General features: G+C 35.9%; 1 long non-coding RNA gene across 1 annotated transcript; it reads right to left on the minus strand.

Annotated features, from left to right (window-relative positions):
* Window positions 1-45,447: 45,447 nt before the first annotated feature.
* LOC129784398 (uncharacterized) lies at window positions 45,448-102,957 on the minus strand. Its single transcript, XR_008747086.1, has 4 exons — window positions 102,695-102,957; window positions 79,833-79,876; window positions 72,355-72,528; window positions 45,448-45,782 (listed from the first exon to the last, which is right to left on the minus strand). It is a non-coding gene; the product is annotated as an uncharacterized LOC129784398 (long non-coding RNA).
* Between the last annotated feature and the right edge of the window lie 41,222 nt (window positions 102,958-144,179).

The following is a 144,179-nucleotide window of genomic DNA, read 5'->3' on the forward strand; positions in this document are numbered from 1 at the left end:
TTTGTTGTAAAGGATTGTTTTTATTTTATTCATATTTTTTAATTCATTTGAAGCAGCAGGGTTAGGTTTTAATGACAAGACATAAATAATTTACAATGTTTCCTTCCTGCCCTTATAAAATGACCACAGCAAATTGATACTGTTCTCATTGCAGCTATGCCAGTAGTTCTTGCTGTGGCATGTAATAGAAGAAAAGTAACCTCCTACAGCACAACCACATTGAAATACTCTGAATATATAAGGCTGATACTTCTGTTTTAAACCAACCCAGAAATTGCTAGGTACTAATTTCCTGCCAGGCATGGTATGAGGAGAGCAAAATATTTCTAAAAGCTCATGAGGGAGGAATACCAAACTAGCTCTAAATATAGGCAGCATTTTTATATGGTTATGAAGCTGTAAATGGAGTTAGGGAAAAGGAAAGTGGAGCTGGTGGGGAAAGGATACAATTTTAGGGGTTGTGACACTGGCTCTGTGTCTATAATGAATTCCTGTTGAGGTCTAATCGGTAGTGCATACTAGTTATCTGAGTAGGTGTTTTCACACTGAGTTTGAAAATAACTTAGGAAGTTTACGCACAATTTAGCAATTGGTTATCTGGGGATGTAGAAGAGCAGCGTGATGCCAATAAGCAGGAATAACTACTACTGTGTAGTCAGCAACCTTAGTGGCAGTACATTACAGTTCTGTCCCTCAGCAGCAGAGACCAAATCTGTACTGTGCCCTTTTATAATCAGCAAATGACCCAAGCACCTTAGAGGGGTCATAGCCTCATTTCTTTGGAGATTGCTTCTCTTCCTCCAAACACAGAAATGCAGCTGGTCTTTGCTGAAAATAACCAAGAATTGTAAATTCATCAAAACAAAATATTCTCTGTGTGTGTGTGTGTGCATGCTCTAAGTGATTGTGATTCTCCTAAGAAGATTCAGCCTAGTGAATCATGTCCAGTTACCTTTACCACTCTTCCATAAGCAGTCCTTTTCTTTCTGGTCTGCACACAGATCATCTTGAATTTTTCATTCACTACATTAAGTGAAAACCATTAGAAACAGGAAGAGAAAGAGGCCATAAAATAGACACAAATGTCTTTTCCTTCAAAAAACTGCATCCCAAGGTATATGGGTCTGGAAAACATGAAGCTGGAGAGGAAATCATCTCCCAGTCTGCCCCAGATTCCTGGTCTGGAATGAGACCAAATAACCACTTCTCAAAGTTTTCCATTGCACATCAAAACACAAGCACTGACTATCTGTTTCTTATCAGTGTGTGTACTTCCTCTACTTTGCTGCAGTTTTAGGAGAAACACTTCCCAAAGCATATTATCCTCAGTAAAAGTTAGAAGTTAGGAACTTCTTTGTGTAACAGATTTCATATCTATATCTCTGACCTGTGAATTTAGTTAACAACACCATGCTCGTAGGCAATTTTCCAAAGCAGAAAAAGGACATAAACAACAGACAGTGAAATTTCTAACAAAACACCTGTTGGAAAAAAAAAAACAAAACCAAAAACAAAAACCAACCAACCACAAACCCTAAACCAAAACATATCAGGTATGAAGTTCTTAGATGTGGCCCAGAATTTCACTGTTAACAATCTGTCAGCTTCATCTCTGACTCTGAAAAAAGCCTAGAATATTTATTTTGTGATCTGGAATTCATGTCATAATAGTGATCCATATACTTTCATGTTAATAGCCCACAGTTCTGAAAATTGACTTCTTGCTGCTGTTACACCTGAATATTTTTACTGTAGAAAATAGGAGAGAATACATCAAGAATATTTGTCGGTTCACACTACTGCATGATAATACAGAAATAGCACCTTCAATATTTTGAGAGACTTTTTGAAATATCAAACCCTAAAATAATGTGTTATGCTAGGTGGTTTGCATAGTGATGCCTAAAGGCAAGTTTCTTGCATTTCCCACTGAAATGCTTATTGTTACCCAAAACCCCTGAATCTTTTTCAAAATATTTTCAAAGCCTGACTGCTGTTTATGCCTTTTTCTGCTTTTGATATCATTACAGTCTTTTCATGATTGTCTGAAGAAGGGGACAAAAAAAAAAAAAAAAAAGGTTAAGAAAAGTAAAGTTTTCAGCCCAGCAAGAGATGAGTTGTACAGGCTCTGCATTCAATTACCAGCAGGCACATGGTACAATTAAAACAGCCAAGGGAAGAACTAGCATCTGTCAAAGCTACAAACCTGACGACTATGCACATACAGTCAACACACCTGCAAATCCTATCCCAAAGTCCAAATCTTCTATTTGACAGAAACCAAGTGAAGGTGATGATGAACAGAATAGAACAGAACAGAACGGAACAGAATGGAATGGAATGGGAGGGATGGGATAGAATGGAATAGAATAGAATGGAATAGAATAGAATGGAATGGAATAGAATAGAATAGAATAGAATGGAATAGAATAGAATAGAATAGAATAGAATAGAATAGAATAGAATAGAATAGAATAGAATAGAATAGAATAGAATAGAATAGAATAGAATAGAATTAGAATAGAATAGAATAGAATAGAATAGAATAGAATAGAATAGAATAGAATAGAATAGAATAAAGTAGAAATGGAATGGAATGGAATAGAATAGAATACAATACCATACAATACAATATTTTAATTGGAAGGGACCTACAGCAATAATCTAGTCCAACTGATTGACCAGTTCAGGATGACCAAAAGCTAGCACATATTAAGGGCATTTTCCAAATGCTTCTTAAAAACTGACAGGCTTGGAGCATCAAACCACTATTCTAGGAAGGCTGTTCCAGTGTTTGACCAACCTCTCAGTAAAGAAATGCTTCTGGATGTCCAGTCTAAACATCCCCTGGCACAGCTTTGAGCCATCCCCATGCATCCTGTCACTAGATAGCAGGGAGAAGAGATCAGCTGTAGAGAGCAATGAGGTCACCCCTCAGCCTCCTCTTCTCTGAACTAGCCAATCCCAAAGTCCTTTAGCTGCTCCTCATAGGACATTCCTTCCAGCTGTTTCACCAGCTTTGTTGCCTTCCTCTAGACACATTCAAGGACAATCTCCACTTGCACCAGCATTATGCAGCCTCCTAACATGAAGTAATGTTGCTGTCTCTTTTGTGTGGCAATTCTCAACATCAATAAATGCCAGTATTACAGTGAACAGCTTGAAAACTGCATGTAATCAGTCATTTCCATAATAATCACCATTTAGAAAGCCAATATTCAAGAAAAACTTATGTTTACATCTTGCAGTCATCACTCTGTATTAATAATCAGCCACAAAAAATATATTTTAATGCACTGTACACAATTCTAAGACAGGATTTTTATCACAGATGCATTTTTTCCTTATATGATGTTTTATTTGTGACTTAAACAGTAAAAAATCTCAAATATCCAAGGTGAATTGCAGATAAACTGACAAGATTGTGCATACATTATGCGGTCCTGTGACAGACCAGGCCATAGTGTGCTCTCTATCACAGGCCACATTGCAGAAATTAGAAAGATAATCTTTACAGCTGAATACATACAAGAAGAAATTTTGATCAACTTTTTAATAGGAAATCATCAGCGTTTCCTCTTGCCTTTTGGAAACCTGATGACCTGTGTTGGGTACTGCAGAAGAACATCTTTCTTCATATTGAGTGCCTTGAGCTCCAAAATCTTCAATATTCAGCCAGGAGAGCGTGGGGTGATTGCTTGTATGCTTCCCTCTTCTAAGGCACTGAAACTGCAAAACCCTCAGCATTTTGGAATGTCCTTCTGCTATGTCCATTTCATATCAACTATAACCAATATGTTTTGTTTAAATAAGACTTTCCAAAGAATACTGCAGGGAACAATACCATATTGCTGGCTCACCCAGATCAGTTTCACTGCTGCAGTTATGTAGCATTGCATTGTCATAAAATAGAGTAGTAATGTTGAATGTCTGAATAAATGTAGAACTTTAAGAACCTAAGACAAGTCAAAACCAACCTGGATAGCAGTCCATCTTCTCAAATATTTGTAGTCTGGATCTGAAAATTGAGTGAGGTTGTGGGAATAGGGAGTTTCAGTTCATGTCTGCCAGGACTGGTCAAGGAGATCATGGCATATGTTATTATGAAGAATATGTTGTACATTTTGGGGTTTCTTTTCAGATTATATTTCTCTAATGGATAAAGGAAAATGCCAACAATCTGAAAATTTAGAGTTCACAGAGTGAAGATGTACGATATCTATTCCAGCTGTTTCTAAACTATGTGGAAAGTAGTGTGCTCCAAAGTCCTAGTCTAAGAATTGTACGTACAGAGAGAGTGAATGGTGCAGAGTTTTCTTTTTACATGTTTGCTGAAATATTCTCCCAGTGAAACTCAGAATGAGGACTCAACTTGCAGACAAGACACAACTTGGCTTAGGACCTGGAGCTCCCAAGCTCCTAAATTCTACAGTTTAGATAGTAAAAGCCTGCCTGTCTGCCTGCCTTCCGTCCATTCGTTCATCCATCCTTCTCTCCATCCATCTTTCTGCCCTTCCTTTCCCCACCCTCCTTCTTCCCTTTCTTCCTCCCTTCTTTCTTCTTTTTCCCTATGACCTCCAATCTTGTGCTTGACTTGGAGTGATCAAATACCAGTATTTGTTTCATGAATTAAGTATAACCCAAAACCACAGAATAATTTTGTGTTTGAATTGGTAACAGATTACATTAAAGGACAAAGCAACTCATTTTTATGTTTGATAGCTGTTGCATATGTAGGCAGCCCGTTAGCATTTTTCATAGTGTAAAGAAAGAGATGTAGTGACCATTGAAGGACATACTGTGTTTGGTGCTTTGCCAGCATCAAAGGAAATTAGAAAGAGATTCTGATTCTGTTTCTCATCAAAAATCCAATCATTTGGAAATGTTTTGCTAGCAGTGAGAATCAGTAATGCTGAATCTAAATCTGGTTAAAAGGCTCATTTTTTTTATTCCCTTGTAGTGACTATTTTGCATATCCTTTACAATTATATTTGGGGTTATTCTGTATGTGATATTTACAACTGCAGTTCAGTTTATGGAGCTGCATGTGCCAGAAATGTTTGTGCTATTTAAATATCCATTCTTTTTTTCTTTACTATATCAGAAATATTTAGATCTGGAGGGTTTGTGCTAATGGTGGGCTAGTCGTTTTATGCAGAGATCTACATTGTCATTAAGAAATTTTTAGGGCTCATCAGATGAAAGCTAATGATTCATACTGAAAACTGGCTTCACATTATCTTGGTTTAGGTTTGTTTTGCATCAGTATGTAGCATGAAGAGGTACTGAAGAATTTTCTTCTGCTAATCTGGGAATGGCAATACCAGACTTGTACACTTTTATTGTTGCACATAGTGCAATTATAAATGAATAGTGACATAAAACTTCACCTTCTCCCTTGATGTGTATTTTCTAGATTTTTTTTTCAGTTTCTTTACTAGTCTCCGCATAGTATTTTTGTTTTAAATACAGAAAAAAAGTGTATTTGTAATAACATGGAAGTGTGGTGTTAACCTTATTATTAGTAAGTGTGAACTGTCACAGCCTTGAGTAGAAAATAACAGAGAATGAACCACCTCAGGATACATATGACAACTTTCCTTGAGCCACGGAAGCTTCTTCATGGGTTGCACTGCACATTTGAAATGTCTTATTGAAATTATTGTGGTCAAATTCTTATCCAGTCATACATTTTTCTAGTTGCACTGAATTCAAGGAAGCTATAGCCACTGAAGCACTGTCTCAGAGGCATCAAGTTAGAAACTTCAAAAATGTGTTACATCAGCTATTTACTAATAATACTGGCTTTAATAATAATAATGGCTGGTTAATCTGTTATGAGGTATGGAATTCTGAGAATTAACATGCAAAGAAAACTAATTGTGTTACATGTTCGTTTATTTGGCAAGTATAATTTTGTTTTATTGCTTTATGATTACTCATAACCTGTAAATGTTCTGTAGTATATTTTGAAAACATAAAGGTATAGTAAAATACTTTGAAATCTTTATTGGGAAGATACTTCATTTTGGATGTTAATTAAAAAATACAGCTTTCTGAAACACAAAATAAACCCTTTTATTGACAACTATGTAAAGTTTGTCTTTTATTTTATTTGGCCATGTTATTTTTCTAAGAAGGCGTATATCTGGGCAGCATGATTATTCCTTTGTCATGTCTTGGCTACTGCAACTACAGTCAAATGGGACCTCATTGGAGGGAGAAGCAGGCTTTTTCTATGTCTGGAAGCAAAAGAACACACTGCGCTGGAAGGAAACTGCTGAAGTGCATCATGCAGCAGTGGCCTTCCAAACCACATTTGGCTAAAGACAGTGAACCATAATTTCTATCTTTCAGAAGAGCTCTCTAATATTAGACAGTAATGGCAGCACTGATTTTGCCTTATTTAGACATACAGGCATTAGCTGTTAAAGCCTGAAATGGTAACTCTACCCTATCTTACGGTCAGTGGAGAAAAAAACCCAACCAAATCAATCTCACCTCATCTGAAGGAAGGTATTCTGCCCCTTTCAGTGTATTTACAAAGAAGCTTATTATTTGCTAAGGAATTATTATGGTAGGTGAAATTAAAAACGCCATGGCAGAAGGGATGGAGCTAAACGATCTTTAAGGGCCTTTCCAACCCAAACCATTCTATGATTCTATGAAATACATATTCCTTTTTCTGCTGTTGTATTCAAAATGGAAAGGGAAGTTCTTTATTGTAACCCATGATCTCAAACACTATACCTACCGTTAACTTTAAAAGTCTTATTCCATGTCAAGGAAACTGGTTGAAACTTTAGTGTTCCCTTCCATTTGAGAAGTTCAAGATGTAAACTACCACATATTTTGGCACTGATGAGGCCACACTGGGTACCGCATCCAGGCCTGTGCTCCCCAGTACAAGAGAGGTGGGCATGCTGGAAAGACTTTAGCAAAGGGCCACTAAGATTTTTAAAGGGACCGGAAAGGCTGAGAGACCTGGGACTGTTCAGCCTAAATCACCTCAGGGGTATCTATCTCATCAGTGCAGGGGTCCTCAAACTTTTTAAACAGGGGTCCGGTGTGCGGATGAAGTGGCAGGCAGTCATCTGCGGCTGCTTGGTTTCCCCCCCCAACCCACTGGGGGTTGTGGGGGGGGGGTGTCTGTAAATACTGGTGGCCGGATTGAGGACCCTGGGGGGCCGTATCCGGCCTGTGGGTCATTGTTTGAAGACCCCTGCATCAGTGTGTATAAGTACTTGCAGGGAGGGTGCAGAGGATAGAGCCAGGCTTTTCTCAGTTATGCCCAGTGGAAGGACCAGAGGCAAAGGACACAAACCGAAACACAGAAGATTCTATCGTAACACCAGGGAACACTTTTTCACTGTGAGGGTGACTGAGCACTGGCACAGGTTGCCCAGAATGGTTGTGGAATCTCTGTTCTTGGAGATACTCAAAAGCCATCTGGACATGGTCCTGTGTAGCTGGTTCTAGGTGTCCCTGCTTGAGCAGGGGGTTTGGACCATATTGACCTCCAGAGAGCCCTTCCAACTTCTACCAGTCTATGATTCTGTGATATGAAAGGCAGCTCGTGACACCAAAATTTTTCATACTCTCTAAGGAAAACAAAATTATTATTCAATTTTATGAGTCACGTAGTACCTCTATATAAGTTAGAAGTGTACAGAGCACTTAAGCATCATTTTGGGGAGATCGTCCAAGACTGTCCTGGAAATACTCATAAATACTGGTGTGACTAGTAATCTAGAAATTATTTTGGTCTGTACAGTCATGTTTGCCAACCAAGATTTGGAGCAGGGTGGGGCAGGAATAGAGGAGTGATCAGAACCCAGCTGCAGTTGTATCCCTGACACCTTTTTCCTCTTTTCAGTTTCACAAATGTTTGTAGACTTGGATATAAAATCAAGCAATCAATAGCTTGTGGAATAACAGTAGAAATAAGGCTAGAGCTTGTTAAGATTGCTTAGCAATTTACTAAATATAGCATAATACTGTAACTAAATAATGAAAAAGACCTACAAGTTGCTAAGTTTCTCATCCCAAGGGAAATTGATTAGTTTTTTTGTTTGGCTGGTTCGTTTTATTTTTACAGGGCACCTGACATGGTTCAGGAAAGCTATGTGTAAATTCATACCACCCAGGTTTCAAAATGTAACTGACTTGTCTAAGCTAAGAGTGCAGTTGCCCTAGGTTTCTGTTCTGTAGGCTTGTATTCCCAGTTACATCTTCGTTTCAACACTTTGTTCTGAGTTAGGCTAACCTCAGAGCAGTTGATGGATACAATGTTTCTCATTCAGATAAAGTGTAAAAAACCCATCACCCTGTCTACATCCTTTATGGAATAGACAGCTGAAACAGTAATATCTTCTGCCTGGAAAAAGATACACACAGAGAGCTGCAGTAAGAGTTGTGTGTGTTTTTCTACACCTTGCTAAAAAGAGAGGCTTACTGTGATCTGGTGATAAAACTTAGATATGCAGCAGTGGCTGAACTACAGCCCTATGTGAGAGGAAGAAATAGCAATTTGCAATAAAAACAGCAGAGAGGGGAAACAGTATACAGAAATATATGGACACAAAAATGTGGTTTTCAGTGTCGTTGTAATATAGAGCTTTTAAAGTTAACTGTCAGAGCTATGTGGAAAAGGCTAGAACTTGTGAGAAAGGAAAACGGGAAGAGCAGTGGTATCTCCTCATATATTCTAGCCGGTTTTGCCCTATGATCAGATTAAAATGATTGTGTATATTTTTTTAAATAACTTTGGGGCATCTCACTCAGCAAAATATTCTAAAATATCTCTACTATTACCTCACACTAGCTATTCACTTACATTAACAAACTACTTAGGTCTAAGCTGGACATAGGACTGTCATTTTTCCTTTTTCATAACATATCTAGCACTTGAGACTATAGAAATCAAAAACCACTTCAGTCTCTGACAGCAAGTTAATGCCCACTTTTGTCATGAAAATACTGAAAAGAAATCTGAAGGCCAAATTATTTTAATGTAAGATATATAGTTTTATAGCATATGTGTCAAGTATATTAAATTGATTTATAGTGGTTGCATCATTATCTTAGCATAAAAGGGGGGAAAAAACCGCTGAAGATTAATGAATATTCTCTTTCCCTGCTTTTTATACACTAAACTAGAAAGAAACACATTTTCTGTGCAAAAGGAAGAAAAAGTATAGAAAGACTGTTAAATGCTTGGCACACTGAAATATCTTCATTTAGATTCTGACACAAAGTCAGTTAAAAACACTGGAAGTCTTTCATTGATTTTGGTTGGATTTCGATCAAAATTTACTTCTGAATAAAACAGAGATAAAGAACCTGAAGTCAAGACGATAGCTTTGGGTTTTTTTTCTTTTTTCTTTTAAGCTTTTGCATGGCTAAATGAATAGTGCTAAAAAATATTTAAACTTGTATTAAACAACTATAGAGATAAAAGAAGGCTTGGAACTAACTCTGCATATGCAACAAATTGAGCAAGGTAAATACATTTCCAAAATCTGTGAAATTAAATAATAAAATTATCTTTATCTTGGTGTGAGATAAGGAAGTACTGTGAGGTGTATTATTAATAAAGGCAATGCACAGGCACTAAGGCCATATTATATGCAGTGTCATGGAAATAACAAACATATGAAAGGCATTTCCTAATGTGATTTGGAAAAGAGCATCAGCACTGGAAAGAAAGGTTTAAATAATTTCTACAAAAACCTCACCAACATTTGTATCTTTTCAGAATTTGCATTGACTTATTAACATTTTGGTTCTTTTACTGTTATTTTGAAAGCTTCCTTTAAAAAAAAATATAAACAAATAAACAAACATACAGTTACCACAGAAATAATCTCATTAAAAACCTTTGCATAAATAATATTTCATTTTTGTGAGTTAACACTGCTTCCAGAGGTACAGACACACATTCTGACCTGCCACAGTCAGACTTGCCTTTCTGACCTGTTTTGCTTGTCCCCTTTCCTTTCCAGAAGTGCCACTGACAAATCGTTGCTGCTTGGTGTGTGAAGAAAAGCTGGCTTTATCACCATGTGCTCTTGCTCATATTTACACTGGTAAAGAATGCATTAGACTGTAATTACTCCCATTTATTACATTACCTATAGCCTTTCTCAGACTGGGAAGGTAAAAATACTTTAATTTTGGTGTTTTCCTCACTTAAGCTTAAATATCCGGAATCACTCTTTTTTATGAGAGGAAATTGAAAGCAAGTCAAGAATTAATGTGAACATGCATTAGAGCAGGAGGAATATCAGTTTCTGAGGTACATATATCAGGTGATATATGTCAGTCATGGAAAGCATTTCCTTCAGGGAGAAGGAAGAACTGTATCAGTAGTGAAGTGGTCCATGCAGAAAATCTGTTTCCTTGGTGTTGGTGGGTTAACTCTGTATATGTGTATAAACATGGCAATGATCTTGCTTATTTTTGATGAGAAGTTGTAGCAGACCAAGCCTGGTGGAGATGTACTGTAGCAATAAGTAGGCTTCTAAAGGTAACTGCTGGTTTTTTCTGATTTTCTGACTTTTTATTTTTAGTTCTTTTAATAGTTTTGGCCCAGGGACAGTTAACAGTTCTGGGAGGCACTGGAACTCTCACTTTAACTCCCTTTGTTGTACTATCTATTCCCTGATGTAATCACCCTAGACTCCCTAGGCTAAGTGTACACCGGGAAATAATAAGCATTTTCAGGATGAGATTTCATCTGATATATTTCTAAGTACAATATCAGAATGCATCTGCAGTTCATCTCATTCTGCTGTTGAACTCAGAAACACATGCAATCTACACAGTTATGTGTTTATTCTTAAAGAGATACTTGATGAAGATACTGTCCCCTGATTCTAAACCTAGAGCCGAACATGTGTACAATAATTCCAGGGAACAAGTAGGCTTGTGTTGTGGATTAACCTGACAGGCAGCTAAACACCACGCAGCTGTTCATTCACTCTCCCCCAGTGAAACAGGGGAGAGAACTGGAAAAAAAATAAAATGCATGGGTTAAAATAAAGACTGTTTTATAAGACAGAAAAGGAAGGGAAAATAATAACAATGATAAAAGAATATAAAAAGCCAGTGTTGCACAATGCAATTGCTCACCATCTGCTGACTGATGCCCCGACAGTCCCTGAGCAGTGGGCTGCCACCACCTGGCCAACTCCCCCCAGTTTTGCTGTTCAGCATGATATCATATGGTACAGAATACCCCTTTGGCCCATTGGGGTCAGCTGTCCCAGCTGTGTCCTCTCCTAGCTTCTTGTGCACCTGCAGCATCCTCTCTGGCAGGGCAACAAAAGAAGCTGAAAAGTCCTTGACTTAGTGTTAGCACTGCTCAGCAACAACTGCAACACCAGTGTGTATCATCATTATTCTCACCCTAAATCCAAAACACATTAATATATCAGATACTAGGAATAAAATTAACTCTATCCCAGCTGAAACCAGGACAGCATGTATGTCCCTCGCTATTTCTAGAAGTCTTCACTTTCTTTCCTATGTCACTCATGTTTAGCAAAATGTCATCAACACTCACTTATCCATAAATGAGAAACCAGTCTTTTTCTCTATGCCTTCTACTTTTGATCCCACTGAAGCCTCAGAAAAATATGTCACTAATGGAGTTTTCTTGTTACCAATTCAGACAGACTTCTTAAACAGTACTTAAGCATCTGAATGCATGTCCATTAGTCACCTTGAATTCATGTTGGAGTTGTGTCCTCCATTAACCCACAAAGCATTCTCCTTTTTCCTCTGAACAAATGTTACTGAACAGAGTTACAGGAAACATGCCTCAAGTACACTGTCCATAGTAACAGAGCACGCACTCCTAACACTGCTTATGCTCACAGTGGCAAAGTAACATGGGGAAAACGCAAATCACAAATATTAAATAAAAGTCAATTGTACAGTTTCCTGAGAAGTTAGCAAGAAGAAATCATATCTGTACAAAAGGATGAGGGCCACTGTGCCAAAAGTCTTTCAGATGCTCAGGTAAATCAGTTGAGAAAGGGTGGGAGATTTTCATAAAGCTATAGCCACCAGTGGATGGCTAATAATCTTTGTAATTTGGGGAAAAAAAGTTCATAAAGGGTTTGCACAAGACATTCTAACTACAGGTAAAAATTGTCAGCATTATGTGATTAATGAACTAAAAAGATTGCATGATTCCTCTGTTAAAGCTGCAGTGAGCACAGCTTAGTGTATTCTTAAAGAACTTGGTAATGTTTGTAGTTTAGCTAAAATATTCCAGATATGTATAACAACCAAGGTCACACATTCATATCTAGGCACCGGCAGCGGGGCCTGCAGGGCCTCTGTGAGGTAACCGGGGCTACCCCGGGCTGGGCACAGCTGGTTCCAGCCGGCTCTGGCCCACCCACCGCAGGGCATAGACTAGCCCCACGGCCACCTGGGTGTCGCCTCCAGGAAAGTGTATTTGAGAAAGGGCAGAAAACCCTTGGGGGGAGCAGACAGCAGAAGGGTCAAGATGAAGTTGAGCCTGGGAATAAAACAGGCTGAGGTGTGAAGGTGGTTCTCGGTTTGGTTTTGCTTCTCACTAGCCTACTCTGTTATGAATTGGAAATAAATTCCTCTTCCCCAAATTGAGTCTGTTTTGCCTATGACAGTGGCTGGTAGGTGATCTCCCTGTCCTTATCTCAACCTACAAACTTTTTCATCTTATTTTCTCCCTCTGTTCTCCTGAGGAGGGGCATTGAGAGAGTGGCTGGGTGGGCATCTGGCAGCCAGCCAAGGTGAACCCACCATGTGTGCTCACTACAACCTACTCAAACCAAGTTTTTTGTTTGCAGGAAAGTGGGTTGAGACATAAAATCTAGCAAATATAATAAATGCAGGAACAAATCACTATCAATGTTCTTAATATACATATTTCTTTAAAGAATAAACCAGAGTAGAAAGTGTAATTTCCTCTGCAAGTGATAATAGACTAACACAGATGGCATTTATTTTGCTTGTTTGTATTTTCTCCCCTTCCCATTTATAAAATATTGCAGTACTTCTTTCTGTACCTTTTCAGTTTTTCCTGTGATTTGCATGGCAAGATTTTGGTAGTGGGGGGCCTATAGGGGTGTCTTCTGTGAGAAGCTTCTAGAAGCTGCCCCCATGTCTGACAGAGCCAGTGCCAGCCAGCTCCAGGATGGACCTGCTGCTGGCCAAGGTTGAGCCCATCAGCCATGGTGGTAGCACCTTTGGGATAACGTAGTTAAGCAGGGGGGAAAAACCCTGCACAAGAGCAACTGCAGCTGGAGAGAGCAGTGAGAGTATATGAGGGAAAGCAATTCTGCAGGCACAAAAGTCAGTGAAGAAGGAGGAGGTGCTCCAATTGCCAGAGCAGAGATTCCCCTGCAGCCTGTGGTAAAGACCATGGTACAGCAGACTGTCCCCCAGCAGCCCATGGAGGTTAATAGTGGAGCAGATAGCCACCTGCAGCCTGTGGGTGACCCCACACAGGAACATGTGGATGCCTAAACAAGGTTGTGACCCAATCGGAAGCTCATGCTGGAGAAGGCTCCTGGCAGGAACTGTGGAGAGAGGAGCCCATACTGGAGCAGGTTTCCTGGCACTACTTGTGACCTTGTAGGTGACCCACGCTGGAGCAGCCTCTGCCTGAAGGACTTTGCCCCATGGAAGAGACCCAAACTGGAGCAGTTCATTAAGAACTGCAGTAGATGGAAGGGACTCAAGTTGGAGAAGTTCATGAAGAACTGTCTCCTGTGGGAGGGACCCCATGCTGGAGCAGGGGAAAAGTCTGAGGAGCCCTCCCCCTGAGGAGGAAAGACTGACAGAGACAACATATGATGAACTAAACACAGCCCCCATTCCCTGTCCCTCCCCACTGCTGGCAAGGAGGAGGTAGAGAAACTGGCAGTAAAGTTGAGCCTGGGAAGAAAAGAGGGGTGGGGGAAGGTGTTTTTTAAGATTTGGTTTTATTTCTTAATATCCTACTCTGATTTTAATTAAATTAATTTTTTCCCCAAGTCAAGTCTGTTTTACCCTGTGACAGTAACTGGTGAATGACGTCTCCCTGTCCTTAACTCAACCCAGGAGCTTTTCATTATATATATCTCCCCTGTCCAGCTGAGGAGGGGAGTGATGGAACGGCTTTGGTGGGCACTCAGCATCCAGCCAGGATCAAGCCACCACAATCACTCCTGTTTTTTCACATCATTCCTTGTACTTAATAATTATTATTATCATCTATTAATATAAATTTTACATATATGACTGAAGCCCAAAAGATTATGAGTGGAAGAAAACAGCAATTCTGTATTTGTTTCTCAGTGCTGGATAGGTGGCAGATATTAAATACTGCTATTCATGTCAATACATTAGCAATGAAAGGCTTGCAAAGATGATATCAGAGTACTGATACGCCAAGAAGGCACTTCAGTCTCATAAAAGACACCAAAAGAGCCATACAATGATTAAAGATATTTTGAATATAAACAAGTTTATTATTGAAGTATCAATTATTGCATACAGCAAAACAACTAAAAGGGGTTACGGTACAAATAGTAACACCAAAGGAAAAGATAACTCTCATTTTGGTTGAATCCTAGTGTGAAAACACAATTTAATGGAGTCTGTTTATCATTTCTGGGTTTTGTTCTATGCAGATGCTTTAATCCCCACAGCAAGAGCTGCTGAGTGTCATGAGCATTTTGTGTCATGTCTTATTTAAGATGGAGAAAAAAAGGTATGTGCAGAACCATGTGCCTCTGTAAAATGACAATGTTTTTGCAATTATAAGATTTGTAATATAATGTATGTGTATGTAAACAGTGTGCATATATATGCAATTGTGTATATATTTGCATATATATATTCAATATGTGTGCATCCATGCACAAATTTGAATACAAAAATCTTGATACTTTGAAGACAAATATGAAGACAGGGTGTTCACTTAAAAAAAGGTACGTTCTACAAACCAGACTGGAAATCTCTTTATCAGTGCGAATACCATGCACATAACCTATGCCATCAATCTCAGCAAAGACGCCTGTGTATTTAACTGTACTCCAAGTGAGTCAAGACTTGGCTGCATGGCATTAAGCATGCACTTGTTGTGTCATCTGTGTTACACTTTAAAGCAGAGGTAATGTATAGGTTATGCTGAAAAACTTTTTCATTTAAATCAGCTTGTTAAGTACAGTTCATGTAGATCACAGGACATAAACTCATACAGGCAGTTTTCTGTACCTATACTGCCTTTCTTCCTTTTCATATTTAGATTAGATTCTATATAATGTGTTGAGATTTCATTATGTGGAAAAAATGCCTTCAACTACAGTAAAATAAAATTTATATTGATCAATGAACAGAGATCTGATAATCAATCAAAAGATAGAAAGGAATCAAGAGTAATGTTTGTTAACAAACATAGGTTGTCAATTTATTAGATTTTCTTTCCCCTCCCCATTGTTGTTGGAAATTAATAGTCCCTAAACTTTACCAAACTTTACAAGTCAAGTTCACAGATTTTCTTTCCTAAGACAGACATTTCTTTCACTGATGATGCTGTTTAGTTCTGTGCCTGTTTTCATGTGAATTCATATGCTTAAATGCCAAAATAGTACTATATGTAATGACATCTGTGCTAGGGGCATCCGTATTTTAGAGGCTAAATGAATTGATGAACATTCCCATTTAGCCCTATTTTGGCACTACCCTTAGTTGATAAAATTTTTGGAAGGTAATTGTTTGCTGACTGGTAGTTCTCTGTATCTGTTCTTTCAATACCCCATTATAAAGATTATTTCATTCACTTTACTGTTCTTTCAATACCCCATTATAAAGATTATCTCATTCACTTTACTTGTGAGTACTAAGATTTTTGAGCTCTTATTTTTCCCCACTTATGAGAACATTTCCATATCTTCACTTTTCCTTCCAGTACCTGTCTTGTCTCACCCCCATCATAAATAGCCTTATAACTGTGTGTGAGATGCAATGAGAATCTGTTTCATTTGTATTGTTGAATTCATGATCTCTAGAAAATATTGGGATAGAACAGAAAAAAATCTGTCACAAAAGACTCAATTATTAAATCCAGCTAATGAAGTGGTATTGAGGGGAAAAAATCACGGAAAATGTGCATTCCTTTACTTAGTTTTAGGGCTGGAATTTGCAAGTCAGATATATCAAGTTCACTGGTCCTAATTCTGTCTAAATTGCTGCATGAGTTTAAGCAACTCACAAGACAGCTGGGTGTTGATATTTATAAAACAGAGACGATGTTTTTAATAAGCCTACATGATAGTCATATCATGCTTTAACTAAGTATTTAATCTATTCTAAATGCTTTGAGAGTCTACAGTCTACATGTACATTTCTATATTTATGGAAGTTTTAGCTAATCATTTACTTACTCCAAATTTCTGGTGTTTTCTCTAATTTTGAGTTCTGGATTATCCTATCACAGAATACAAAGAAATTTTGATGTCTTATGCTGTACAAGTATTTGAAAATATTTTAAGGTGAGGATTCAAAAGTCCAACATAACTATCCAGCACTTAGAACAGGAAAAGATTTAAATATGATATGGGAATAATACATATGCTGTTTTTCCTCTTTTAATGAGAAAATCTTCACAAAGGAGGAGAAAGCTCTGTTTAAGGGATTTCCCATATTTCCTCACAAGTTGCAATTTGAATAATGAATAGTATTAATTTACCCTTTTATTATTTTAGGGCAACCGTGATACCCAGTAACTGTCTGAAAACATTAATTTTCCATGAAAAAGAATACAAAATGATATTAAGATATCTGAACATTTTGAAAATAGTTTGAAAAAGAACAAACCTTGCTCCTGATGCTACACTTTCAGTATTGCCTTTACTGTTTTCAAGATAAAAATGTTTCATGCATTTACATTATAAATACTGCTTGTATTTAGTTTGTACAGTTGTAAGAGGGCCATAGTAATATTTAATAAAATAGCTAATAAATATAAAGGAAAGATATTTCCTACTTCAATATGATGGTACTTCAATACTGCTATGTGGAAAATAAAATACCCTATTAATGTCTATAATAGTATTATATTACTTTAAATTACTTCCAATGCAAACCTGATTTGCATTAAATGTACTTTTAAATAAAAAGATTGGTATAACAAAACCAAACAGAGAAAGAAAGGTCTAAAACTTTGTGGGGTTATTTAATGCCAAAAAAAAGCTGAGAACAATTAATATTTATACATTTTCCAGTGCATTTTTTCCACTGATAAATAATTGTTTTATATATAACATATTTCCTTGTAAAAATCAACAACTACAATAAAACAAAACAAAACCCCCAAAAATAAGGAAAGCAAAATAACTTTGTGATTATTCCACATATGTCTGAGGTCCAAACACTATTTCTCCCCTTTGGGGTAAGTTTTTTCTGGAGTTCAGATATCTGACAATATTCTCCCTGTTACGTGTTACTCATTAACGCTTAAATTTCCTGCCTAACTTTAAAGTGCCTCATTACAGGACCTATATTAAAAAAAAACAACAAAACAACAACAAAAAAAGTCATTCTTGTCTTTTGTAATCAGTAGTGACAGGAACCTTCAGAAGCTTTGCCAGTACAAAATCTCAGTTACCTTTTGAAGGTATTAAGAGCATTTCATTGACTGCTCAGAAATTTAACCTAAAAATACTCCTGCATTTACATTGTGTACATAAGCATATAAAGTTATATGGGATTAATTAGACTTACCTTGCCAGTGAAGTCACCACTCCAGTCCATTCTATATATTTTTTTCAAATTAATTCAATATTAGTCATATAGAAGAATATTCAATAAAATTTGCTAGCTCTATTATATTAGAAGGATCAGGCCTCTCTTACAGACTATTATTGCACAAAGCATAGCACACATGACTGAGTAGCTGCCTTTTTCAGTGTTCTTAATAAAATAAAATAAAATCAGAAACCAAACCACATTTGTTTATGCCAACATACATTCATATATAAGATTAATTATTCCTACCTCCCTGTCCCAAATTGTCAACTTTCATATATTGATTTTTTAATCAAAATTCAATAAATAAATTCCATCAGTTTGCATTTTTGTTTTCCAAGTGTGTTTTTTCCTGACTACTGTACAGTGATAATTATTCCCACCACACTGGTAGGGAACTTCGCAACATTTAAAGAGTCGAAGCGTCTTTCCTAATGCTGCTAAGCATCAGCTCTTGCATTATTAACTACGTATTTTTAAGGGGCTGTAAATCATCTGTAGTGAGGTAGAACTGAAAAGGAAATATCATAAGATACCTGTCCAGCAATCAACTCTCTATGCATATACCCTGAAGTTGTTCCGCTAAAATAAATGGGACCATCTTGTGCTTTAGTTGAAGCACCTTCTTGAGTATGCTTATGATTAACTATAGTCATACAAAGTTCATCAACAGGATCAAGGCCAGATACTCTACCATTTAAGAGATCAAGGTTATAATGATTCTATAGACTATAACAGAAAAGCTAAAAAACCTGTCTATCCTGTATTTAGCTGCGTGAAAGACAATAAAGGAGAGAGAATAGCAATGTGCATCAAAAATGCAGAAAGTCTTCCTTCTTTGGAAGGAGCTAAAAGATCTTTTAAAAAGAGCTTCAAAAAGGTCTTTTACCTCCCGTTCACAGGAGCTCAAATGTCTAATTTAGAAATAATCTCCTGAGCAACTTCTGGTTTTGGGATAGGCTGAACAATTTACACATGTATCATAATCAGAAATGTGAAGCCTCGTTACCCATCATCTGTGAATATAGGTATGTTACAATGGTAAGGATCTGCACAAATACATTTACCAGGAAGCTGTAAGCCTTCATTTTACATGGCCTTTGAGAAAGCTGTTTAATTGATTCTTCCTCTTTGTTATTGTTGTTTTCAAACTCACATTTCTCTGAAAAAGATTTCTGACTTTACCGGTAAAAACGTAATTGTTGAGTAGAGAAGGAGGAAAAAAAATCTAATTTCGGGGTGGGGAGGGAATGTAATTTTGTCTGAGGTCATACTTCTAAAGACATTGGATGTGTCAAGATTTGTAGTGAATGGCAAGCTCAAAACAAAACAAAACAAAAAGAACAAAAAACAAACAAATAAACAAAACAAAAAAGTGTACAAAAAAAATAAACTTGGTCCACAGTGACACATCTAGGAAGTCACACGCTATTCTACAGTTCATGTATTCAGATTGAAAGGCCAACACTGATTTTAAGTGTTTGGTTTTTCAGTCAGTATTTTTTTTCAAGTACAGCAAAAAGCAAAAGGATGAACTTCTTACTGTTGAATCTTGCCAATTCTATTAACATTAACGGTGACCCTTTGAACTCATTGGACTTAGATACCAAAAGTGACATTGGAAGCCATATGTAGGACCCACAATACAAATGAGTTACCACTGTTAGAAAAATTGCAGACATAGAAATGTCAGCTGTATTATCCATACAGAAAAGCAATAAATAAATAAAAAAAAAAAAATCACCACTTAATAACTATGCATGTACTTCCACAGACTGTAAATCAGTGTAAAACAGTTGAAGTTTCTGTTCTCACTGAATTAATTTTAGTCAAATTCATTATGTGATTGCATCAAATCAAACCTTCAGTTAAGAAAAAAAACAAAAGAAAAATACATTTATCATAATGAAAATTGCCTTGACTTCAAGTTGGGGATAATTTTTTACAAATTACAGCTTTTGTAATCTATTGTGTAAGTAAGGTTTTTGACTAGTTCTGCTAGGCCAACAGATGAAATTAAGGCTACTTCTGTGTATAAATAAGAAGATTCACTTACACACAACATATTTAGATATTGAAAACAAATTGCACTCTAAAACAATAAAATCCATCCATAATAACATACCACTACTCACAAACTGCTTTTGTTTCGACCTCATTTCTAGTTTCACTTAAAGGAATACAGACTGTACATTAAAGAGTCCATAATAAAGAATCATGAGCAATAAACAAATGGTCTCACTTAAAATCTTCTGTCAGCTTGAGCTCCCCTTGAATTTTTGTTGTTATTTTTATGTCTGCTCAATAAGTAAACTTAATTCTTCTTTATAAATGTGATCTGCTGAAAGAATAGGAAATTATTTACAATATAGTCTTGTAAACAAGAATACACAAAGTTATACTTGTTCTGTAGTTATAAGAAAGATTTTAAAAAAGAGACATCTGGCCTTCATACTCTGTATATGCATGAGCTTTTTCTGGTACTTAACCAAGTATGTAAAAATTATTTAATTGTAATTCATAATAAATAATGGTCTTCTTTTATATACCTTGCCTTTTACTTAATAGTCCCATTTGTGCATGAAGAACTTAATAAAGGTCAGATCCCTATCATTTTGTTCTCTGTGCAAATGTGTATAAATAAATAGTTTCTTCCTAAGGAGTTTGTATTATAAATGTACACGGGAAAAATTTGTGCCTCCATACAGAATGACTTGTTCTTTTCAGCAAGAAAATATCAACACCACAAAACAGAAGTCTCAGTGTGCATGTTCTTCTCCCCAGCAAATGCAGTGATACTGAGAACATTATGGCTGCAACCTCTGCATTGAAGCCAACATGAAATCTAAAGATGAGAACACAGAAAGCAAATATGCCACAGAGCAGATCCTCAGGTGGTGCAAACTGTTTCTTTGCTGAAGTAACTGAAGTATGACATTTTTCATCAGCTGAGGTTCTGCCCCCATTATTTTGCAGCTTTTTGAATAGGAAGGCAAGCACTGATCACACTGGGAACAACTCTAATTGAATGTTTTTCTACTATTAAATACTCACTAGCACACAAAGCAAAACAGCGTTGAAGGGCAATATATATTCCCCTTTCTTTTCATCAGGAATAGTAGATAGATTGCAGCAGATACATACAAATACTTTGATGGATGCTTTATGAGATTGCCACACCTAATAATAAAGAGTAAGGAAGCCTTAACCTTCGTGCAGCAGCATTTTTTAGTATGTGTTTATCTTAAAGCATGTGTAATCCACTGAAATCAACAGAATACTCCTGTGTTTAAAGGTGGGGGATATTGTTAGATGTTATGCTAAAATGGGTCTCATATAAGGTATCCGAAGAAGGTTTAGACACAACCTGGTTTTCCTCATTCCATTTTAACCAGTTAGTTAAATTTCCACAGCATCACAGAGCAACACTGCTGTTCATTTTGTGTACACGGGTATGTAGGCAGATAGTTGAAGCTGAAAGAATAAACTGCAACTTATAATTGAGAAAAGAGACTAAATGTCCATTTGCAGGGCAAAATGGAGTTTTCCTATTAGCTTTACAGTTTCATTAAATGCATTCACCACAGTTGCAATTTTCCTTCATTGTTAATCAACATTGTAATGTATAAAATACATATTCAATATATAGAATTTTATGAATTATTATTAATTCCTAAATTCTTCTGAGATAAATGGTATAAATCTCCTTTAGGTATTCTTCCTTTTCTTTCTCTAAATCATACTTTTTGGCCAGTATCATTTGCAATGGTATGGTTCAGAGAAACATGTTTACAAAAACAACAGAAATTTTCAGGCTAGATCACAAAACCAGACTTTAATTAACTTTCTTTATCCAGTGTTGTTGATTAATATTCTATCAGTTAATATTCATGGATATCTTCTACCAAGATTTTTCAGTCTCAAGTGTTTCTTAGTATTGCAGCAGCAATTAAATGATGCTGGCATTATTGTGTATGTAGATGCAGATGCAGATGTAGATAGAAATGTAGACGTGTATATATATATTTCTTTTCTTCAGCCCTTGTTACTTCTGAAATTTAACTTGATTTCTTTTCTAGATGAGTAGGAGAGGAGGGAATAATCAATAAGTGATTTGAAAAGAAACATTTATATGCATATATTACATGGAGATATTTACTAGTATATTGATATGGTCTCTGCTCAGGGCTTACCAACCCCTGCAGCTGCAGAGGACATATTTCACCCCATATCTCTGAAATGTTGTTTATTACCACAAGGTAACTATCATTGCTCCACGGAAGCAAATATATATCAGCCATACAGAAATAGAAGTTATCACATTTGTAAAAATGGGGTTTTCTGAAGCTATTTTACTAACCATAAAAAAAGAAACACCATAGGGAAGAAAGTTTACATTTTGCTCAGTGCTAGCAATCATCATGGGGTAATAGTCCAAAGAATTGAACGCAGGCTGCCCTGTCTCTGGACGTGACTCTAGAAAACAAGCTAGAAGAGCCAACTTTCTTAACAGTTGAAATAGCTGGGTATATATCCCATGCCACTGCATGGATGTTTCAGATTTTTCCTGAACACCCACTGCCATATCTCAGAGGCTGCGACTTTTGCTACTAAAGGAACACCTTGCTTAATTTCCACTGTTTAATTTTTCTTTGATATCATTCTTTCAGAGCCAACTAAGGTCCCAGAGTCCACAGGGCAAGTCTGTGTGATACGAGTGACAGCTATAGAATCAACTCCTGATTTACAAGAATACCTTCCTTCCCCAGAGCTAGCGTTCTTCTTGTTTTACCATGACATTCAGGATCTCTTGAATGAAAGCAGTTTCCCACTTGAAACAAGATGTCCTTCATAAGGGATCTTCTCATTTCACTACAGCCAGCGTTTGGTGACCTTAAAGACTTGCTGCAAAGCCCATCTGTTTGTTGAAGCTTTCCCTTTAAAAAATCAGTAATTGGGTTGGCAGGACTGGTTAAAGTTACCTATGAGTAAAATTCATACCTGTTTTTTCAGTGGGAAAGATATTGCAGTAGATACAAAAGAAAAAGAAAATATTATTTATAGACTTCTTTAAACCTTCTTGATTTCTTTTTTCTTTCAATTTGTTTTGGGATTTTTTTTTCAGTTGTATTTATAGAGCATCGAATAAGCTCTATGAACAAATCTGAATTACCAAAAATCATCATTTTAGAACAGCTTTACAATGTCCACCCCAAAGTGTCTTTGTCTTTTTGCTTTTGCCTCTTTGTCTTAACCAAGAGGTCTTACTCTTCTTGAATAATCTAAATAAAAATCTTTCAGCTCTGGAATTTTGACTTAATATGACTTGACCCATCTGGTCATCATTGTGCTTCATCAAGGACTTCATCCCTATAGCAAATCAGGTACTCTGCTAGTCTTTTCCTGAGAAGCAAAAGTCTAAGCCACAATTTCGTGGCAAATGATAACAGGCAATGTATTTTTTAGTTTTGTGGGAAGAGTTTTTACTCATGTTTACAGCTTCCTATGATATATTAATTTTTTTCTTTCTTGGGCTTCTTGAATCCCTGGATAGTTTTACAGTCTTAAGGAAAAGACTGTCTCCTTGTATTTATTCTCAAGTATCAGTGAGCCATGTGAGAGTCAGTTTGGAAGGCTTTGTTCATCACAAGTGCTATTTTAATCTTCTATTAGTATTTTTGGGGAAGATAGCAGTTTTAATTTCACACCTACTTCTTTCCTATTGTTGTTTTCAATTCCAAGTTCAGCCAAGAAAAGTATCCCTTAAACAAATGTGTAATTTAATATCTCTCTTCGGTTTACTACATTCAGGCAAGGACCTACCCACTAAACCTAGACAGTGCACAAGAAAGGGAAATACATAGAAAACATGCAGCTAATTCTATAAGTTACTAGGTGCATATGTGGCTTATCTAGGTGGGATAAAATGGAGTTCAAGGATTCATTCATTAGTCTAAAAAGTGTTTTTATTTCCCTCTTTCTCTGCCCCCCCCCAGGTATGCTATTATACATGTTATTGGATGTTGTTAAACTTCAACCAGTGAGAAACCACTGGCACAACTGTCCTCTCTTTGAATACAAAAGTAAGACTTCTGTTGATTTTAGTGAGAGGAGGAAGATCAAACATTAAAAGTTGTATGATCCTCACTAAACAGTTTCACAAGGCCTTATCTGGCTGTTCTAGGTTTCATAACTTGGATGGTTTTATAATCAAGGTTATTGTGTTGCTATATCATAATACTAATTTAAAATCCTTCAGAACTTTAGCTGTGTGAAGTTTACTCAAGTCCACTGTGAGTGGTAATGATGTCTTGTAATTATAGGACAGAAAAACAACTGAGTAACTGTGAATCAAGGAAACATCTTCAGCTGTTGAAATTATTGTGACTATGCTGAAAATCGAAGGAGTTGCAGGCTTTTACACCAAGTGAGAATGTTTCCTTCGTAATGTTTTTCTAGTTTTGTTATGAAGTTTTTGTGTCATCTGTGGTCTGCCATTTGCTGTGTTCCATATCTTTAAATAGTTGACAGTACTTATTTCACAGAAATCTTTTGAAAATTAATTAACACTTGTAAGCTCATTTGAGAGAGAAAAGTGCAAACTATTATTCCCCATTACCCCATGAAGTATTTTCATCTGGTTCCCCAGTAACATTATATGGCTTCCTAATAACCTTCTCTACAGTGAAAGTCTGATTGTAAATCCTTACAGCTGCAATACATCTCAAAAGCTGTTTCAAGTAGAACCAATAGGAAGGAAAATCTTTCTAAAAAGAAATCATTATAATACATTTTTCCAATGAAAAAGCATTTTTAACTCAAAAGCAAGAAATTATTCATCAGTGTTAGGGAGTAAACTGAGATTGGGATGTTGCCTCCTATATAAGCAGCAGACAGTTCCAGAGTCAGAAAATGTAAAGTAGTTGATGTAGTTGATGCTGACATAGTCTAAAGAAATCATGTTTAAAAAAAAAAAAAACCACCAAAAACAGAGGATATAAAAACAATACAGAAAATATATCTAATTACCTATGCACTTACTGGTATTTCTTCCCTTCTTCCCCTATGGTAAAATACTTTTAATGTTTTGTGCAATTTCAGAATATTTTGTCTTTGGGCACTCTTGCAGTTATTGCCTCACTATTTAAGATAACAACCCACAAAAAATCTCTGAAATTACCATTTTATAGCAAAGCACCCTAGTCTGTAGAGGAGTTGAAGAAAGACTACTAGCTGTATGGAGGTTGTGCTACCATTTCCATATGTAGTTGTGATGCTAACTTTGCTTAGTGATGGTTTTAAAGTTTTTTTGGTTTTTTAAGACTGCATTGATAGGTAATTCTTATCTTGTCACTAGGCTGCCAAATTTTTATTATGATTTGATAAGTTATCCTCAGTTCCCGCCCTTCATTCACTAGTTGGCTTTCCTCTCTCAGTGATGCAGAGTGTTTTGCATTTTTCACAGTTCCCATAACTAGTGTCAGACTTTATTATCATAAGCACTATAGTTGCACTATAAGTACTCCACTGTGCATATCCATATAGTAGCAAGATGGCACAGCAAAAGTAGCTGCAGATTCCTTACTGCCTTGTGGCAAATCACTTCAGACCACTTCAGGAAGAAACACATCTGATGTTTGTTCATTTTATATTTACCATATGGACTTTGTGGGATCTAAAAAAAAGATTTAACCTGTTGGTCAGAGCCATGGGCACGTTATTAGTAATGTTTTTTCTTGACCAACCAGACACAGCAGACTTGAGGTCCTTCTTTACATAGGCCTGGCTGTTCAAAGAGAGACTATGCATATTCTTCTGTGTATCAAAGACATAGCTTTATTTTTGAACAGAATATATTTACTAAATAAGATATAATTACATGTGAGTTACAATTTTCTCTTTAGGTTTCTATTTTAGGTCTTCACAGTTTTCTGAAAGCTTTATATTTCATACCAACGTTTGTTAGGTATTATATAGCCTTGCATCTAAATCATTTTCAGAGAGTGTGAGTCAAATTATTTCCCTTATTATTTTCCCATTCTGATAAGGATAGAATAACGGAATTAGGCAGAGTGTTAGAAATAAACTTCACTGCACTTAGAAGAAAATGCACAAGATTCTACAAGAACAGTGTGAGAAAGAGAACATTGCCTGGCAAGGCACCTGCTTAAGAAGACGTACCTTGACCAGAAGAGAAAAAAAAAACCCAACAAAAAAAGAAACCAACATTACCCTCCCCCACAAAAAGGATCACAGACCTCAGTATACTTTATATGAAGTTCTTTAATATGCAAGAAATACTATTTTCCAGTATACCTCTGTAGAGGAATGAAGCTGTGTTAATTAGCATTAACAACATACAACTGTAGGTTGGTTTCAGGGGCGGTGGGTTGGCCAATGTAGATAAGGTGCAGCTGTGGCTGGTTCTGTTAAGTGGTTGAGAGCCAGTGAAGAGAGAGCAGCCGAGGAAAAGAGAGGAAGAAGCAAAGAGAAGAGAAAGAATGCACACTGAGGATGAGGAGAGATAAGGAGAAGGCAGCAGAGTATGAAGAGTACGTTGGTATGAGATGGTAAAAAGACCTTGTTGCAGCTTGATAGTTTGGAGAGTGCTGCGACATACCTCAACTTAAAATTTAAATCTAAATACCCTGTTGAGAAAGGACATATTCTGAAAGTCCATTGTTTGTCTAGTCACATAAAAAAAGATATTAAAAAAAATAAACAAATAGAAAAATCTGAATTAATTTTTCTTCAGACTACTTTCCATTTAAAAAAAAAAAATAATGAAAAAAAAACCACCTTAGAATCGTACGACAGCACAGGTTGGAAGGAATGTGGAAAGATCAATCATATGGTCCAAACCCTCTTGGAAAAGGGAGCTTACTCTATTATATGCTAAAAGCTTCTTGTATCATATGCAAAAAGGAGTGTTCTTTGAAATCTTTAGGTCTAAAGCAGACTGTAAGAAGAGTGCGCTGAAAGAGCATTTTCTATAGCCCAGCAGAGAATTTCCTGCTTTTTCATATCTCGCAGTGCAATTGGGTTCAGCCATCTACTGAGGCCCTTCTAAAGACACATAGCTTGGATGGATGATTTATATGCATCACTCGCATTTAAAAACACAAATATATTCATCTTTCAATTCAGTTGCTTACACAGTGACATCTTGTACCATTTGAGAGTCCCTACGATATCTGAAGCAGCCACTTGGGACTTGTAAATATGATTCATGCATATCAGAAAATCTGTGCCCTCTTAAATGGAAAGTGGGGACATCTGAATGGAGTCTTTGAAACATGAGATCTTTATTGACATATTTGTATTTTCTTTTTTATACAGGAACAGAAAAGAAGCAAAAAAGAAAACACAACAAAACAGAAATCTGAGAATAAGATATAAACTGACTCTTGTGAGCCATGGGACGTATGTAATTCAGCTGCCATATGTAAATACCAATGTAAACCCAAAGTTAGTAATTTGATCTTATATATGTGTGCCATATTAGTTCACAATGCTTTGTTTGCTATTTTACTTTAAAAAAATATTATTATTGACCTTCTGGCTGCTCACTATCAAACTGAACTTCATTAGTTAAAAGGTGAAATCTAAATTCCTTCACACTCTTTTTTTCTGCTGCCGGGCCAGTTCCAGTTTCTGACTATTTGGATAAAGGCATTGACTTTTAAAAATCAAATACAGTATAGTAGTTGTGTGGTTGCTTCTTTCAAATGAGTCCAAATGGCCATTGGACACATATACACAGTTTTTTGAGCGTACCACTATGCCTTTCACATTAGTTTTCTAATTATTGTTGTTATGGTTAATTCTCTACATACATTGAGAAGTTTCAAATTTGACAAAAATACTTTGAAAATTTAATGTGCCATAAACCAAACTATTCAAATAATTTAAAACATGAAGAGAAAACCAGGATTATATAAGTGAAATAACTGCACTAAAAGCCTCTAAAGTTTACAAACCACTATAAATAGCCTGAATCTGCTTTAAAAAAAACATATTGTGGGTAAGAATTGAATAACAAAATGTACGTTACACCTAACTGGTATGTCCTAATTTTGAAATATTTATTTGTACTGCTTAGAAGAAATAAATAATTGTAATAATACTTGTTTTTATATCTTTTTGTAAATTATTTTTAAACCAGCAAATAAGGTAAGTACATCCATGGGGTTTTTTTAACCTAAATTTTGAAAATTTGAATGTATTTATAATGGAGTTACATATTGTGAATTTCATCCAGCTTTTTGGCTGGCCTAACACCATTAAAATCAAGACAACTTCAACAAATCACATGGTTTGGAACCTATCTTGCCATTATAAATATGAAAATTAATAAAACACGGAGTACATAAAAAATTTTGATTTTATCTTCTTTATAATTTTTTCAGTCTAATAACTAGACATCTTTAGACTACTTTTAATCTATTTACTTTAAGGAAAATACATTTTTTACTAGTATATATAAATATACTAAAAATACATTTTTAGTAGTAAAGAGTTGGGAAACCTTCAGATGCCTTCATTCTCTTATCTTTTTTAAAAAACATAAAAACTCCAGGTTATGTTACTATCCTGCTACTTAAAGAACTTCTGCTATGTTGCAGTAATGTTTTTCAGTCAGACCTAGAGATGGTCATTCACACTTTTGTTGTTTCAAGATTAGATTATTGCAATTCCCTATTGGCTGCTTGCCCAATAGAATGCTGCATAAATTCCAGCTGGTTCAGAAAATAGTTGCCAGTTTTCTCATGTAAAAGGGACAATCCAAGCATATTTCACCAGTTTTTAAATTTTTGCCCATATCACTGGTTATACAACATATCAATTATCAACTGGTCCTTCTCATTTTGCAGCAGAAACGTGACTTTGGCCTAATGCAATTTATCAATATTTTATTTTGAACCTATGTTTATGAAACAAGATTAGGTTATAGATTCAGGTTGTCTCCAGGTTATCTTATAAATTGTGGTGAGGTCCTATGCAGTATCAGTTGCACTATTTTTCCTACTTAAATGATGCTGAGGTTTTGTACAGATTTTTATATAGAACTACTCATCTGAGCCAGTGGAATGTCACTGGTTTTCACCAGCTGAGAATCTGGTCCTTGATATCAATACCCTTTTTAATTGCCTTTTGTGTTTAATCAAACTAATTACAAATTCAGAGAGCTTTGCCATTTTCTCTCAGGTTTATGTTCTAATGTGCACTTTGGACTGACACTCTGCAACTGAGTGGCTTCTGTTTGAGTTCATCGCAGAACAAATTCTCACAGATTAAAAATTAATTCAAAAGGGGGAAAAATGTTGACTTTTTCTCTTGTAGCTTACACTGCTTGACAAAGCTTGGCATTATTTTCAGCTTTTTGAAATTGAACAAAAACTCATTTCATATAAAAGGGATATCTGGAAAAACTAAATATGTTACTGAAATGGGAAAAAGGAAGATAGAGACACTCAGTAGTTAAGAAACACATTCATTCAAATAAATGTGGGTTCTCTTTTTAAAATGGGTGAAATGTGATTAAATTATTAGCCGATCTACCAAAATTAATAAATTACTAATTTCTTAAACTGCCTTTCTTACAACAGTCCCACATAGTGAAGAATTGGGTTTAATTCTATTTTGTTTCCTTTTCTATGAACAGGAGTGGATTAGCAGTAATTGTAGGGGAGAAACTGGTGTCCCCTCGAAACTTTGTTTCAGCGTATGCTGCATGGAGACAAGGCATTGCCACTGGGAGCAGCAGTTTATAAAATCCTGCAATTTGAAGGCTGCAGGTATTTCCAGAGCCAATTTTTCAAAAGCATTGAGCTTCCTAGCAGAGGTGACTGGTGTGGTTTCCAGAAACCCTTAAAGTTGTTAAGGACAGCTTACAGAAAGGAACGGAAAAGCTTGTCTGTACTCCTGAAACTATCCATCCCAGGAAATAATCTCCACCTCTAAGTCAAATTATTTGGAATGGCTCACGTTTGCATGGCTCTACCATGGGGCCTTCTAGGACGGGCATGTTACATTCACAGCCTTGCACATCACAGGTTTCTTCTGAGTCCAGCATGCAGATGCTATGGCTTAATTATTTTTAAAATCTCTTCAGTACCTGCAGTTTCAGTTGTAATGGTAGTAAGGACTGCATGGCCCTCAAAAGAGTAGCCAGTATAGGACTGAGTGCACTGAAGGTATGGCATGCCTTGCAGTGGGTGTGGAATTGTGCAAGGGTTTTGAGAAAGACAAGGCATGATATCTTACCTATCTCACTGTCCTAGTTGTTATGTCTTAGCTTCTGAGATAGTCATATAATTCAGGACAGGATCTCTCTCTCCTTCTCTGGTTATTTATGATTTATTTTTTTTTTGCTCGTTTTTGCTACTTGAAATAGGAGTGGTTGCCTACTCTGTATGTCTGATCCTCATATTGCTTTAAATTTCTATGGCTCCTTAAAACTGCCCTTTTCTTTGTGATGGTCTGCTTTTCTAAAATTACTTTGGAAAAAAATAATGAGAAGGGCACCATATAAGCACTTCATTTTGTTTGTGTTGTGATTAGCAAGGAAGGCTTTTCAGGAGAAGATTATACTTGTTTATTTAAAAACAGATTTTTAAAGACAAAAACTCAGCGATAAATTAAAATGACACTGTTACACAGTTCATTGAACACTATTACAATATCTTGCACTGCTGGTTTACAGAATCTCAGATGCTAAATGCATATTCAAAAGGGGACAAAGTAGATTGTTGCTTCTTGTCAACAAGGCAAGACGTAAGAAAATATACATAAGAAATGACACATATTGCTAATAGCATTCATTTCTCTAGGCAAATTACCAGTATCAAGAGTTTTATTTACATCCCATGAAACTCCCATTCCATTTAATATTTCACAATTAATTACACCATGTTCTGCTGTAGGATTATTATAGTGAATTTGAATTAGAAAAATTAGAAGGCTTTTCACTATTTCCTGAACACTGGCAATAGAGATTCTCTTATGTTGTACCCTGCTTGCAGGAAAGAAGAAATTTCTTTCTTTTTTTTTTTTTTTTTTTTTTTTCCCTGAGGAACAGGGCAAGGAAGGAGAGATGATGCATGACTATCTGTACATCTTTCTCAATAATTTAAACAAAAATGTGTTTTATTGCCAATGAAAGTAAAAAACAGAATTTCTACTAAAAGCTAATAAGTGTTACTTAATTAGGCAAAGGAAAATATTTAATTGAAGACATAAATTGAGAAAAAAACATGGAATGGAAATGATATGCTTACTACCACTAGAAACAGCAAAAGTGGTAAATACACAGTGCACTTTCTAAAATATTCTCTGTGTGCACGTATGTGCGCTACACACTGTGCAGACAATGCTACAAATACATGCTGGTTTTTTCTAGCATTCTGTAATGCTGAGTGTAAATATATTTATGTATAAATTGTATTATAGCATTTAATCAGATAGTAGTGATACGACTATTTAAGGGTAACATCCAAGATATGAATAAGTATGCAGAATATTTGTGATTGAAACAATGCTAACAATATGTCACTAAAACTACAAAAAGGAACAGATTTTGTATGTTTTCCATGGTGGAAATATGGTTTATCAAATATCAAAAATCCAGGTATGTTATGCTGAACAGATAGTTTGTTTTCCTGTGTTTGCAGGTTTTGATAGTTGAAGTACAACAGTTCTCTTCTGAAAGGGCTGTAGCTACTGAGTTCCTTAATTAGATGACTATCTGCAAAATTTAAATTAAAATGTTACCTTTAAACTTGTTTCTGCAATCCAAAATAAATTTTAATTTAATTTATTTTCTGTGTCCTTCAATAAATTAGGGTACTAGCATAGTGCAGTAGGAAACAGTAAAGGAGACATTGGCTCTGTCTTCTTGTTGCATTTTCAAAGTACTTATTTTGTATATGTTCTGAGTTACTTTTCGTTCTTCCTAAAATAAATTCTCAAATTCAGGTTCTTTTATGAAGTTCAATAAGGAAGAAGTAAGGCTTCAGACTTTGTCGAGGAAATCATACTAGATGACCACAGCGGTGTTTTTAGCCTTCCATGTCTTCATTTTTTGAAATACCAGAGACAATAAAAGTGGTTTTCAATTCAAATCACCTAAAATTGGACAGAAGACAGCTGTCTGTGTCTGAGCTAGAGATCCTTGGTTCTTGTATAGACAATGGAGAAAAAAAGGTGGGTTTCAGGACGTTTCAGGACAATTCATCTTGTTTAGAAATGCCTAATTCTCTGCATTGACTGTAAAGAATTGTAGGGTCACTAATTCAAACATCAGCATCCACGTTGTAGAGATTCACATTTACATTTTCTCACTTTAACCCCTATAAAACCTGTAAAACTATTAAGATGTAAATAGCAATATTAGAATTTGAACTTCTGGAGTGCTCTTGTACTTTCATCTGATTAACTGCTTTCAGAGAAACACACATGGGCATACACAGAATACTGTATCACAGACCCTTATTTACCTGTTACTCCAGCTACCTGAAATTGAGGAATTCATGCTTACAATGGTAATCACTATTTAGCCTCACTTAAGAAATACAAATGTATATATTGGCATATATATATATATGTGTGTGTCATATATATACACACATATATACATGTATATATACACAAATCAAAAACTATAATTGTTCCTATGCTTTGGATCATTTTTCTTCAAGGCATAGAAAATATTGACACTATACGTGTGCCTGTAGCACTATCTCATTTGCAGTCACAGGTAATGTATATGGCACTTGCCTGGTTTTATTGTCTTACCTTTTTTTCCTCAGGTTTACATCCTCAAAAGAGCACTGTAGTTTGAGTTTTGTACTTAAGTCTTCATTTACCTTCATGCTTCATAGGAGTTTGATTTTTTTTCTTTTCAGGTAACCTGATTAAATTAATGAACATGAATTCTTTCAGGTGAATATTAAGGAACTGCCTTCCTCTTGCAATACCATGAGTGATTGATTAAAGTAGTCAAAGAACAATTTATTATGCATACATTTTGTTGTTGAATTGGTCAGTTTCAGAGCTTGGCAAAATGCACTGAAATTATATATACATTATGCTGATGAGAGACTCATTTTTATTTGCACATAACACAATACCTGCAATTTTACCATGTGGCACTTAAATACTTGATGTTATTCCATTTTTTCCACTCTCTCATTCTGTGGAAATTATAATATTAATTTTTACTATCTAACAAATCATTCAAGAAAAGACCATAGAAACCAGTATCAACAGTTCATAACAGTTTTATCTCCTATGACATATGTTACCCTCAGTCTTATAGTATTAATTTCACTCTAATTATCATTGTTCAGAATGGCATGGGAATACTCATTATGTAGCTGTTAAATTACAGTCAGCAATCTCACAAATATAATAAAGTATCTGCTGGATCAATATCAGAACTATTAGCCAAACGGAGAATGAAATAGCACTGATTTTCTCTATGAGAAACAATAAAGGATCTTGTATCAGAAAAACACTTTTTTTTTCTTTAAATATTATAGTTTGGCCGAAAATGAAGCGGACACCCCCCCCCCACCCCCACCCCCCAAGAACTTCTAAAACATAAATGGAAGCAAAACACAGTGTCCCAAATTTGTAGAACTATTCAAACATGTATGTCATGTATGTCTATTGAATGGAAATTGATAATATTTTCTTCTCATTTTTCAGATGTGCCTCTTTGAAATGCAATGAATGACATAGATGTTATTTAAACTTCATTTGACTGGTAACAATAAAAAGTTTCAAGCTGTGACATATCTAAATCATCAGTCTGTACATACAATTGTATGATTTTGTAAAAAGATATAGATGCATTTTTATTATACCACACCTCATATAATAAAAATAACTGCAACTATTCTCAGCTAGTGTGAAGCAGCAGTGAGCATTTGAAGACAAGTAACCATCATCACCAGTTTGGGTTCTGACCAGCTGTACTCAATGTGGTTCACATATATACATTTCTTTCTGCCTCTGCCTCTATCTCTGTGTCTGTCTCTGTCTGGGGGGCAATCAGGAAAGTAGTAACTTTTGATTAATGAAATTTCTCACATCCAGAAATAATATAAACAAATAAAAATCACTTTTAAAACACTTATTTTACATTAGATATCAACATTAGAGGAAGGAAGGAAGGAAAGGAAGGAAGATCAGAATATAGCTTTGAGACCAGAATTTTCATAGCCAGTCTGGAACCTGGATATCTTAATTTTCCTGCATATAATGAAATACTCATGGGTCAGTCACAGATGATAAATCTTCAACACACACATAACAGAATGTCAGTTCAGGATATTTCCTCCCTCCACCCTGTTAATAACACAGAAAAAGAAAGCTTTCTTGATAGAGGGGTGAGGTGTTTTGCTTATTTTATCCCCAAAGAGATAGTGAATTAAAAGTGAGTTTAAAGAAATTTGTTCAGCTCTGGAATATTTACTATTTTCCATCTCACAATTAAATAATATATAGGCCTATAACTGAAATGATGCCAGGTGCCTGTCATCTTGCACTAGGAAACCTAATCCCATACTTACCTTTAATTGCTCTCTGAAACATATTATTTTCAACATTCTAAACTAGGTCTTCTCTGCCCAAGGTAGCTAATTAAAAAGTATCTAGATACTGCATATGCACTGAAGACTATTGAATAATACATGAAGATTGACTGAAGTCAATTTCTTTACATTTTTATCTTTTATTCATTAGGAATTTTCAGAAAAAAAACAGGGTTTGCTAAGGCAAAAATAACATGCCACCATACTTACAGTGTTTCAACACAGTTTAAAATGTTGTGAAGTAGCAGTGGTTTGCTCTGAATACCCAGAAAGCTGAAAAACACGCTACGAAACATTTGTATTAGTTGTACCAGCTACTGGACACATACTTGTCTGCATTACGGTACATTGAGCTTTTTACCAACGCTATTAGCTGTCTTTGTTGTATATTCCTTCACAATGCAAATAACTTCTACAAAAAGGAATTAATAGAAGTACAATAGGGATAATTTTGGCTTAATTTTAGGGATGAAGTTGGTGTTTGTTTTGGGGGTTTTTGGGACAAAGAACCTTAGGTTTTTTAAGAGCCTCTTCATCAATTTTGCTGCGGTTTATGCCTTTCAGCTGTTAGTATTTTGAAGACATTGCTGTTGACATTAAGGCTCTTGATTAGCTGAGCCTAGTCAACAGAAAGGGGTTTCACTTGTTTCGAAACACCTTGTGAAAGGCTCCAAATTTAAGCACATTTATTTCTTGTATACCATATATCTAAAATTCTCACCTTTCAGAGGGCCAATTTATGCTTCCTAGTCTGCACCCACAGAGACCTCAGCCTTCCTGCATTTAAGAGAGGTGAGCCACAGCAATGCATTTTAGCATTAAGCAGCAAACACTAAATTCACCCTTTTGGATATATTTAGTGTCTTCTGAGCCAGGTTAATGGATTGTTGAAGGACATTTCACATTATATTTCCAGAATTTTTTTAAAGTTAACTATTTGTTGAACACTGCCAAAAAGAGACTGTGCTTTAACCGGAGGTAGAGGTTCTGGATTGATCAGTGTCTGTAATGAATGAAAATGTAATGAATATGGAACAAACTTATTGTCTGCTGTGATTTCCAGAAAGTTTCCAGACAGAGCGGTATGAGAGGGAAGGCCAGGAGATTAGCATTACTTAGGTCAGTGTTAGTGTGCTTTCTGAGCTAGGACTCAGCCTTGGAAACGAAGCACACTTTTGAAAACTCTCTTAGATGTTGACGGCACAGTCTTCACTACGTGAAAGTTTCTGTATGACATCTTAGAGCTAAGGAATATGGAAGAAACTATTAGACACAAAGAGTGTATCTCTAAGTATTGTAACTGCCTGGCATAAACTTTTATTTGGGAAGCTTTGAAATGACACTCTTCTCCAAATACAGCTATTTATTACTTATGCTGACATTGCAAGCACCCCTCTAAACAGTAGATTCACATCACAGCATCGAAATTTAAGGCCTTTAGAGCAATGAACTGGTCATTAAATAAAATCAGCTGTATTAATTACCAAATAAAATTGAGACATATTTCAAAAATGATGACACATTGCAACCTGTATTGCAGAGGACAATTACGTAACAGAAGAGTTAAGTTACTGAGCACAAATGTATTTTTCAGTGTCTTATAGTGGTTCTGTAACAGACATGGTGAACTTGGAGGATGAATAGACAATCCTGATTTTCACTTATATTAAAGGAATTTGTCTAAAATTATGGGCTTCCAATTTGTGTCTGAGTCTCAGTGTTTTGAAATATAGACCTGAAAAATATATACTGGTGTTAGATATGTGACATCTGGATTTTTCCACACATAATTGCATCCCGTAGAAACTAAAGCCAACCAGCCAACCAACCAAAACTGTACAGAAAGAATATTTGTATTTTATGAGATTAAATCACAGCTTATTAGAGCATTACTGTCAAACTTTCAAAGGCAAAGGAGATGTCCTAGGAGGAAATTTATTGTGAGTGAGCATGAGGAAATAAAGCTAAATCTTTCACCAAACTTCTGCCACCATAGTAATAAATCCTTTTTTATATGCTTTCAGGAAAGAAGGACTATAACTGTTTAAGAAAGTTGTTCTTGCACCTTCGAAGTATTTTTTATGTTAATTTGATTTTTCCACCCACTTCTTTTAACCTTAGTCAATCAGTCTTAATCAGGTCATTATGCACCATTCCATTTCATAAAATGTTTAATATTTTCTGCTGACACACATGACACAGTGCATTGACCAAGGCTGACAGTTAAAAAGTGCTTCTTGTTTGGTTGTTTGATTCTTTGTTTTCTTGGGCCTCAGACAGGAAAACTCATTTGCAAAAAAATTACATGCTTTTTGTAAAATACAGTTATTTCTATCTTTTCCCATGGAATAACTGTTTTCCTAGAAGTAAAAACATGGAAAAAGTCTGCTACATCAATTCATCAATCTCACTTCCAGGGCAATATTGATCTCTAGCACTGACTTTTCTCTATTTTTGATGTCTAGTTTTAAAGGTGAAAAATTATGAGAAATTTCAGCTTTTGCACAAAACAGAGGTTCATGTATCTTTTTGTCAAGAAGTCTTCTTTTGAAAGGTCAGTCTACATTTTCATAAATTGAATTTCAAGCTTAAATTATAGAGATATAGAGGGAGATAGACTGGTGGAACCACTCTTTACCATCACTGAGACCAATGCACTGCATGGACACGTCACAAGAAGTGGAGGCTCCCCTGCCTACTCGCCACCAGGTAGATGGAGGAGTCCTAAGTGACAGGGAGGAATGGAGATAGATCCCTGCTTGCATCAGCAGGCAAATCACCCCCCGGCCTACTTCACTTTCCCAGGTACCCCTATACAGTGTGTATGTAGCTCTGGAACCTGAAGGCCAGGAAAATGATGATGTGGATGAAAGCCTGTGCAGGCTGGAGGAGTTGTCAGTCTACCCCGTGCATCACACCAGCTCTGCTAGGAACAAAATAAAGGTGGTTGTCATCAGCAATTCCACTCTGAGAGGAACAGGTGGCCTGATATGCTGACTGGACCCAACCCATAGGGAACCTGCAGCCCCCCTAGGGTCCAGGTAAGGGATGTTACTAGAAAATTCCCTTGTCTGGTACAGCCCTCTGACTGCTGCCCATTACTGGTCTTCCAAGTCGACAATGGTGAACTCCAAATGACAAGAAGTCTGAGGGCAATCAAGAGATACATCATGGCCTTGCAGTTACTGGTTGAGGGATCAGGAGCACAAGCAGTGTCTTCTTCTAACCTTCCAGTTGCAGGCAACGATGGTGCACATAATTGGAAGATCACACAGACCTTTACCTGCCTCCAGGCCTGATGTCAACAGTTAAATTTTGGGGGTTTTGAACATGGATCAATTTACATGGCAGCAGGCCCGCTGGCAACAGGTGGGGCTCACCTGTCTCAAAGGGGGAAAAGCATCCTAGGTCAGGGGTTAGCAGGGCTCATGAAGAGAGTTTTAAACTAGATTCAAAGGGTAACGGAATAAAACCAAGCTCCTCATTACAGATGAGCCTGGTGCTGGTGTGCCAGAGCTGGAGATGAGATCAGAAACACAGCAGAAGTTTATCTGTGCTGATGCCAGAAACACGGGCAGCAAACAAGAGGAGCTGGAAGCCATCGTGGAGCAGTTAGAATATGACATAACTGCCATCATGGAAACATGGTGGGATAAGCTGCATGACTGGCGTGCTGCAATGTATACAATGGATAACTATAAACTTTTCAGAAGGGGTAGGCAAGGAAGGAGAGGTGATGGGGTGGCTCTGTACATCAGGGAATGTTTTGACTGCCTATAGCTGAATGATGGTGACAGTAGGGTGGAGTGTTTATGGGTAAGGATCAAGGGGAGGGCCAACAAGGCAGATATCCTGGTAGGAGTCTGTTATAGGCCACCCAACCAGGATAACGAGGCAGATGAAACATTCTAAAAACAGCTGGGAGAAGTCTCAAGATCACTAGCCTTGTGGGGAACTTCAACATATTGGATGTCCACTATAAAGACAACACAGCAGATAGGAAACGGTCTAGGAGGTTCCTGGAGTGTGTGGAAGGTAACTTCCTGACACAGCTGGTCAGTGAGACAACCAGGGGAGATGCCCGACTGGACCTATTGTTTACAAACAGGGAAGGACAGGTGGGTGATGTGGTGGTTGGAGGACATCTTGGGCATAGTAATCATGAGATGATAAAGTTATCGATTCTCAGAGAAGTAAGGAGCTTCCTTGCACTTCCAGAGGGATGACTTTGGCCTGTTTAAGAGCTTGGTTGACAGAGTCACTTGGGATATAGTTCTGAAGGGCTAAAATATCCAGGAAGGCTGGACATTCTTCAAGAAGGAAGTCTTAAAAGTGCAGGAGCAGGCTGTGCCCATGTGCCAAAAGACGAGCTGGTGGGGAAGTCTAGCCTGGTTGAACAGAGAGCTTTGGTTGGAGCTCAGGGGAAAAGGAAGAGTCTACCACCTTTGGAAGAAGGGGTAGGCAACTCTGGAGGACTATAAGGATATCATGAGGTTATGCAGGGAGATTAGTGAGGCGAAAGCCTAGTCAGAACTCAGGTTGGCCACTGCCATAAAAGATACTGAGGGAGCTGGTGGAGGAGCTCACCCAGCCACTCTCCATAATTTCTGAACAGTCCTGGGAAGCTGGGGAAGTCCCAGAAGACTGGTGACACCCACCTACAAGAAGGGCAGGAAGGAGGGTCCCAGATGCTACAGACCAGTCAGCCTGACCTCAATGCCAAGAAAGGTTATGGAGCAGATCATCATGAGCACCATCATGTGGCATATGCAGGACACCTTGGGGATCAGGCCCAGCCAGCAGGGGTTTATGAAGGGGAGGTCCTTGATGAACCTGATCTCTTTCTGTGGGAAGATGACCCACCTAGTGGATGAGGGAAAGGCTGTAGGTGTTGTCTACCTCAAACTTAGTAAAGCCTTTAACACCATCTACCACAGCATTCTCCTGGAGGAACTGGCTGCTCATGGCCTGGACAGGGATACTTTATGCTGGGTTAAAAGCTGCCTGGGCAGCCGAGCCCAGAGAGTGTTAGTGAATAGAGTTACATCTGGCTGGTGACTGGTCACAAGTGGTGCTCCCCAGGGCTCAGTATTGGGGCCAGCCCTGATTAATATCTTCATCAGTGATCTGGATGAGGGGATTGAGTGCACCCTCACTAAGCTGGGTGGGAGTGTTGATCTGCTTGAGGACAGGAAGGCTCTGCAGAGGGATCTGGACAGGCTGGACCAATGAGCCAAGGCCAATTCTATGAGGTTCTATGAGGAGAAGTGCCAGGTCTTGCACTTGGGTCACAACAACCCCATGCAACGCTACAGGCCTGGGGAAGAGTGGATAGACAGCTGCCTGGCAGAAAAGGACCTGGGTGTGCTAGTTGATGGCCATCTGAATATGAGCCAGCAGTGTGCCCAGGTGGCACACTGGTGAGGCTGAACATCGAATGCTGTGTTCAGTTTTGGGCCACTCACTTCAAGAGAGACATTGAGGTGCTGGAGCATTTCCAGAGAAGGGCAACGAAGCTGGTGAAGGGCCTAGAGGACAAGTCTTAGGAGAGTGGCTGAGGGAGTTGTTTAGTCTGGAGAGGAGGACACTCAGGGCAGACTTTATTGCTCTCTACAACTACCTGAAAGGAGGTTGTAGGCAGGTGGGGGTAGGTCTCTTCTCCCAGATGTCAAGCAAGAGGACAAGAGGAAATGGCCTCAAGTTTTAGCAGGGAAGGTTTAGATTGGATGTTGGGAAAAAAAATCACTGAAAGAGTGGTGAAATATTGGAACAGGCTGCCCAGGGTGGTGGTGGAATCACCATCCCTGGAGGTGTTTAAAAAATGCATAGATGAGGTGTTTAGGGACATGGTTTAGTGATGGACTTGGCAGTTCTGAGTTAATGGTTGGACTTGATGATCTAAAATGTCTTTTCTAACCTAAAAGATTCTATGATTCTGTTATTCTGTGATATGCCTATACCTGTCATGCTTATACACTTCAAATGTTAATACACAGACCCAGTGTTCTCCACTTAATATCTGTTCCTTGCTCCATAAAGTTAGTAGACCATTGTGGGTTTTTTTCCATTAATGTACGTAGGAATGAAGCACTTGCTAGTCTTTATTCTCAATGTCATAACCAGGTTTACCTTTTCATAGAAGGGTACATTTTCTAGTCATGTAGATATTTTGTGGATGTTACTGATGTTCGTTTGGTTTTCACTTCTGATATTCAACCCTAGCAGGTATCCTAGAAATAAATATTTGAACTGTGGTTTTCTATCCCTTAATTTCTGCTGGGCTACTTCAGAATTTGTAATAGAACCTTGTGATCCTGAAGCTTCTTCAGCATTTGCACATTTCTATTATAAAGCCAAAAAATAACCCATCATTTCTTTTGGTCATTTCTTACAGCTAACTCACGCCTAGTCTGATGTCAGCAATTCTAATCTTTCAATATTTCTTTTTACAAAACTTTTTCTAGAAAATTTGTTGCATTCTGAGATGCTTCCACCTGCATTCTGTTCTATAATCTTCTGCTATTGTTTGTATAATTTGTCTATTCTCACTTGCAATGATATTCTCTCCAATTATGTTGTTATTTATGTTAAAAGGAATTGTGCAAAAACTGCAGGAAACTGCTAAAACAAACTAACATAAATGTAAAAGATCATGGTAGGTTGGTTTGTTGTTTTTTTTTTCTTTTCTCTGCATGTGATGACTCATTCATATGTCTATAGACTACAATTGATGCAGACTAATTTAACATACATAAAATTGACATACATATCACTAACTACCTGGGTAAGTTAGTCATCTATTCTGCTTGTACCATCAACTGAGACAAGCATGTCAGAAAAAGAAATGAATCTTTTTTAAGGTACATGTCTAATTATAGTTGTTTTCTGTAGGTATCAATCTTTCTCCATTCATTTACACAGGAAATGTATATAACTAGTTTAGACAAAATACCTGAATTTTAAATGATAAAGTTAGGTGTGTTGAATCTCACACATAGTTGATATAAAGTGGCGGTTTCAGGCTATTGTTGGGCAAGTTTCTGCACCAGTCTGAATATAATTGTGTTAACAACAAACAGGAGGAACAGCAAACAATAAAATTCTATTAGGTCTGTAGAAAAACTGGAGAGAAACCATTTTGTTATTCTGTCTCGGTTTATGCCCCTAAAGTTAAAAATATAATTTGTTAACCTTACACATCACAAATAAAACATTCATGGTCCTTTTTAATTTAAGAAATACTGGAAACAGGAAGTCACGTTAATAAATAAAACCAATCTGCATTGGACTACTTGGAATAGTACTGGGAACACTATAGATTTGAGCAGGCCCCAGGTTTTGGCACATACGGTTAATATTGTCTATCTTTGGAAATCCATACATAAATTGACTTCAATTTCCTTACAAATTTTGTTAGTTAAGTGTTGGAAATTAACAGACCATTAGCTGGACATCTTTTCTGCCAAGCCCAAGAAGGCTGATAAGATACCCTAGTTATGTGTCCTACATTACATGTCAGATCAGAAGAAACAAGACTGACTTATTTTGGGTTTCAGAGAACACATCTACTTTACTTTAAAACTCCAATCCACTTTGTGTCCTTGGACTAAGCATTCAACAGAGACATGTGATGATGGCTGATATATTTAGATACTGTTGAGATGAAACTTCTAAAATTCTATTAAGGAAAACTATTATTTATTAGCATAACCCTAACCATGAGCAATTATGATGGTCATTACAATGTGAGCGGTGTTATAAATATGTAAGTAATGCAGAGTGTTTTTTAAATACTGTAGAGAGCCATTATGTAAATGGTCAAGCTATACGATAAATTCTGCATTCTTTCAAGTCTCTAAATCAAGATATTACATCATTCTAAAAGATATTCCAAAGTCATTAGTTTGCTGACAGAAAAAAATTCAATGAAATTTTGTACAGATTACCTTACCATAATGGTGCCTTTGGCCTGAAAACATAAAATTCTAAGGAAACCGTCTTTAGGTTAAAAAAAAAAAAAAAAAGTCACAAAACAAACAAATCCAAAACCCATCAAAACCACCTTATTATTTCAGAAGAGTTGTATTTAAAGAGCAATTAAGTCATTTTTTGAACTTCAATTAGTGTCCCAAAGAATGAATGAAAAAAACAGAAACAAAATCTGAATAAAGTTGTCAGTTGTCCTGGATTCCATTCTTGCTTCTGACACATAGCACAGGACTCATATTATCTTACTTTAGACATTTAAATAGATACCTGTTTCTGAACTTAGACTTCCTTTACAGCTAATGGAAAAATGTAGAACTTGTGAATGGAAATAATTTGATCCAACATCTATATTTACTCAGATGAATAACACCTTAAGAAACACCTATTTCTCTACACAGGGGAGGGAGCCATGAGTGACTAGCTGGGATATCCGTCCTGACTGTGTAGATATCTAAAATGAGATAAGATTTGTCCTACTCAGTATGATTTGTGCAAGGTGATTAGAAACATATTTAGTTTCATGTAAAAATATCTGTAAAATGACTATTGAAGTTTGTGCTCAAAATTACATTGTGAGGATTCTTGAATGCATATTGTGAAGTGGTTTACAGTCACTTAAGGATATGAATTTTTTTTCTTTATACTGATTATACTGAGTTCTGTTCCTTTTTACTGAATTTGCTGAAATATTTGTTTTCCAGAAGTTATTACTAAGTAAGTAACTTACTATGTAAGGCATACACTAAATTTGACATTTTTGATATATTGTTTGCATTTCTTATTTTTTTGACTGTCTTACTCTTAGACTTACACCTAAGCTCACAAATCCTTTGTACGCATGATTAGTTTCATTAGCTGATTTGGGAAAGTCATGCACATGTTCCCTTTTTCTCTGCTGCTTTAAATAAAAAGTTCAAGTAAGAAAGATTATAATAACATTTATGTATTTTTAAAAAATTATTTGCATGTATTTTTTAAATATGAATATTGCATCGTATATAGATTTTAGCTAATGATGATGCACAGTGTTCAGTTCTCAGCATAATTGTATTATATGAAATACTGATGCATTGATGTATACAGATTGTATTCTAGGCAAACAAGAAAAAAGTTTAATTAAGCACTAAATATGTTTTGGAATGATACCTGTTTACTTTCAGATTTCATTTACAGATACAGTAGTTATGTTTTTGTTCATACAGTAGTGAAATATTATTCCATAAATTATAGTGCAATACTAGAGCAGAGGTAGGCTGTAAGTCACATCTAATTTATTCACACTGCTAACATCTAGGAAACCTAATGATGCCAGTGATGTCTCTGGTTTTCACCAACTTTTTTTACTAGTCTTTGCAGCAGCAACATGATCTCACATTTACAAATATGGAAGGGAATAATAAATCGCATTTAAAAATAGTACAAAATACAAATGAAAATTGTAACTGATATAACAGCAGAAAGAAGGGTTTTGCAGCTCAAGTAAGCGATCATTCTCTTTATCTAACTTACTTAAGAATCATCACGCATAAAACGTGTTGTTGGTAACTAAATGAGCCATTTTTGATGTCTGATTAAAAAGCATGGTGGATGTAGTGCTATAGATATTTTAGGCTCTGTAGATCTCTCTCATTAGCATTTGACTGTGATCTGTCAACACATCCTGTATAACCAGGTAAAGCTTTTACATATGACAATATAGGTGTGCAGACAGATAGATCGATCAATTGATCAATCGATCATAGAGAGGTGTGTATGTTTGTGTGTGCATACATGTATGTGTGTGTTTATACATATCCCAATATAGAGATATCAAAAAGAACCCTCTTTACTGGTTAAAAATCTATCAAGAATGTGAGATTTGATTAAAGTCAAACTGCCAGAGTCTATGCAACTATGCAATAATATATCATGTGTATGTACCGCTAATGTCAAATGGGTAGATAAAATGTTTTTTTTTTCAATATTTAGTCCAAAAGGACCTAATGGCACTCCCAAAAGTGCTCAAAAAGCTTCTTCTCAAACTGTATTTGAATTCTGTCAGTCAATAAAAGTTATATTCTGAACTTATTCCCTTCTTTCCTTATTTAAATCTGAGTTCTGACTAGACGTTTAGCAGCTGCAATATCAATATTTTCTCTAATGACCTGGAAATTTAAAAGGTTTTTAATAGCTATAGAAAAATATCTCTGCCTTACCTTCAAGAATGAAAAGCACCACAGAAAAAACACAGGAACCAAATGAACTAAAACCTGACACATTTTATTTAACTTGTTGATGGTGGTTTTATTTTTTGAGTGCCTCAGAATTAGCTTTGAATGCACTAAAAATTTTCAGGCTTCTTTAAAGTGAGAATCCATATCCATTCGGTAATTTATCCATATTGTTCCTAGCCCATAAAGTTATATAGCCCTTTACATTTCCACATGCATTCTCCCTGCAGTTTTCCTATCTTCAGATTTTGTTGTCACAGTCACCTACTGCTCCTGAATTTAAAAGGTGTGTTCCATATATATGACTTTTATCATTACAGGACATCTAAGACCAATATATATGATTTGTGCACACTGTTGTATGTAGAAGAAATCACAGTCATCCCAACGGACTGCAGAAATTATTTCCATAAAATTTTGCCAGCTACCAGAAAGACTTGAATGAACTTTAGACTTCTTTGTGATTATCCTATTGTCCATGAGTAAATGGATTAGATAAAGTTGCAAAAAGAAGACTTTGAATATAAGTATTGACATTATGAATTTTATTCTGCTTTTCCTGAAGACAAAATGCTAAGCGGAACCCATCAAGTTGGAATATTAAGTTAAGGACATGATGTGACATATGCTGACACCAGTATGTTTGATTACCTCTGTCAAATATCTACATACATGGTTATTGCCATTGTCACATACAAACCATTGTAACTGTAAGATATAAGATGTAAAGTTCAAGTTATTGTTATATCTTAATCCAAATTTATTTTATCGGTATCTTTTGGAGACAGAGAAAGAACAAATACAGAAGGAAATGCAAAGTATTTCTGATTGTATTCTTTTTATTTATTTATTCAAATGTAATACAAAGAAGCAGAAATTAGTTTAAATAGGGATTTTGCAGGGGTTATTTTTGTTAAAAATATTTTATTTTACTTTGACATTAATTTTGTGTGTATGAAAAGCTCATTTCTACTGTTGAATTTTTTATAAAAGCAATGAAAAGGTTGGTTGTAGTGGTATTTTTCATGGGTTTTTTACAGCAGGTGAACAATAATTACATTTCCAGCTGTGCCATTTTTCTTTTCCTTGATCATACTGAAGTTGCTTTATGAGTAGTTCCATCATTTTTAGAAATATTGCTTAATACTGAATACCATTCACACTGACCCATGAAGTAACAGATGGTTATAACTCCTACCTGCAAAAAATATTAAAATATAGGTAGGTCAGTTATAGTGAAATTTCCAGTAAGGCTTTTCAAGCGTAAAATTTCAGACACTCTAAAATCTGTTTACATTTATCTAGGAATGGTAGTCCAGATCATCTTACTACAACAATGCCTAAAAGTTCCAGGTCACATCTGCAGTGTTAAATGCTCTGTTTCAAGAAGTAATTCCTGGCCTTCAGTGCCAAGTGAGACTGCATGACGTACATCCATGCTGCTAGCCACCTCCACAGCTGGCTGAACATACATAGCAGATGGTCGCAGGTTTTCTGTTGGATGCAAGGCCCTAATCTGTATATATTTGGGTTGCAGAAATGAGGAGATGAAAACAAAATGTCTGAAATTACATGAGGACCATGTTGCAGGTCACTAGAATTTCTACTGCCTGAAACTGTGGATCTACAGCACATGCCATGGCATACAACAAAAAGGCATTTTTGGTTCCTTGCAAACACTAATTGACATGCTAAACTTAAACTGGAAGCCTGAGTAGGGAGAAAGGAACCAGACCTCGTGTAGTGTCATGCTTAAAGCTTCTTGAGAGAGTTGTTGAATTAAACATATTCTACACATGGGCTTTGCTTCAGAGGGAACCAGCTGGTTTATTTCAAAACAGACTTTAGTTTTCATCCTTGTTCAATCACGTAAGAAAAATGGTTTACACTTCAAAACCAGATGCCCATCCACTAGGGTTTAATGCTAAAATTACCTTCTCCTTTTCCAGCAAGCATCAGTTTCCTGAAGAGATTTTAACATTACTGAGCTTCAGAGGAAAGAGCTAAAATACACTTTTAACTATACCAATATTTTATACTTCCCAACTTTACAAAGAGTCTTCTCAATGTAGATTTCCTTGATTACTCTTTAGAGGCATCTCTGCTGTTCAGAGGTTTACTATAAAGAAACTGGAGGAAACTTTGGCACATTATTTTGGGTAGATGTTTAGTATTTTCATGCTGCAGTACCTAAGTTAAATTTGTTTCCTCCACTAGTGACTAAAGGATCTATGACTTAAGCATGTTGTTCTCAGGAAAAAAACCTCACACATTATGACCAGAAATCTGTTTTATCCACAATCCCATCTCCTTATCTACAAGGAAAACAAAGTATTAGTATCACCCCAACAGGGGTGTTTCAAGGTCTTCATATGGTAGATAATGCTGAAAAACACAAGCAATTTCATAAAGCATTAACAGTCAAAATATATATTGGCCAAGAACAACTGAGATTAAAAAGAGTCCTTTGGGCTTTTTCTATGCAAAGGAGCAGCCATCTTTCTTTTAGATTAATGTAGGCAAGAACTTGTCTGCAACATTGCAGTTCTACTGGAAATTACATAGAGATATATATGTATGTATGCTAAGTTTATAAGATTTCCTAAGCTTAAGTATTGCCACTTTCCAGATCAATTTCTTCAAACAGTTCAAAAGCCTCCCTCCTTATTGGTGTAATATAGGATACTCCAAATCACTTTTCGATATTACAGACTGAGATTTTTATTTAAGCAACAAAAAACGATACCAGAATTAGAACATAGTAAAATATGATTATGTGTGGTCATATACATAGAGATTTCTTGCATGTAATAATAGAGATAATGGGGCATACTGCTGTATGCTAAAGTTTTTTTAAGAATTTGGATTTTTAAATATTAACAATTTTTTTCATTGACCTATACAAGCATTATGTAGTGTTGTGGTTTAACTGCAGCTGGCAGTTGAGCCCCACATAGATACTCTCACTCACTCCACAGTGGGATGAGGGAGAGAATTGGAAGGGTCACAGTGGGAAAACTCATGGTTTGAGATAAAGACAGCTAAATAGGCAAAGCAAAAGCTGTGCACACAAAGAAAGCAAAACAAGGAATTCATTCACTACTTCCATCATCAGGCAGGTGTTCAGCCATCCCCAGGAGAACAGGGCTCCATCACGTGTAACGGATTCTTTGGAAGACAAGCACCATCACTCCAAACACAGCTCCTTCCTTCTTCTTCCCCCAGCTTTTATTGCTGAGCATGATGTCCTATGGTTTGGAATATCCCTTTGATCAGCTGAGGTCAGCTGCTCTAGCTCTGTCCCCTTCTAATTTCTTGTGCACCCGCAGCCTACTTCTAGCGGGGCAGGGCAGGCCAGAAGTGGCCCTGGCTCTCTAAGCACTGCTCAGCAATAACAAAAACACCAGTGTGTTATCAGCGTTGTTTTGGTGACAAATCCAAACCACAGCCCCATACAAGCCAATATGAAGAAAAGTAACTCTATCTGAGCCAAACCGAGGAAAAATACAGGAGATTTTCACTGGCTAGAATCCATCAGAATTCCTAATTACCCATGTAGAAGTTTCCTAATGTACAACACTATTCTGATGGCAATGGCAAAATAGTCAGTATTCATCAAATACATCACATTGTTAAAAAGGACGCTTCCCTTTTCTTATAACCACATTCAAAAAATCAGACTAAAGAAATTAAATATCCCCCCCCCATTTTCCTTGCATAGCAATATACTACTAACAGAATAAGATATTTTACCATTATTTACACATTTTCTTTGAGTAAACAGGTGAGATATTTTAACACACAATATTTTTTTCCTCCAATATGAAAGAATGTGGAGTTAGTAATAAATTAGTTCCTAAAAACAATGACTGGATGAGTAACTTGTAACTGTCATGGGAAGAAAAATACCTCTATAAATTCTAATAATTTGGTGAAAATAGCTAGCATATTAACAACATAGAAACCAAAATTCTTTGATATTTTCAGGTCTCTTCTTCAAGCCATTAATAAGGATACTAAATATCAACATGCAGCAGAAGGCACATATATGCTATATAGTATATATTCTAGCTACTTTTTCAATTTATTTTGTATGTGGCTTTTAGGCCATATGGATTGTTTGGTGAATTTTAATTCACTACTCCATTTACTTCTTGTAAGGATAAAAGGAATGATTATATGCACCTATATCAAACCAGTTCCTAAAGAATACAATTATCTTCACACTAACTTAAAGCCACATGATTTTGGAAATGAAGGATTTTCTGTCAACTGCTTACAAACTGTCAATGAGATTGTGAAAAGGCAAGATGGTTAATGGCTCAATACAACTGTATTAAAGTTATATTTTTTCCAGTTCAGACGTCAGTCACCATGGTCTAAATGATGAAGTGCCTTAGGAAGTATTTTCTATGCAGTAGTTATTATTCAATATTGTTTCCTTTTAATTTAATATCTAAACCAAATAAAGTTAATTGGAGAAACGGTGAGGAACAGTGAAGTTAAAATTGTGATGTGGTAATACAGATTTGTGTAAGGGGTAAGGGAACCCTGTGAACTCATGCCAAGCAATAAGTAAAACTGAAAGAGGCTTTGATTCACTCTGTAAATGAAGTGACAAGAAGAATGAAATGTAATGCTGATGATTATAAAGTGATGCACACAGGGTTCAACATTCATAAGTCAGGAACAGAACAAATTCAACTGAACTGCAGCATGACCTCCAGGTGATCTTGGAGCTTTTGGAGACTTCTTCCTCTATATGTCTAGACATGCAAAGAAGTATTTTAAATGAGAAAACAAAGATAAAATAAACACAGCTAGATTAGTAGAACTTGGGAATTTTATTTCTTGTTAAATCAGAGCCATCTTAAGAACTTTACAGATTTTATACAAGTACCACTCTACAGGTGTGTACCTACTGTGGAAGCTACACTAAAGTAGCAGTGAAACATCAGAAGTAAGAGCTGCAAAAAATTGCCAGCTGAAATACAAATACAGAGGGAATGTTCATGGAATAAATTGTTTCATTGCTATTTTCACAAGAATAATTTCACATTTGCCTTTCTCACTCCAATAACCGTAACAGTAAAAAGGGTTGAATAGTGTACTGAGATCCTTAGACTTGCAAAAAACAATGGAAAGCTGATTCAGAGACACAGGCTGCGGTTGGCTAGTCAGATCCAAGAAAGAAGAAAAAAAAACTATATTCAAACGTAAGCTATATTTATATTATATATAAACTGTATATTTAAATTTATTTAAATATAAACTATACTTAAATATAAGAACAGAAAATGAGCTCCAGAGATATTACAAAAAGAAGTTCTTAACAGAAAAAAAACCACACAAAGCCACATCCACAGTTATAATCATGTCTATCACCATTTCCTATAGTCATATGTTTTTATCTCAACAAGATGTTACTCAGTTCTCTAACTTAGCCTAGAAGTTCCCTGACTGTTTTCAAGTAGGAGAAATTATTTTGAATGTTAGTTCACTTTAGAAGTGTTTAAAATGGAATATTAGCAGGAAAAAATAATCTTTCCAATGCATCAAGCAAATTACAAATGTAGTATCCCTGACTATATTTATTATCTGTATTATGCCTCTCAATATTTATTATATTATCAAACATCTACAGTAATACAAATCCCCTTGATCTCTGTATTGCACCTTAATTTTTTTAACAGCTCCTATAACTAGTCCTTTACCTTGCCTAAGAAACTTTTTGCAGATAATGTCTTTTCTCCTCTTCAGGTAACCCATAGAAAAGCTATCACTGGTATTTTGTGGGGTTTTTCTTTCCCCCCAGCAACACTATACTTTGAAGACCATTACTGTACACTATACTAGGCTTCCCCTTTCTAGATCAAGAAAATAATGCTATCAACATATTATCAAATGCTTTTTTGTATTGTTCTTATTGCTCTCATTTGAGTTTTCTCCAACTGGTCTATACCAGGGGTCCTCAAACTTTTTAAACAGGGGACCGGCACGCGGATGAAGTGGCAGGCAGTCATCTGCGGCTGCTTGGTTTCCCCCCCTCAACCCCCGGTGGGGGGCTGGGGGTGGGGTGTCTGTAAATACCGGGGGCCAGATTGAGGACACTGGGGGGCCGTATCCGGCCCGTGGGGCGTAGTTTGAGGACCCCTGGTCTATACCATCATCAAATTTAGAGGCAGCAACCAAGCAAAAGTTCATGAGTCCTCAGGGTACTTCTGTATCATTTTACAAGCAATAGCTCTGAAAACACATTCCTGAAGGGTATTTCCACTTCTGTTGAGAGTTTTTTTAATTATTATTCTTTATTGTTCTGTACATACTCTGCTGAAGATCCTAACATCTTCCTGCTGAATTTCTGACTGACTGGCATATTAATGAATATTTGCAACCTGTTCATTTGATTTTTCCTTCCCAAGTATGGGAAGGAAGTATTTCCTTCCCTTTCCACTTGTTTTTACTATTTTAATAATTCTAGATAATTTCTACAAGATTTATTTTTTGAGTGATAATACTGTTCTTATATGCTGCCAACATTATTGACTTTCTGTATTACCTTTTAGTTATATTTCCTAATACAAGACAAGAACAAACTCCTATGGGAATTTATCCCTCCTTTGACTTTTACTGGAATATATGATAATTAATCTATGTTTTATCAAGTACTAATGCCAATAATTTGCAATAATTATCTAGTCAACATTTACTTCTCTTCTTATGATAAAATATTGCATATTTTGGCAGAACCCTTGATGGTGTTAAGCTAGATCATACCCTAGCTTTTCACTTCCCTCCTAGGCAAGTTACCCTGGTCAAGGAAGAGGCTGATTTACATAACCAAAAGAGAGACCTATTGCACTCATAAACGTGGAAGCACACTAAATAGGATTTAATCAATATTAGCTAGTCTTAATCCTGATCTTAAACACACTAATGCACTATATATATATAATGCACTATAACCATATAAGCATGTATTAATTCAGTGGCCCAGTGAAAACAGTGTAACTTTTGTTACAGACACGCCATAGATATGCTAATGTTACAAAACCCTGGTTGGATTGTCTGCCTGGATATCAACTTGTTAAGTGCACTTAATGTGTGAGCCAGAGCTTGACTCTGAACGTCTCTTGCTACGATGTACAGTGTTAACACAAGATAACAGCAAAAGCATTGAAATCATTGGCAGACACTGAAAACAGAGACCCTAGAAAATCCACTTACTGATGGTCAATTACTAGGCAAGAACTTTTTTCCACTATTCAAAAAAAGATTTCGCTTTAAGGAAAAAAGCATCAGCTAAGCAAGTTCAAACAAACAAACAAAAACAGACAGACAAGTGCACACAAAAAGACAGCCAAGCAATAGGATAAGGCCTACTACCCTGGGAAATTCTCACACTCCAGATGAAAACACATAGTCCCATGGTGGAGGTCAAGGCTTAGAAATTGCCTAGAAACTCAGACCTCTTATAAAAGATGTTGAATTGGGATGACAGGAGGAAAGGACACACCCACTTTGGTTCCAGTTTTCTTGGCTAAAAAGCTCTCAAGCTTGTCCACCTCTACGTCAACAACTTATGCCATTAGTGACCATCACTGTAGGCATTAACTACCCAGCATCAACACTGTGGCATTGTACACTCACAGCTTATTTAGAAAATGCTTATTAAGAACTTACTGCTTTGAATAGCATAACGTGTGTTGTTAATGAATATCTAAAATTTAGTTTCAAATTTTAAAGATGGTTTGATTTATCAGTTTTCTAAATATTTCGATTACAAGGATCTATGACTCCTTAACTACTATATAAATAACTATGCATACACAGGCACACACCTCTGAATAAGCACACATATTTATCTACAGTTGAAATAATTAACATGACTTTTTGGCAAGATGATGTTTGTTTTTTTCTTTTTTTTTAATCCCTCACATATTAAACCCAACAAATATTTTTGTAGAACCCCTCATTTCTTTTAGCCTTGTGAAGAAAAAAGATTTGAGTGACAAATTCTAATCACCAACATCCAGTTTTCTATCTACTCATCAGTCTTTACAATGACCTTTAAAGTTTCCATGGTGTCTATCTTAGGCATTGATTTTAATAGCATCATTTGTTCCATATCTTTACCACTCATGTTATCACATTAAAAATGTTCATAAGTGCTTCTGATTTTACAGTAAATGAGAAAAAGTTTGAAAATCTCAACAGATTTGCCAATCAGATATAAAATACTTACAACAAAAGGCAAATGTTATAGGAAAAATAATCTTAATAATAACAGGTTTTCAGTACTGGGTTTATGAGAAGTTTTGGGTTGAGATGATCCTTGGAAAACTTTATTTCCCCTGATATAATCTTTTCTTCAGAAATAAATTTATCCCTCTTGCAGATAGCAAAATCTGTAAGAAATCCATTTAAAAAATTGTAATTTGGAAGTAGCAAAGGAGTCGTCACTTAAATCAGCTTTGTGTCATATTCTTATCATAACTTTCACCTCCTTTCACTGTTAAGACCCCATTATATCTGGGATCCAGAAATGTGATAACACTACAGCATATCATTTTGAGTGAAAGATAAAGCAAATCTCACCTTTCTCTGCATAAACTAAACAATATAGACTTGCATATTTTAAAAAAATAATCTGATGTTTAATCATTTATCAATTTTACCATTCTTTCTTGATAAGCTCTATTTTAGCACTAATTGGAAGAAGTGGTGATGATGAATGACACAGAGCTATGCTTCTTCAGCAGAACTAGAAACATGAACATTTTGAAAAGATAAATATATGCAATATTACTATATGACAAATTATATGTGCATGTAACTTCACCATTTTGCTTTCTGGGGACAGCGGAACGACTACAACAATGCTTATTCTACGTTATTTTTTCTGGTGTTACTATCCATTTTTGTCTCTTAACACACATACATATACGTAAATGCACAGTTCATATATTAATACAATTTGAATCATTGCTAAATTTGTTGTAAAATGAACAATTAACTAAGCATCTGTTCTTCCTTTAAATTTACTCTCTGAAGTTAGAAGTTAAAATATTAACAAACATTCAGATCACAGGACTGGGCTAGGAATAGTCCAAAATAATCTGCTCCCATCACATCCTGCCTTATAGTGTAGTTGTAGGGTTCTCCAAACCAATTGTTTCACTGTTTTGGGTCACTTAATCTGCTAATATAGAAACAGTCATAATCCTCTGAGAGTTGATGGGGAGACACAGACACCTTTAGCAAATAATTCATTATTTATGTGCAGTAATTCTTTATCTCTCAGTCAGGAATAAATGACATGTAAACCTCAAAGCTCACAAGAGGAATGGAGAATGCTAATTTGATAGCAACCATATTTTCCACAGATGTGAGTGCAGTAAGAAAAGAAAGCACAAAGGAAGAAATATCCTAGAAGGAAAACATGACATTTCTTTCTTTTTTGGATTTTTTTTTTCTCTGTCAGAATTGCAACAAAATCAGCATATCCCTATGAAATATTTCAATTTTGGCTAAAATGTCTTTACAGGAAAAAAATCTGCCAAATGTTTTGAAAGTAGTTCTAACATATAGCTGAGCATTTATTAATGGCTTTACTTGTTGTTGTTTGAATGTATGATACATTTCATATTTTTAAATATGTGCAATTTTTATCCAACATGAATATTAAATTTAATATTATATTCAATATTAACAGCTAGGGTATTTTCTCCTTAACAGTGAAACCAAGTATCTCTATACTTGGTAACTGGAGGAAGATCAACGGAAAATTTTACTGGCTCTCTGCCAGTATCTGGAACAAAGAGATTACTTTCTAGCTTTATGTGTTCCTTATTCTTTTAAGAAATTGTACCTGCTATCATACATCATCATCCAATAAGTAAGGTACTTACTAGAATTATGTCCTTTCTTTTTTAAATATCTTCATACATTCTTATGATTCAACTATTTAAAAAAAAACCAACAGTCTTGATTGTGGGTATAACTGAAAACAGCCCTTGAAGCTGCAATATTTATGGCTGTTAGAGTCGTACACAATTTGGGATACTAAGGCAAGCAATATTAGTGAGCTATTGTGTTGTTCTTGCTCCAGTTTCAGTTATGTTACCACATTTTACAAAGCATGGTCTGCTGTTTATTTCTTGGTGACTAGAAATGCACAAATGATAGTGTGCATTTTGTTTACTTTTTTCTCAAGAAAATGGACATCAATATTTGAGATACTCACCCCAGACTTCCTTCAAAGCAAAGAAATAAGCATTTTTTTAATGAAGTAAGCCAAAACTATTTTAGACTTCTGCGTTAATCTGAAATGAATAATTTCCTTAAAAATAGCTATCACACTCCACTGACTGTAGAGGGAGTATAAAGTAATTAGCTCAAATACAAACATCTATAATTTTGAAAGATGAATCTCTGCCAAACTAGCTGGTAATGGTCAAATAATTCATAAAGTTTTATGATATAACTTCTTTTTTAAAGGATTATTTTTTCACTTTTTGTTCTGAGAACTACTGATATAGAAAGAAAATATTTTCTCACAATATTTGCAGTGTTTAAATTCTTATTAATGCATATATTTCATCATCTTGTTTATTAAATCCGTTTCTTAAACCATCAAATTCTTTAAAGCAGCAAGCTGGATAAATCTATTACTGAATTCAGCTGCAAATAAATCAGGTCCTTAAGAGGTCTTCAGGTGTTTTTCTTTTCATTTTTACTTTTCTTTTACATTTTCTCTTCTTTATATACTCATTTCCCTTGGCCTGCTATCTCTATCTCACATCATATGCAGTTAGCAAATTTCTTTTCTGTTCCAGTTCTTATACATTTCATGCTCAGCTATTTCCATTTCCACATGATCTGGGGTCTTTTCCAAGTTGATTAGATAAATTCATCCAACTCCAAAACACAATGTACTACTCCCAGTCTTCAGTGAAAAGGTAAATCTACCAATATATTTTCTTGCAATAAAATTGTCATGGAAAGTATTTATCACTTGGGGGGGGGGGGGGGGGGGGGGCAGGGGGCAAGGGGAAGCAGCATTTTTCACCATTCTCTGCATTTCTATTGAATTTTATGCCCTGCTCTTTCTTTCCCATAGCCTACAGCAGGGCATAAAATTCAATGAGATTATCAGAAGGAATTAGTATACTGTGAGGACTTCAATGGTTCAGAAGACTATATAAAGCATCTTTCACCTCTAAGTCATAAGCTTGAAAACAGCAGAGGGTGACAGAGACTGAAAAGTCACCATCTGGCAGCTGTTCTAGAGGTGAAGTACAAGTCACTAGGAGAAGCCAAATCCCAATGGACCAGCATCTATAACACAAAAATCGTCAAAACACCTGGTGTTAATTGGCAATCTTTTCTAACAGAATGAAGACTGACAAGCGGATGCAATTGCTTTCTCATTGTTAGGTGCAGTCCCTATAGGTTAGATTTGAGATACATGAGTTAATATCAGAGGGAAACTGACTAGAGATATATCTGCTTGCTGTGATAAGAAAATAATTTCAATTGGTCTGTCTGTCACAAGCCAACATGCTTTTTAAAATATATTTCTAAAGGAATAATGACTGTCCCTTTAAAAAAAGAATCCCAGATTCTGTTATTCTCTGCACCAGGTAACTATTGGCATAGATTCTATGATCATGCTACTTCTTCATTTCTTTTATGCTCAGGTAGACACAGGGAAGTATTTGAATGGACTTCTTTATAATTCAGTATTACATTGCTCTAAAGCTAGTCTATGAAATAGGCACTGAAGAGGTTGGTTTTTTTCTGAGTATACTTGCATCTTTGTCCTTGAGTAGTTGATTGGCCCTAAACTGCTCGTTTCTTTTATACTTGTTGCTTTCTTTAACTGTTTCTCTGTTTCGACTGTCGTCATTTCTCTATTACTCATTTTCTTTGTTGATTCTGCTTCCATTGTTTTTTAAGACTGGATGACTTGCCTTCCTCCTTTCATACTTACATTGTTAACAGGTTAATAATTACACTGTAGCTAATAACAGGGAGAAAAACATAGTACAGCCTCTGAAGAATTCCTGTTGACCGTAATCCTTCCAGATATCTTTTAGCTTGTCAGAAAAATATGCTTCCTCGGGGGCTGTACTTTGAATTTTGGAACACATTTCAGAGAAAAATCATTAAGTGCTTCACATTCTCTGAGATTTTTTGTGTTCAAAGAAAAGAAAGTCATTGTGAGATTCCTTGAAGTTACATATCAAGGTATTGTGAACATGTGTGAGAATTAGAATTCTATTTCTTTCACACTTTGTTTAAAGGCTTCCTGTCAACTTCATACAAGCATATTTTTATATTATGTAGTGTTTTAACTAATAACTAAATAAGCTACCTTTTTGCTTCATTTTTCATCTTTACCAAATACCCAAGTCCATTTTTTTCTTTGAAACTAACTTAGGACATTCATTAAAGGTAGCATAACAAAAGGTTTATTAGTATATTACAATGAATAAGCTTAAAGATAAATCTGTGAGTTTAGAGCTTGCTTACTACCTGTATTAAGCATATTTCCTGGTTTAAGAATTTCTTCTTGTTATGGACTCATTACAGATTTTCAAAGCTAAAAAGCCTTCTTTTTTTCCCAGGGAATCCTTCCTATTTTTCTGTCAGAACCCTTTGATTTTTTAAGTGTATCTTCTGTTACCTAGTGACTTCTAATCAAACAGAGGATATAGAACGAACACTGAGACCAATATCTCTTCTGGCATTTCAAGTCCCATTTCCTCAACACTAAATGAAATTTTTTCCCTAGATAGATGGTTTGTTTTTCATTTCTTCTCACTTAACATATATTATCACTACAAAACCCTCTTTGAATCTGGATAAATGTTAATTAAAAGTAGATAACCTCTGACATACAACTTGACTAGAATAACGTTCATTTGCATGTGAACAATTTTATTCCCATGGAGTATGTTGCACGTCTTTGCTCACAGAGTCAGGCAGACTATAACTCCCAGGTGGTCTGAACCATAAATCTATTCCCATTTATGAATCATTTTCTTATTACTTAATATTCTAATATATTCCATCTAATCTATATAACTTTGAAACATAGAATTGTTTGGGTTGGAATGGACCTTAAAGATCTCTTAATTCCAAGCCCCCTGCCATGGGCAGGGACACCTTCAATGAGGCCAGGAGCCCCATCCAACTTGGCCTTGAGCACTTCAAAAGAAAGGAACATCCACAATTTTCTGGGCAACTTGTTCCAGTGCCTCACCACTCTCACAGTAAAGAATTTCTTCCCAATATCTAAACTAAATCTATACTTTTTTAGCTTAAAATCATTACCATTAGTACTATCGCTACAGTAGGCCCTACTAAAAAGTCTGCCCCCACCTTTCTTACAAGCATCCTTTATCTATTGAAAGGCCACAATAATGTCTCCCTGGAGCCTTCTCTTCTCAAGGCTGAACAACCACAACTCCCTCAGCCTGCCTTCACAGGAGAGGTGCTCCAGCCCTCCGATCATCTTTGTGGCCCTGCTCTGGACTTGTTCCAACAGGTCCACATCCTCCTTTTTTTGGGTGTCCCAGAGCTGAATGCAATACTCCAGGTGGGATCTCATGAGAACAGAGCAGAGAGGGAGAATTACCTCCCTTGACCTGCTGGCCATATTTCTTTTGCTGCAGCCCAGGATACTGTTGGCTTTCTGGGAGGCAAGCACACACTGCCAGGCCATATTGAGCTTCTAGTCCACCAGCAACCCCCAAGTTCTTCCCTCAAGGCTGCTCTCAATCCATTCTCTGCCGAGCCTGTATTTGTACTTGGGATTTCCCTGACCCAAGTGCAGGACATTGCACCTGGCCTTGTTGAACATCATGAGGTTCACATGGTCTCACCTCTCAAGCCTGTCAAGGTCCCTCTGGATGGCATTCCTTTCCCTCCAGCGTGTCAACTGTGCCACACAGATTGGTGTCATAAGCCAACTTGCTGAGGGTGTACTCAATCCCAGTGTTCATGTCACCAACAAAGATATTAAACAGTGCTGGTCTCAGTACAGACTCCTGAAGAATGTCACTTGTCACTGGTCTCCACTTATGGAATGAAAATCAAGCCATTGACTGGAACCCTTTGATCCAGGTGATTCTTTATGCACCAAGCAGTCCATCTGTCAAATCCATGTCTCTTCAGTTTAGAGACAAGGATGTAGTGCAGGACAGTGTCAAATGCTTTGCGTAAGTCCAGGTAGATGACACCAGTTGCTCTTCCTTCATTTACCAACACTGTAACCCCATTGTAGAAGGCCACCAGATTTTTCAGGCACAGTTTTCCCGTAGTGAAGTTGTGTTGGCTGTCACCAATCACCTCCTTATTTTCCATGTGCCTTAGCACAGTTCCCAGGAGGATCTGCTCTATGATCTTGCCAGGCACAGAGAGGTGAAACTGACTGGCTTGTAGTTCCTTGGGTCCTCCTTTCCCCCCCTTTTTAAAAACAGAGGTTATGTTTCCCCTTTTCCAGTCAGTGGAAACTTCACCACTCTGCCACAACTGCTCAAATATGATGGAGAGTGGCTTAGTCACTTCATCTGCCAGTTCCCTCAGGACCCACGGATGCATCTCATTAGGTCCTATGGACTTGTGCACCTTCTAGTTCCTTAATGGTCTTGAACCTGATCTTCTCCTACAGTGGGGTGGTTCTTCATTCTCCCAGCCCCTGCCTTTGCCTTCTGCATCTTGCGCAGCGTGGCTGGAGCACTTGCTGGTGAAGATCAAGGCAAAAAAGCCATTGAATACCTCAGCCTTCTCCATGTCCTAGGTAACCAGGTCTCCTGTTTCCTTCTGGAGAGGGCTCATGTTTTCCTCTAGTCTTCCTTTTATCACTGACATCCCTTGCCAGATTAAATTTTATCAGGTCTTTAGCTTTCCTAACTTCGTCCATGGCTGCTCAATTTATCTGTATTTCTCCCAGGTTACCTGTCCTTGCTTCCACCCACTGCAGGCTTCCTTTTGTGTTTGAGTTTGTCCAGGAGCAGCTTCTTCATCCCTGAAAGCCTTCTGGAGTTTTTGCCCAACTTGCTCTTTATTGAGATGCATCACTTCTGAGATTGGAGGAGACAAACTTCTTATGGTTACTGTCTAGTCTTCCAAGACCACAGAGTTAAATCCATGAGTATAATACAGCAAGAACAACCTGCCATTTAGGAAATGGGCCTAGGAGATACGAGGTCTGGATCTGAGCCTCTGATCTACCACAGATGTCTTTCATGCTTGAAAAGTCACTTATAACACTCCTTTTAAGTGTATTCTAATGCTAACATCCATTTATATACCCCAGAAGAAATAAGGTGCCCAAGTATCTTTAAAATTCATCTCTTTGTTTTCTCCAGTTGTTAAAAGTAGTGAGAGTGAATAGTGAGAATTTATGTTAGACAAAATGCTACTCAGGGTATGTGTCCAGCTTCAATGTTGGTATAGACTACAAACAATGTAGCCACACTAATGGAAGTAATGCTGAGTGATGCACATATTCAGGTGGTCCTTTTGCCAAATTTCTGTTGCTTCCAAACACCAGTAGTAAAAATGATCAATGGAATCAACTCCTAAAAATACCTAATTGGTTAAAAAATGTTAAATATTAGATTCTATTTTAACACATTCAGAGAAGGTATTTTCATGCAAAGTGTTTTTTTCAGACAAAAATGGAGATATAAGTAAAGACATCCTTCAAAAGGAAGTTAGTAATCAACTATTCTAAAGTTATGCCTGATGCTTGCAGTAAAATTCCAAGAGTCATGAATAAACACTACATATTTTATGCTATTTTTACCAGACTGAAATTTAGACTAATTTTGTTATGATTTAGGAGAACTTCAAATGAACTTGAAACCAATTATTTACTTCATGCATGGGATTTGGTCAGCTCCCAGCTTTCCATAGATTTTTCTATTTAATTTCATTCCAATGAAAAAGCTAGTAAATATTGCTAAAATATTTAAGGAGATTAAAATGTTAGCATGGAGTATTCTCCTGAAATTTTCTGGAAATCATAATGCTTTCAGTCCTGGAAAGCTCCCAGAAGCAATATGTGTTCTTCTGCTACCACTCATGGTATTGCTGGAATACACAGAAAAAGGTATCCTAACAGTGCAATAGAAATTAAACCCTTCACCAGCTTTGACTTTACTAATTTTATTTAAAGTCAGCTAACCACAACACCCATTTTATAGGGGCTTCAATTTCTGAACTGGAATAAAATGAATAAAATCTACACATCAAGAATGAAAATACATCCATAGATGATCTAAATGTAAGACAATTATATCTTCATTTTCCAGTCATGACAGTTTTGGAATTTTATTTGCATAAAAAGTATTTTCACTATTTTTCTCTTTTCACCTCATTGAAAACCTTAAAAAGACTTCAAGAAGTTCCAGTTACAACCTTTTTCCTCAGAATATTTTGGGTGGGTTTTTTCCAGAATTGCTAAGTTTGCATTACTTTTTTTCACTTAGAAATGTTAATATACTAACTAAATACTGGAATATAAAAGAGTTAACATTTTTAACATTAATTAAGATCCTTACAAAAAAAGAAGAAATTAAAAAGAAGGGAATATAACAAAAAGTTGGACATAAAACTGCTAATTAGCATGTTAGTATCACTGGCAAAGAAGGCAGGAAACTCTGGAACTGAAGTCAATGATGATATTACTCATTATCACTGCCGCAGTTAGGAAAAAGATGGCAAGACATGACTGCTCTGTCTAATTTAAATTTTCATCTTTTCATTCGTCTTTAATTTTCCTTTAATGTGGTGAGGCCTGGTACACTCAAAACATTTACACTATTCTGGAAACATTCTGTAGGAGACATAAAACTAATGATCCAAACTGAAAGAAATATCTGTTAAATGGAAATGTAAGTCAAGCCAAATGTGTTATTACTTTATGAATGCTGAAAGGGTCAAGTTACTCTGGTGCTCTCCAAAGTTCTGGCATAGATAGGAAGTCTGGAAGTCTGGAATTTTTTTATATTTATTTTTTTTTTATCAGTCTAGTTTTAGGTAAACTTAATATGAAATAAGAACATCTCTATTGCATTAGACTAATGGCCCACTTAGCCCATTGTTCTGTTTGTTCTGTTTACTGTAGTAGTGAAAAAAAGTTGTTAAGGAAAGTATTTAAAAGCACTTGACTTAATAAGATACATTTACAGTTCTAAACTTGTTTAGCTCATAGTAGTAGCAATGGAAAATCTTTTCTGATGATATATAGGACTTTTATGGGATGTTAATAGTTCATTTAAATGAAGCTGCTGTTGATGTAGAAGCTTTGAAAAGTAGAAGCTAGGGTGATTATACAGCTTTGTCAAAAATGCATATCCTGATATGGTCCACCATGTGTTGGCCATGTACGTGCAGAAACTAGTGAGCATTAACACACAGGCACTAACACTACATAAAAGTGTAGACCTGGAGAGAGAGAGAGAGAGAAGAGCTATCTGCCAGGATCCCAATTTTCCCGTTGTAAAATCAGCACTCAGCTCATGATTTGTTCCATTTGGTCAATTGGTGAGCCTTAATCACTGATGTAAGGTTTCAAACCATTTACAGGTTGTTATGTTTTTGCTATACTTGTATGTGAAACATAGCATAAGGGGGGGCGGGGGGGGGGGGGGGGGGGGGGGAATAGATCCATTGTCCTTGCTTCTGCCCTCTGCAGCTGTCTTGATCCCATAAAACAGCTCATGTAACACTTCTCACCCTATTTGTGCTCTAGTTTTACAGGCTTCTGTCACATGTCCAGATTGTCGGCCAGCTTAAGAAGGTCTAGAAGACTCAGCTATGTCTCCAAAGGAAGCAGCTACGTACTTTGTCCATCCTTACCACCCTTTCTTGAACTCTTTCCAAGTTCTTCTAGATTTTTTCCAAGCTGTAGTTCTTACTCAGAATTACATTCAGTAGTTAAAGTTCAAATAAATCATGTAAATCCATACAGTGAAACAATTATGTTCTTTCTTTGTTTTCTAACATATACAAAGACTCGGGTAATTTTTTTGGTCACTAACTAGTACTGAACTGACTATAGCTCAGCAGTCTTGCTCCTATGTGGTAACGTTCAGCTCAGAGACCAGTATTTGTCGTATGAAATCAGAATATTTTATTTTCTGTGTACCTCATGATATATTTATCTACGTTAAATTTCATTGGCATTTTGGCAATTTTCTCTTGTTGAGTACTTTAAAGAGTGTTTGAAGATAGATGTAAAAACAGCTGTTTCCCCTTGGTCATTTTTTTTCTTTAGGAGTGCATTTAAAGTTAATAGGTCAAATTAATGGAAGGGTTTTTTTTTTATTTTTTCCTCTGGAAACTACATTTTCAGACTAAGTCTCAGTCATCATTGTTCCCTTTTATCAAGTGGTTTGGTTTGGTTTGAATGATGTGTTACTTTATTGGTGTTTACTACCTGACTGAAGCCACAGCAATGAAGAGCCTGTTGTATGTATGGGACCTGCCTTTGTAAGCCATGAAATTTTTTGAGATGCCAGTGATGTTACTTATTATCATTACAGAATTTAAGAAAACTAGTCAGGAAGGTTGATTTTGCCTCCAGAAGAGGTCCTTTCTGAATGGGGCTAACTTCAAGCCCAGGTTCTGATTTCCATGAATGCCCTAGAGCAAGACCTGTTCATAAATCAGCATCTTGAGTGTTTTCTTGATGAAGTAAGAGGGAGAAAACATAATAAAGGAAGCTTTTTTTCTGCAGGCATCTTGGTTACTTCATTTAGGCAGATATTTTGCATAGATGTTCTTGTTTTCAGCTGGTTTGAGCCATCTGGTCTTTAAGAGACTGCTACTCCAGGGGTTTGTGATACCATCACACAGAAAATAAGTATTTAAATTAAATAAACTAAAGCAGATGTGTTATACAGAGGAGGTTAAAAAGAAGATTATGACCACATCTTTGCAAGCAAACATGTTAACATAGTTTAAGACTTCACTGCACTTCAGTTGTAAGTTACCTTTTTTCGGCTGAGACAAAATCTGGGAAGGTGATTTATACCAATCAGTCTAACTTGGCATTTGCAAAATGCTTACAGAGGTCACTTAATCAGGTACCATGCCTCAGCCAAGAGGTGGTAGCTTTTGAATACATATTAACATATGCTTAAAACCTTGTGTCAATAATGCAAGTGTATATTATAATATTCAACAACCAAACCAATATCAAGCTGCTTTAGGAGGAAGAAAAAATTATTTTTCCATACCCATTTTAGATATCTGCTTTAGAATGAAATAATTCATGTCTTCTCTGTTCTTATTTTTTCTGATTCATTATGAAAAACATCCAAAAAACTTCTTCACAAACAGACTGCCGTTATACAAATCTAGATTAAGACAGGGTAACTTTTAATCTATATAGTAATGCTACTTCTTCCTGTAGTAGTTTGCCTTTGTTGATACCGAATTTCCTTTCTTAATCATAAAATCATAGAATGGTCTGCGTTGGAAGGGACATTTCAAGATCACCTAGTCCAACCACCCTGCCATGGATAAGGACATCTTTCACTAGATTAGGTTGCTCAAAGACTCATCCAAACTGACTTTGCACAATTCCAGTGATGGGGCATCAACGAGTTCTGGCCAATTTGTTCCAGTGTCTCACAACCCTCAGCATAAAAAATGTCTTGCTTGTATCATCAAGTCAATTAGTATCACAAGATAGTTCTGCAGCCCTTCATCTGTTACTACGTGAATAAGCTTTTATCCTCAGCAGACTTTGTTATCTCACTATTGCCTGGTTTTGCATTTGTTGGGGTTTTTTTCCTACCTAATTTATGAATAAAGTAAAAGCACAAGTTTCAACAGAAATTTCTCAGGTGAAATTTCCAATGTGAAAGCTAGTCATGTATCCTTAGCCTTTGCTTCCTATCTTTTCACCACAGGAGTAACATTCCTAAACAACTTTGTCTTCTTAAAAGCCTTTATGTCTAAAACCCTCCTGAAAACTTTGTCAGTTTTAATTTTCAACCACATTAGATTAATTTATCTGCATATACACTCATTCCTAAAAAAAAATGTAATAGATTTGTTAGGCACAATTCTGTTCCAAATATGGTTAGATTTAAGGAGCAGCCTAGTTTTGCTTCAAAGGGATATACCAGAAGACACCCATCTTTTTGTTTTATCAGAACACAAAAAAAGAGCTAGACTGTAGTGACTGTCTAAATGGAGAAAATTCAAATATGCTGATTTAAAAAGTCCAAGTTAGCATGGTGATAATGGTCTGCTTACTTAGATGAATTCAGGAAGCTTCACTAAGATCCATCTAATCAGATTGGAATTTAAATATCTGTAAACTTTATAGCAGAGAATTTTCTGAGTTTCAGAAGGAGACAATCAGGATCAAATTCTAATGTCAGAAAAGCAATATCCACATACTAGATCAATATTATCTATATAACTGTGTCTGAGCAGAAATTTAAATCCTTTGAACTAAGCAATACTGTTGTATAAATCATTAAGTTGGCATTCTGGAAAATCTCCCAGTGACTGCAATACATTCCATGCCAGAGCAAGGACTTCAAAATTTGACTTGCTGTGAGCATAAAGCAGACAGATCACAGTCACAGAAGCAAGAATAGTAATACCCCAGAAGCCAAGCATATTGCATTAGCAATGAGAAAATTCATAATGGTTTACTCTTTACAGCAGCAGTAGCCTAATTTGTACAAATGCTAATAGACATTGACTTTCTGGTAAGAGTTTCAAAAGATGGAGTCACACAAAAGCTTAATAATGTTAATTTGTTAAACTGCAGAATAATAAAATATACCTTAAATAGCTTCTGAATCATTGGGGACCTTAAGTTACTCAAACAATGTGAGCCTAGTAATTTTACTAGTGTAAATTTTTAAAAAAAATATTAAAAATTATTTGGCTCTATAATACAATATATAATACCAGCTATGTTCACAGTATATTCAAAGCAAGACACAGAAACATTGTTGACTGTATCTAAAATGAATCTAATATTAAAAACTAGATAATCTATTTCTTTCCCTTTTTTTTGTATCCTTAGAAAGAATATAGAAGAAATAAAAAAATAAATGCTCTGTGATAGTATCTTGTAAAATAGACCAAAGTAACCTCCTGTTTCAACATTTTGATTTCTTTCTCATTAATATGGCAGTTTAGCAAAAGCATTTAGAATCTCCTGACCAGCTGGGGAATCACATACTTAAGACTTTTTGGAAGATGACATATGGAAGAAGTGATTGACCAATAGAGGCCTCTGGAATCCAATTAGTGCAGAACGAGTAATCACAAATGACATCTCAGATATAAATCAGATGTATTAGCTAGACCAGTATGGGAACTATGTAAATAAAAATAAGCTATTTAATATGCATTAGTAAAAGGAAAAAATACGGAGATCATTCATACTTTCAGCAATTAATTACTTATTTTAAAGAGTAAAAGTCTGTGAACTGGAAATCTTAGGAGCAGCAGATCATTAAAAGCTATACGCTAAATAGCCACTAGCTGTCTCACCTTTTCTTTGCAGCTGCCTATGACCTTGCAATGTATTTTTTTTAGGATTTCAGCGTGAAAAGAAAGATTGAAAACATAGTTTTTACTGAATTCACACAAGCAATGAAAAAAAAATGTAGAGTGTGAATTTTTCATCAGTGTACAAAAATGAAACTATTGCCAAGTCATTATTTCAACCACTGGACACCAAGGAAAACCAGACAATAACGTAGGAGTAAACTTACCACAAACTCTTGGAAATGTGCAAACTAATAAGCATTAAGGTATATGCTTCTGATCTATGGCCCATTTGAGAGGAAAGGCAGTTAGAACTAAATGGTTTGCAGGAAACTGTCTATATAGAGAAGACCTGTTACAGCTAGTATTTGTTTCTATAATACACAAGAAGTATCTTTTAATAAATGCATTTGATAAGAAATGAAAATAAATGTCTTGTAAGGAAAATCAAGGTCTCTTTTCAGGTAGTGATGAAATAACACTTCAAAGTGCAATTACACACCCAAATTAGAAAAGAGTCAAACATAGTATAAGCACCAATATTTGTGTTCACTTGAAACAGCATCAACTGAAACTGTGGACAGTCTCAGATTTAAAAGCAGTGTTTTGTTTCCACTGTTTTTTTCCTTTTTTTCCCCTACTTTATTGTGAAAATAGCACCCACATGAAAAGAAAGAGATTCAAATGAACAAGGTCAATTATTTTAACTGTGGCTGTCCATAAATAAACCTGTAAATCTGGTACCCTTGACAGCAGTGTGATTTTTGAAATGATCTGCTCTTTTAAGCTGAAAGGCAATTTCTGATTTAACTGACCTGTTGATAAGATCTGAAATGGAAACACATACCTTATTAGATCTTTTAGTCTATCTGACTGCCAGAGCAACATGACTTCCTAGAAAATGTTTTTGAGCTTAAAAATTATGGTGAGGTTGTGATGATGGTGATTCATACCTTTTTCTTCACTGTTGCCCCTGGTCACTTGATCTTTGCACAGAAAGGTTCCTAGGCTAATATGACCACAAGGTATGCACCAGTAGTTCAAAACTCATCTTCTACATACCTTATACTGTATGTGTCATAACTGTATAGGGAGACAAAAAAAGCCAGCACTATAGAAAGACTTCCTGCTCTTCTGCATGCTCTGTTCTTCAAAAGGCAAAGGCTTCAAATAGCAGGTCAGGTTAACTTCTGAGGGGTACTTTCAGCAACACCATTCTTTTCACAGTGAACCATGTTTTAAAACTTTTTAAAAATATTTCCAGCTGTGCAGTTAAATCATGTTGATCATTTATTTGTCTTCCAGGGGCCATACAATATATGCCACCAAGGACATTAGCACAACTATCATTTATCAGGCCTCTCAGTACGACTCCTCTGCTGTCCTTAGCTGCTACTGATTGCAACATACTTGCTCGCAGAATGAAGCAGATGTGAACAGACCATGTGTTCTTTAATCTCACTCACTATAAAGAGATGGATTAGCTTTGAAAAGGTCTTGTTGGTTCCTAAAGTCTTTTGACAATGTAGAATGGCAAGATTCAAGACTTCTCTGAAACAATTCTAACAGGGTTTTATGTTGGTAAATCAAGTGTTTTAAGGTGTTTTATAACCCAAAGTTAAAAACAGAAAGAACTTTTTAATAGGAAACTTACAGGGTGCAGAAGCTATTCTCACAGGTCATCAATTTGCCTGACCTATTAATGCACTATACAAATATACCGCAAAGGGTTTTCATGAAACCACAGAAAAAGTTAAGGTTGGAAGGGATGTTTCAATGTCTTATAGTCCAACCCTCCTGCTCAGGCATGGCCATGTAGAGTTAATTACCCAGCACCATGTCCAGATGGGTTTTGAATATCTCCAAGGATGAAGACTCCACATCCCTAGATAACCTGTGTCAGTCCCTAGTCACCCCCACAGTGAAAGAGCATTTTCTGATGTTCAGAAGGAACCTCCTGTGTTTCAGTTTGTGTTCATTGCTTCTGTTCCTCTCACTGGGTGTTACTGAGAAGAGCCTGGCTCTGTCCTATTTGCACACTCCCTTCTGTCCTATTTGCACTCTCCCTTCAGGTATTTATATACCAGTTTTACCTGAGCCTTCTCTCCTCTAGTTTGAACAGTCCCAGCTCTCTCAGTGTTTCCTCCTAAAAGAGATGATTCAGCTACTTCATTATCTTTGTGACCCTTTGTTGGAATCTCTCCAATATGTCCATGACACTTTCGTACTGGGACATTACTCCAGGTGTGACCTCAGCAGCACTGAGTAGAGCATAAGGATCACTTCCCACAGCCTGCTGGCAATATTTTGCTTAATGCAACCCAGGAAACTGTCAGCCTTCTTTCTGGCAAGGGCGCACTCCTGACTCCTGTTCAACTTGCTATTTACCAGGTCCCAAAAGGCTTTTTCTACGAATCTGCTGCCTAGCCATTTGGCGCCCAACACATATTGGTGCACGGGGTTGTTCATCCCCAGGTCAGGACTTTGCACTTCTCCATGTTGAACTTCATAAAATTCCTGTTGGCCCATTTCTCCAGCTTGTTGAGGTCCCTCCGAATGGCAAAACAACCTTCCAGTGTATCAGCCACTCCTTCGTTTGGCATCATCAGCAAACTTGCTGAGTACACCCTGACTCATTATCCAGATCATTAACGAAGATGCTGAACAGGACTGGATGAAGTTCACAAAGCGAAATTCCTGTGTAACTAATTTAATATTGTTCTATGAAAAGCTCACCCACGCAGTGGATAACAGGAAAGAGGTGAACATATTTTTTCGGGATTTCAATAAGGCTTTTGATACTGTCCCTCACAGCATCCTTCTGGACAAGCTGTCCAACTGTGGAATGAGTGGGTTCACAGTGCACTGAGTGAAGAACTGGCTAAAGGGCAGATCTAAAATCACTGTAGTTAATGGGGCTGCCTCTGGCTGCTGACCTGTCACCAGAAATATTCCTCAGGGTCCAATTCTAGGGCCAGTTCTGTTCAATGTATTTATCGACTATCTGGATGTGGGAGTTGAATGCACCATCAGCAAGTCTGCTGATGATACCAAACTGGAAGGTGATGTTGACTCTCCTGAGGGACAAGATGACTGGCAGAGCGATCTAGATAAATTGGAGTACTGGGCTATGACTATTGGGATTAAGTATAAAAAACCAAAATGCTGGATTCTACACCTAGAATTGAGTAATATGAGGCACAAGTATAAATTAGGACAGGAGTGGCTGGAAAGCAGCCCTGCAGAAAGGGATGTGGGTGGGCTGGTCAACAGCAGGCTCAGTATGAGCAGCAGTGGCCTGGCAGCCAAAGAGGCAAACCACATCCTGGGGCTCATCAAACACAATGTAACCACACAAAGAGGTGATTTTATTCATCACTGGTGCGGCCTCATCTTGAGTACTGTGTGCCGTTCTGGACCTCACAGTTTAAAAAGGATGTGAAGGTCCTTGAATGCATCCAGAGAAGCGCAACAAAGCTGGTGAAAGGGCTGGAAGGAATGTCTTATGAGGAATGACTAAGAACTTTGAGCTTGTCTAGTTTGCAGAAAAGGAGGCTGAGGGGTAACCTCATTGCTCTCTACAGCTTCCTGGGGAGGGGAAGTGGAGAGAGAGGTGCTGAGCTCTTCTCCCTGGTATCTAGTTATAGGACACATAGGAACGACTCAAAGCTGTGTCAGGGAAAGTTTAGACCTGACATCCAGAAGCATTTCTTTACCTGGAGTGTGGTCAAACACTGGAACAGGCTTCCTAGAGAGGTGGTCAACGCCCCAAGCCTGTCAGTGTTTAAGAGGCATTTGGACAATATCCCTGATAACATCCATAACTTGGTCATCCCTGAATTGGTCAGGTAGTTGGACTAGATAATTTTTGTAAGTTCCTTCCAACTGAAATAGTGTATTCTATTCTCTTCTAAGTATTGAACCCTGGGGTACAGCACTAGTTACTGGTTTCCAACTAGACTTTGTTGCAGTGACAACCATTCTCTGGGCCCAGCTATTCAGGTAGTTTTCAATCCACCTCACTCTCTGCTCATCCAGCCCACACTTCATCAGCACCTTTACAAGGATCTTATGGTATACAATGTTGAAAGCCTTACTAAGGTCAAGGTAGACAGTATCCGTTGTCCTCCCCTAGTCTACCAAGGTGAAGCCTTGTAGACTACTTCTGATTATTTTCTTGTCTTTGGTGTGCCTGGAAATGATTCCCAGGATTAGTTGTTTCTTTACATTCCCAGGGAATGAGATAAGTTTTCCCGGCCTGTAGTTTTCTGGGCTCTTTGCCCTTTATGAAGTGGTATTTGCTTTCCTGCAGCTCTCAAGCACTTCTCCCAATCTCCCTCTGTGATCTTTCAGAGATTTTTGAGTGGTTTCTCAATGACATCAGCCAACTCCTTCAGCACTTGTGGGTACATCCCATCAGAGGCATGGATTTATGCGTGTCCAGTTTTCTTAAGTATTCCCTGACCTGATTCTCTTCTACCCTAAGTCTTCCTTCCTCCAGTTTTTCCCCCTGGTCTCTGAGATCTTAGATCTCTTAAGGTCAGCCTTTCTAGTCCTGTGGCAAAGAAAGCATTCAGTACATTAAGTCCTTTGCATATCCTGTGTCACCAGTGCCATTGCCTCATGAAGCAGCAGGCCCACATTTTCCCTAGTACTCATTCTGTTATGTGCTTTTAGAAGCCCTTTTTCTTGCCTTTGACATCCCTTGTCAGATTTAATTCCAGATGAGCTTTGGCTTTCCTAACATCACCTCTGCATGCTAGATTCCTGTCAGTTTACCATCCCTGCTTCTGCTTTCTGTATAGTCCCTTCATATGTTTTACTTTTGTTAGGAGCTCCTAGTTCATCCACATAGGGCTTCTAGCATTTTTGCCTAATTTCATGCTTTTTGAGATGGACTGCTCTTAAGGTTAGTTATTTTTGTGATACTGCAGAACTTCACTGTAGCATGGTGTAGAATCATAATTTCATCACCCCCTTTTTCTTTTTTTTTTTTTTCCAGGATTATATTTTATAAAATATAAAGTCTGGTTTTTCCATCTTATGTGCAATGCTAATACATCAATAGGCATTTCATTTTCTATAAGAACAAGATCAAAGGGCACAATGAAATATTTTGACTCTGGTCACTTGGACATTAATTGTGTCCCATGTGTGGCCACAGGCCTCAAGAGAGTTATTACTCAAATGACTCATAAGCTTGTTCTTCTCTATGGGCCAGATATTTTGGCTGAACAGTTCTTATCAATTCTCTTTGATAGTCGTGATACATAGTTTTAACTAATCTTGTTCAATGAAATAGTATTTTCCTTTCTAACTTTTTTCCTTGGAGAATGTTGCATGAGTACAAATGAATCCTGAAAAGTCCGGAAAAAAAACCTACACTGCACCACACTGCACCTGCTGAACAATGTCTTGATCCAAAATCAAGCATTTCACTTTATTTTTTCTACAGAAAACTGAGCTAAAAATGTTTTAAAAATGAAAATGGCATTACAGCCAGGATAGATGTCCTGTTTATGAAGGATTCTTGGTGTACAGAGTCTGAAGGGGCTGGTACATTTTAATTAGAAGCCTGATTACTGAACAGATTTCTTTCCTTAACAAAATATTCTTGCTCCTCCCACTGTTACTAGTATCTTCATCTCTCATTCTGCTGTGGAGATTTGCAGTTTAAAATACCTTCTTAATATCCTGATTTGTTCCCTGCAACAGTATGCATATTGATACAACAACAGCATATTATGTTTATTGTGAATGATCATGTCACAAACATAAGATCAAATATATTTTGATAGACAGAGAAAAAGAAACTATTAAGCTTGCTTTCCTACAAACCACCACCTTCTTTTCCCCTCTTGAAAATCATTGCTCATGGTCCAGCAATGCTAAAATACAGATAATGAGCAAAACAAGCTATAATTCTTAATTTAGTTAACACTAGTCATTATTTACTGTTGCAGGTGAAATGACATCAATTTATGGGAGCACATTTGTCTATCTGAGAACAGTTCATTTTTATGTAGCAGGTCCAGTCACATTATTGCTGTGTTATTAACTTCATGCAGAAAATGTTATCTATGACAAGTTTTTGCTTTAATATTCTTTCTGTGAATAATTTTTTTTTTTCTTTGAGAAATTATGTATGTTATTTAGAAACTAGAACAATGGAACCCAAGTAGGGTCCAGGTGCTTTCTTTAACAAATGCAAGTAAGAGAATTCCTACCTGCTTGGTAGAGAGTTTTTGGTGAGTCATACAAACACACAGGTTTCAGCGACAAAGCCGACTTAATTTAGATCCCATTTTTGCCCTCTGACTCCTGGCTATTATTTCTTGCTCAAAGCGTTGCAGTTCTCTGCTGATTCAGTTACAGTGTATAGTATGTTGTCTGTATGTGGGCTGCAAAGTAAACCAGAGCACAGAAAAGATTAACAGAAAGACCGTCAGAGGAGAGACAGAAGATGAGAATTTAGTTTTGGTACAGATCACGTTGGTTAATACTGTTAATAATTAATTATATTAATTTTAAGAATAATTTTAATGACAATAAAGGCAGCAAGCTGAAATTTAACCAGTCAATATCCCTATACTATCATCAACTGAAGTTATAGCTTGATTTAGGCCTATTGTGGGTTTTCAAAAGCCACATCAGTTATATCAGGATTTTGTGTTCTGCACGCATCTCTAATGCTTTACTCTAAAGTAAAAGCTTTTCATGTCGGTTCTGAAAATCAAACACAGTTAAATTGCTCAGAAATCGTGACTGTCTTGAGAATTCTGTCAATAAAAGCCAACTGCAAACATAACTGCTGGGTCTGTCAGGTTCATGACCATATCCAAACAGTCTAAAAGATAAGAGTGTAATACAAGTAGATCTATTGAAAATATCTCTACTAGAATAATTTACATATAATACACTTATATATATATATATATATATTTCTATTAAGTTACCAAATTACAGCAATAAATGGATTCTTTGACTGGTTCTTATTGTCACAGTATATCCAGTTCACTAAGAAACTGGAGTATTCATATTCTTTCTTGATGTACATCCAAATTATACATAAATATTAAAAAATGAAAGTCACATGGTACAGATCCTCCAAATTACAGCTACTTTCTCTGCCAGTGTTAATGCAGACTAAACATTAATTTCTTTCCTATTTAACATGATTGGAGCAACCTCAAATTTTGTCATGTAAATATATGATTTAGAATGTCTGCCTGTATCATGGTTATTGGAAAGAATATTTAGTGAATAGGCTATTAATTACTTCATTTCACATATGGTCCAATATAAAATGAAATTGCACTGTTTCTAAACATCATCGATTGTCAAAATAAACAAGGTTTGCTGTAGAGTTTTCTTTATTTTAAAATTTGTTTTATTATTTCCTCCAACAGATATTATAATGAATTGTTATTTAAACCAACCATTTCAGTGTTAGTTAATGGGGACTAATTATTGTACCATCTACAGTGGTTATGACATTCCAATGGAACAGAACGTGTTCTTGAATAAAATAGCATTTTCTTCATTGTCTTATACCTTCCCTCCCTCTTACACCAGCTCTATCCTGTTCCTATCTATGCTAGTCTCTTGTATGACCCAAAGAAAGCATACAAAGTGGCAGAAATTCACACTCCCCCAACTTTAGCAGTGTTAGGAAGATACTACTGACAAACATTGACTGCCTAGTCAAATTTCTTTTCAATAATCTGATGTAGTCATCCAGCTGAGTATTTTCAGTCAGTTAGATTGCATTCTGGTTTTGACTAACAGAGCTTTAGGGAAACATGAATAGCACAGGTCTTTCTTTTTCCTGCCATCATGATGATGGAACTCCCTCCCCTCACTGGAATATTATGAGATGGGTTCTGGAGGACTGAAAAAATAGGAAGGATAGAAACAACCACTGAAAACAATTTTGAACATTGTGGTGTGACATTGTGGCATTTCCAAAAGCATGTCCCCGACACCGTTAAAAACTGAACAGTGTTCTTAATACAGATATTCCTCAGAGAAATCTTTTAACTTGAACATAATCATATCAGTAATCTCTGTTCTGCCTCCTTTGTTAAACCTGAGGGAAAAGACTTATTGAAGATGCAAAATTTTCAGGTGTTCTAATTTTCCCAAGGTCATTTAGGAGATTGAAAGAATTAAACTGTACACAGTGACATGCAGCTTGATTACATTTTTAACATCTCATCAGTGTTCTTTATTTCACTACTTGTTCATCTTTGAGTTAGAGCTTCCATTGTTTTGCTTTCCATACTTTGAGATTTTGTTTCATCATATTGAGATTCAGTCAGAGGCAAGGAGTACGAAGGGTGAATTAAAAAAAAGTCCTTGATAATCATGAAGACATGATCTTCATTCCCTCCCTTGACATGTCTGCTCAAATATTCATACAAAATGGGCCGGAGAGATATAGTTGGTGGAAAAAATGTGGTTAGCAGTATTTTTTTTTTCTCCATGCTTGTAATCCCATGGCTTTTCAGAGACAGGAGTGATGAATTACTATCAACACAAGACAGCTTTTTGATGTGTCCTCTTGTACATGAAAAACTGGTCTGAGACCACCTGAACTCATTTCTCCTGAGATTTTGAACAACAATAAAAAATGGTTTTATTTTGGACTTGGTAGGCCTCAGAAATGAAAATGCCAGTATGTCGAGGACAACACATCAATCTAATTTGCTACCTGCATTCCCAACCCTGTTTTTTCCCTACTGAAATTGCTGCACAGTATGTGATACAATGTCAGCCATATTCCACTATTAAGCTGTAGTTCTTTTTAGGAAGTGTTTGTCTTTCTGAAACAAGCTTTGATTGCAAAGGCTGTAGGTGCAAAGAACTAGTAAAATATTTATTAATTTTAAAGTCATTTGGGGAACCTATTTAATTAAAAGAGAGCTGGATAATGGGATGAGGATTTACAGTTAAATTACTTGATTCCATCAAATAGCATTGCATTTTTATTGGTTTTGCTAAAGAACAATTTGGTATTTTACAGTGAGATGATTCTGTGTTGTTATTTTCCTGTCTAATAAGACAGAAATAAAAACAAATGTGTAAAAAAAAAAAGTTTGGGAAGCTGTGGTTACATGCAAACATTATTTCTTCTTGTTTTATCCAGCTAAATAACAAAAAAGTCTTTTGGTGCCTTCTGACTGGAACAGACATGCTGGAAATAAGACTTTCCAAAGCACACAGGGTCAGTACAGAGGGAGAATTTCTACAGTACAGAAAGGTTGCACAGTTTCTCATTTCCATAGGAGGACTCTTTGGATAACAGCAGCATTTTCATCCATATTCTTTAATTCTTTGAGAAGTAGCAAAAGTCTAGACTTCCTTTATTTATGTGTTTATAAAAGTCTTCTCTTTTTGTGTACATGATAGCTTCCACCATTAGCTAAGTTAATGAAGTGACAACATATACAGCTCATGATCAATTCTAACAAAATTCTGCATCTTTATTTCCTTTTTCTTAGGTTTCTTATATTCCAACTTCAGTGCATTGCAGTACTCTCAGTCTTTAAGATTAATTAAAAATAGAAGTATTTCCTGTATGATTGTTTCTTTGCATGTGTGCATATGTGAGATGAGATGTATAGTCTAATTGAGTGCTGATAAAAAATTTAACTTTAAGTGCTATTCATTAATTCAGCTCCACTAAAATGAAATTACACTAACCTATATATTCTTATATACTAACTTATGAACACCATACATTAACACCATAAACTATACAAATTGTTACACAGAAAGTCTACATTTTAACATTACTTCCTTGTGTCATAACCAGCTGTCAAGTTATCCAAGAATATTGCAATTAACTTCTGTGAAACATTAGTAGAAATAAGAATATCCACATTTGATACGCCTCAGACTTTAGACAAGATCACTTTTATCTTATCAGTCCACTGAGGAAATACTGAACTTTGGTGAGGTGAATAACACAATTTATTATCCAATGGGGTAAGTATTGACTTCAAATGTTGGTCTCTTGGGAAAACATTTCTTCATATTCCCTGAAATACAAAGTACATATGTATCTGAGCTTGATTGCCTCTAACATAAGGATTAACACCAGGCCTTTGTGGGAGAGCCTAACACAAGTTATTGTAGAAGGCATGGCACATCAACATTGTAGCATGAATCCCATTTCTGAGCATTAATTCTTCTAATCAGCTGTAAGCATGTGCTGAAGGAATACTGCAATGCTCTAAGTAAAATTGAAACTACTGATAAATCATACGAGTTGTACAAGATGCACAACAATTCTAACTCAAATAATTTATAGATAGTTGGTATAAACATACTGGTAAACGCAGATTATTGCAAAAGAAGATCTGTATGTCACCGTAGTACTTCCAGCTAATGAAGAGAAAAATTATCTTTTTTATTTAAAGTTCAAACTGAACGAATTCAACACCTAAAGAAGTTCAATGAAAGAAATCAAACTTCATTATATTTGTATATTTTCAACAACTGCTAGAATGAATGGGCTGTAGCCTCAGCTTGCCCAAATGGGTATATCCATGAGAAACTATGTTATACTTTGCTTACAGATATTGAGACATACCAATAAGCAAAGAAAGAAAACTATGGTAGAAGAGATTTATTTAGTTAGCTAGGTTCTTAGTGAATCAAAATTAATAAGAACTTAACCACCCATGGTCCTGTAAGGAATCTAAGCTGCTAAACTGAGTTTTAGGTGTAAACTGAAAATATCTGTATTAAATGAAGTGCTGAAAATCCCTTCTCATCTGCACCCCACAAGAGCTACTTCTTCACAAGAACTTGCTATTCCACTTCAGACTCTTCAAGGTCCATAAATCTGTGTTTCTCCACATGCCCAGATTTTTTAATAAAAATCAGATTTACTAAAGCTTGACAAACAATCCAATATTATCATTAAGAATTCCCCTGCAGGCAAATATGAAAGATCTATCCCTTGAGCTGCTTTCATTCATACGGTATGTTTATTTTTCACCTGAAAATGTCCTGCATGCCTACAGTTGTATGTTCTGCTTTTGTCTCTGGTTGTGGTGATCAGTGTAACTAGATGACCTTGGAAACCAAAACACATGTGTTTCTCTGCTTGTTGAATAGACATTGTCTTCAAACCCCAAGCACAACGAATTTCCACACAGGTTACGGTGGTAGCAGCTGGTATAAGGGCAGTGGCCTCTTAAAGAAGAGTAAAAAGGTCAGAATGTGTCCTCGGTAAAGTTACTCCATTTCCTGAAACAATTTAACTCTGTATCTTTCACTGCCCTAGAGACAGCTTTAACTATCAAGCTAACGTGTTGCTATATTTTCTCTGGTTAAAGCCTTATTTTATGAGGCAATGAGTTGTTCTCGCATGCTGCTGAGATGCCACATCAGTTGGAGTTCAAAATATTCAGCTGCTGACAACAGACACTCAGAAACTTCCTGACTGGGACAGAATTTCAGCTCCTGTTCACAGAAATGCCTGTGTGAGTGAAATCAAATTACTAGTCATACAAAACAAGCCATTTTCTTGCTGTGAAAAATATAAATACAAACAGCATATGAAAAACTCCTATGTATGCACCCCGAGTATTCCCAGAGTAAAACTGCTTAAATGAAATAGGACCTGGATTGGGTGAAACAATGTTTCTTTATATGAGATTTAAAATTTCCATTGAGAACACAGGTAATCCAGTTATCTGATTTACAAGTACATTATTCTTTTGATCAAACTATTATATGCTTAAGGATATACATGATAAATTTACAGACAGACACACATATTCATAGCTCACTGATTCACAGCTTTCCTTTCATATCCAATTTATCATCTGAACCTAGGCATGTGCAGAATTATTGTCTTTCTTATGTTGAAATGTACCAAACGGTAAAAGAGTTTTATAGAATTCTGACAGTCCTGGGTTTGTGTCTTCTGTCACAAAACACAGAGAAAATTACTGCACAGATGAAGCCTGGTAAATAATTATAATAATTACTGTATCCACAACAGATTTCATCGAGATCTTTTTCAGCCTGCAGCATGGAAACTTCTTTCCACTGCATAGTTTATATTCTGTATTGTTGTTCTCAGCATCTAAGGCCCCATAAAAAGCTTCTTAGAGCTATTACCTTTTCTACAGAAGCAAAGCTACAGTATTTCTTTCCCTTTTACTTGCAAGATAACCTTCCTAATATTCAAAATGCAATAGCCCTTATTCAGATAAGAAGCCCTGCTGAAGTCAACAGAACTAATAGTACAGACTAAGTCATAACTAGGCTTATTAACATTTCATTTAATCAATAAATGTAGATAAACTTTTTTAAATTCTTTAAGAACAAAAATCATTACAAATTTGAGTTAAAAATCACAACAAATACAAGTGAAAGAACAGAAGAATATAATGGCTGCTCTCTCTTCAACCTGAAATGTCTCAAATGCCGCCTTCTGTTGGTTCAAAGGAGAGAGAGGCAGGACTACAGATGTGGGGAGTGTGGGAGGGCGAGGCTTAAACTGAGGCATTTCTGGCAGGGTAAGATCTGAAAAAGGGAGACTTGAAAGTAACAATTGTAAACAATAACAAATTATGGCAAAAAACCTGAACTGACAATTTTCTGTAGAAAATTTGAAATTATATTATTATTATGCTACATCTTAACTGAACCAGATATCCCATTTTTCACACCATATAGTACAGACTTGAAGATATCCAACATGGCACCTCTATATTCTAAGTGGCCTCCAGTACCTCCATCCCAGTAAGCCCCATTTGGTAGAGCTGGAGGTGAGAGCTGTAGCTCTTTTCCTCTGTACCAGCCAGAGCAGCAAGCTGACACCTGCAAGGTAATAGTGACCTATAGCTGCAAGACTTAGCCAATCAGAAGAGGACTACTTCATTGGAAATACATAGTTGTTTTCCTCCCCAACAGCCTTCAGTGAGGATATCTACAATTTGCTCTATGCTAGGAGCACAGCCGGTCAGAGTGTCTGAATTATGCATTCAGACAAAACCAAGGAATTTCAGAAAATGAGATGAAATTTTTAGCATCAAATTCAGCAGCTTGAAAATTTGGCTGTAACTCCCACTCGCTAAATATAAAAAATGCAGTAGCATCAGACAATGGGTCTGATGCAATTGCCTTGGAAATCAATGTGTCTGTCTTTTGACTTCCGCTGAATTGACACTAATCCAACATCCTCTCACTTTATCACTTCCACTCCTATTCCTCCTTCCCCTCCCTCACTTTTCACCTTCCACAGCTTCTCTTCAGTCCAGCCCCTCCTTCTGCTGGCAGAAAGCATCACATTTATATTAGAGAATCTAAGTTTTTGGCATTTAACTATACTGATCTTTAGAACATGCCAAATTGAAATGGCTTTCTTTTGTTTGGTTATTTTTACTTAAAATTATTAATTGGAGGGGAATAAAGCAGTGAACAAGCATTTTGAAGTACAAGTGCAGGCATAGAAATATAATTTGAAAAAGCCCACACAAATACTTCATTCAGTAAAGTTAACCTCCATTCTTAAAATGTTTTGACCTGTTTCTGTGATTCAAGTAAGAACACTGCAGGTAATTACTTGAACAAACTCTAAGGCTGCGCTTATTTCAACAGACTGAATGCTTGAATTAGTATCACATACAATTTGGAAGACATCCAACCAGTAGGTAACAAAGGAGTTTTCTGGAAATCTTACCTCTGAAATTGTACACCTTAAAATTAATAACAGAAGATCAAATTCTGAGGAGAACAAAAAAGAGATAAGATCTGTCATTATCAGTGAAAATAAACCATTCAGTCTAAAGCAAATATTCAGAATGATAAAAATTCTCAGAAGATATTTACTAGAAGAAAAAACCCACCACATTCTTCTGAAATACACACAGAAATAATTCCTTGGATTATTTTAGAACACAATCTGTAGTATATTTTAATTTTATTGTGTAGGTATCTTTTCAATTAAAGCTTAAATAAATGAATGAACGTTAGTTAAGTCCTTAAAGGAAAAAAGCTTTATTTAATTAAAAAAACAAACAAAGAAATTAAAAAAAAAACAACCCCACAATGCAATACACAATTTCATGACTAAAGGTAGTACTATTTAAACTTTTTAAGCTGAATCAAATTATAGCCTAAAATAGAATAAGTTCTTTATATAACAGTAAATGTTGTGAAAGTACCAATAATTTTTAAACCAAAAGCTATTGTTCAGATGACTAAAAATATTCTACTATTCTAAGAAATCATTTGGTTTTTTCACTCTTAAGAAAAATTTATTTTTTAGAACAGGAGATTTTAATATAAGTGTGACTTCGAACTCTGAACATACTACTGTAGTTACACAATATATATTAATATATTGTTAATTATAATTAATAAATATTAATTACATATATTAATATTAGAGTCTAAAGAAATACAAGTTTATCTTCCAGGAAAATTTCATTTCAATATTTTTTCATTTTACAGATAAATAAATATGTAGTTCTGTTTTTTATCTATCTTGTTAAATATTCTGTCTTTTATTATTATGAGATACTAGATTAGTAGGGATAACTCTGCTTTCAGCCTGCCTGGTGTTACTAGCATAACACTGGAAGAATGCCTTAGTTTGGTTTTATTCCAGTTTAAATGCATGGAAAATTTGCCTCAGTTATACTAATACTGAATTCTATTTTCCCACTAAAGCCCAAATTCTTCCTAAGATCTTTACATAATATATGACCTACAAGTTAGTATAAGTGCATTATAAACTATGACAAATCAGTTTTAATTATTAAAAAAAAAAATCTTTTAAGAGGTAATTCATTGGCTTATTTCAACAGCTGTTTCTATTCTTTTTACTTCTCAATTTATTGGGAAAAGAAAATTGAGCCTGAGATTGGGTTATGGATAATTCTCTTAAGATTAAAAGCTATATTCTCCCACAAGAAGAAATAATCAGGGCCAAACTATATCCTACATTGTAAATATTTTTTGTTTATCATTTATATTCTAAATTTATTTAGCATGTCTTGCTTCCTACAGTCTCCTAATTATTCTTCAAACATTTGAAATGTTTGACGGGAAAAAACACACCAACAAGAAACAAACAAGAAAACATGTTTAACCCTAGCAGAACTAAGAAACCTATGAGAAGTGTAGTAGACCTTTGAACAAACTAGAAACAAAAGAAGGAATTAAGGTGATTTAGAGCACTGCAAGTGATAAAAGATCAGTTTTGGCATCAATCAAGAAATCAAAGAGATATCTACCAGATATCAGTATAATTAAGCACCTTGAAAAAGTATGAGGAAATACATAGCATGGTGGAAAAATAGCAATGAATAACTATGCTAAAAGAGTCACAAATGGTGAGGTTGGTGACCAACACAAATGTTGTTACTTCAATTTTCTTTGTTCTGTTCTAAACTATTTAACATCTCTTTAGTGTTCATTTCATAATCCAGTAATGCTATTTCTTCACAATTTATGAGCTATGGCCACAAACTATGTTTTTCCTGCTAAGGAAAGAAACCCACTGTCTGCCAACAAATTATATAACCTACTTACACCCCCACCCCATTTGGGGCCTAGTTATCATTGCTCACTTAGAGTTCACATGACATTTTGCAAGCATGTATTTACCAAGGCTAATACTGATCTGAATTATCCTCTCTCCTTTGTAATTCATAAAACACATTAAGTGGCAGGAGGTCTTAAGTGCCAGTGCTGATCACTTTGCTTTAATATGGATTTGGAGTCTAAAAACCAATTAGTGAAAGCACCAAGAGCATCTCTACAATAATTATGCTGTTGTTTTCCATTCTTTAAGATTTCAGTTTTAATCCATATCTGTAATTTTAAGTCAGAAGTAAGCTACATAATCAGCAGAACTGTGAACTTGTTCAAGGCCAGACTGAATGTACCTACATCTATGTTGCTAAATAAAGAGAGAGCCAGGCAACAATATCAAAGACTGTAACTCTATATTACTCAGTTTGCCTAATTGTTAGGTCGCTTATACACGCATTCTCCATCTGGGTATCTCCTGGAGCATACTCAGACACAACTCAGGACACTGACCACTCTAAAAACTGCTCTCAACAGGCACTATGGATGTGAATGCACAGGGGTGACTTCCTTTGTCCCACACAGTATTCCAGCAACATCCTAAAGGTTTTGCACTCTCCTGTGCTCTCCTGCAACATGCCAGTACAGGTAACAAGTACCCTAAAAGACACACTGAAAAGCACCATTCACATTATTTCTGAAGCTATGACCTGGGGGATAATAAGTAAATAAATTATATGATATGATATGATATGGTATGATATGATATGAGATGAGATGAGATGAGATGAGATGAGATGAGATGAGATGAGGTGAGATGAGATGATACAGCATAACATAATATAACATAACATAATGACACGCAATGACATTATAATATAATATAATATAATATAATATAATATAATATAATATAATATAATATAATATAATATAATATAATATATATAATATAATATGATATGATATGATATGATATGATATGATATGATATGATATGATATGATATAATATAATATAATATAATATAATATAATATAATATAATATAATATAATATAATATAATATAATATAATATAATATAATATAATATAATATAATATAATATAATAATGGCTTTGGACCACAAGTGCAACCTCTGGGTCCAGAGGAGGTCCCAGAGGTGCATAATCAACAGAGAGTCTGAAAATAGTTTGTAGACAAATAGGTTTCACAGTGTGACAGTAAGCCAGTTTGTGCCCTGCATCTTTGGGGTCAAGGATCAGTCCGTGAATCACTTTCATGTGGCTTCAAAATCACAGGCAACAGCTATATCTGAAATGCGTTTACTGTCACTGAAAGAGTGTTCCCAAATGATGCAGCTAGCTCACTTCTATGATAGGTGAAGGGATTGGTATACTGTGTTGATTTTCTTTTCCTCTGCATCCACCTTCCTTCTGCATTGCAATACTGGGAACTCATGAGTACCGTACATGCAACAGCATCCACTAGGATTCTAGGACCCAAACCAAAAGATATGCCAAACCTACTTGAAAATATGGATATATTTTGTAATGTAAACCTATACTAACTCTGTTGATAGATACGTCTAGACTACTGTCCATATTTCTTGCACAAAGACATTGACACTGCAAACCACCAGTAAGAGGAAAGACTTTTGTTAAGGTCCACTTTCAGACTTAAAACAAACAAACATAAAAAGCCAAACCCATGGAGGGTTACATTTTCTTCCTCTAGAAACCATGCAGCAGACCCAGTTGCAAGAGCAACAGTTCACAAATCTCCCGGATGGTATGAACATCACCAATGACTGGGAGGCAATTACTGCACTTGAGAGTGGAGATGCAGTGCTCAGCAAAGCACTGTGTAAACAGAAGTAATACATGCAGTGAAATTTTCATAACTGAATCAAGAAAACAGTCATGAATTGCTCAAATTTACAACTTTGCATCACTAGGAAGAATACAACAGTGAATACAGCCACAGGTAGTCCTCTTTATTTGTATGGTCTTCCTAAAAATCATGATAAGCTTTCTGATGCCTCAAGCAATGTCATTATTTCATATGACCACATTTTATCATGAAATATTTATTTTTATGTGCAACATGCTTATATTTGCCTGGGAACTGGAAGTAGATTTTAGGATCATGGAACACTCAGATTATCATATTAACTAAAATTGGAAGTACAGAGCTGCATTCATAAAATATTCTTACTTGCAAACTTTTTCTTAGATACAAGGGTAAACCTGATTGGTTACAGTTCATGATAGCAATAATCCCTGCAACATCATTCATTAACACAGTTAACTAATTTGCTGGAGTTTTAACTGCCTTTGGCTTTCCCTCAAGCTGTTAGCAAACTGGTCATTAACTGCTGGTTACAATTGATTTCTCAGGGCCCTATTTAAAAGAAATTTTATTTCAATTCAGCACCCACAGAGCCTAATCTTTATTCGGTAAACAAAAATTATTCTCTGCCTTAGCGACAGACCTCTTGTTCCATATTCTCTTTGGTATACCCTTTCAGGGATCTATGGGGAGGTAAGCTTTGTGGCTAAGGGCTAAAGAAAAAAAAACAATCCTTGCTATTTTTTATTTTCAAGTGGTAGGGGAGCACAAAAAGGAAGAGCACTCTATTGACATCTAGTGGAAGGAAAGGAGACAAATTAAATGCTCCAACAGGCAGCCTGCAACTTATTTGTTTGCATATATTATTTATGTTTGGAAACTATATCTGCTAATACCATCATGTAATCTGATCATAACATCATAACAGTGTACAGGAATGATGGCCAATTAAATGTATGCAGAGTGGACAGCTAACCTAAGACAATAGCTTTCTGTAGCAGGGTACAAAAGTTATGGCCTTTATTAAAAAAAAATAAATAAAAAAGACAAAAGACTTCAGGAAAATGTTTTCTTAAAGACTGTAACTTTAAGAGGTATCTGTAAATTGAAAGGAAGTTTGTTTAAGAGTAATTTGTATGTAACGAGACTTGTTTTTTAATTCTTCCTGGATTCTTATCAGAATTTATAAACACTGGGAATGTGTAGTAAAGCTGCTAGCAAAACAACAAGTGGAAAAAAATGGTGAGCAGGCAGCATAACAAGAAGTGGTAAGTTGTCACTAAGAACAAAGTAGGTCACATCACCATAAGGTCAGTGGTAAGGATTTACTACCCAGCAAGACTGGTCAATCCCAACTGTGAGCTACATGTTACTGCAGAAGCACAGAAAAAAACAGCTGACTCAGGAGTTGCCTTGTTAGAAAACAGGACCATGAAATAGTTAGCAGTTAGGAGCTGTATGTATGTTGGCCTGCTTACGAACTTTCTTATGTTTTCCTTTTCTCCCTCAAATAAAATATTCTTTGTTAAGTCAAGTAATTTACATTTGTTAATTAGGAAAAAAAAAAGAGCTGGCTATGCACCAGAAAGCATATTTTCCAGTGCTTATGTATGAGGATTTAAGCCTGTAGAAAGCCTGTATAAAAGAAATTTATATTAGCCCATCTGATTCCAAATAAGACCTGACTAAAGGGTTATATGGAATTCAAATCTGTGATGACCATACTACTGGACAGCAGTTACACCATGTCACTCTTTTCTTTGTAGCTCTTAATTAGGCTGTCTTTCTCCTCCACATCTCTGTATATTTTTTCCCTCTAATTTATTGCCTGTCTGAAAGCATTGAAATGTTACTTCCCTTTCCACTCAAATTAAAATGGCTACCTTTCCAGCCATGCCCTAATATGTCAAATAAGTACTTTCATAACTGATTCTGTGTACCTCTGGCTATATAAGGGATTCCTTGTAAACAGCCGCAAAGCCACCCCATTGTCATTCTTTACACCTTCTGCTGAAACTTGCTGTGAGGCCTAGGTGAAATGGTATAGAAGTTACGCCATGAGAGGTCCTGCCTACATCTGTAAGGACCTAACCTGAATCGTCTCATACTTTCTTGGCCTTTTTTCTCTGTTTTGGGGATCAGTTTGTTTGGATCTTCATGCATTGCTCACACATTTTTAAAGTGGGAACTGACTGTTGCATATTTGTTTAGCAAGTGGCAGAATGAGACCCTAAGCCACGAATGGAGTCTTCTGGTAAAGCTACAGAACAGAATCGCAGAAATGAAATAATCTTCAACCTATAAGAAGTGGCTAGACAAAAGAGGCATGGAAGTGAAGACCAACAATCTAAACAGAAACCTAGAGTTCATTTATTTTAACAACATAGAATTCCATGCAAATGTTTCCATCATACACTGGTGTTGTGTTGGTTTTAGTTGTGGGGGGGTTTCCCCTTTAATTCCATGAGGGAAAACATTCTACACCTAACAAAACAAACAAACAAAAAAAAAAAAAAAAAAAAGGAAAAGAAAAAAGAGGAAGAAGCAGCAAACATTAGAATTCAAGTTTTGCAATAAACTTGACACTATGAAAATTAAATTGGCACAAAATAGATTAGTAACTAAACTAATTGAGTAATTTGTTTTCATAGACTGCGTTGCCAAAATTTCATTTAGCCCTCTTTCTCTTTTATACCGAGAAAATCACATGTCAAGAAAAATTGCTACTGTGATAGAAGTGCTTTACAGAATGTCTATATATACATGGTTTTGCGTACATGCATAAGAAAGACAGATTTAAAATCTAGTACTTTCCGAATTAAAAATCTGCATTTGTTCACTAGGTGATTGACATACACATACACACACAGAGGGACTGACAGAACTCACTGACACTACCACCATGCATGGAAGACTTTTGTCTCAAGGAAAGCACACTTATAATAGCTCTTGTTTATTTGTGCTCTAATTCAAGACTTCCAGTATTCAGCTAGCTCTGTCAAAGCCTTGTCACTCATTCTTCAGTGTAAAATATCTCTCCTGTTCCTATTCTTCCAGCCAATACTCTGGTCTATATATTTGTTATCTCTTTGTCTTGACAGCTGTAGCCTACTCCCATACAGCTTTTCCATCATCCTTTGTCCATTTTTTTCAAAATATCAAAGTTAAACACATCACCCTGTTTTGGAAAACCAACATTAACTTGCAGTCCTCCAAACTTTTCATCATTTTCTTATCACATTCATGTATAGTCTTCAAATTCTCCATATTACTGCTGTCTGATTACGAAATTTTTTCTTAAATCTGCTCTGAACCTCCACCTGTTCTTCATCTTCTGAATGGTTCTTTTGCTTCTTTCAGAAAAATTTATATTGTTAATTGTTTTACTAGTCTTTTTAGTATGAAATAATTTTCCAATGACCATCTATTAAGTGAAGTTTTTCTTTTCCTGCACACTTTTTACTAAAAAACAAAGAGACAGACAATTTCTTCATTAAAAAGTAGGGCTTCATCTCAGTCTAACCTGTCTTCACTTCTTTTATCTACAAATGAACATCTTGGGTATATTTGGGCAAGTTTCTTAGGATCAGATCCAAAGAAGATCACAGGGAAAGATTTGCTTAGAACCTGCCAGGTAAGTCATTGCAAATAAAAATCTGTGTACCCAACACAGTGTACCAGTAGCTTTAAGCTACATCTATACTAGCAAATTAATTGTGTTCAGAACCAATGGAGGATATTGAGGCAGAAAGCATTAAATGAGTCCTTGTGTGTCTGTCCATACCGTTAAATTCTTTCATCCTCTGAAACAGGAAATCAGACCCAATTGTAATTAAGAATGTCCATAGCACATGATAACACACGAACCATGTGCAGGTATTATTTGGGAGAGTGCTAATTGACTCAAGTCAAATTGCCAGGAGCCACTGGAAAGAAAAAAAAAATGAAAGAAAAAATAAAGGACACTGAAGTTCCAAAGCATATGAACATTCCCTGGAACTGTTTATTTTACTAATATAAAAATAGAAGACATCTCAGGATATGATCCATCCAAGACATGCTTTACTGTGGCCAGCAGGAAATATTAAACACAGGGTATATCTTGAAACATGTTTCATTCTTTTAGTTTCAAACATGCCTCGGTGCCTTTTTCCACTCCTGTTGTAAAGGAAAGTAGCTATAGCCTTTTAAAGAGGGGGCTTTAGATCAGTCCTTAAAAAAGCCAAAAGTTCAATAACTTTTTTGTGATTTTTTTTATAAAGACAAATACATTTTGCTGGGAGGGACACAAATCAGTATTTCAAATTGCACCATAACACCCAGACTACTTGATGACGATGTGCCATTGTTCATAAACAAACCATAAAAGCAGAAAGAGAGAGCATTATTAAAGATAAAGCATCTGTAGGTGATCTGATCTCTATCACCCACTTTAAATACTACTACAAATGACACATGCCTAGTAATACCCCCATCCTGTTAATGTACCAGAATAAAGTACACTGGTTTGTGTATGATTTTTTCACCAAATTAATCTTCTGAACTGAAATAGGATTTCGGTAACAGAGGTAGACAGTGACCTTTTGCAGCAAAAAAGAACATCCTCAATGTTAATGTCTTTTGGATGAAGTGGGAAATCAGGATTTGAACTTCCTACTTTCAGGAAGGATCATGAAACTGAACCTTCACAATCCATGTCTCAATCAGCAATCTAGCATCTGGACATCTGCATAAATTTGCAGATTGCTAAACATTTTCAGAGTGCATGTGTCAGGCATGTTTGAGAATGCCAACTCTAACAGCTGCCTCGGGGAACAGAGCCAAACGAAGAATAATTTCTCAGTCTCGACTGGATTTAGGTTTATGTATCACAACCAAGGCAGAATAACACCTTGGCAAGGTTTGGAGCATAACTCTGTGTTTATGTCATTTTAGAGTTGAAAAGTAAGCTTCACTAGGGAAAATGAGCAGGTAAATGAGGGCTTTCTTTCCTCCATGTATTATTTGTCTTTGTGATTTTTTTGTTATTATGTCAATGTACTGCAAAAAAATATTTAAAACTTATATCATTAAGATTTTCCTCTCTTGCAACATTACAATCACTAATGGTGTTAATCATGAGAATAAAGTCTAATGTTCTGTTTTTCATTCACAGCCCTCCCCAAGTTTAATTTTTATATTACTTGGGTGTTTTTTTTTTCTGTCAGAAATTAGTATCTTTAAGTCTGTGATGTTAAAATACTGTATAATACTTTAGAATCTATTTTTCAAATCACCAGGATAAACTTATATTCCTGTGCTGAGAAAACAGTTAACTCTTTAATTTGCTAGTTTTATTTCTACTCAAAAGATTTCTAAGCTCCTTCACTTTCATTCTTTCCTACCTCTAAAAAGAATGCTCTTTATCAGCATTCTGAGAGTCAGGATTTTCAGATGCCAAGTGATCAAACTTCAACTCAAGTGAAAGGCAGCAGGAGCTAGAAGTTAAGCATCCGGCATCAAGAAAGCAATACCCAGGTGTCAGACAGAGTCAGTCATCATGTGGTTGGATATAAGGATATAGTGAATAAATGAAGTTACTCCTCAGAAAAAGGACCCTAATTTTGGTATATATTTTATTTACTTTTAGTCTTATTTCCTATTTACAATAGGATTGCATTAACGAAGCTTATGTGTGTGTTATGTCTGTTACCCTCAAATGCTTTTGAAGACAATTAATTTTAATTGTATTTGGCAAGAGGTCAGTAATCTCTGATATGCTGAGTTCTTCAAGCTTTACGGTAAAGGATAGCCAAGTAGAAGACAAAATGCTGTAATTGTTCCTGTTCTCAAAAAGCTGAAATATCAGTTTAACAGGTCTTGAAACAGATATCACAGAAAATACTGAAAAGAGAAACATTATGGAAGAAGCAACTGCTAGAAGACTTTTTGAGTTACTTTTGCACTTAGCTAGAACCTGGAGTTGCTAGAACTATGCTAATAAATTTATGAGGGTCACAACATGAGCTCTAGCCCTTGTCCCTGGCTATCCATGATATCTAACTGTTAACATGTTCTTTTGCACAGTGTTTGACTTCAGATGACCAAGTAGTTTGCAAAAGAGTCAAGCTATGCCAGATCGACCACCCAGGCAGAACTTGAGAAAAGCTGCTGGCACTGCTTAGTTTTCTAGTATAGATACAACCCCAAGATTGCAGACATTTGTTTCTTGCCAGGTGTTAGCAACTCAGTGCTCAGCTGCTTTTGACAGCTTCCAAAATACTTGCTGAGTGAGGGGAACTCCTCAGCTGGTTGCTTTCCACTTGTGCTTTCTTTGAAATCATGTCCAAGTTTGAGGGGGGTAACCGTTTCACCCAATTGCCATACTCTTCAAATGTTGGCATATATGGACAGAATTAGATTCCATTCCTTTCCTCCAGAAGAGTTTCCTCACCAGCACATTGCAGGCCTCATTGTGTGGTTAGCATCTTCCTACTCTTCTGCTGAAATTGTGCAACTCTGCAAAAAGGAATGCAAGATTCACTGAAGTAGAACAAGAGCATCATTTTGCGTAGGAGTGACTAGGATGTCACCTGAAACATGGTACCTGTTTCAGAAATGTTCAAAATTTTGTTATTGACTATGTAAGTACATTTCAGAATAACTATTTAAAACAGGAATCACAGTTCAAGACTTTTCCTTTCCCAGTAGGATTTCCCAGCCACTCCCTAGTTAGGTAAAATCGATATAGCCAGATGGTTAACCTATTCCCATATGGGATGTGGTTTTGAATAATTTTAGGTGAGGGAGAGAAATGAATTTGCCTTTTCTACCATCTGGACAACACTTTAACTGCCTCATTCTTACAGAAAAAGAAAACGTGATTTTTTCTAGCCTAGTTTAATGAAAATAACATCTGAACAGTATTTGTTAGCAGTCCACTTTTGTCACTATGTTAAGTTAATGGTGAAAAATATTTTCATATCAAACAGTGATATTTTGGAAGAGGAATTTCTTGCTTTCTCTTTTAATTGATCTTAGGTACAAAGTAATCTCTGAACTGCTGAGCTGTAATAAGACTGGTACAGTTCTAGGAATGCACAAAGAAAAAACACAAATGTTTAAGAAATTTGAAGTAAAGAGACAGGGAGTGTCTGTAATATGGACAGGCAGGGAGTTAGAGGGAAGTTGAGTAGGAATATTTAGAATCACAGATTTTATAATTTTATAATGAGCATGTAGTTTTCACTCTGTTCTCATTGTAGATAACAGATTTTTTTTATTTTTTTAATTTTTTTTTAATCTGACAGATGAGATGATTGTCTTTCTGGCTGTTGCTGCTAAGTTTGCCGTAATGATTGATTAATTTCAATTCAATGCCTGTTACATTTTTCCCTGCTTTGGTTCAAACAGATATTTAAAGGCATCTGTAGATCCTAAGAGCTAGTTGAAAAGAGTAGTTGAAAGACCTGTTGCAGACACTTGTGTATAATTAATGCTAAATAGAAGCCTGAAATATCATTGTTCAGTTCATTACATTTGAAATCTATGTAGAATGAACCATTGCATTGCAAACTACTTGGGTGTCATAAATGCAGCTTCAGAAACTCTGTCATATAACACCTTATGATGGTAACGTATCCAGGTCTGAACAAGACAGGATCTAAATCCTCTATTGAAGATCATCCTGTTTCTCTGTGATATATATATAAATATCCTAAAACATGAGCTTTTTCTTCTCATTTTACTGGTTTTTCACAGTTTCATACAAGGTTTGCCAGTGACCCTAGGCATAACGTCTCTCGTAACATTTTGAGTCTATACAAAAATAGTCTGGGAACATTAAGAAAATAAGATATAATCAGTCTTTTCATCCTGAAGTGAGAAGCAATAAAAAGTATGACAGTACAACATAAGTGTTTAGAGAGAAGGTCTGGCAGATTGGAATGCCATCTGAAAGGCACCAAGCAGAGACTTGATGAAAGCCCCATCTTTCATGGATATCCAGCAATGGTCACAAAATGCTGGGGTGAGATGAACAAGAAAGTTTTACATCATTCAAGGAGAATATAGCATGATTTCTCAGCCATCCCTTACAAGAGGTGGAGGTGAAATGGTGTGTATCAGAAAGTCATAAAGATTGATGGCATCTGCTGCTTCCAAATGTATCTATCTGCATGCAAACAACTTGTGGTGTGAACTGATGGAAAACAAAGGCAGTTTACCCAGGAAAAGTGCTTTAGTAGGCTTAATTTCCATAGCCCATTTACACAGCTGAAGCAAGAATGTCCCACAGAATTCATCTGGGTCATGATAAGAATTCAAAACCACAAAAATAAATAAAAAGAGATTATTAGCTACATTGCAATAAGCAAACAGTAAAGTCTTAAGTGATCAATACTTGACAAGAGACATGTCACAAACTCCATGTATAGGTCAGGCACACACAAAGTTTTTTAAATAAATCGATCAACTTGTGGACAAGGCACATAAAATGTCACTTTTTATCTCTCAGTTGATATTTTTCTCAGAGAGCAAAAAATAAAAAATCACCTCCCTCAGAGATCTGATCGAAAAGATAGTCACTCCTGATACAAGTTTAAGGGGAAAACTGCAATCAAGTGGAAATTTTTGTCAGTAGTTTAATCTCTGATTTGTAGAAGGTTGTGCTTTGGGATATTTGGTATGTCTGAGAATTGCCACCAAAGAGCCCTTCTGTTCTTTAATGGCTGCACTAAATCTTAACAAACGTGAGCATGAAAACTATTGTGCTGTACTTGTGAGGCATATATCAAAGTTATATTTTTTTAAAGCTTGGAAAGGCAGTTGAATCATGCATGCTCTTTATGGAGCTCTGATCAGGCTGATAAAGGCAGTTCAGCTTCAATAAATGCTTTTTAAGTGAATGTTTTGGAAAGTGAATAGGAAATTCAAAGCTCAAACTGTTGCCAAACTGCTCCCATAGCACTTTGATCACTTTGCTGCTGACATTTTGTTGAAAATGTTTTGTTTTTATTAAAATGTTGGCATCTGGGGATTCAGAAAGTTAACTATAGCCCCTGAAAACATAATACACAGTAAAACTAAGTGACATAACTTATTAAGTACTTTGTACACATTTCTTAAAAAAGAAAACTTTTTCCCTGTGGGGTCAAACACAGCTTTGCACTTCTCTGAAAAAAGTTCATATTGTTAGAACAAGACAAGTGCAGAAGATAAATCAAACAGCAGTGCTTTGCCTGAGGCAAACCCCCCTCAAATTATAAGGTTTTGCTATGAAGAAATGTAGATATCCAATCATTTAAAAATTAGTAAAATACAAAAAACATATTAAACAGAGAGTGTGAATTTTCTGTGTCGTGTTTTTGTTTAATATTTATGTCACATTATTTTCTGTTGAAGGACATCAAGGACAAGTTGTCGTAATTACCTTACTTTTCTTATTACACAGAGTACTTGTATATCTTCAGCAGTATGAAGATCCTTCTTTCTCAGGTATTACAGCTTGTTTAATCTAGTAGGAAATTCAGTTTAGGCCTGAAGGTCTGTTGTGTGACCCTAGACATGTATGTAAAACCACGATAGGTGTTTTTTACAAGCTAAATTGCAATGTACACCCATGGATCTAAAGTCAGAATCAAGTTCTCTGTGTTAAGCTTACTCAGAATCTAATATATTTCAAACGCATTAGTTCACAGCATGGAATGACTCCAAGTGGAGAAAGAAATACAGTCAGTCTGTTTGAAAATGACAAAAAAATCCACCTTGGATTATTTTCCTTATTTTTTTTTCTAGATGAATTAACAGCTCAGAGAGCACGGAGAGGGAATCCTGTCTGATACTGTTGCAGACTTGATCAGCTGGTTTTTTTGACCTGCATTAGCCATTAGCCTAGTATCTCTCAGACCAGTGATCATTCTCCATGTGCACACCTACAATGCTCTCAGAATACCAGCCTATCAGAATGTAATGAAATGGCTGGAATCTTCTTTTTTTACCTCTTTCAAATGTAGAGAATACATGCAGCTCATTAAAGAATAACCCCCTAAAAAGATCTCAGGGAACTGATTATTTTATAGCCACACATTAATAACTGGTGATTTAGGCATGGAGAGATTTAAATTTTTTTATTATTTTTATTAAGTTATGCACATAAAAATATATTCCTAAAACCAATTTCATTTTTAAATTGCTGTTTTGAGGACAATGTCAGGTAATACAGTCTAGTGAGTACAACAGAAGTGCTTTGTATGCATTGATCACATTTCAGATTTAATGGAGATATGGAATATGACTCTTCTCCTTTAATAGTGGCAAGCAACCAGGCACAAAGAAATTAAAGAAGTCCAGATTTTCACAATGTGTGAGAAAAAAGCATTGTGACCAGAGGACATCCAATTTTAATAGGAATCGCAATAGGAAGTCCAGCCCTGGGACCATCTGCTTCAAAGAAACAACCAGGCCCGGATGCTTCATATGAGAGATGTAAAACCTAACAGGAAGACATGGACTACTGTGCGTCCCTTGAATGTGTCCTCTAAATTTCTAAGACTCATAGAATCCTTTAAATACCAAAATTTGAAGTTTATTAATTCTTTCAGATTAGCTTTGCATTAACTGTTGTGATTCAGGATATTACTACTACTATTATTATTATTATTGTCTAATTTACAGAGAAAGCATAGAATCTTAAAACCAGATTTTGTGTGTCTACAATGTAGGCATCTAAGTTAACCACTAGACCAATGGGGAGGAACCAGTAAAACTACAGTGCTATTCTCAGATGAAAGAAGATACCTAAAATATGTTACTCGGGTGTTTTAGTCACTCCAGTCAGCTTCAAAATTATTTTCACTACAAAATAACTTTTTTAAAAAATAAGCAAACAATGTGTAATAGGTATGGAATTCTTTTCTGCAAGATCATATGCTAAAAGTTAGTATCTCGTTCAAAAGACAATTGTACTAATTATGAAGAAACAGCTTCTGTCTGAGGAATACTCTGGGCTACTATCTATCAGAATCTAAGAGCACATTCCAACCTGACCTGCCACAAATTCTTACCTGCACTTTATTTGCAGAATTCAGAGTAAAGGGAACTCAGGCCTGATGAAATATCAGCAATCTTCTTTTCTTAATAGGTAAACAATATCCACTAACAACATTTCACAATAATTTCAACTAATTCTAAGTATTTATTTGGTCCACAAACCAGTCAACAAATAACATTTATTCTGTATTTTTCCTGAGACATACTTACAGTGGTTATTTTCTGAAGTTAGAACTGCTGTAGTAAAAATAATGATGATGACAGTAATAACAACTAATAAACACTTTAATAATAAAATTTCTATCTGTAAATCAGTATTTAATTTATTAACTCTGACTGGTTTATAAGTTTCTGAAGAATAGACAGAAGAAAAATTGAAGGACCTTTCCCTAGATGCTACACCAATAACGATGACACAAAACTCCATGGCTACATATCCACAATATTATAGGTCATTTTTTAGGAGGCATCTAATAAAGTTATCCAGAGAACACCCATTACATTTTTGTCTTCACTTGTATGCTCCAATCAGGCACTTAACATTCATTCAGTACATTCTAGGCCCTTTGACACTACAAGGTATGTGCAGCATGCTGGTGGTTGATGCTGTGCTAGAACCTCTTTGCAAGACTCTCCTTACCCGTACACAGACTTAACACATTGTTAACATTGTACAACCCCTAAGTAGCCCTAGCTAAAGTACAAAGGTCAGCATAAGTGTTGTGATAGTAACGACACCCTCCTGAAAAAGAGAAGGCAGGCATGCAGCAGTGGGTAGGTGTAGAGGAATGAAGGCAGTGGGTTGCTTAGCGTTGATAACATGCAGCTGTGGCCTTGCCTCAAAGGCAGTGGGTTGATTGACATGGATGATGTGCAGCTGTAGCTCGTTCCTGCTAAGTCGTTAAATAGCACTGAGGATGGTGGCATAGGTGGTTGGATGAGGGTGTGGTGTGTTCTCTGGAGGAAGGAGAAACAGTATGGCTAGTAGAATCTGACCAACAGTAAAAGTCTTATTGCAGCCAGCTAGGTTTGATCATGCTGTAACAGGTAGGAGTCTAGTCATGACTGCTCATCTGGGGCTTAGTTTCTTCTACTGTGGGAAATGAGCTTGTATCTATCACTCACTGTCTCCCTTCACAACTGTGGGAGGGTCAGAGACTGGAAGTCTTCTGCTTAGTGCTTTGCAAGTATGCCTTCTTAAATGTATTAATATCCAGCAGGCAGTGGTAACTGATTTTTTATTTCTTTTAGCACTGGTTGGTAGGACTAGTGAAAATAAACATAATTCCTACTATTGAAGAGGGCAGAATTTATGAGAACAGAGACCAAAACTGTACTGGAGAATTGACTGTTCATAGTGGATGGAGATGGAAGATATTCTTTGCCAAGATGAATTTTACTAAAGAGGAGGGGACTGAGATTCTACAGATTTCAGTTAATGTAGTATCATTATTTTACCACCATGAATCTCATTAGAGATGGGAAAGATTTGCAGATGAGCTGTTTACCTGCAAAGTGTATCAAGCTTTCAAAAAGTTTCATGTGAATTAAACAGACTTTCATTTTTATCCTGTACTTTCATGAAGATGTCAGTATTTCCTTAAATAAATAGATAAATAAATAGACAGATAAATACATTCTGACAAGGATGAGGGCCTCCTAGCAGATACATTGTGGAATTATTTGCTGTAACTTCTGTTTATTAATTCCTAAGCATATACTTTTAATTGCATAATCCTTATTAAGTAGGATTTTTTTGTTGTGTTTAAGAATAGTGTTTATCTTGCTGGTGTAATTTTGTGGGCTAGCAGTTTGTTTCTTACCGATGCTTCATCATTCACTGAAGTATAGAAATTTAATATTAAAAAAAATACAACAGAAGAATGAAAGTGTCCTTATTAAGAAGATAAAATTTCATACCACTAGTGGTTTGAACAGTTTTCTGCTTTACTTCCTACATTTCTATGCAAACTGTAGGTTTCTTAGCATAACTTCTACATCCTTTCCACATTAGTTCTGATGAACAATTCTTAATCCTTGTTTTACAGCAGCATTCTAGAGGAGCTGAGGAAATTAATGTTTCATTCATTATGATAGATAGATATTACTCTATAACATTGGTCCTGGGGTTTAGAGAATATATTGAGTTTAAATGCCTTGTACAGATATGTACTATTTATTTTGGCCTACAAATTTCAATACAAGTTCTTAAAGATTTAATTCAGCACTTAAGTGTTACTGGACATATGATGAAGAAAAGTATTCCCCTTTTAACATAAAATTAAATTGTCTAATGGCTTTCTTCCACACAAATACACACCACACACACAATTTTGCATAATCTGCCATGGGTTTTGCATCTGCAAACACAATAGCTAATTTTACCAGATAGGTGGTGCTATGATTCAGTCTATCAGAGGGCAGACTCCAGCCATAAAGGCCGACAGCAAGTACCTCTTCACATTTTATTCTGAAGAGCAACCGGCATTTTTTCCCCTCTGTGCTCTGAAGGAGCTCCCAGAATAATAGGTGGAATGTCAAGAATAATTAAGAAAAATGATGGTGTACATTGCAGCACAAAAAATTCATCTTTTCTGCTCTGATCTTCCTGCCCACCTTCCATTCTGCTTTTAAATGTCATCTCTGTTCTCATATTATTTAGGATAGGCCTTGAAAGAGGAAAGAATATTTTTAATGTAATTTGACATATTCTGGGTGGAATTCCTGATGGCTGTTTCTCTCCATACCCCTCCAGTTAAAAAGGCTACTTTTAAATCCTTTTCTGACTATGTTCAAGTGTGGTAAAATTAAGTAAAGGTAGTTTATTTTCATGGCACAAATGGAAGAGAGAGTTCAAGCCCAGATAAGCTCTTCTTTCCTCTTCATCTGAAAGTAAGTTAATATATTTTGTTTTGCCATCACACCATTATCCTTTTGTTCCTTTGTACATACCTTGAGAAAATTCTTGTCTACTCCTTGGAAATAAGGTGTCCAGAATACATCAGTGGAAGACTGTTGTGGTTTAACCCCTGTCAGCAACCAAGCACCACACAGCCACTTGCTCATTTCCCCCTCACCCAGAGGGATGAGGAGAACTGGAAAGGAATGTAATACTCATGGGTTGAGATAAGAACCGTTCAATAGGTAAAGCAAAAGGTGTGCATGCAAGCAAAGCAGAACAAGGAATTCAAGGAATTCATTTGCTACTGCCCATGGGCAGGCAAGTGTTCAGCCATCCCAGGAAAGCAGGGCTCCATCATGCATAAGGTTTACTTGGGAAGACAAAAGCCATAATGCCAGATGCACGCACACACACACCCTTCATTCTTCTTCCCCCAGTTCATATACTCAACATGGCATCATATGGTATGGAATATCCCTTTAGCTAGCTTGGGTCAGCTGTCCTGGCTGTGTCCCCTCTCAATTTCCCATGCATCTCCAGCCCTTTCACTGGCAGGGCCCAAGAAACAGGAAAGTCCTTGACTGAGTATAAGCATCTCCAGCAACTAAAACTGTGAGAGTGTTATCAACATTGTTCTCCCATCAGAGGCAAAACACAGCACTGCACCAGGTACTAAGAAGAAAGTTAACTCCAACCCAGCTGAAACCAGGAAAAAGACCATTTTGAAAGACTTCATAGCACAGGCTTGCTTCAGTTTAACATCAGAAAATTCTTACAATGGATTTAATAGTAACTGCCACAGGTATTCTGCTTTCTAGTGGTAAGGGGCAGTATATCAGTCTGTATATTACATTGTATCTTTCTAGGTTTTTAAAATTATCTTCTGTAGTATAAAACTTTGATAAGAAAACATATTGCCCTTTTATCGGGGAATTTGAGTATTTGGAGCAAAAAATGAAGAGATTAGGCAGCAGGAGAAGCTGAGCATCAATAACAAATAACTAGAATTTCTACACATGGTTACAGATCACACGTATAATTATTATAAAACTTTAATTTGTTGCTTAACCTTATACAACAGATAATAGAACTAAAAAGCTACTCTTTATATATATATATATATATTTCCCCTCAAGATTTTTCTCATCTGTTATTCCTGCAGATTGAAGCACTCTCTTACTTTGTCTGCAGTTTCACCTTTTTTATCTGTCATGGCTTTAGTCTACATAGTTTTGTCACAACTCTTTCCCATAGTTTGGCAGTTTTCTCAGATGCATGAGAAGATTATACCATCGTGCTGTATTAAAACTAGGCTTTGGATCACAGAAAGACAACACTTCAAGAGGTTTAAAAGCACTTCAGACTCCATTGACTAGAGACTCAATTCTACTGCCTGATCATAACTGTCTAGTGTCATTTGAGATGCTCTATGGTGTCAAAGACATCCCCATGAGACTGATGTGATGGGAGGCTTACAAACTTTTAGATCAAGAGCCAGGGAAGATAAACAAGACCATATCTCTGTTTAGCAGCTGTATTGGGATGCAGATATTCATCAGCTCCAATAGGAGTTTATAGGCATAGCTCACATGTAGATGCCAAAATTTTAGTGTCTTAATCTAGAGCTGAATCCATCTTAATTTTTAGATAACTTGAATAAGCTACAATAACTCCCACTGTTAGTTAGTTTGTAACACAATAGATGACATAATTTGATATGTGTAGAGTATTTTTCTCTACTGAAGTGCAACCTGGAATCACTAAAACAAGTTTGTGATTAGGTTGAGTTCACAGTTACAGTTTTACTCATTTCAATGGGTAAAGAATAAGTTAATTAATATATTTTGTAATCTTCTAACCTTGTGAAATCCTGTATTCAGAAAATGAAACAGATACAAACACAGGAAAAGAAGTAATTACCTTTCAATTACTGGAAGTCTGTTTATTTGTAGGCAAAAAGCATGGATCTTGTTTGGAGATGGAAAGGTGGGGGAAGTTGGAGGTTTATTCCTGTCCTCCTTCAGCTTGTTTTCACTACTGTTGAAACAGATAGGAGGAGAACAAATTTCCTCCACCAAAACTTTTGAAGGATTTTCTTATTTATTACATAAAATGAAGAGAAATGTTCCATACAGTTTAGTTCTGCACCTCTCATGCCATTGTACCTCCCACTATTGTCAATCAGAAGTGTATTGGACTAGAGGGGGTAGAATTGTATCTCTGGGATTTATTTCCCTCTATACAAAGAGTAACTCATTTTCACAACAGCTGTGTCAGGTAGATCCATCAATCTAATAATATTTTCTGACTCACAACCACAAAATTGTAACAGGATATCTTGTAAACGACCTCTAGCCATATACTGTTAAGGTTTTCTTACCCCCTCAGTCAGCCAACTTGAGATTTGTTTCACCTAAATTGACTTATCTGAAGTTAAGACATTCAGTCTAACCCTGACATCTAAAATGCCTTGGCAGTCAATAGGAAAAAAAAAACAAACCAAAACCCCAAAAACACTTCCAGTCAGCAATTCATCCCGACATGAAAAGGCAATGTTTAATTACAGTGAGAGGGAATCTGAATGATTTATTTAGACTAGCCTGGTTTTTTTGATTGCTTAAGTTGTATGGGCTTTTTTCTACTCCACTTTTGTTAACACTGGATTCTGAAAATCAGGTTTAACTACTGTGTGATCTTAGTAGCTCTGCTTTACACATCTTCCTGAGTCAAGTTTTCCCCAATTACACTAACAATTGGGAAAAGAAACTGAACCTACTGTCTCATACATTTTATCAGAAGTAAAATTGTCCCCAAACAGCTGTTAGAGTTAGGTTCTCAAATGTTATGGTCTACAGCAGTAATTTTTGTTATTTCATTTTTTTGACAGATAAGAAAAGTGGCAAGTTAGGCCTAACTAACAAGACAAGCCATCCATTGTCTAATTTCTAATTTTTTCCACTTATCAAGACAAATTGTACTAATGATAACACTTTCCCAGATGTTAATGTCCTCAAGTACAAGCCAGTAAAAAAATCAGCCTATGGAGTTTGGAAAGATAGAGTCATAGACCGGTACATTATTTACACCAAATTTATATCTACTGTGACTCAGTAAAAGGGATAAAATTCATATGAGGAGTAAAGGGAAAAGTAACAGAATATTTCCAATAAATAAAAAGAAAGAAAACATTTCATAAGAAAAGAACGGAAATGGTGAAAGTAATTCTGGTAGTACAGTATAAACTAGTATAAAGCCCATACAATTAAAAGAATGAAGGCTCCTTTAACAAACTGTAGGTAGAGTTTATACACCTTTTACAGCTGCCATTTTAAACACCCATGCTCAACAAAACAGCTAAATTTCCTGACCTAACTACATTTGACCTAAAACTTCCCTAAATGCCTGAAGTTCCATTTTTGCATATGCCTAGAATTGCTATTGCCTCCTTTTAAGCGTGCACAGCCCTCAGCTTACTCCTGATGGAACTCATAAGTTACCTAAGACCAGCATAGTAAGACTGAATGTCTGAATCTTGTACTTTGAGCATGCTTGACACTTAGTGAGCCACTTACAAAAACACAGTTTCAACTGTTTTGCCTTTAAAACACAGCTGTCAGAGAAAGGTGATGAGGGGAGGCATTGCTCATGTTTTGTATGACAGACTCTTGGTTAAAGAAATCACTTGGGAGATTTGAGTTCAATATCCTTAATCTAAAGGATTTCAATCTAAAATCACTATTTTCCCAGGAGTGTGTGTTGATCACCACAGAAGCATAAGGGAGGATGAAAGGAAATAAGAAGCAGAAAAGAAAATGGGGATACCCTTTTCACCTCATGTTGAAGCTCTGTCACTGTGTAGTCAAGAATGCAAGAATCATGAGCCCTGAAGGAGAACAAACACAACTCTCCAGCTTTCTAGTTAAGCAATTCATAGCTAAGGACAAGCACTAGCACCCCTGAAAAAAATCAGAGCCTTGTTCAGCATCGTTACAGTTACTCTCTTTGCATTCTTGGCCCTAAGGCCAGGGTAGAGAGAGCTGCCTTCCCAGTACTTCCGCCCACTCAAGAAGCCTCTGCCCTTTGTTGTCACTGTCTCAATGCAGTAGGACTTCCTGAAAACAGGGAGTGATGCTGCAAGTTATCCCATGTTCATACTGCTAACAGCTGTAGTACTAGTAGTGCAGAGATAATAGAAATTTAGTACTTTTCAGACATCAAAAGGATCCTTCATTCAGCAACCAGAAAGCAGCCCACTGAATCACACAAGAACTTGTAATCCTTCCACAGACACCCTCAATATTTCCTTTCTCAAGAGAAGTGGGCTGGAATGACAAGAATGTGACACTGACTCAGCAATGTGCATTTAAGGTCTTTCCACCTTCTTGCCACTTTATCCCACAAGAAAGTTTCACTCCCTCTTATTTTTTCTTTAATTTATATTTTTATTTATTTGTTATAGGGACTGTGTCTTCATGCCATTGATTTTTCACTTTTTTGTTTAGAACAAAAATGGGTATGCTATTCAGTTTATTAAAAAACTATAAAGGGCAGAGTATGTAGCATAAAGCAAATGAAAGGTAGGAACACACAGTCTCGAGCAATTAAAAATTTAGGGTATGTCATTGTAAATGCCACACAAGCCAGTTTCTTTTGTCACTTTGGAGTATTTCATCTGATAATGACCCAAAACACATTAACAATACTGCCAGAGGGAAGCAACAGATAATTAAGATGGCAGTCACATTCTTGGGCAATTCAGTATCTGCATATTAAATGGGCAAATGTTGAAATACTGACTGTATATAGCTGTCTGGTTAACTCTGAATCAGATTCTCTTACCTATCATCTTTCTCAATGTAAATTAATTTAAAAGTGATAGAAAAAAAAAATCTGCTTTGTTAACGTCTTTTTCCCACTCTGCTTTAGTGTAAACAATTATTGAAGATTAAATTTAAAGGAGAATTGATTAGATTCTTTGAATAATCCTGAATATTATATATATGGGAATTCTCTGATGCCACAGCCCCATGTAATATTCAAATGAGTTTGTTTAAGATAGCATATAATTAGCTATGAAATGGCTCCACTTATTAAAATAATGCTTATCTTGGAAAGATTAAAAAAAAACAAAACCAACCAAACAAACAAGAACCCCAAACCCCACCCACTCACCCCCCAACAAAACAGATTCCCATTTCCTACACTACACGGTGTATTATCACACCTTATATTTTATGACACGTGTCTATGTATCCTCTCAGAAGCAGATACTGGTACAATGTTTCTTTTCAACCGTTGCTGTTGTTAGTCTTGCAGTTTTGCACAATACCATTCACCGGTCTATATAAGCAATGGTGCAGTGTTACATGAGATGCTGGCGGTCATCTGAGCTCCCACAGTTTTTATAAAAGCAATAGAAAAGAAGCATCAAGCTTAGAAAAGGGAGAGCAACTGACCAGCTTTTATGTCTCCTGGCTTGTAACCGGTATCCAGAGTGATTATATGGAAATCAGAGAGGAGCCAGAATAACAACATTTGGATATAGAAGATTTTGAACAAGACAAAATATAGTTCATCTTATTACAGAGAGAATGGCCAGCTGTTGAGTTTGGATAGAGTTTTGAATGTAATCCTGAAACATCACTCCTAACATATTTGCACTGCTCTCAGAGAGATGGTAATGGCTTTGCCCTGTTAATGTGTGCATGACCAATCCCTGCAGTATGTGGTTCACTACTTTTCCTACAAAAGCTCCTTTGCAGCGATTAATTCTGAGAGAATTGTAAAATTTCCAGTTCCTCCATTGAAGTGTTATTACTGCTTGCAGTGCAAGGTCCAGGTTGTTTGAAATTATAATTAAGTGTCATCCTCCTGTCCTCTCTGATTACCTCTCTGCCTTGGGTACAGTCATACCCAAACATAACCCTATATGCTGCATTCCTGAGCAGTTAAATTGAAATGTACTTTCTGGAGCTCAGCAGTAACTCAGGGTCTGAACTTCATTTTTGCATTTGTGAAGATGTCTTTGCATTTACCATAGAGATTGGCATTGTGGTAGAAGGAAAATCTAGGGATTTAGAAATTGCAAGAACAGTTAATGCTTAAGGAAAGCATAAGATAAACCATTTATCGAGCAATTGTCAATGTTTACATTTACACTTATAAATTAAACTGTGACAGGGGACATTAATTGTGGCAATCATGGGAACAGGGTTACCTATACTAATAGAGTTAAAGTGATCCCTGCCATAGTAGTGATCAAATAATTTTCTAGATTAACAGTCAGAGTCCATATCTGTGCCCAGCTATCAGGTGGCATGAGTCAATAAGAGACCTTAACTGAACAGACATGATTCTGCAGGTTTGTCTCAAGTCCATAGACCATTTTATTTATTATTTGTAGATAAATGCTCTAGTACATCCTTTATGACACTTTTTCTCCATAGATTGTTCTGCTACCAGAATTCTAAGACACTTTGGCCATTAGAAAAAGGATCCTATTACTTTGAACTAGTCAACTGAAAAGCTGTTCATGGAGGATGCATGTTGTTTTCATATGTGTGTATTTATATTCTTAGTTTACTGTTGAATAGATGACCAAAATACAGGAATGTCATTTTATGGGTAACTTCAACAAACTGCCATTTGATTTAATTTATTTTTGAAGCCAAAATAAATATTCTAATTACAGTACAGACAGAATTTGATCTAGAAAACAAGATACCGTGTTTCAATATGATCTGACTAGAAGCTGCCTTTGATCACTTAAACACAAAATTACACATGTATAGACTATTTTAGCTCCCATGACACATCAAAGTATGAAGGTATTGCACTACAATAACTACCAAAAAATCACTAACCATTATAGTAATAATTTCAAAATTTAATTATAACATCAAATTTTGAATTAAATTTCAAAATATTCTGGAGCATTAATACTTTATTTCAGTTCCTAAAACACTGTAATAACATGGAAAATGAAACTTTTTTTATCTGAATATCCTGGCAAAATTTTCTATTAGCTGCTCTTTATAGCTATATGCAAAGACAGATCTGGAATGCTATCATTTATTCAGAGCTTATGCACCACAAAAAGTAGCTGTGCAAATACCTTCAATTTTAACAAAGATCTTAATCTATCCTAAAGATTTTGTTTCATCTGTTGAAATGTTAACTTTAGTCTAACAGTTTTATTTGTTACGACAATTTTGGAATTGTAGATACACATTAGAAGCTGACCTAAGTCCTTTAAAGTCATTTGGTATCTGGTAGTACAATGCTATTAATTACTAATGACTTTCACTAATAACACTAAAGCTGTAAGCTATACAAAAATAAACCCTTGGTCTGTTGTCTGTGAACCATATAAATAATTCTGAAGCCCTTCAGTCTCTTCTAAATTAATATTGCTTTGATGTCTTTTTTTTTTCTTTCCTGTCTCTGTCCAAACTTTGAAAAGAATAGACTTAATAATACATATTCTTTATTTGTTTTCCAACAAGACGCTTCTCCTTCTCCTAACTTTAAATTGAAAACTGATTTTAGGCTTATTAATAAGTGTATAAAAGCTTGTCATTTAGACCCTTTAGAAGACCTAATTAAATAGCTCCCCATTTAATGGAGGCTCTTTCAGGAATATTTTCCAATAGGCCTATACTTCTTCTGTTATAGGAATCACCTGCCATTTAACCAACACTAAATCATCTAAAGACTTTTTTTAGTTGGAAGTCCTTCTTACTGTCAACCACTGAGCTGAAAACTGACTAAAGCCTGAAAGTCACATGAATAGTTGATTTTGCATTCAACAAATTAATATTAAGTACATTGCAAGACAATACAGCATTACTTACTATAAGCAATTTTGAGATACTGAATAACTTTTTTAGAAATTGGAAAAGTCAATGTATCTGGAACATTAAGAGTGGAACAAGTTTAAGAATGTAAGGAAAGCTGTATGTGCTTTCACTGCTATGAACACATATTGAGCTGCATAAAATTTGATCCTGAAAAACCAACCTTCATAATAATGATAGAAATTATAGGAAAAGAGATTATGTCTCCAAGCCAAAATTATTTTTTTTTCAGTTAAAGACTTAGTATACAGAAATAAGAATAGGTACTCATCCCATGCTTGCAAGTAAATTTTTAGCTTTCTTTCAATCTGGGTTTGAAAGTTTTAGGATGTTCATTTTTATTCAATATATTATACCTTTTGCTCTTTATCCTTTCTTCAAATGAGATTTTTTTTTCTCCAAATCCTTCAAATTATATTAAGCCATGATACTGGCCAAAACTATTCATTCCTCTGTTTCCACAAAAGCATCCATGTCAAGAAGTAGCTGTGAGCAACAGTTCTTTTTACAGTTTATTCTGAACTTGTACAGATCTCTAAAACTTCCTCTTTGCCCTCTGTTTCTGTCAATCAAACTAACCTCTAATCCCAGTGGTAATAGTATTAGATTAGTCCAGCCTTTGGAAGTTTCAATTTTTGAATCTAAATGATGGATAGTAGAATTAAAATAAAGCTAAGATTATTTCAGAAAGATTATTTGAGGAAATATTTCAAAGAATTACAGACAATAAATCTGTATTTTCTAACAACACTCAGAGTCTGAATTACCTTTCTCCATGTGACCCCGAACTTCTCCAGCAGAGAAAACAGGCAATTTGTTGTCTTATCGATTGCTAGAGGTCAAACTACAGTCAACTTTTTAACACAGAAAATGGGGCAGTACTACCAGACAGTCATTATAATCCAGGATAAGGTTACTATATACACAGAATGTGTAAGCATTAAAACCAACCACTAAAAAACAGAATAAAAAAAAATTATGTATTGCATAATTTAGATGCATTTCCATATCCCTGTTTACTTGTTTCAATACTGAATTAGACAGTATGTTTTGTGTTTAATTAGGGTTGCATCACTTTCATAAATACTCAAGAGAAGAGTGGTTTTGAAAAAACACCCATGAAGGTTTATGATACTGCCACTAAATTAAACAGCAGTAAGTTTAAATCAAAATGTAATGTTGTAGTTTCATAGGGAAAATGAAAAAGTTTTAAAAAATTAAATATTGAGATTTAAGATTTAAAAATAAATATTAGAAGTTTTTCATTCCTTCCGTCTTTCTGGGTTTTAAAGAGACAAATTTTGGTAGATAAATTTGGAAGCATTATAGCAATAGCATATTGACAGTAATAATTTATGTTGGAAAAACTTTCAGAATGCCCAGATTTTATTTCTGGAATTCTGTTGTTTGTTGCCTGAGTTTGGCAAACATCTACATTTCACTTTCTTTACCTGTAAACCAGAGATGAAAACAGCAATAATTTCTTTTGTGAAGAATTCCATAAGAACTACTTAAAACTGATAAGAAGTTAATATAATTGACTAAAGAATTCCAATCTGCAAAAAAGGGAGTGAATGATTTTATTACTGACATGAGCCAAAAATATAATGAAGCAAGTTTAAAAAAAGGATGTTTTCATACCTTTCAAAAGCTAAACAACTCATTGTGATGACCAGGGAAGATGTTTTTTTCTTTTTCCATAGAGTGCAGCACAATTATGTATGGGTGACAGGAAGATTTTCAGCTGTCTTTGAAGTATCAGATATTGACAGCTACTAAATTTATTGGTGCACTGATTTGATTTAGGGTAGCAGGTCAGATTTCTTTACTCCATCTACTTTGAGAGGTTTAACCCAATTCCCTTCTCACTAGGCCATTTTAACTTATCATTCCCAAGTTGCATTAGCAGCTGCTGCTTGTAAATACAAATAGGACTTCTGAACACTCATTCTGAATATGTTTGGGAGCTGCTAAGTGAATGTAAGTCACACTAAGGTTCGGTCCAGTTGTCCAAACATAGGCAGCTACTTTTATTTGATATGGACTGGAGTTTCCAAAACACTGGGTCAGCAGATATGATGTAGGGTTTATAGCAAACCCAAAACTTTCTGGAACACCACCACAGGCTAGGTAAAGTACCCCAGCGCATATAAAAGGACACTAGATCCATTTTGTCAGTTGAAAGCTGTTTTGCGAGTCTTTGTATTAAGCAAAGAGCTTCTAAACTGGCACAAGGTGAAGGAAGGAGTAAGAAGCATCAGTAAATATTACACAGTTTCTGAGGTTCTATATTTCTGTCATATAGGCTTTATCAGAGGAAGGTTGTATTAGATGAGGATTGGGAAAAGAGCACATATACCCCTGCTTAGATCTTAGTAGGATCACGGTGTATATGCCTACATTTAGGAGTCCAAAAATCAATATTCTCATGTGAATTGAGGGTTTGCTTCAGTCAGTTAATTGTCATGTCTAGACACACCCCATTGCTTTTTCAGCTTCCTATCCAGTGTGACACAAATATCCTATAGGTCCTATGTAGCTTCTGTCAGTAACACATGGATGTCACAAGGCTATCTTATATGGCACCAAATACCTATCGTTAGGATGAATCAAACTTTAAATATCCAATGTATAACAGGAACTTCCTAGGTTAGGAGCACTGCCACATGTAAACTGCACTGAAATTCTGTTGCCTGTGATACAGAAATGAATCCACAACACAAAAATTAATCCCACTGCTAGTCATTGACTAGAATTGAATTAAAATAAAATTCTTTACACTATACCCACAGAGAAGAGTTATTCTTGTTATACATTTTTTTCAAAGATAAATGTTTAACGAACTTATAGATGTTTTTTGTTATGCTGAACAGAAAATAAACCACTGAAAAATAACAGAAACATGAGGAAGACATTTTATGAAGGCTGTGATCTAAAGAAGTTTAGTGCTATATTGTGAAAAGTAGCACACAAACATAGTACAGGAGAATCTAGTGTTTATTGCTGTTCAGTGACACCAGAATATGGAAATAAAATCCCAATAATTAAAATTGTGTAAGCAGACCTTTTTGACATAGTAATTAGTAAAAAAATAGAATTTAGTAGCCTCATACCCCTCACAAAATTGTGTAGATATTTAGTAACTCAAGCTGTAAGAAGTCCAACACAATGTTGAGAAACAGAGGAAAGAACTCAAGAACTCTGGAGATGACATGAAAAGGTAAAACCAAGGTCAGGAGCCATTATCAGGAACAGACAATTAAGAACTGATCAGGAGTTAAAGGGAAGAGCTAAAAAGGAGCTAGGAGCTAGAGTTATAGCTTGTATTGGACAACAGGAATTAAGTACAGGAACAGATACAAACAGGTGTTCTAACATAAAGATAGCTACCTCTATAACCACTCTAATGGCTTACAAACATTCACCCTAACAACAATAAGCAGTTTCCAAAATAAGTCAACTTATCTCATTAAAAGGAACTGATATGCATTTTTTTGGCCTGCATCACTACTATAGTGCTATATCACTATAATTTCATTGATTTTTGCATTTTTCCATAAAACAAAGAATGTTTTCTCAGCTATTCACTACGGCCTTTCCTCACACCTAGCACATTCACTAGGTAGAGTAATACAGTTTGAAAATATTTATTACTGGAGCTATTACTATGTTTTGTAACATTTCTTTTGTATTTTATGGAATAGATGGATCCTAAAGCCAGATAATTTCAAAATGGAAATTCAAATGTGTGTGGGAGAGGGACAGAAAATAGACAAGATAATTTATCTTAATTATGAGTCCTTCACTAACCTGATCTGAAAGAGATATACCAAAAGGGGCAACTAGGTCAGATGACAGAGGACAAAAATAAAACAGTAGGACAAACTTGTAGATTGAAAACCAAAAGGCTGATGCATGAAATAATATATGATCAGCACTTACTCAACTATGTAAGAAGAAAGAGGAAGACAATCGTTGCGTCATTCTGCAGAGAATACCAAGACTGAACTTTTTCATTGAAATTGCCAGTGATAGCCAAATAACACAACTCATATCAACTCTAAAGAGGTAAGGAACCAGGTAAGAACAAGAAAACAAAGTTAGAAATTATATTAAAAAAACCTTAAAAATTCAGGAAGAAAGTATCCTTTTTTTAAAATTTCTCAGAAGTGCACAAGTTTCAAGTCATGTTTAGACGGTGCTTATTCTAATGCCTAAAGCTACTGGTACTTTCTTTTTTTAGTAATTTAGGCATTAGTTCACTTGCCTGGGAAAGGAAAGAGGCTTTATTCTATTATAATTATTATTATTATTCAAGTTCATACCTTTAGAAGGCATTTCAGGTCTTGAATCCAGATTAATCTGGGTTCCTAATTGATGAGATTGGGAGACTTGCAATAGCAAAGATCTTAAATAAACCCATTTCTTTGTATGGTGTATATATACCCAACACTGAGGATGTTAACTGCTGTGAATTCTATTTCTGCTCTTCTACAAATATCACCCTTTAGATGGTTTTCTCATTAGTTTGAATCTCATCCTTGGAACAAGGTTTCTAAGTCTTAGGCAATGCAACATTATGAATCATAACACTTATGGGCATTTGCTGAATGTCTGCTTTAGAGATATGCTGTTAACATTTATCTTTGAGAACTCATGAAACATGGATGAGGTCCTAAAGACTAAGAACTCAAAACAAAAAAAAAAAAAACCCACAAGGTGTCTATCTTCGAAATTGAAAAGAACAGGGAAACAGGTGAGAAGAGAATAAATATTGACCAGGTAGTGGACTTTATTTTCCAGAAAAGTACTGCAATAAATAATCAAATAAAATGCTTGTAACTACACAGAAGATAACAAGGAGGCAAGGAGGTAAATAACAGTAACGTGTTAGGAGCAACTCCTGTCAAAAATATTGTTTTTTTTTTTTTCCCTATGACAAGGAAGGAAACCTTGTAGATAGAGGACAAGCTGTAGATTTCCCATATCTTGATTTTACAAATGCTTTTTATGTGTTATTATTAATGAGCCTTGCCAAATATCTAGGTTATATCTTATCAGGTTTTGCAGGGCTCTACTCATCAGCCAATACTACTTATTGATAATGATTTGGACAACGTAATAGGAAGACAAGATCAGAAGCAAAAATGACCCTAACAAATTGGAAAAGCAGCAAGATAAAATAAGACTGTCTTTTAAGACTGCGTCTGAACTCCTACAATTAGGTAGAAATAATCATCTCCACAAATACAGGCAAAGAAAGAAGATTATACGGCAGTTACAGCAAAAGATCTGGGAAGTTTAGTGGCTCAGTAATGATGCCCTGAGTCAAATAAAGAAAATATTTTATTGGGTATAATTACAATATTATCTGTAACTTTATTAAGGCCTCAGTAGCAGCTTAAGAAAGTAACCATTTGAAATGCTCTGGTATAAATCATTTGGCTTTTGGTTCCACTGCAGAAAGGTGTTAGTGTCCCTGTGTTATAACCACCAAACCCATATGGAAGTGTCAGATAACACAGGTCATTTCAAATGGTACTAAACAACTACGTTTAGGCAACTGAATTGATGCCCAGTCACTGACACATAAGCTGCATGTTTACGTGTAGTCAAGGGAGATCTAGCCAATATGAACAGCAGAGTCTGCAGGGATTTGGTTCTTCTGCAGGGATTTGGTTCTTTGGCTAGGCTTCAGTTGCCACATGTGTTGCCTGGAAGGTTCAAGATATCCAAATGGGTAGGGAAGATGTGATGCATGTACTTAGAGGAGACCTTTGCCACCCTGAAACTGCAGTGCTAGACTAGAAACAGTGTCACAGAGCATTTCAAATGACATGAACACCTGTGAAATTCTTTAGCTTAAACCTTTATGTCGTTCTTTTGCTTTAGAGTAGACTGTCATTAGCTGTTTTAACCAGATAGTCAGTTACTGTACAGGAAGATGTGAGATCTACATCAGGTGTGTAGACCCCTACACGTTAACAAAAAATGTGGTATCTGCAGAATGAATATCACTTCCAGGGCTCTGAGGGCACCAATGGGCCTGACTATCCCTGACCAGCCTCCCTGGGGCTCCCCTTACCCTGCCCAGGGCCCAGGACCCTGTGTCAGCCTCCCAGGGCCATCAGCCCCTGCCCCAGTGACACCACAGCAGGGCCAGTCTCCAGCTGCCCATAGCCCTACCCTGCCTGTCCATGGGCCTCCCTGAGATGGGCCCACCTGTGGGCCCACGTCCAGACCTTACCTCACCACTCACAGTGAGGTGCCTGATGCCCAGGGCTGGAGCTTCCCCAATTTCCCGCAGCTGCCCTGCCCATGGCTGGGGGGGTTGGATGGGCCCTGGCTGCCAGACATTGTGGGGACCCCCATCTCCGAGCCCCCAGCCCATGCAGCATCCTTACAATGAGTCCTACTGCAGGTTTCTTTTATCCTACTGTGATGTTCTTACTGAGTATAAAGTTCGGTAAAACAAGAGTTACTACCTACAGTGTAAGAATAACCAGGCAATTAATTACTGGATGATAGTATTTAGCATGATATAATGGCCTATCTTTATTAAATTTAATGTATCTATTTTAAATCCTTTGGTTTTTTCACTAGTTATTGCATGCTTCCTGATGGCAACTAGTGTTGAAGAACTGAAAACCAGATAATAGGATTCAATGTAGAAAGCTGCAACCGAATTAATACATGTACAGGAAAAAGTGTGAAGTGGGAATGGCCAAACAGTCCTCACAGTAGTGGTGGCCTGTGAGTTTACACAAGACTTGTTCTTTATTAATGGGATGTCAGAAAATTGAGATAACCCTCACTAGTTTGTTCTAGGTCAAATACATAATGCATGGAAGATGCTGAAAATGATGTTTCAGTTCTCCCAATTCCCAGTCCTAACTTTAAGCACTGGGATTTAATTGTACTGTGGCTCTGATAGAATTGCTCCAAACAGAAGCCTGGTAAACCAGTTATTCTCAAGTGCCTCCTCACCCTATACAGCTACTGAGGAAAGGTAGCTGACATGAATGTCTTCTGCTGGGATCTCCACTCCAGCTAAATTAAAAAAATGGGTTTACCAGGTAGTGAGCAGTTGGGGGGAAGCAGGAAGGTATTAGCATCTGTCCATATTGAGACATTTTCATTGGAGACCTCATTAAAGTGCCTTTCTCCTTCCATCAATGATCTTAGCCGGTTAGTTGAGATTTGAATCTTAATTTCATAGTTACCACAACCTTAATTAAGACTGATTCACTCAGGCTAAGATAATTGGACAAATTATAACTACTCCAAAAAATGTATAGCAGTCTTCTATTCAGTATAAATCTTTTTATTCAAAATCTCTGTATTTCCCAGCAAAAACATTTTAGTCTGTTAACTCAAGAATGAAAGTCTGGGCAGACTCCAGCCTAAACGTTATTCTTGTGTCTTGTCTGCTACATCCTCTTGCCCTCCACATATCCACATGCAAACTTCTTATGTAACTACATTGCAAACATGAATTATGAAATCCCAGCATAAATGGTAGCCCGTAAAAAATAATACCTCCATAAAGGCTTTGCTGAAAATGAAAGCATAGCCTATTATTTTCCAGAACAAATCCATGACAGCCAATAAACCTACAACCACTACTACTGGTCCAGAGCCTCTGCTGAAGGTAAGAGATCACTCCTTATCTGCCACAATACCACATGGGCTAGACCGATGGTTATGCAAGCAAAACAGTGAGCACCACATTCCAATGCTGTCCCTGATACTCTTAAGGGAGACACAGGCTCTTTGGCATGGAATGGAAACAGCAGTCCTGCATATCTTCTTACGTTTTTCCCATCCTTTCCCATCACCTTTCAAACCTGAACTGTTTAAGAAGGGCAGTTACTGTCTGGAGTCAATTTAAATCTAAGTGCTTTCTAGAAATTACAGGGAGTTTCCATGAAAGGAATGAATCATGTAATGCCTGGAAGGATATTAGACACGTTTAGTCAAGGAGCTGAATCTTGCTCATGTGTGAGATGGATATTTAAAACAACAAGGAGGATCTTTATGCATCTAAATCTGCATAATTACTATTCACAGAAACTGAGGCTGGAGAAGGGGCTGAGGTTTTACTGCTTGAAGTCCTCTTTCAGAATCTTACTGATACAAATGCATTAACAGTCAAAAAACTTTAGATGAAATGCCTCCCATCTTGAACTACTACCACATTAACTAAATAGTAATGACAGGCTGTATAAGATTTTGAGAAAGGCAGGGAAAATGATTGAAAATAAAACCAATTTGGTCATTTTTCTTACAGCTGCAGCCAAATTCTCTGTAGTTGGGCGTCCAGTGTTATGCCTTCTCTGGCAAATTGTAGCCACTCTAATTGGTTATTATTCAGACAATCAGTTTAAGTCTCAGCACACATTCTTGCACTTTGTTTCATACTGATCTTCTCACTGACTTGTAATGTCTAAATTACTCCTTAATTCATTCAAAAACATCTATTGTATCTCAGTCAATGCACAATAAATTTCGGCTTTGTCACCTTTTTTCTGGTAGATATAAAAGGACAATAATGTACCCCAGGTTATAAGTTTTAGGGGGGTTATTCTATTATTTTAATTATTTATTTTTTAACTTGTGACAGATTACAAAGACTGTATTACTTTGCTGCACGAGCCACCTATTTATACAAGAAAACATCTTGTGCAATATCATTCAGTTGTGAGGTTTGCAATGCCATTTATTTTCTAACCAGAACTTACCAGTTTTGTACATCCCATTGATATTACATTTTCCTAAGTGTATTACCTTGTATTTATATAAATTAATTCCTTTGTTCGGTGGGAACCTCTTATGACAGAGTATAATCAATCAATCATGCTTTATTCGTCATAATTCTGCATGACAAGTCATACTTCTGCATTTAAATAACCAAATTCATTCTGAATGTTTGCATGTGTGATATTGCTGCATCTCTGCAGCTCCTTAGTGCCAAGTTCATCATTGCTATTCTTGGCTCACCGTGACAGTAAAAATCAAATTTATCTATCTCCATCCAAAGAAGGAGATAGAATGAAGGAATAAAGAAATAGGTCAGGTACTAAACACAACTTGCCTCTACATATGGCCTTGATGGAAGAAGTCTTGACCATGCGGACTGTGAGACATAGCCATCTTTCTTTCATAATAAGGAATGTGCCTGCCATGTACAAGACAGATCTGAAGAATCTGTCCTGGATGTTTGCCTGACTGTGTTTTAAGTAAAGAGTGAGCCTAGGTTTAGATTACTAGGACATGTTCTGAGATTAATCCCATTCCAGAGGACTAATTCCAAATCCTTTACATCCACAAATTCAGGTCTTCCAGTGATGAATGAAAATGTGAGGAACAAACTTTTAAAATACTGGTGGACACAATGAGGTGCTAAGTGAGATCTGATATTTGTTTCTTCTGTATCTTCTCTACTTTGGAAGATTGTGACTCTGTATTTGGACTAATTATAGAGTCCCTGACCAATATTGTTCCCAAATCTAGCTGTTAGAAATAATCCTCCCAATTATAATTGGGTTTAGATTTATACAACATAGTATTTAGGAGATTGATACAATATAGTATTTTCATGTGCAGGCAAATCTTTTTGAGATCTTTTATAATTTCTTATAGAGAAATGTATCACTGGATTTCTTAGATGCTAAACATTAAATTTGCTACAAGCTTTTTTACATACTTATTTGCAAACTGTAAGAATCAGTTTTGGGTTTGTGGAACAGCTGTGGAACACTGATGATATATTTTTCATCAAGTTTTATCTCTTCAAGGTTTTTCTAAATTGCATCACCTTCCTGGTTTTTGATTGATAGACCAAAACACACTTAACATTATTGTACAATCACACTATAAGCTATCATCATCATCATATCTCAAAAGGGAATATGGATAAATGTCATGTTAATAATTTTAGATTGAAAATGTAAAAAAAAAAAAAAAAATGAGACAAAATGTTCCAACTATTTTCTGACCTTATGAGATTTATTTTATAATGTTGATATAACACTAGAAAATAGATGACTGAATACCAGCATACAGAACTGTATTTGGAGCAAATGGTGTCTAACCAAAATATTTGATTCCCTGAATGGTAAAAATGTAAAGGCATTGATACACTGAAATGCAGTTCTAACGGATTAGCCAAGGGATAAAAAATACACTGCTGTAAATGTATAGATAAGTTATTTGGTCTCTCAAAAAAAGTTTTAAGATTAACACAGATGGCTATCTCATCTATGCCTCGTGGTAAGTGGGTGTGAAAGCTCTAATGGAACTAAACCTTACTGCTGATTAACAAAAAGCATCTGTGCTTGTGACATAAATGCAACAATCTAGCCCTAAAACAATAGCTGTGGAGAAACATCTCTGATCCTTCTTAGAGCTCATTAATGGAGAATAACTATTTAATAGGATGTGAGAATTAATGGTTGTGGAAATGACAATGACAAACCAAAGCTTACTTGTTTCATAGTTAACATAGCTCATATTGCAGAGAAATTTTGTGAAATTTTGGGGCTCTGCAGATGATTTTAAATGGTGTCAGACCTTCCGTCTATAATACTAAATGTAAGGGTTCTGTTTTTCTACTCTATACACATATGTCATTGAATAAGAATTAGCCAATAAGATTTTTTAATGTATAGCCCTGATAACTTAGTTTAACTTCAGTAATATTACTTAGTATTAGTCAATCTTTGGCAGGTTAAATAAGGTGAATATAGTAAAAGGTGTTATTTTAGCTTTAAGAGAGTTGAAGAGATGGTGAATAACATTGCTTTTTGCTTAGATATTCTATAGGTTAATAACACATAATAGCTATCATAATATGCAGTAGTCACAGTCACCCAGGTGTGTGTTCCAACCTTAGACTGTATATGAAGTTTAAAACAGATAAATTCAAACTATAACAGATGTATTTTTAAGTCCTACCTTAATTAGATATTGAAACAAATAAGCAAGAGTCTTGAAGGTTTTACATTACAAATAAGTGCATTTTGAAAGCACTTACTTTGGACCAATTAAAAATTAGAGATGAGGGATTAAAATATCTGGAGCGCAATATCCAGAAGTAAAAAATTAGGTCTTGTTTATAATAAAACACCCAATATTTTATTCCAATATTTGATTATTTTTTCCCCGTTCAACATGAGTTTTGCAGAGTGTGTTTATTTCTGAACTTCACATACTTTTTCAAGTTCTTATATGCGAAAGTACACAGAACGTAAACTCAGTACTGTAGTCCTTCGATCTGAACACAAACCAGATGCCAAACTGGAAACTCTGAGGTAGCATTTGATCAGCTAACTAATCCTAAAAAGCTTTAGAAAGAACCAGAATATGATTTTTTTATAAACAGTAGTGTCACATACACTATTAATTTAAGAGTTACTGTATGTTTTCTCCTATGATTTTTCATGATAGCTTTAATATTTATTGAACAGTCAATTCTTAGCATGCATCAGATGTCAGAGGACCTTGTTACAAGTTTTAGAGAGAATGAGCAATGATCACTTTCTGGCATATGCAAAAAAAATATTTCATATTTGTTTTGCTGTGGTAGAAAGAAGCTTTTCATTGCCTCTTGTGTAGTAGAACAAGGAGGAGATGAGCACTCTGGCAGCAAAAATACAAGGTGAAACAGTGAGTAATCAAGTTTGAAGGGAAAAAGGTGAAGGAAGTATGAAGGGATTGAGGAAATATAATTAAACATAAGAATGAAGTTCCAGCTCTCCTTTTGGGTTCAGATACACAATATTATCACATAGTTCTTTTTCTTATTCCCTTTCAGTGTATTTTAGTTACTGAAGAACTGTGGAAGAAATCACTACTGGAATTTTCAATAACAGAATTTCTGAGATGTAGCAATAGACAAAGAGATCTAAGCAAGTAATCCCTGGCTACATTTACAGGGAAGATGTAGGAGTCTGAGAGTTTTAAGGTCAATGAATGGATCATATCTCAAGCTTTTTACCATTCCTTTTTACCTAAAGTAAGCCTGTAATCCTTTTAAAAGTCATGGACTGTAAGAAGTAAGTTTTCTTTCTGGTCAAAGCAACTCCAAGCATAACAGAACATATCACCGGTACTGGGCAATAGGTCTCTAAATGAGAATACCTTAGTTTTAAAATAAGTATTTATAGACAGCTTTGTGTTATGTTTGAATCCATCTAAATCCATAGATTAAAATGTGTGAAGTGCCAGATGCCATAAATTTAGAAGCCTATGTAGTTCACCATGGGTTTCATTGTTCCTTCTGCAACTGTCCAAGACAGTGTCAAAATGCTCCAATTAGGAAGTTTTCTTTGCTGTATAATTAAACAGGGATGAAAGAAGACTTTTATTTTTCTTTTTTTTTCTTTCTTTTTTTTTTTTTTTTACTAGCTCATGGACAAACTGTTAGGCTTCTCCCAAGAGATAACCAGTCTTGAGAATGAAATTAGCAGTTTACTTTATGTTTCTAAGGTGTTAATTTTATACCACCTACTTTTCTTCTCACAGGGACACATTGCATGCAGAAAATTCATCTGGTTTAGGAGTCTCAGCCCAAACACGTAAACTTTACTTATCTCAACCAAAATGATTGGTGAATGAAACCAAGCTAGAAAGCACACATTTTAGTTGCTTGCAAAAGCTCTCCCTAAAATGAAGTGCATCATTGAGCTAGAAAGAATGTAGTTTTTCCTGTGGCTGAAGAGAGTGCCTGTTGTTTGTTCAGACAAAGGACTTCATAAAATTAGGTGTTACAGCACCATCTGGTGACTCCTATTTAATATTTTATGAATAAGTGCGACGTCTGCTTAGTGGTAGTTGTTTAATTGGAATTAAGAGAATATTTTCTTGTTAATATTAAGTAATAATACTAGAAACTGATGACTGTATTCTGATATTGAAGCACACCCACTATTACAATAGTTGATTATTCTTGCACCTATCATAATCCTAATGTGTGAGGTCTTTGAGGCAGAAACTGATTATTGGTCTATAAAAATGGACAGTAAACCCTAAATTTGACTTCTAAGGAAAAGTAATGTAAATATTCCTAGAGTTTATTTTAGAGAGGCAGATTAGAACAATGAATTCATAAACACAAGTTCAGTATGTGCCATTTTAGTATCTAGAATAAAAATGCACCTAAATTATGATTACAAATCCTTTCTTAGCTGTATTCTTCATATATTTTTAACAGGTATATCTCTAGTTGTATGAAGGAATAATAAAGACAATAGGAACCTAGTTCATCTGTACAATCAGCAAGCATATTTAATCAAATCTTTGAAAAATTTGGGTTGGAAGGACCTTTTTTGTCAAGTCATACTTCCAACTTAAAGGAAACCCCTAGTTTGGCTCCCATTTCTTTGGGAAAAAAAAATGGAGTCAACTGATCCTGCCTAAAGGAAAGTTGGGTAACATAAATGTGTGGATTTTATCTCCTCTGCACTGAAATATCCAGGGGTATATGTACCAAAAATCAAATCATCATATGCGGAAAAATGATATCTCCAAGAAGCAACATTAGGTTGAAATGCCTGATGTTTTTATATAGTTTTGCTTTCTGAGAGCATACTATAGACCAAAAGTTCAGGGAATTGCTGGCACTTCATAATTACATTTCTAATGGTAAATTACTCTATGAAAGTTAATATATGTAAGAAAAGCATATTTAAACCTTTTATGTTTCATCAGTCAGAAGTCTTCAGTACTTTTTCTTGGGGTATTAGTTTTAGCAGTAGAAAAAATAATTTTCGGTAGGTTTCCTGTAGATTTTGCAGATGTAGAACAATATTTGCAGGGTAGGAGAAAAGGAAGGATGGTTCCTGGAACAGCAACAACCTCTCCTCAATTAAAGTAACTGTGACATTTCAAACTTGAAAAGAACTCATTTTAGAGGAATGTCAATTTTTTAAGCCTGATACATTTTGTTGCTGTAAGCAAGACAAGGATATTTAGTTTGTCAGGAAATTTATATATCCTAAGGTCTTAGGGACACTAAAATGACTAAGGGAATGTTGAATATCTTTCATTCAGGGAGAGGCAGAGAGCTGGGACTCTCCAGCCTGGAGAAAAGAGATCTCAAGGGGATTTTCTCCATTTGTGTAAATTCCTGATTGGAGAAAGTAAAGAAGACGGAGACAGACTTGTCTTAGTGGTACACAGAGGCAGGACAAAAGGCAAGAGACACAAATTGCAATACAAGAAATTCCATTTAATCTTAAAAGCAAACTTTTTTTCAGTGACGTGATCAAACACTAGAATAGGTTTCCCAGGAAGACTGTGGAGTCTATATCCCTAGAGATATTAAAAACTCAACCAGACATGGTCCTGAGCAACCTGTTATAGGTGACCCTGTCCTGAGAAAGGCAAGTGGATTAGACAGTCTCCAGAGGTCCCTGCCAACCTCATTCAGCCTGTGATTCTGTCACTATTCATGCCTGGAGTACAAAGTGGAAGTTTGTGAAGAACTTGGAATTTCATGTTATTTCTTGAAACTCAGAAAAAAGAAACATTGTTTAGGGTAACTCTAGGTATGTGTTAATGCTTTCATTAGATATCACTTTTTTTAATCCATTACTGTCTCAGATTCCAGGATTCCCCTAAACAAATTAATCCTTTGACATTTTAGTCAGTAAATATACTTAGAATATACCTACTCCTGTATAAATCTGACTTCTTTTTCTTGTGGAAGTTGTTCACCCAATTCACTTCAGAAAAACCTATTTTTTTATTAGTTTGTTTTCGGTTTTGTTTCTTCTGTTTTGAACAAGCTCCGGGTACCTTTTTGCATGTTGGATTAAAATACATTCCTACACCACCTTTATATACAAACTCATATGGTCTTCATTCCTGCTGATTTCAAACCATCAGTTGAATTTACATCTGGGATAGATTTTTAAGATAAGCAAGTATGCCAAGAAAGCGAAATTACTTCCATATGAAACATTATCACTTTATGACAGCATTGCCTGTTAGAAAGGACCAGACAGTGAAAACAAAACACCTTTCTTGTACTCTTATTTTTGTGTTTCTGTGTTCTGGAAAAGGTTTAAGTTTGGGAGTCTCAAACATCCTTTAAATAGACCGGGGAATATTGCTTCATTCTTTTGTTCATCCACATAAATAAGTGAAGAATCACTGAGTCTGGAAGGAATCCCAGCTGGTCAGCCAGTTCTACCTCCTGCTCAGAGGATGGTCAAAGCTGAATTCAGACCACGTTTTTCAGGGCTCTTGCACCATCAAGTCCTGAAAACCTCCAAGGACAGAGACTTCACAGCCCCTCTGGGCACCCTGTCTGTATGCTTAATTATCCCTATAGTGATCTTTTTTTATTATACCTGATCAGAACCCCCAGTGTCTGAATTTATGTCCATTTTCCTTTCTTGTCCTGCTGTGCACCTCAGTAAAGTGGTAAAGACAAGACTAGATATGTCCTTTTGGTAATCTACTCTCAAGTATTGTAAAGCTGCTATTAGGTCCCCTCAAGCTACCTCTTGTCTAGGCTGAACAAGACTGACTCCCTCAGCTGATCCTCACAGTCCATGTGGTCCTTGTAATCTGGGTGTGCTTTAAATCTGTTCAGTGATCTCCACGTCAAGAAATAAGAATTGTAAGGTTAGCCTTTGTTTATAGGTTTTCTAAGTGTTCTAATCCTACTGAGGGTTTGGGGAATAGAAATCACGTTTTTTAATAACACTGTGATAGTACCATCTATTTTATGTTTGTTTACCATCTAATGTGCCCAGTAATACTTTGTGCTTTCTTCAGAACTTGTGAGGAAAGAAATCTGACTATTTGCCTTTCCACGGCCACTGCATATTTGGGTAGATGGGAGTCTCTGAAGAGTTGAGGAGATGGATGTTTCTCTGAAAGCAGCTTGCTGTGCCCAGTGTGTGAGAAAGCGCTGAAGGACTTAAGAGGAATAAAAAATTGAGTGACACAGCAAAAAAAGGCGCTTGCAAAAGTTTAACCTGGAAAGTTATTGAGAAGACCAGAGAGTAGATGCACAGCCAAGACTCAAATGTAGTGGAAATAGTCTAGCAATTCTGAATGGCTTCCTGGGTTGCTGCAAATTCTTTGGAGTGCCTTTGGATCTCTGAAATGGGCTAATAGTAACTTGAAGTCAATAATCCTCAAAGATACCTTGGATATGATGGACTTTTTCTTTTAAGTCACATCTAAGGGCCTGAATTTTCTCTCTCTAGAAAGTTTACCAAGTGTCATTTATTATTTTGTGTTTTCTTAAACCCTAGGTTTAGAAATTGAAAGTTCTGGTGATCTTCAGTTCTCAGTAGAAGTAAAAGAATGAGTGGATTCACTTCAAGACGTGCATTGACTCACATATATGCTGGTAAATATAGTGGCAAGGACTTGTTCATTGACAGTCTAATTGATGTGGCACAGCTTGTGTTCACATGGCTAAAACTCTCTATTCCCTCTAGAAAGAGTACTTTATCCCTAAAGTTCCCTGAAATAGTCCCTGATCTGTGCTATCCCTTAGATCATGGATAAAAATAGGCAGGGGAAATCTTATTTGCGCTAGCTGTAGCCATTCTAGGGATCATGCCAAACGTGAAACAAAATAGATAATTGCATATCATTGGCCATGCCTATCCCCTGCTGCATTTTGTCTGTTGCTATTAATATTGCCCTCAGGTCCAATTACGACTTTAGTTTTCACTTTGAAAACATGTAGCAATTTCTCTAGAGTCATATGAAGAAACATTTTCTATTCACAGAAGTTCACAGCTCTAACTATCTAAAATTTGCTCTGGTTCCAATTTTGTTTTACTCCAGCTCACTGTGCCCTGACAGAGGGAGTGGGCTACACAGAGATAACAACAAAAAATCATTAGTTAAAGACATGGTCTGCACATATAAGCAGACTAATTTAATCTTAAACACCTTTCTTTAGAGTACTAAATGCCATTCTGATTCTTTTTTATTATATGCTTATCCTAAACAACAATATGTATTTCAAATAAACTAAAAAATATGTACTAATTTCTACACTTTGATGTTACTGCTTGAAAAATGGGATAGTAATATAAAGCTATTAATTATATAGATGTCTTTAATGACCTTCGCAATTCTAGTTCCAGATGCTTAGAAAAATATACCTGATATTCAAACATAAGATGTAATTTATTTATGAATAAAAGACATAAGCTCTGCATTTGAGACAATGCGCACACTTACTAGGCACCAAAATAAATATAAATTATTTACTAGAGGACCATCCAGTACACTTTCTTAGAGGGAATACTGTTTCTCATCAGTGTGAAATACCTTGCAGATGAAGAACAAAGGAAAATAGTAATATTCCATATTACCTTCATTCACATATTTTAAGGGAAGAAATTATTTCCTTTTCCTAATATTCCCAAGACTAAGACATTGCCAAGACTTGTACCAAGTTAGTTACATGATTTTAATATCCACTGCTCATTTTCACTTTGTTCAGTTTTCTTATTCAGGTGCTGCTCGGTAAAATGTCTTTTCATTCACACGGTGAGTAATATGGTATTGTGCCTTTCCCACAGGGTGGGTTCTTTTGCTCACTTTGGTAGGCAACCTGTTCAAAAACCTTGAGTGTTTGCCTTATTAATAAGCCCCAGGCAACAGGAGGTTTGCTCTGAATTATAAACACATCAGATTAATTCAGAAACAAATTCTCAGTGCAAAATTATTTTTTGAAATAAGGTAGACTCTCTAAGCATACGCCATATTCAAATTACTACAATACCAAAAAGTGTAGGCAAACTGCTTACAGCTTCCTTACTTTTGCCTTTTTTTTTTTTTTTTCATTTTTAAGGTTAGATTTAAAGCAATTTCCAGACTCAGCTTCTGAATTTTCAACAGATTCAGTGTTTAAAACCAAACATAAATCATACGTTTCTCAAACTACCCCAACATTTAATCCAAGCCAACTTCAAAGATCATACATCTCTTTTTAAATTATAGATTATGGATTATGGATTACAGTTACAGATTAAAAAATATTGATTTAGTCAATACTGATAAAACATTGCCTGCAATAAAACCTGCATTATTAGTAAAAATGAAAACTCTTACTGAGATACCAGTTTGTGGCAGGTTTCAATAGATGTGGTTTTCCTCTGAAAATTAACTTTTACTTTGCTTCATATGCATTTAAGTATATATATCTTTAAAGCATCGGTTAATTACATCGGTGCCTTACAGTTTAAAGATTTGTCTTATAGCTAAAAGATTTAAAAAGTCACTGTGCCTTTCAAAACAGTCAACTTTTTTTTTAGTATTATTTTAAGATCCTTAATGAGGCCTGAAAGCCTTATAGTTGATTGAAGTTTCTTTACTCAAGAAGTAACAGCTACTAGAGTTTAGCTACTGAAAATTATATAATTAACAGCTTCTGTTAACTCTAAGGGATTCTATATATGTTAATATCACATCTCATACTAAATGCATTGCTGAACCACTTCTAAAACTGCACCTCAGGTATTGGTTACTGGCAATAACACTTTCCAATATAAATAGGAATAAATACTGTTATCTTTCTTAGCAAAGACAGGAATAGGAAATAATTCACACATTCTTTCTTGTGAAGGATGCACTTGACCCCCTTAAACAAACTAGGAGTAGTTTGTAAGTAAATACTCCTTACTTACTAACTGGAGATAAAGGCCTGAGCCATAGCCAGGCCAAGGACTTCTCCAGGAAACCCATAAAAAGCAGAGTGATACAGTGAGCAGTCAATGCATGGCAAGCTTGCAACACCCATCATGTGATTAACACACGAATAGTAGGTGGGTTTTCCAATCCTCATTTATAAAGGGTCAAAGTAAGTTCTGGGTACAAGGACTCTCATGCATACCTTCCCCATTGTATGCAATTTGACTACAAGCCAACCACTTTAACCCATAAATATGACAGCCCAAGTAAGCCTTCTTTGCCCTCTCCCTGCTAGGCAGCATGGCTGCATGGGGGTGATCTCCCTTTGAGCTGGGACACCCTTCAAGTTTGCTCCTTGAGGCAGAGAGACCTTTTTACCAATGACAGATTTGGAATCCAGTTTGGAGGAGCCCAGTTCAAGCTTTCCTAAATTGCAACTGGACCGCAGGCCAGTGATTCTCCCCTTGAGCTGGAATGCCTGTCAAGGTTTGAGATTCCTTTTACCTGAGACAAAGAGATTCTTCCTTACCCAAGGTGGAGAAACCTTTCATTCACAACAGATCCTTGGTAAGTGACTGGTAGCATGCTAAACTAATACTAACAAAATTCATGTAGTTATTTCCTTTGGACATAAACTGTTGGCCAAGTCAGAGGCTAAAATTGGACCTAGCCACACCTAAGGTTTGCCAGGAGTTTAGAAAGTAAGAGGGTCCACTCTGAAGGCCATGACTCAACAGGAGGGTCTCTTATCCTTTGCATCTCTGGACTCTGTGTAAATCACTCTAGCTCAATTTTCCTTTGTACGTTTCATCCATGTAGTAGGTGATAGAGGGAAACTTGCCACTGAACTTTGTTCACTCACACTTTTACAAATTCATATTAAACCTATTTTTGCTAATACCTTTGACAGTGATTCTTTGACCAACCCTAAGACGCTCTTCTGTGGCATTTCTGTGAAACCTTGGTCAGAGGAATCATGGTTTGTGTAGGAAGTAAAGGTTTTATCTCGCTTCCCTGAAGTCACAAGTGAAAATCCAAACATCTGCCTTAATAAGAGCTAGGAGTTCACACCCAAATTCATAGAGTTCAGATAGATTAGTATGAACTGAAAATTCTTACTGTCTGATAACAATGGGATGTCCTTTTTTTAACTACAGGAGATAAATATCTATACCCCAACCTTACTGTTATAACTCATGCTGGTGTTGCTGCCTAGAGGACAAAGGACATAAACTATGTAACCATCTCTTTATTACCAGTAATTTATTAGTATGCAGTTTCATCCATGTTCATTTGTATAGTTAAACGAATTCTCTAGATTCTTCCCATAGCAATGAAGAATCTCAATCTCCACTATGAGTTTTATCCCAGCTATGAATTTTCATCCCAACTATGTCAGATGTCCTGCCTTTGGAGGCAGATATTTCTCTCCACATCAGTGCAGAGAGAAATAAATGTCTCCTAAAGCAGGTAATTTGACATAGTTGGGGTGAAAAATTTTCTGGAGGTATTTATCTTTCTTCCTCAACAACAAAACCATTAAAAAATGCATGAGACACCTGGCTAAACTGGCCCATAAATTTTAGCCACCATTTAGGTGGCCAAAATTGAGACAACTCTTGTAAAGATGCATACGCTTCTGTGTGTGTTGTCTACAGAAAAAAAAGAAATCCTGACTATTGAAGTATTAATATGAGTTTATGAGTAATATATGAAGCAAGTGCAACTGAGGAAAAAGAAATGAATGAAGGCGCAGAATCTGTGAATCTGTTTCCTAGGAGCTATTTCAAGCTGATGCTAGCCATATCAACTTATTTTTTTATAATCAAAGATGTGCAGGGCAAGCTATGGAATAGAAAACAGAATCTGTAGGACAAGAACTAATAACACGTTTTTTCTTTTTTTGACAGTGTTGCACATAGTCAAATTTTTGGTTGCCCCTTTCATAGTGTCATAATTATGATTGTGTGATTGTTCATATTAATTGAGTAAATTAGTATGGTATAATGCAGAAGTGTCCCTCTCTTGACCACATAGGTTTGCCTCTCTCATATATCTAGTCTATATCCAATACAATATCAGAAAGTCGCTATGAAACCTGTATTTCCAAGTTGATACATTTTTATTTTTGATTAGTGAGATAGTCTTATCTCATTATTAATTAAAGCATTGATTAAAACTCCTAAAGATCTTCCAAACTTTTCTTGGGGCTTATCCTTTTATTGCAAAATCTGCATTACAACTGTAATAACAGTTGTACAACTGTTGTTGTACAACAGCAACATAATAAGTGAAATTAATAGTATTCCCATCCTTTCAGTATTTGCTTCAAATGATGTACCCTTTATGAGTTAGGAACAAAGTTATCACTGTATTCTGTGGAAAAGAATGTACGTACTTCATCTCTGTCATTCCTGTGCCACTCAGATTAGCACCTTATCTTGGGGAGAGACCCAATCAGCACAGAAAAGGACGCTTTCTGAATCACGGGCAGGACATTAGAAGAACACTTGCAGACCACAAGACAAAGAGGCAAAGAAGTATGGGGACCACAGTGCCTGAAGCAGGGATAGAAATAGAGACCAGGTCCTGGGAAAGAAAGCCAGAGTAACTGAAAAAGAGGAAAGGAATAAAGATAGGCTGATAAATAAATGCAAAGAAAAAGAAAAGAAATGAAAGAAAGAGAGAAAGAAAAAGAAGAAAACCAAAAATCCCTCCCAAAAAAACAAGAACCCTCAAGAGGAGCTGTGTTTAAAAGGCTTAAACAGGAAATTACAGAAAGGAGATGGTGAAGACATAATTAAGAAGAATCATTTTGGTGACTGGGTTCAATGAGAAGCCAAAGGAGTAAAGATGGGATTGGAAGTCAGTAAAGTCAGTAAAGTCAGAAGGATGGTAGGAGAGACAGTTGATATGAGGAACAAGATATCAAGAATAAGAACCACTTGAATAAAGAAAATCAAATAGGGACTTCTGGGGCAATATCAGAATAAATAGGGACTACTGAATAATGGCAGTAGTAGTTAAAGTTGAGAGGCATCAGAATAAGCATATATAAGAAAGGAATGGTTGGACTGTCCATATTAGAAGGAATGAAATCCTTCTAATTTGGAGGCTGGAATGAAAGTTCAAATCATAAAGATACAGGATGAAGAAACAGGCTGTTTAGACAGGCATACCTGAAGAAAATGGGGGAATAGAATCTAGTTAGCCAAAACATAATTCCCTCCAGTCTTTGAGGGGAGCACAAACGTTAGCAAATACCTGTGAAATCTGCTGGCTAGTGCCTTCCCTTGTGAGTGTCGGTTTAGAGAGCACACTTTATATTCTTAGTTATTCAGTCATGGTTAGGTGGCAGAGGATGAGACATTTTGGTTCTGGTAACAAAGCACACAATTTATAACATTGTTTTTTATTAACCTGATACAGAAGGGTGTTAGACATTAAAAAATCATATTGAAAGATTATTAATGGTCAAAAATCAAGCAATCAGATAGCAGGTACAAGTTAAGAAAATAATATAAGGTTGTCCGTAAAGAACATAATTTGAGATTCACTTCAGTATGGGGAGTTTAACCATGCTTTTGGCAGGAATTTTATTCTATTTACTGTACAGAACACACTTGTGTTACAGTCAGTGTAATGAAGTAGTGAAAGAATCCCCAAAACTTCCACCAAATTACCTGAAGGTACGTTAAGACATAAGCAAAATTTTTCAGAGGGGACAAAAGAAAATGTTCTCTGGTTAAGATACATGATCAGTGTGGCAAGGAACTGGATTCTTTACTTATCCTTTCACCAACTTGCTATGCCCTTAAAGCAAACTTTTTGTCTAGTTTTTTGTTTGGTTTTGGTTGTTTTTGGTTTTTTTATTGGTGCTCACACAAACACCCTGGAGTCTCATTTCCACTAATAGTAAGTACTCACAGCTTCAATTAAAGCAAATGGATATGTGCTGTGAACATAAAATGCTGTAGGAAGCTCATTTCCCTTAAAAATCAAGACTTAGATCAGTTTATTTATCAGTGTATCTTTTCAGTCTCTATCTCAGTTCCTTATCTAAGACAATCTCTCACTATGGAGCGTATGAAGATTAATTAATTATTGAGTCATTCAGATGCTAGAGGCATAAGAATTATAGGAAAGCCCATGAAGATAATAACTAAATATACCAAGTCTATCTTTAAAAGGAAGTTTAAATGTTGTGCTCTAAATGTATGATTAAGAAATTTAAGAATCAAGAGAAACAGTACTAAAACGCTTCCATTTTAGAACTACTACTCATTCATTGTATGAAGTGTTTGCAAGAAAAAGAATTTAATAGAATTATTATAATGGCTTTATTATCGTGGTCAAGAGGGATAAAATTGTGATTTAGCAAGCAGATTTGACTTCTGAGAGTTTGGGGTTTCCATCTCAATATTGCATTTTTATTACAGTTTGGTTTGTTTAATACTTCTAATTCTGCTTTTCAGCTGGTTTGCTTTCTAGCAAATGCCATTACAGATTGAAATCATGTTTTTCCCTATTACTTTTAAATTATGAGTTGTTCGCTATTCCTTCCTTATTCCCTAAAGCCCTTGTATTCTTGTTGTCCCAAAGTGTTACTTCTTCTCATTTTCTGATTGCCAAAAAAATGAAGTTAATAGATTCAGTAGTTTTTTTCTACCAGCAACAAGAATATCCTTAAAATAGCAAGAGTAGTACTTTGTCCAAAAACCACATTACTTCACATTAATGAAGTTAATGTTTACCTTTATTTTTCATGGAGTTAAAGGACTACTATTTATATTTACATGACTCAGTGTTTATTTTAATGGCAATCACCATCACTAACACTAATTCAGGAAAAAATATTTTGTTAATTAAGGAACATATTGAAAAGTAAGCTTGGACTGATTCCCAAAATCTTAACAACTGCCCCAAAAATGTATTTGAAATATTTTCGCTCAAGAAATCACTGAATTATATCTCAGTTTATATTTAACTTCACATAGTTTTGGAAGGCTTTATGGTCACTTAATAGGACAAACCCAGAAATTTTACATATTTTAAGCTTGAGGAAATGCGAAAGTTTACTCCAACATTGACATTTTTTGTTTAAAGTCCTAGTGATTGTCCACAGAGTGATTATTCTTGTTTGGTTTTTGTTGTTGTTTGTTTTTTCTAGTTGTTTTTCCCTTAGAGACCATTTTTTTCTGAAAAAGAAAGCTTCAAGTAAATAATTTTTCAAGTAAAAATTCAAGTAAATACTCAAAAAGGGTATTCTTCAAATAACTTAAGCATTTTTTACTAGAACAAGGTGAATTCTTTTCTTATTCGAAATAATAACAGCGATAATATTCCTTCATGTATGTGAAATCAATAAAAATGCTGCATCATTTTTTTTCTGTATTTGCAAAAGCCTCCCACTAATACAGATAACAAAACTGTGTACTAATAATAATGAAAGTAAAAATAAGTATCATTTGTTTAATTTCTTTTTATGTTTGGTTATTCTTATATAACTTGAATAGCCCTTAAGAAAGCAATAAGTTGTATGCCTGTAATGTAACAGCTTATGCAAACACAGCGTTTTGCATTCAGATCTATGATACAAACAGCTGTGAATATTTATATTGGTGTTAATTAAGTCTGTGACTGTATTAATTTAGATAAGGAAAGCTGGCCAAATCCCAAAGTGCTATGGGATTTTTAACATGTGTCTGAAAAAAATAATCGGAAAGTTGCAAATGAAAATGTGGTGTAAGATCTCACTCTAAAGATAGTACCTTCCTGACGTCCAGCCACTGAATGCTCATTACCAGCAGTCTGCAATATCATCATGGCTATCAGCTAATAGGATATGAAGCAAAACCCTCTCGTTCAGAGAGATGAAGATGAAGTACTAAGCCAAACTGACACTCCAAACAAGGAACCAGCTGGCACAACCTCACCACAAAGTGCATTGGAGAGGTATATAACCTCATGCTTTAACAGATTAAATTGAAGAATTTGATGGGGGGGCAGGGGGCAGTTGTTCAGAGTTGTTTCATTTATTGGAAGAATTATATGAAACTAAAGTTGTTATCCCTGATATATCAGGAATTAAATATGTCTCAGCAATGAGGAAAAAGGGGATGGGTGGGGATGGGGGGTGGGGTAGGGGTGGTGAGGGTGGCAGGAGCCTTTTGGAGTAATTTCTATTTTGATTATAACTTTAGAATTCTGGTAGATCATATTTGTCCTTTGTTCTTAAGCATATTTATCATCTCTCCTTAAAATGGTGCTAAACCGCTTCTGAAGTTTAGCACTTTTGGTATCACTCTCCTCGATAACAAATTAACAGCCCAAACTTCCAGTAAGAAATTGCAATACTGAAAGTTTTAATGGACTTTCCAGTAGTGAAATTAAACCTATTATATTATATATGAGATCCAGAAAATTGGGAAGTTTTTTGAGATTCCTTATTCATCTATTTAAAAAAGCCAGGACCAGATCCTCAGAAGCATGTAGTTTTTCCTAACATTGGTGTCCAGTTTCCATCTAAAATAACAAGAAAGTAAAGACACACTCAGCCTTAAGATTACATCCCTTTATTTTCCCTCCTCCTTTCTAGGTGTGGAAATCTTCAGGTGTAAATGAGCTTATGTGCATTTCACACAAAGCAGAGCATTTTCACATATTATGACACCTGAATATGTTAGCCTACAAAACATTGTGGAAATAGATTGTACAGAGAAGGTCCTGTATTCCAGCCAGTGAGCTGTACATACAGTAACAAGAATTACACATTTTTACATGTATTTTATATGTTATTACCTCCCAAAATCTTCTGTCTGACCAATGATTATAAAGGTGCATCCCTTTCAGGAAGGTATACAAGCCCTGCATGGTCTGGATTGCATCTTGCTCCAATTATTTCTGTCTTTTTTCAGATCCTTAGCTCAGATTCCAGCCAAGATATGGACCTTTGGTCTTTCCTTACAATTTTGACTCTGGCTTCAGACTCACTGAGAGTATCTACACTACTGTAGCAGAAAAGCAGGAGGCGAGCTCAGACACTGGACACTTTCCCACTTTGAGCACTCTGCTCAATTATTAATATGCCCTCAAGAGAGGGAGGGGCCAGCCGTTACACAACAAAATGTGAGCCAGTACATGCCACTTGGCTTTGAGGTATGGTAAGATTTGAAGCTCTCATAAATAAAGAGGAGCAATGTAGCTGACAGTGTAGCTACAGACTTCTGAGGCTGTCAAGTTGTGTTTGCATTGGCTCTGACATCACCTGTTCCATTTGTTCTGCTCATTCTGGTCTCTGACGGGGGCATGGCCCTCTATTCTCTAAGCTTTTTTGGAAATGATGCACTGTTGAGGGAGCAACAACAGCTGAGTCATGATATTTCAACCGTGAAAGGATTTCTGGCTTTCTTTTCCCTTGTATTGTGAAAGGAAAAGTTAGGCAAAAAAACAACTCAGAGAAACTACCCAGATTCCTGTGTTCTAATTAGTAATTATAACAGAGTACACCACTTTTCACACCACATATCCAGAATTAGAGTGTGGGGGGAAGGGGTGGGTGGTGGAGGGGAATGGCTAAATTGGGTAAAAGCTATATGGAAGCCTTGCATTTCAGTCCTCGGACTCATAACAGATCAACTTTCTTTTTCCTCAGGAAAATATCAGTCATAAATAAATAAATATAGTCTGAAATCAATAGAGAATCACCAATATAAACCTTAGAGTATCACCAATATAAGCATGGAGATGACTTGAGTACATTCGAATACTAGGAGGAGGGCAGAACTGATTCAGTCATTAGTGATCTAAATTCTTTGTCAGTGATTTATTCTATGAGTCCCAATAGTATAGGTATTACTCCAGAGAAGTCAATTGATTTTTACCAAGTTAAATACCACATTTTTCCTGTGATCTATACATACAGATTTTTGTTTGTTTGGTATTTGGGGTTGGTTGGTTGGTTGGTTTGTTTTTGTTTGTTTAAATAGTTCCCTGGCAAATTTTAGCCTTTTCTCTTTTAGTCTGTCATTCTCAAATGAATGCCATAAAGAATATTCAAAGAAAGCCTTTTCAGAATAGTTAGATATATATTCAGATTGCTGACTTCAGCTATTAAATATGTTAGTTTAAGTAGGAAAAAGCACATTTTGTCTGGATCTCTTTTTTATGGTTAAATTGATGATGAAGGTGTGAAGTTGAAAGGGAAACAGAGTTCAAGAGATACAGGAATGCTATGAAGCAGCTATATTCCATATAGAATATATGTATTGACATTTATAATAAAAAAGAAAAAAAAAGAGCAAGTATTAGAATTTTGTATTTAGCAAGCAGGAAGGAAAAGATCCTTCTGTTATTTACATGCAGATGAATCATGAGTGCATGAAATGAGTGGATTCAGAGTAGCATAAAAATCAAGAATAAGTTCATCCTTTCTCACCGACTGCATGCAGCAAGTAGTGAAAAATGATACTTATATAACACACTTCATCCTTCTAAGATAAGAGTTCCCTGGTCAATCCTTGGTTGCCACAGTCCTCCTCTTCCTTCAGGGGAACAAGACTTCTGATTTAAACAGTACTAGAGAGAGGAGGTCAGAGCCAAGGGGAAGAAGAGGCCACTCAACCACAGTGCTCCTCTGTGTGGAAACCAGCTTTCAGGTGGAAGCTCAGGAAGTTGCAAGATGCCATTCTTCACTTTTTTCCTTTAGCATGGAAACAGCCAAGCCCCTTGGCTGATCAGCCAGCTCTCATCTTCAGAGAATCTGAGGAAAGAAAGATCTCACTGTTAGCTGTGTCAGTGAGGCTTTTAACTTAAATAAAAAGTGCATTAATGTTAATCTTCCCTTTATCCACCACCAAAATGTCTTATACAACATCAGCAGCCTTCTAACATTCTGGAAGAATACAGTACTTCTGCAGATACTACAGGATGGTGAATGTCTGAGACTCTATTACTAAAATCTCTGAAATTATAGCTTATCCATTCACAATAAATGAAGCTTGTTTTAGAATTACTTAAAATTGTTTCTACTATGTTGTTATTGTTCCACATTATTTTCATCAGCAATCCTTTCAGTCCTTTACTGTGTTTCCATTCAGGTTTCAAATTATATAGGAAACTAAAGGAGCTATTAATATTTATTGCACACCTAGGCACATTATTCTAGAGGTCAAAAGAATGCAGCATTTGGCATAACAGTGTAATTGAGATGTGCTACTGAACACCTAGGAGTGCTTGACTGCTATAACAAATTACACAGCTACTCTTCCTACACACTTTATCTTTTGTTGTTATATCAGATAAATTCTCAAAGAAATTATGCTAAGACACACACCTTGAGAGAGCTGGTCAAAAAATTTTCCTCCAAGAAGGAATAGGAATATATCATAACTAATTTGTTGGAGTAGTATTTATGGATTTCTTTGAGGTAATATTTTGTTTCATATTGAAAATGGACAATCAAAACGCATATTACATTCTTTAAAAGACGACTGCAAACTCCCTGATAAATGTCCTTGCCACAAAGTTTATCATTGTTTTGAAACATTTCCTTAATGAAATGTTGCATTGATAGGGAAGTCTGAATTATTTTCTTTAGAAAAAATTATGTTGGAAGGGTTAATCAGATCAGATTGCTCAGGGCTGTGTCCAGTCAAGTTTGAATGTCTCCAAGGATGGCAATCCCAGTCTGTCTGTGTTGTTGTTGCCTGCCTTTTTGGCAATAAAGTTTTCTTTACATTTAATGGAAATTTCCCATGTTCCAGCTTGGGTTTGTTGCCTCTAGTCCTCCTGCTGCGCACCTCCAAGAAAAGTCTGGCACTGTTTTCTCTGAATCCTTTGACCATGCAGTTGTAGGCAGGCAGCAACAAGGTCCCTGCTGAAACTTTTCTTCTCTAGGCTAAATGGGCCCAAACTTGACAAGAGAAGGCTCATGGGAGACATTGCAATATTTGTCTCTCCTTTTGCTTTTTGTTTCCTTCTCTCCTTCTGAAGCTGTCCATATAAATGACAAAATGTTCATGACACCAGAAATTAAGAACTTTTTGCAACGCAGAAGCTCCAGTACTAACTGCCATAGCAAGTCTCTATTCAGTCTTTAATATTACACAGGCAAATAAGAATCTCACTCCGTCTCTCAGAGCATACCAGCACTGCTAAATAACAGAGACAGAGACAAGCTCATGCACTTGATCAAGATGTAATCACCCACAATGCTTAATTGTTAGCTGTCACCTTGCCTCTCTTTTGGCTCTTGTCAGTTGGCTCTCCCCAGTCAGTTGGTGCTCTTGTGGCCTTTCAAAAGGGGCTGATCTCTGGTCCTCTCTCCTTAAAAATAATTGATACAGCCTCAGAGGCTAGGTGATTAGGCAGTATATACTAAATTTTTCAGGCCTTTTATGCAAATTTCAGATGTTACTAGATCTACTCTCTATGTTCTTTCAGTTAGTACAGCCTACATAGGATTCCTCTCTAGACCACTTTTTTTTGTTGTTGTTACATTATGTAATTACAAATTTCCTTATTACTATGCTTTGATTACTTATAAATGCCAACAAACTTTTCTAATTATGGCATACATATATATGGTACATTAAGATTTATATAAAGCAGAGATATTTCCACCTACCCACTTAGTTCCTCTCACAGCCATTTGTAGTTAATGGCTGATTCCTATCAAGTGTTTGACTTAAGTGGGTAGAAGTGAGCTTAAGAGGTGTGAATTCTCATGAGGAGGTTGCTTTCCAAATTAGGCATGTAAATGAGGTACCTGAAGTTAGATAGTGTGAAAACTATGCTATGCATTAAATAAAACAAAAAAAAACCCAACAACTTCCTGATAGACAGACTTTATACCATAAGGCACAATTCCTTTCAAGGAAGCATTTCTGTAATGGTTAACAGCCGTGGAAAAGTCTTAGTATATAACTTTACATATAGAACAGCTGGTACACCCACACAAAAAATGTATTAAAGAGCTTTGTCAGTCAGAAAATGTAAATACATCAGTTAAAAAAAAGTTCAGCACACTTACTTTTCTTTCTTTTATAAACATTTCAGCTAATTACTTACAGCTTTAAAAGCCTCATTTTATCCACAGAGCACCCTAGAGTTAGAAATCTTTATCTAGGTTTAGTAGTTGTGGCAGAATGCCATTTGCACTAAGTGATCAGTGAGAAATTGTCAGCTGCATCTGATGTCATAAAACAAGAAAAGTCCTAGAAACTGCCAGTCTGTTTGGACTTAGTGCAGAATCTCCCACTGAATGAGTAAATAAATAGTTCTATTTGTTTCAAGTAAAAACATATACTTACTTTGTACCAAAATGTTCTCCTAAAAAGGTTGCTAACTGATCAACAAAGGAATGACCTGTCAGTGTTCAAAACAGAAAATGATATAGGAAATAACTACCAGATTATGCATGTAGAAACTGCTGGCCTGTATTTTAATGTGGTTTGGCAGTTATCTAAAATTCCTTTGGATTAGGCTCTCAGTGGCAAATTTCCAGATTATGTTGCATCATATCATTCACAACCTTCATTAAGATACAGAATATCCATTAATAAACACAACTAGGGTCTTCAAAAATCTTTGTGGTAGGACCTATCTAAAGAGTTTTTAGGAGACAATGAAGAGATTTCCCCACATCCCATATGATCTATGTATCTAACTTCCTGGTCAAACAAAGACCTTTCTTCCATTTCCAAATAAAAAGCTTAATTCTGAGTGTAAGAAATCTGGTAGGGAGAGGAAGGGAAAAGACTAGCAGCCTCTGAATAAGCTTCACACTCTTCAGGATCAGGACTGATATGTGAGGCCAAACATATGAAACTAAGAAAGTCTAGTTTCAACCACTAGGAACACCCAATCCCTGAATATCTTAGTTATGGTATCAGTAGAGGCTCTCAGCACTGTCATGATTAGGGTTTTTTCCTATAGTTCCCTCAGGATGAAGCACCCTAGGGATGCTATAAGCATATTGAGTTTGATAGTTTGAAAATCTAAAATATTTTATCATGTAATAGTGAAAGATATATGATTCTATTTGTATGCATTTACTTAAATTGCATCTTTGCAGATCATGTAAAGCAAAACAATGTATTTCCTGAACATTGTATCTTTTTTTAAAAAAAAAAAAAAAAAAAGCTACTCAGAATGCCTGATTATCAGTTCTGTTCTGCATGTGAGAAAGTCCTGCCTTGCTACTAGCCATGAGTTTACAAACAAGTAAGGGTTTTCCCAGTAAAAATTACCAGAACAACATGGACTTTTATACTGCTGAGCTGTTATAAAATGGATTAAGTTGACATCAAGAAGGCCTTGGTAAAATGATTTCTGAACATATTGGGAGTAGGAGGGATTTAAAGAAAAGGAGAAGTGGGATGAAAAAGAGATACTGAATCCAGCTGAAAAGCTTCAGTTTTTCAGAACTTAATCATTAAAATAGCTGATGTTTTTATTAATGCTCCAGCAAATTTTAAATTGAAAAATGTCTTATTAGATCTTTTTCTACTTCATTATTTAATTTTAACATAAAATTATCTCCAATCATACTGATATAAAATCAGAAGTATTAAATTGATTTATTTCACTCAAGCCAGTGAAATAGGCTGGAGTGAAAAGCTGTAAGACAGAATCAGAGGAAGAAAGGTCTTTGTTGACATTTATGAATATTTAACAGGTAATGTCAGGTAGACATTAATGACTTTGTAAAGCTTCTAACATCGTTCAAGCATAAATAGTGAAGACTGGATTTTAACTGGTCTATTTGTTTGAGCAGAGATATAGAGAATTTATTTATTATCAGCAAATCTTGCACAATGTGATGGCCTGTAAATGAAAATCAAAATCAATTGCAGATGTTGCATGCAATAATCAGAATGTTCTCCACACTAATGTTTATGTAATCAACTGTGGTAATTAAGGCAGCTTGAAAGGCATCGTATCTGAGTCTGACTTCTAGTGAGAAAAGGCAATGTTGTGGTTAATGCATTGATCTTGGACCCAAGGGTTCCTGGCTTTTTGTCAGCTTTGCTGCACACATCCTGTCTGAACTGGGAAAAGTTTCTTAGGTTGAAATTCACAAAGGAATATAATAATTCTTTTGTGGAAAGTAAACAAATAAATCCAAATATTAAATCCTTAGAAACTCTAATAAAGTAGCCAGAAATATTCCATAAATATTTAAGTTCTGCTTCTAAATATGTCCAGATTTTTTTTTTCCCTGTTGCTAGTCTCAGAACCTCAGCCATAGTTTCATCTTTCTATCTGATCAAGAATCAAGGAGTGGATGTGGGTTAAGCAGGCTCTTCAGAAAATCAATAGACAGTACAGCATCTAAAATCTTTGGTGGAGTCAACCTTTAATTTCTCGGTGTTTCACCACCTCAGTTGCAAAGAATAACCATGTTTTATTTTTCTGTGTTTGGATATAAACCATATTGCAGATTCTTAGAGACTGTTCATTAGATGTATTCACATGGGCTCCTACTTATTACTCTGTTATGTCTCAATTTGTCTTATTGAATTTTTTCGTTCTGTATAAACATTTAAATATCAGTTTCAAACAGAAACTAGTTTTAAAATTTCATTTCTTCAGGGCTGCACATGGTAAACATGGGAATGCTATCTGATGTGGTCTTTCTGGACAAGGTACTGAAGGCAACATATATTTTAAAAATATTACCAAAGTTTCCACGTAAACTAGAATTCTGAATGGCACCAGGACATAGGTAGTTGTGAAATATCCATGAAAAGAAACAAAAGACTTGAGTTGGTTGGTTTATTTGCTTGCTTGTTTGTTAATCAACAGAAAAATATACAGTGACTTCAAAGATTTAGTCAACATCTGCACAGATTGCTAAATGTTGGATTTATGTTTGGACTAACATATCCAAGACATTTTTATAAATTTACCTGATAAAATATTCTATGCACTGAACTTTGTGGTCTAATAGACTAAAATGTTTTATAAAATTTTCTCAATCAGTAGCTCTTTCAGAGAATAAAAACTTGAGAGCATAATAGCAGAAAATCAAATACATACCACATCTGATTAAAAGTGATGAAATCCAGGGAATTCTTTTCCTGAGACTTGACTCTCCTTTGAGAAAATAGCTTTAAACAATTAAAACTTTTGAAGGTAGAAAGTTGATGTAGGTTTTCTTTGCACTTTCTGTATGCATTTCTATTAACGATTAGAGCATTAGCTAGTATGAACATACCTAAATACTCAAATGTGGCAGGCATGTTTACATAATATCATGGAATTTGTAATAAATACCATATAGTGAAATTTGCTGTAGTTGCAGTTTGCAGGACTTTAGGAAAGGTTTCCACTAAAAGCAGTCAAGCTGCATATCTGTATCCTCCCTATCATCACTTTTGCATTTACACACACAAATTATATTTGCATATCTTGATGACTTATACATTATAACTGAATTAGAATCCACAGGATTGTTTACATCAAGGAAAAGGGAACATCTTAAATTCCAAGTTATCTCTAAATTACTGATTTCAGGAAAACTGTGAGACTTTTGTGCTTTACTCAACTTTATGTAAAATGGCCAACTAATGACAAAATTTAATTCTGAACTCTGTGTTCTATTAGATTTGTAGAGCTCTCTCAGTTCTGAGCCAGAAGCACAGATATGACTTTGTAAAAAATTTATACAACATAACATTTTATCATTTTGTTAATTTCTTCAGGATAATATAGACATCTTTAGATAGGCTGCAGTACTTCAAAATCTTAGACTATTTTTGGTTGAGTAATTTTAGAAGGCATTATGCTTTTATGAAATATATTTGTAACCTGGTATCAAAAAATGACAGACCTGGCCTCATCGGTCAATTTAAACATAATATCAAAATCATGTCTCTGAAATTACTTCTCTAAAATATTAAAGCACAGACATGTTAACAGTAACATTCATTCTTTCCTTTGTGATCTCCTCTGGACTGCCTAATTTGCAAAGAATCACAATCCGGATTTGCCTTTGAAAAAAAATGCAAGAGCCAGATTGTTGCTTTTTGTGGTAAGGAAGAAGATACATGTTATTCTTCATATTGGAAAAATAAATGATACCATCAAATTCTCACTGATGTGAACTGAGGCTGATTATGCCTAGGATATAAAAAGAAGATTTGCAGGGAAATGGAATTTCAGAAGATTACATTCTTTCTGCAAGTCAGGGGAAAAATGTGGTAAAATCTTTAAGCATTGACATGTACCTCAGGGACTAGTTCTAACAGGAGCATTTCAAGATGTTTAATATTCAGACACAGAGAAATTAGTCTTCTCAAATAAGAAACTCTGCTTATGTTACTCAACAAATAACATTTTAGGTTTCATGCTGACTTGATAAAAAATGGAATTTTAACATAGGAAATAGTCACAGAAGTCCTGTAAATTCTGACATATGTGGAAATGAGGAAACCAGACTTGGGGGGGCGGGGGGGAGGAACAATTTAAGAATATTAAAAAAACAAAAAAAACAAACCAAACCAAAAAACAAACCAAACCCAGGAGGTAAGTATTAGGTATGGTATTTCAGAAAATGGATTGCTGTGGTTCTGGCTGAGAACTGTGTTAAAACCAAACCCAAACAACTAACATATTGAACTACTAATTCAACCAGGCTGGACAATCAATTAAAAGCAGAAGAATTCCCATCACAGGACAGAAAGGGAGAAAAAAGGAGAGGCAGAAGAAGAAAAAAAAAAAATCAGCATAATGATTGACTCCCCCCTCCAGTTAAAAACAGAATCCCTCAAGGCAGAAGTCACTCTGAAGAGGTATGTTTAGGAACTATACTGATGGGATCTTTTTTCTAGTCCCCAACATCCAGACTTGGATTGCAGCAGTTCTCTCTGTAAAAGCATGAGAAAGAGGCAAGAAGAGGAAGTACACAACTATGGGATACTTTAATTTTCTGACATTACTTTGAAAAGAAATGCCCCCATAGGCATCAGTAGGTCTTAAATATTTTTGAATTTTTCAGTTGACAAATTTACGTACAAAACAGTCTATGAAGTAAAAATGTGCTGGTGCTGCTTTAAAGTTACTTTAAGCAGCAGGGAGGAGCAGTACAGGGGCTAGTTGTAAAAAATAAGCTTAGATTGAGTAATCATGAGCTGATTCAGTTAATTTTAAATTGCAGGACAAACAAAAATGAATACATAGCTGAAGTCTGGGGTTTTAAAAGAGCAGACTTTGGGAAACTAAGAAATTAGTTACCAGGGTTGACTGAACTGAAGAGCTCAAGGATCTGGACATTGTGGAAGTATGGAATTATTTTAAGTCAGAAGTGCAAAGGCTATTTGAAGCTTGCATTGCAAGCAAGAGGGAAAAATATCTCAGCAGGAAAGGGCTACAGACTTCTCTGGAGAAAGTAACACCTCACATAGGATATGAAGAGTAAATAAAGAACCTGAAAGAAATACAAAAAGGGATTGATCAGCAAGGAGATCTATGTCTCAGAGGCCAAAAAGGGTGAAAATAAACAAAGAAAGGACAAAAGACTAGTCAAGCTGAAACTTGAAATGAAAATTAAAACAAAAAATAAAAGTCCTTCAACAACATAAATAAAAAGGGATTAAAAAAAACCTAAGGAGCTAATTTAAATATGGCAGCAGCATCAAATAATCTACCTTATTTTTCAAAAAGGATGGTAAGGAATATGACAGCAACAGCTGATCAGTCAGTAAGAATGGCAGTAATGTAAATTACCATATCCAATGCAGAAACAAAACTTGACTCTTACACTGACCAGATGAGATATTCCATAAATTCTGAACCCCATATATGAAAAGAATGTATAGATAAAACTGAAAAATGTGTTGTAAGCAATTTCAGCTGACTTGACTACAGTAAACACGTGTAAAAAGGCTTTTTGTACCTATAGTGCAGAAAGATGTTAGCAAGAAAATGAATGGCAAGCAACTATGAAACAGATTACATAATTTGTAAATCATAAGAACTTCTGTGTGCAGCAAGTCACTGGAAAAATGCAATGTGATATAAACAGTGTCTTTCCACAGTCCATGGTTCTTACATTCTCACAGAATTACATCTTCTAGTTCACATTTTCATAGTTTGAGTGTGCTTTGTAGAGGTACCTTAAGATGTGTAGCTCTACACAAAGAACGTGGTTGTTTATAAGGGGGAAAACAAACAACAACAACAACAACAAACAAACAAAAAAACCCCACACAAAGCCAAAAAAATGGTTAGCAAGTTTTTCAACCTTTCATGGTTAGTGAGTTCATTATAGATCAAAGTTGTTTTTTAGCTGCAGCTTTATATTTCAACTTCTATGAAAGAATGTGGTACAATATATTAAGTACTTCACATAGCAAGGCAATGTGTTTGATCTTGGATTCTGAGAGTTGGAATTGCTCATACTGGCATTTAAGACAAGTCACAATGTAACTCTAGGATGGGATATTGGTGTACAGGCTGATAACACCTCCTGTGACCTAGTTGTTGGTTTATATGTTAGGTGTTGTGTAGTTTGGAAATATACCTACCTGAGAGAAAGATCTTTTTTTATAAATCCTGAAGGGTTAAAAAATCATGACAGCTCTTGCCGAGTTTCCTTCTTTTGTGGCTCATGGGAAGCGTTTGAGAAGTACTTGTGCATTCCAGAAGCTTTCAGAGAAAAAAAAAAAATATATATATATATATGTTTTAGTTCCAAGATGAAGAAAGGTTTAGGTGTTCCCTAAGTTCCTTGTGATGAGAATTTCCTGTTAGACTCATTTATGTCTAACATAATATGCCTGCTGCCCAGGCTTACTGTAGTCTTTCTTTTGCTTTTTGGTTTAATAAACAATTTGGTCACACTCTCCTAAGATTGTACAGATTTTCTCTCCAATGAAAAAGAAAGACTGAGACTGTTATTTTGTTAGGTTTTTTTCCTTTTTCTTCCTGTTCTTTTTTTTCCCCCTTGACTATATTATTGTGGATTCTTTTATTTTAAGCAGTCATTGTAGTGTTTGAAACAGTGTCTATGCTCACAGCTCATTCACTATGGGATATCCAAACTGATTTTCACTGCTGTTACCATTGCTTTTTGTATTTTCAAGGAAAGCTGCTGCAGACATTTAGGATGGATTATAAAGAAAAAAAAAACTAACAAAGAATGTAGAAGTAAACATTCCTCTGTGATAAATCAACAGGAAGAAAGGAAAAATTTATGTAAAAACAGTCTGAACTCAAACAGGTCCCACTTGGAAAGAACTCCCAGTTTGTGGAGACCTAAACTCAGTATTTGCTCTTGGCATCTTGCACTGGCTGCTAAGGCCATTCTGCTGCAGTTCTCAGCTGGAAGGCTGCACATGCTACTGAGCTAGCAAGAGGGAAGTTGGAGTATATCAAACCAGAAGTATGCACTTTACTGAGTAGAAACAACAGCAGGCAACCTATCAGAACTAGGCAGTACCTCTGCATGGTTCCTTATCCCTGTATGTTACCTTCAGCAGCTCCTCTCCCTCACTGTTCCTCTTCTCCCACAAGTAATAAAGAAATAAATCTTCTCCAAAGATTCTGCTCATTATGGCAGGAATATTTTTTTTTTCGCAGAATTGTCTGTATCTAGTAAGTCCTAACTGATCGAACAGACCGTACAGATAATAGGAAGGTGAATAAAATCTACAGAAGCCCTGAATGTAATTTTCTTTTTGGAGAGTGATCCTGTGAGAACTGAATGCCACAGTCCCAGATGAAAGACCTGTAACACAAACTTTCACATATGTATTGGGATGTGGTACATGGGAAGAACAGGAATGACCAAGTCGTGGAGAGAGCTTCTTGATCAGTATTGATCATACCGGTAATATGACACTTATTATAATGTTTGGGTTATTAACTTTGTTTACTGTTACTGTGGTAAATGTGTTTAATGAAAGCATCCTTGTACAGCATGAAGCATTGCTTTTCAGTAGCCTTAATGAAAAAAAAAAAATTGTAATGTTCTTTATGTTAAAGAAGTTTATGTCAGCTACTTGTTTCTTCATTAATATCAGTGTACTTTTCTGTGATGCTGCCTTTAAATCAAAAACGTTGCACTTCACACTGCTTCTTTATTATTTAGAAAATCCTTACAAGGTGATTTTACTATGCCCCATGAACACATCATACTGGCAGCTGCAGCTGGGACTGTACTGCTAGCTTGAGCAGTAAAATTAAGGATGATGTTCAGATTGGGTGTATTAGCTGGATAACAGGAAAGGTGAGAGTCTGATTTTAGGCTGGATATCTTTGAATAGTAGATTTTGTTTGAATCTATGCCTTGTACTAGAATGGAAAGAAAGAAGATTGGATTGGGGGACTGGCATTTTTTAGTGACATTTAAAAAATAAAGCTTTGATTCATTTCACTAGAGTGAGCCAAGGATCAAAGCTATATACGAAGTAGAAATGACACCCTGTACTTCCAGTAGGAGAGTTAGTGGATGACTTTGCTTTGACCTGTTCTCCAGGTGTCCACCGAGTAAATAACAATGATCTAAGATGATTTTTCCATCCAAACAGAAACACCAAATATACTGTTCATTCATCACTGCCTCTAAATGCATTCAAAGAAAGTATACGACACCACCTTGCTATACACCTTCTCCTCCTCAGTATTAGTGGCAGTGTATAAAACACAGATGCAGGAACTTTCTCCTCTAACTCACTCTGCAGGCAGCAATCAATTTTCTTTCTCTTTCTACACTCTTTCAGTATACGTAAGCTGGAGCATAAATAAGTGTGTGTCTGTTTTGAAGTTTTAAATGGTCTAATGTGCATCTACCTGCAGTTTTCTGTCACTGTTGCCATATACTTTAGTCCATGCATCTGTCCTTTTCTTTTTTGTCAGAAGTTCATCTCAGCTCTCTAATGAAATGTGAGACATGAATAAAAGCTCCCTTTGAGAATAATTCCAGCTATTAAACCTTAGCATTTCCTCAGAATACCATATTTCCAAGCTATTTTGAATATATCAAAAGTATGTTTGAAGCAAACAAATGTTCATTACAATTTATGTACAATTAATTCTTTGTTTATTCACCTATAAAGAAATTTTGCTGTATGGATATTTTTTTTTATGTTTGTTTCTAGCTTTAAACTTTTGGGTTAATTATCTTTAATAGTGTTTCTAATGTCTAACATACCACTGGACCCTAAGAGTGTGTAG

The sequence above is a fragment of the Falco peregrinus genome, chromosome 4 (genome assembly GCF_023634155.1).
Source record: "Falco peregrinus isolate bFalPer1 chromosome 4, bFalPer1.pri, whole genome shotgun sequence".
Classification (NCBI taxonomy): Eukaryota; Metazoa; Chordata; class Aves; order Falconiformes; family Falconidae; genus Falco; species Falco peregrinus.